Genomic DNA, 144,179 nt, shown 5'->3' on the forward strand with positions numbered 1-144,179 from the left:
AGGATGGAAAATGAAAGATGTGATTTGTGCAGATTAGGTCTGTAAGCATGTGCTCCAAGTGGGCAGTGGTCAGGCAGGTGGTAACATTCTTCAGAAATTCAGTCTGTTCTGTTTAGTTACAGTTTTCAGCTTTCCTTTAGTGCCATTCTGATGCTCATTGCACTGGAACTGCTGTACTTTTCTTAACCTTCTTGATGTTCTCTAGTAATACCTTGGTTTCTGAACATATTTCAGAAAAATGCTTACATTAAGGTTTGTAACTCAAAATAGAGGAGGTCATGTGTTTGCTTCTGAACTGCAGCAAATAAAAAAAAAACATGCAGAAATCAACTGACATTATTACTGAAGTACACAGGAAAGTGCTATACATGATAGTGATGACAGTAGTGAAGCTGGTGTGGTCAACATGGCATTCTAAAAGACATAAGAACAGAAGATCAGGACTTCTCAAGAGCTGTGACCTTTGATTTATAGAGGAATTCTTTACATACTTAAGATGCCAAGCAAAATGATTTCATGATAAATGGTGCTGATTGATCAAAAAAATGGATCATTTGCTGTTTTGTTTTCTGGCTGACTTGTTAGTCTACAGACTAACTGTAGACCATTTCTCATCTGTTTTCATGTGTGAGGTGGGTATGTCAAGGCAATACACAGGAGCTTACTCTGAACATAATATTTGCATATAACATAGGCAAAAATGTTTTACAATGCAAAATCATATTTACTCTGTGTCTCTGGAAGAGTTCGGAAAGAAGGCTTTGAAAACCTAAACAGCAGAGCCAAATTAATATGTGCAAAATAATTTTCATTAGCAGAGCTACTTGTTTTGTACTCTTTCCGTTATTATTATTCATTATTTTGCTGGTGTAATATTTTAGACATATTAAAACTAGTGTAGTCTTTATTGCATTTATATGGTGGACATTTTATGCTTATAGGCTAACTCTGACTTAATTCAGCCAAGTAGCAACCCTTTCTAGATAAACTAATCTAACAAGACTCTCATTTAGATTTAATATCTGGAGCTATTTGCCAATGGAGTAAGGCAAAGCAGCCCTTAGAGTCTGTCCACATTTTCTGTATTCATGATCTCATGATTATGTACTTTTGACCACTTGAAGTATCTATGAGGCTACTTATGCCACTTATGCTACTCAGTTGAAGGTCTGGTCTTCTTGAGAGCTGTTAGCTGCTGTTGGCTCCATTGGTCTCCATCAGTCAAGCTAACTTGCAGCTAATAAAGTGTGTAACACTTTCACAGAATAGCAAAGGATGCTAAAATCTATTGTAAAATACCATTTTATTCAAAATGTTGATGAGAATAAAAACTTGAACTTATTCCTGAGCATGGGGAACACTTGCACATATATAAGTAGCATCTTCTACTTTACAGTATTTCATATAATTCGGGAATTGACATAGTGGTGAGGTTATTACCTCAGCATGGTCTCCAACACTCCAGACAATCTGTAAAAGCTGAAAAATTAGGGAAAGAGTTGGTTGACGTGCAGCAACATGTGTGTGGGTTGGCCTTTTTAGCTCTTGCCTTTTGCTCATGTTCAGTCCATTTGCCTTCATGCTGCCATAGCCAAACTTTGTTTCACCCTCTCTGTGCTGTGACTTCTCTTCTGCAGGTGACTTCACCATGCCACATGTCAGAAGAACGCCCTTTGGGACAACATGTCTCAGGGGCATGTTATTTTCTTGGACTGCGGTCTGAGCAACTCCTGCATCTGGTACCCAGAGGGAAAGGTGGAAGGAAATGGCTATTAATTTAGCAGTTAATGAATAATGCAAATAGACAGCAGATTCTTTTCAGCCTTCTTTTGTATCCAAAGAAGAGAAGGAAGTGAAAAAAGGAGGAAGACTGCAGGGAACAGGCTGCACTGCTGTGGCTGCAGGCTTAAAGAACTCAACATGCTCCCAGGTGGAGTAACACGTTTGTTATCGATGCTGTCATTTCGTATTTTGGAATTACTTTTTTCTTAACACGTTTTTTAGGGGCATTTCAAACTCTTTATCCTAGCCTGATATTTTGATATTAAACAATGAAAACTTACTATAAGACAAAGCAATGCATTTGTGTTGATATTTTTGCCGTAGTGGCCAAGGTTAATGAAATTTGTTTAAACCTGGGAGGAATACTATTCTGATATTTCAGGGAATTTTTAGTGGCCATTCTGAACTGCCATTTTCTAATCAGGAAATTCTACAGTCAAAAACCACACAAAATGTGAACTACATCCAGTTTGTTATTTCCAGATGGCCAGGTCTAACACAGCACAGCAGAATTAACATAGATGGAATGAGTAGAATGAATTCATTATCAGAATTAACACAGAAATGAGACTGGAGTGCTATGACCTTTCTTCTTCATGTTTTTTTTTTAAATTTTTCTTCTTCATATTTTCTTAAAGATCATTGAGAGAACCAAGACTGTCCAAAGGACTGGACTCTCCTAGTGGAGAATGGCTGATATTAGCCAAAATGAGACCTCTCTGTATTTTACGAAGCGTGAGCTGAGAATTGAGGATCACTGGTTACAATAAAAAAAAGTTTGTTCTAGAGTTTCTGATAGTTTTCTATTTTGGCTGTGTAACCCTGCTCATTCCTCTCCACGTACGTGTAGTATGTACCACTGTAAATCATTTATACCTGATTTAATCAATATCAAACTTTGTATCTTCATTTGTATTACCCCAGTGAGAAGTAAGTAAGACCCCAGATGGAAATTCAGCTGCCTATCCTTAAAACAGGAAGGAAGCTTTCATGACCGAGTAATTCATAAAAGTTAAGGGATCTTTTTACCTACAAAAAGTTACTTATTAATAACATATTAATAAATGACTCCATTAATACCAGCCTCAGAATTAGTTTGCTGTAAATGTGCAAGGCCATGAACTCTTGGATATTGTATTGTACCTCTTGGATATCCTATAAATGTAGTATATGAGCTTCAAAGCCAGCTCAGGTTTTCTCTGCTCCTCTTCAGCTGTGTGAATAAATAACAAAATTGAAGAGAAAAGAGGATGTAGGAGAAGTAAAACGAATGTACCATCGAGAAGGGTTGATATGGTAAAGGCTTTATAAAACATTGATGTCTCAAACATATCATGTCAAAAGCTAGAGACCATTTGAGATGGACGTAGGAACAGAGATCACATTCTTTGGATGGTGGAGGAGGGAACATACATACATTCAGTGCTTTGAAATGTATATGTATACATACATGTCTGTGAAAACTACAGACAAATACTAGGAGCTACTGTGTGCAGGGATAAGGCTGGAGTCTTACCATCATGGTGTAGACATCTCAGCTTTATACCATAGCAGTCAATCAACCTCATAGAAAAGGCTTCATAGACATTTATTAAAATCTTATATAATGGCAGCAGATGGGCCAAGAAATTCATCTTAAGTAGGGAAGAGAAGACTTAAAGAGGCTTGTTTACCAGTGCTGCAGGTTTCCCGGTTGTAATATTCATCAAAGCATTATGAACAAAATAAGATGAAAAAACCTTCAAAGGTCTATTTTTTCAAAAATACTGATGGTTCAGATGTTGAAATAGCATGACAGAGAGACAAATCTGTGATCTGTTCGTGATCTGGTGACACAAAACTATCATACTGAAGAAAGCATTAGGAGGAAGGTACAAGTACTACCTAGGATTTAGTGCTCTCATCCTGAAGCAGAAAATTAGGTGTGAATGCTCTTGCTTGAAATACTTGAATTTGCTTGCTCAGCACATTCCACAGAGCCAACAGAGACTAGCATAGGAACAAGATGAATCACACAATGTCTGGGTGGGCTGTTTTCCTTCCTATTTGAACAAGTTACATCATTTTAGATCACCCATGATGTTGGCATCCCCTCTCTCAATTTTTAGGGTACAAAACACATTAACACGGCTGAAATATCATGTGATTCTCCCTTGGGAACAAAATACTTCCTGCAATTGTAATAAATGGGGTGAGAGTTGGCAAAACAAAGAAGGAGCAAAAATCTCCTTTTATAAATTGGCACACTGGAAAAACATGACAGAGATTGTCTACAACCGTTCTTGCACATCTGAGGAAGGGGAGCCGCGTTCAGTTTCCTGATTCAAAAGCCATGCAGATTGAGGCTGTTTTGTGCTGGTATTCACTGTACATATTAGGGACAGATCCAACAAATTATCTTGATTCCCTTTCCTCCTGTCTTCCTATGGATATCCCTGGGCTTACGCTTTCATCAACCTGTCCTTGACCTTTCTATTTGGCTGCTAATACCTCTCTTGCTCAAGGCAGCAAGGACAAAGCGTGGCATAAGTCCAACATATTCAAACTTTTTTTTTAAATAAGTTTGGGTTTTTTTTTTTCCTTATGAAACACTTCTGTATGGAAGGATACCATATGGCTGTAGGTTAACAAACTCTTTATAGAAACACTGCTTCCTTTCCTGTTTAAATGAGTAAAGATTCCCATCAGTGTTCGTAGCGTTTCCCCGCATAAAAGCTAAAATGTTTTTGGCCGTCTTCCAAGCATTAGAAGAAACTCAATACTTGGTAGCTTGTAAATGGAAAGAATTAAAATTAGCATCATACCTTCTTATATTGTTGGAGATTTTTCTCATGCTTTGATTATTGGCTAAAGGATATTGTTCCTATCTCTGTCTAGCAAAATTTCATCCTCCTATATCCACCTATACTATCTAAAGGGCATGGACTTGAAGTCTAGATCTTCGAGTGATCTCACGCTTTTCTCATTTTGCCAAATCATTTCAATTTTGTTCCTAAGTCTTCTGCAATGAACTACTCTATGCATTCTAATTTAGGTGGAAATAAACATTTTTGTTTATCTGCTTAAACTCAAAGTTCAGAATGTACTCACTGCCCTAATTGGATACTGACTGTGAAGCATGTTGCAGTGTCTGTGATGGGTTACCTTCTAAACATTAACCAGGCAACTAGCCTTCTGCCAGTCAGAACGCATTCACCTACTGATAATCTATTTGCACAATATTACGATAATAGAGATCATTCTGTCCTCACTTTACAGGTCAGAGCAATAGTAAAATGAATGTCAATGCAAAACAAAATGGATTGGTACTGATAGTAGCATTTCCTTGATGCTTTGGTGGATATTAAAATGCTATCTTGATGATTTTGAAAATCTAGTGTTTGTTGATGAACAGCAATATGAAATTCTGCTATACCCTTTCGTGTATAACAAATTCTTCTCATTTCCATAGGTCTGTACTGGATATCTGAATGTTTATGTAGCATTTATTTCCAAAGTCTCCTGAAGATCTGCCTAATGAGTATACTCAAGCTGGCATTTCCAAAGCTAATATGTGAGTCAGAGAGCAACATCTATCTCAAATACTTTATGAAATTAATATTTTGAATTGATAATTTAAAGAACAGACACAGAAACAGAGAATTAATTCCTTATTCCTGTGTTCAGAGATGCAAATCAGACCACACTGGTTTGGGCTGTAAAGCAAGAACATTTCTGGACAGAAAAACTGGGGCTGGCCTGGGGGAGGCAAAACAACTTTTCTTCTCTGTAATGGGGGATGTCACCTGAAGAATAAACTGTTGGGATAGCATTCTTCTGGGAGAACGAAAACAAGTGTATTTGGCACTGGATGAGCAATGTAAGGTACATGAAGCTGAATTTTGAGCTAGGAGAACAAAAACTTTATTGCTTGCTTTAATGAGGACAGGATTCACCTTAGTTTTAAAAATAATTAACTGTTCAAAATGTAATTAACAATGGAGTCTAATTAGCTACCTTTGGAAAGTGTGGCTTTATTGTGACAGTTTTTAATTGCTCTATCCTTCATTTCTTTTTAATACCACAAATTGCTTTCCCAGCACCACCTTTGCAATTGAACTGTATCAACTGTACAATGCTCTGTGATTTTTAGGTAGAATGCTTCACAAAATAAAAATGTTACAAGAGAAAAGCGTGCTGAAGTTCTGTGTGTAAACAATATTTGTCATTAAGATAGAGGTAAAGCAAAAAGAAGGGGCAGATTTAACTTAATTCTATGTTATAGTGGAACAGTAGATTTTACAAACTCAAATGGGCATATGTCACTGTCCAGTAAAGGTGGAGTGAGATCATCTTGGGTGTGTGGATGAACGTGAAGCCTATGGGTTAGAACAGAGAAAAAAGTGAGAGGTAGCACTGCAGGTGGGAAAGGAGCAGAAAGTCATGTGTAGAGGCGGACGTTGCTTTGTTGTCCTGAGGATGCATAGGGAAAGAGGATTGGGGTACTGATCATGAAAGGCTTTGGTTTTTGAACACAGAAGCTGCTTTCTTTGTTTGGTTGTTCTGCTTATGTAAATCAGATTTCTTTTTTCAGTAATAAAAACGGCTACTAGTAACTGTCATGGTGACTATATGGAAATACTAGCGTGTGAGGAGGAGGAGAATCCTTTTACATTCTGACTCTGCTCTGTTTTCTCTCAGTAGGAAGCACTGATGTGGAATAATATGTACTGACCGATTTGAACTGACAGTGTTCTTTACAAATAATAAAATGAAGAAATAATGGTCCTCATCACGAGCTTTTATTGTGTAAAACTGAAATTTTGGCCCACAGTTCAGTTCAAAGGCTTAAAATAATAAAGGCTAATTGTAGAAGTTTCTTACTTTCTTTGGGAAAGCCTTCATCACTAAGAATAAGCCAGGAAATTCTTTGTGACCTGTTTTAAGCTCAGAATGGACTGGATTTTGTATTTTTTGCTGATAATAATACACAAAGACTTCCAAGCTCAGTGGGAGAGCTCAACACAAATAGCTCTTGAAAAAAATTACAAACAAAAAAAGCATTGTCTTGCAGTGAACAGTTGGGTGCTGCTCTTACAGAGATGGTTTTCTGTCTCTTCCCCGTGCATAACAATTATTGAGATCAAATGAGAAAAAAAAGAATGCCCCATATTTCACTGCTGTTATAACACATTTAAAATATTTATTAGTAAAAATTGAACAGTTATACCTAAAATGTCTGTAGGTAGGATTGGATACTGATTTCATATAAACATATACTTTGATGTTTTTGGTCCTTGATGATTAAAAAAAATATCATTCCCATCATTTGTTCATTTGTTCTTCTTTTGTGGAAGCTACTGTGTCCCCTGCAACACGTTCACAGCAAAAGAGAGGTCTCTTGCACAAAGCTAGGCATTTTTAGAGCCACTGTATTGTTTGCAAGCACTATAAGAAGTGCAGCGGAGAGGGATCTTCTTAGAAAGCATTCTGATATATTTACTTTTTTCTTTAATCTGTATTAATAGCGATTTGATAATATGCCCTGAAGCAGATACATGTGAACGACTGACTGTGTCTGTCCATGGAAATTAGATTTTTCCACATTTCTTCATTTCTCTAGAGTAAACAAGAAAATATTGTGAAGGTTTTGGCAGACTTGCAGTGGAAGCTGAGAGCCTTCTTCCACCATCACTAGCTGCCTGCCCTGCAACTCCTGAGGATGTTGGTGTCTCTAAGACAGGGACATCAAATCTACTTAATCATCTTCTTGAGTTTAATGTAGGTTGCTTTAGCAAGCTGATACACAGAGAATGATGCCTGGAGAACTGATTTAAAGGATCACATAATCCTGCTTTGAGATGGAAATATGCATCATAAGAGTGGAGTGCTTGGCTGTGGAGTGGCCAACAGCCAACAGCACTTCAGCTACTTGCCTTCAGAAGTCTGTCAGACGCCTGTATTGCCACCTTCACTGCCTTGGGCATTCAGTAGAGAAACAACAAAGCGTTGTTATTTAAACAACTTCACAATAACTTAGTTACTGGTAAAATTATTAATAAAATACTGTGTATAAGGACAAACTGCAGGCATCAGAGCCTTTGCCTGTTCTGATTATTTGTTAAAATAAAATGATTTTTATTCATGTCATCAAAGTAATTATTGAAGCTGTTTTACTGAGCATACTTTTCTCTGTGGAAAATTTGATGGGTACATAGTATTTCTGTAAATAAGATGTCATTTGAGATTGTACCATGCTATTACAGCACATTTCAAATGCAAATTAAAATTACTCATCAAAAGTGAAATCTAAATCTGGAAATACAAAATAATCCACAAATTCTTCAAAAGTATTTCCATCTGTTGAATCTCCATAGTTACTGCACCCAAATATGTTTTGTTATTTCTTGAACCCAGTGACTACCTGCTAATTGGACTAGAGATTCAAGTCTTACAAGTTAGCTAGTTATGCACTCTTCAAACTATTTTCATCAAGAGCACCAGAAGATTACTGCTGCTTGCTATTTAATAAAAGTAAGAAATATGTCTGAAAGGTATGCAAATGACATTTTTGGAGAGCCAAACAAACAAATAACAGAGACAGTAGCTCATGCAAAGTACCTCAATGACATCCGACTTGCAAATAATTTAAAGCAATAGGCATAATCAGTGGGGACTATTGTTTCAACCAAGTTGTACTAATTCCTTCTAGTTTGGCCTCTGTGAATTGCAAAGTGCTTTTTAAAATTATTTTAATATGAAAATATAACTATATCATTACATTTCCAGACTACTAGGAAAGAGGAGACTAAAACACTTCCCATCCTGGTGTGCTAGTCCGTGGCTATGGACTAGCCAGAGTAGACACACGACATGAAAACACATAACAGAACTTTCAGTTCCCTCATATTTAACATGAAGCTTTTGACGTGCTCACACTTGGGCAGATTTTTCAAGGGAAACTACTTTTGTTTTTAAAGGTTCATATTTTTAAGTTTCAGAGAGTAATGTGAAATTAGAACTTTCTATATTTTATATAAAATTTCAGGCAGTTCAGAAATGCTGTACAGCATTTCACTTAAGGAGACCGGGTCTTGACTTCAGGGAGGTCCATTGTGATTGACAAGCTGAGCAGCTAGGTCATAGCAGCATCTTTTCTGTTACCTTGAAAATGAACACCAGATAGTCAAATTCACTATTCTTTACCAGTAATAATTATTACAGTGCTTCTTAGAATCACAAAATGGCTTAGGTTGAAGGGACCTGAAAGCTCATCTGGTTCCAGTCCCACGGATGTGGGCAGGTTGCCACTCACTAGATCAGACTGCCCAGGGCCACATGCAATATGTCTTGAACCAGGAATGGGGTATTATTTTGGTTTCAGCCCAAACAGCATTAATAGCACATCAAAGTCTTGGTTGTTGCTGACAACAACTAAGGGATGGGATGAAGTTCAGCAAGGTCAAGTGCCAGGTCCTACACTTTGGCCACAACAACCCTAGGGAGTGCTACAGGCTTGGGGCAGAGTGGCTGAAAGACTGTGTGGAAGAAATGGACCTGAGGGCGTTGGTCAACACTTGGCTAAACATGAGCCAGCAGTGTGTCCAGGGAGCTGAGAAGTCCAATAGCATCCTGGATTGTATCAGAAATAGTGCTGCTAGCAGGAACAGGGAAGTGATTATCCCCTGGTGCTTGTCTATGTTGAGGCTGCAACTGTAGTGCTGTGTTCAGTTTTGAGCCTTGCACTACAATAAGACATCGAGGCCCCAGAGTGTGTCTAGAGAAGGGCAGTGAAGATGTGAAGGGTCTGGAGCACAGGTCTTACGGGGAGTGGCTGAAGGAACTGGGATTGTTGAGTCTGGAGAAGAAGATGCTCAGGGGAGACCTTGTAGCTCTCTACAGTGATCAGAAAGGAGGCTACAACAAGAAGGGGCCGGCCTCTTCTTCCACGTAACTAGCAATAGGACTAGATAGAATGTTGTGTCAGGGAGATTCAGGTTGGATATTAGGAAAAATGCATTCTCCAAAAGAGTGGTCAGGTGCTGGAGTGGGCTAAGCAGGGAGATGGTGGAGTCACTGTCCCTAGAGGTGTTTAAAAACATTTAGATGTTGTAATAAGGGACATGGCTTAGCAGGGAAATACTGGTGGTAGGTGGACATTTGGATTGGATGATCTTGGAGATCTTTTCCAGCCTTGGTAATTCTATGAATCCATGACCATTGGAAGCACACCTGGGGAATAGCCACCACCTTTACTATGCAGCCTGGGTGGCTGGGAAAATCTAATACATGTGGCTTGAATTAGGCCAGGGGCCATTCCATACCATGTGAAACCACATGGAAAGCCATGGAGTTGTAGGTAGTGGACCACAGCTGCCTGTTGCTCTGGGGTTGAGGGGTGACAGTTGGCAGGGGGTGAGACCTAGCATTGCTAGCGGGGCTTTGGTTGTCAAGTAATTGTGTTGCAATTATGCATACATATGTGTATGTTTATATATACATATATATAAAACTGTATTTGTATTTCCATACCCTCTTCTGTCTGAGTAAATAGTTTTTTATCTCAACACTCAAATTCTATTTTCTTTCCAATTCTCTCCTTCATACCATGTTGGGGCAGAAAGAGAGTAGCAAGCAAAAGGCTGCATGGTGATGAGCTATTGTTGGGTTAAACCATAATAGGAATCCACAGCTTCTCTGGGCAATCTGTTCCAGTGCCTCACTGCACTCACTGTGAAGAATTTGTTCCTAATGTCTGGTTTAAACCTATTTAAATTCACCCATCTTTATTTTAAAGCTCTTGTCCTATCCCTACATTACAGGACAAAGTCCCTCTCCATCTTTCTCATGGGCCCCTTTAGCTACTAGAAGGCCACAATGAGGTCTCCCTGGAGCTTTCTCTTCTCCAGGCTGAACAAGCCTAGCTGCCTCAGCCCATCTTTATAGGAGAGGTGCTCCAGCACTCTGATTAGCTTTGTGGCCCTCCTCTGGACCCGCTCCAACAACTCCATGTCTTGTTTCTTAAACAACAATAATAAATAATAATAATAAATATTATGTATCTTTGTCTAAATGCTGGTACGGGTCCCAGTCATGTCAGAATTTCATGGATGTGCAGCCTGTGGTTTCACATGCTAGAGTTGGCCAAGGCCAGTTTTCATTCCACCTGCCAAGCCCACCTCCCTTCCTCGTAATCCATCCAGCACAACCCTTCCCTTTGGCCTCACTTCTTCAGGCTGTTTCTGCCACTTTGGTTGCCAATGAACTGCTCACTACTGATCCTTTTGCTTTGAAATTGTGGTTTTATTTATGTGGAACTGAAGCTGGTCTCTGAAGGGAATATATCCCATCAGAAGAGGGGTGGCCAGCAGGGACAGGGAAGTGATTGTAGGTGATTGTCTCTCTCTACTCTGCTCTTGTGAGGCCCCATCTGGAGTACTGTGTCCAGGTATGGAGCCCCCTCCAACAGCTCCCCAGAAAGACAGGCAGCTGCTGGAGAGAGTCCAGAGGAGGGCTACAAAGATGATCAGGGGGCTGGAGCTCCTCCTCTACAAAGACAGGCCGAGGGAGCTGGGCTTGTTCAGCCTGGAGAAAAGAAGGCTGCAGAGTGAACTCACTGCAGCCTTTCAGAGCCTACAAACAGGAGGGGAATCAACTCTTTGAGAGGGTAGAAAACTGCAGGACAAGGGGAAATGGTTTTAAGTTGAAGGAGGGAAGGTTTAGGTTGGATGTCAGGGGAAAGTTCTTTACAGAGAGTGTGGTGAGGTGCTGGAACAGGCTGCCCAGAGAGGTTGTGGATGCCCCATTCCTGCAAGTGTTCAAGGCCAGGTTGGATGGGGCCCTGGGCAGCCTGGTTTAGTATTAAATGTGGAGGTTGGTGGCCCTGCATGTGGCAGGGGGTTGGAGATTCATGATCCTTGAGGTCCTTTCCAACCCTGGCCATTCTGCGAATCTGTGACTGTTACTTTGCTACTCTTGGATTGATTTAGGCTCCATCTGCAGTGCACATTAACAGCCCCAGGCCTGACTGTTCCGTTATGACACCTTCACCACCCAGCCGCCCTGGGGTTTGCCCTCATCCACCACGGCGACAGGAGCATCAAGACCGAGAACCAGGAGGCCGAGGGTCACACCCCCACCCCTCTCCGCTTGACCCGTCTATCTCCATTGCACCGCTTCTCTCGATGGTTCGCACCGGATGTCCCGCCCCTCTCCCTTCCTGATTTGTCGATAGCCTCGTTGACGTCTGTGTGTATGAGGGGGAGCAGGGGGCTGTGCTTCCCCAGTTTCCAGTGTCGAGGGAGGGAGCGTTCAGCGCCGCTGTCGGCGGAGGAGGGTGGGGGGGGGGACGGGCGGGAGCGGGAAGGAGGGGCGAGGATTAATCCGGGGATAGCGGGCGGTGACAGAGCGGGCCGGGGAGCCGCCGCCACCACCATCGCGGGCGCTCGGTGAGTGCTGGTCGTACCCTGACGTCTCCGTCCGCTGCCGCGAGGTGGGGGTGAACTACCAAGGGAACCAACCCCCACCCCCCATCGCCTGGCTCAGCCCCGCGGATATGGCCGCAGTGTGGGGGTGGGGCGGCCGTGCGGGGGAGGGGCTGAGCCCCGGGGAGGGAGCGGCGGGTGAGGCGGCCCCGCTGGCCGCTGACCGGTGTCTTGCGTAATCCGCCATCGATCCGCTGTGCCTTGGGTGAGGGGCAGCGTTAGGCCGCGGGCGCTGCCCTCCGGGCATCACGGGGAGGGGAGCGGGGCTGCTGGGGGGCGGTGGTCCGGCGGTGCTCTGCTCCGAGCACGTTGACCTGTCCGGCGTTGGGGGGGGTCTGAGCTCCGGGGCCGGGTGGGGGGGGGAGGGTAGTATTGAAAGATGAAGCGGAGGCCGTCGTGGCTAGGACGAAAATAACCTTGTGTGGCTTATCTCACGTGCTGGTTGGCTGTCTGTGTCGTTGTGTGGCAGGTGGGGCTGCTCGGCCAGCCTGGAGAGGAGGCTGGAGAAGGGAAGATGTCCTCGGAATCTTTCTGTCTGGCTGCTCAGGCCAGGTTTGACTCCAAATGGCTGAAGACAGACCTGCAGGTAAGGCATCGGACTGCCGCGTCGCACTTTTCGGATGTGGATTGGGGATGCTTGTCATCCAAACTGCTGACAGACATCAGCAGCAGTGCTCTTGAGCCAGATGCATATGCATCAGTCTGAGCTTGAAGGAGCACAAACTCATTTTGAGCTGCATTGTTGCTCCAGTCTCTCTGCAGAAAAGCAAGCTGGGCTACATGTGTTATTTTTATAGAGAGCCAAAGCACACATCTGTATGAACTCAGAAGTTCTCCATTTAGGCTGTCGCTGAACTTCTTGTGTGCCTAAAAGCTAGTCGTTCTAATGCACGAGAGAACTGCTGCGAAAGATAATGGGGATATAATTTATATTTGAAAGGGTTCAGATATGCTTTTACCGTCATTTTTTTTGGCTAACAGGCATAGGCTTCCTTTTAAATGCTCTCTTACCCCAAGGGAGTTGATTCTATATTGAGTCTGTCAAAGAGGTGTGGCCAAAATGGAACTGTTTTTTGTTGAGATGTACTGGTATTTGGTGGAAGTTTTGCTGTAGAAGATGGTCTGCTTATTTATTTAGACTGTGTGATGCAAGAATGAGCACGTTATCCTGTTTTCCCAATTCAAATGTGAAAGCTATGAGGAAAACATTGACTAATTAGAGTGATATAGGTCAGTTTTGGATAAAATGGACGAGTCCTTGAGTCGTATGACTTCTTCCTTCTTCCAGATGTTACACATAGATGCCTTACTTTGGATAGACCTCCAACTTCCTGCTCAAATCGCTGAAGTTCCTGTTGGGATAGGCAAGCTGATGTTAATGTTTTGATACAGATAAAGAATTTTAAAAAATAAATTGCATCCTGAGTGACTTTACCCAAAATTATATCCTGGATGGTCTGGGTAGTTCAGCTGTTGCATTTAGACAAGGAACTGTTCCTTTGCAGTTGTGATCCAGAAGCAGCTACCTGCAGTATTTTACATCTAATGAGCTAAATCAGATTCTGGAATAACAGAGCTTTGAAGGTTACATTATACAGTAAGTTTTGTATGTAAATACTATAAAATGACAGGGGTTGGTCTTGAGTTAGCTAGATGATTCTGTCTTTCCTCTTTTATTCTTTCTAGACTTTGAAGTTTCTGTCCAAAGTTATTTGTTTTGGCATAGGAGGTAAATAAGTGTAGTACAAAACAATTTGAAGATGAATGTGTGAAGAAATATAAAAATACTATTCTGGACACTGATTGCTGAGTTGTAGTGTTGCTTTGGCTATTGTAGTATAGAAGAAAATTGTAGCTGGTGAGTGACAATCATTTTTTAACTACTGCTGAGTGTGTGTTGGCTTCTTTTATTATACAAGATGAAAAATGTGACTGTTGGTGTGATTTGTCCTATTTTTCCTTTCATTTATAAAGCCTTTTTTCAACATGCCTCCTTTTTTTTCTTTTTTTTTCTGCTTATGTGCACTTTTGACAGCAGTGTTGCCATTCGTACCTCAAGGATTGTTTTCAACTAAGTGCATATAATTGCAGTGACGTACTTGTCTTTTATGGGATGTTTGTGCAGCCAATGGGTTGTAACAATTCCATTAAACAATAAGAAGTTTTAATTTACGACAAATTTCTATGAGCGAGTTGTTTCATAAAATTTTCTTCTGAGTAATAACAAGTTAAACTTGTTATTTACTTGCCTTGTAATTGCCAGGGTATTCCCTTTGCTTTCTCCCAATCGTACTCCAGCCAAAATAATGAGATTAATGAAATAAGAGAACAGTAATCGTTTGTGATCTCCTGGACACAAGCGTTTTTCTCTTCTCTGGAATGTGAAGAGGCCACCAAGGTATGATACGATTTTCTTACGAGGTTAGCAGGTTCTGGTATTACACAGGTCCAACAACAACAACAGAAAGGATTAGTGGTATATATGGATCTCGTATCTCTCCTTTGGGTGTATTAAATGGCAGATGTCTTCTGTCAAGTAAAGGGGTTTTAGGCTCTGGGGAATTTCTCTATTGCATGATTGACTATTTTTGCTACTGATCAACTGGCACGACCTAGCTATGTGTGAGATCTCTTTACAGGTGTAAATCTTATACCTCTCTGTGTTCTGAACATGCAGTTTTTCTGCTGTGTGTATTTTTACTTGCTATCTACTGAAAGGCCCCGTCAGTTGTCAAGGGACTGTCAACAGAAATTGGAATTACGATTGTAATACTGGAGATTGCAACTCAGGAGAGGTTTGAAGAAAGACACGCCAATTTAAGTGAACGAATCAAAACAACTACAAAGTATTTCTTAGAATTTGACTCTGAAACTCTTTACTTTGCAGCTAGCTTTATATATCTTCCTGCTATACAACAGGTAAGGAGCATGTTGGTAGGATCCTTTGGAGAAAGTTATACTAGGGAATCTTTATGCTTAGAAGACATACAGAGGTTATTCTCTTTATTCTCTTTAAAATTAGCTTTTTTTTTTTTTTTTTTTTTTTTTTTGTGCTATTGAAGTTCCTTGTTGTTGCTTAACATGAGGAATATAATTAGAATTGGAGGATAATATTTCTTTAGGTTGGCTAGTGGTCTCCAAATTCTGACTCCTCCACTTTTTTTTTTGCCTCTGCTATCAGACTGATGTCTGTGGCAGCTATTGTTAAAAGCTTAAAGGCACTGAACTCTCTCTGAAGATCATTGGGTTCTTCTTTATTTTAGTTCAAGACAGTGTTGCATTAATAATGTAATAAATGATACCATAACATTGTGTGCATTAGTAGCAGTATATAAGATGGTGGTATTATTGTAATAAGAAAAGAATGATAGGTAGACTTCAGGACAGATTGTGTTTAATCATCTTTGAGAGCTACTGTTCTAGCTTGTATCCAGTCCAAATTTAAATGCCCTTATTCAGTTTTACGATGTTTGTGTTAATAGACAAAGACAGTGTGCTGTAGCATCTTTTTACTGTTGTTAAGAGAATATTAAAGACACATGTCCTTTTGTAGGAACAGAGAGCCTTTATCTTGCAGCAGTAACTGAAGTGGTATGAAATGTTAGTAGAAACTTGCATGTAAGCAACATAATTTTTGCTGATCTGAAACTTATCTGAAACTAATTTAATCCATACTATGATAGGAAGCCTAAATGCTCTACAAAGACCTGCCTGCCGCCCACGACTGTTTCAGATCTTTTATAAGGAATTTCAGGTTTTTATAAGGAATTGGCCTGCTATTGTGTTTTCTGGCTGCTAGCGTAGTTTAAAACTAGACCAGTGTCTAGACACATTCATTTTGTGAGCTTTACTTAACAAATGTTATTATTTTTATCTGTTCTTACTAAATTACTGATTCCTGTTGGACCAAAGTTAGGCTTTGTGTTGTCTGAAAGAGTGCAATCTGCTACAGTAGCTCAAAAATTCAGATGGTTTAGCTCAAGTATGAGATCGCATCAGCAATATATGTAACATTTTCAGAATGCAAATGTCAATAATATACTGTATTATCTAACAGCTAGGTAATCTTAGGAAATAATAAAATAAGGCATTGCTGCTAATGTTGGAAGATCATCTGTTACATTCCTAGTATTTTTTTTAGGTTTGAATTAATGCATTTTAAAACATCTACCGTGTTTATCTTTAATGAGTGGGAACTGTCTCATTTATCACAAAATCTATATGTAAGGGGAGATTGTGTTTTAATGGCTGCTCTAATAAAGACATCCATTTTTGAAAGAGAAACATTAAAAAAAAAAAAAAAGGAAGGCAGGCAAGATTAAAATTGTTTACTTAAACCTAGATATCCACTTTGCCAAGTCAAATTGTGCTTAAAATAGTTCCAATTAAGTGAGCGTACCGTGCTACCCTTTTAGAACCTTACACAGAGAACTTTAATTAGTGATGGTTGAATAATGGAGAAGTAGAGTCAGTCAGCTAATGGGATGCTTGTGTGCGTTTGATGTTTATTGGTCTGCTTATTCTGTATCCTGGGGAGGACTATAGTGCTTAATAGCAGAGGATAGGGGAGAAAAGCTTTCATTTTCCTGCAGAAGGGAGAAATACTTTAAGCAATAGTGAAGGTACAAAAGCTATCTACAGTAAGAATAGGATGCATTTTCATCAGTTTTCATTCAGTTCATGGCTGGCAGGCTATTTGTCATTTTATTTTTGCCCAGATCTGAGAGAAATCTTGAGATGAATCAGCCACCTGTAAGAGTTGCATTTGTCCCAAACCTTTTCACCTTATGAAAGATTAACTATTCTAGCATCTAGATTGGTATTCCTCTTGTAAGGTGATGCAAATAAATGATATCTTGACTGTTTCAAGCAAGAAACTAGTCAAAGTTGGTTTTCCTGTTTTGTGGATTTTCTGTTTGTTTTCTCCTTAGATTCAGCATTCTGATTAAAAAAAAAAAAAAAAAAGGATAAACTGCAAATCAAAGCTGCTACATTTTTAAGGGTAGCAAAGTTTGCAATATAGAATTTTTAGCTATTTAAAAATGGAAGTAATGCTGTCCCTTCAAAACAGGGGGAAAGGTAAGGACTATGCTGCATGTGAAATGAAAGGCTGGAGAAATTAAATGCAATGTGCAGGTGTTTGGGTTAGTCAGAGCTACTGCTCTGCAAGTGGAGGAAGTTAGGGAATTTCTCTTCCAAGTTTAAGGGTAAGATTTGATTTTTCTGGGCACATGACTATCAGCTATGAACTATCATAAACTATATATAAACTTCTACAAATGGCAGCCTGGTAGTCTGTTGACAAATGGACATTTTTAGTTTAAACCCAAATCTGTTGAAGCAATTAGAAGACTGTTGAACTTCATTGTCTTTGTTATCAGAGCAATGTGTTAAACCTAATGATGTTCACTGTACTTTTTATAGGTATGATAAGCAGCTGGGGTCTCAGGGCATATGTTAGCAGGAAAGGAAGGAAGCTAGATGGAACATTGAAATGAAAGACAACAGAACAAGGAAACAAATACAAAATAATCAAAAGAGTGAAAACAGTAGACAGATTTGGGAAAGGATTTACTGTTTTTTCTTGTGATTTTCTTTACTGTTCCTGTGTTGAAAATATTTTTCATCTGTTTCTAAAGAAAAATCTGTTTTAATTAATGTTTTACAAGCAGCTAATGCAGAAGTAGCTGAGTAGAGGAACAGATTCCTCTCCACCGCCACCCCTTAAATGATGACAGTTCTGAGGTGAAGGTTATTAAGTAGCTTATATTTTAAATCCATAATGACATTTATGATTATCTCCTGTTTCCAATGCAGTTATGTAAACAGCAATCCTACCTGGATGAGTCCTTCTGATGTTTTTCTCCTTTCTTCTTTCCTTGCATCATTTTTCTTGAGCTCCAGTTAAGTTTTATAGAGGCTTCTACACTTGTTGCAGGAAAGTTCATGAAACCACATCTAGGACAACATCTGTGGCCCACATGGAATAAGCTTTGTCTGATTTAAAGCAGTTGGCTTTAGAACCAAGTCACAGCTTCTGATTGTTTTTAAAATAACCTATTGAAAGCAAATCTTGCGTTGAGAGTGCTCAGAAGCTTATCGAGTTGTGGTTGCAATGCTTTGTGTTCTTGAAATTTAAGGAAACAGTAATGCCAGTGCCTTGTTCTGTAGAGGGTAGTGGGAAAGTGATGTGAGGGGGCAGAATTTCACAGCTAGGCTCATTGGATGATAGCAACAGCATATGTCAGCAAACTAAATACACTTTTGACTTTAATTAAATCTTGTACCAGACGGAATAAATTACAGTTTAACTGTAGATACAAGATTAACAAAAGATTAGGGAGAGGTCTGCTTAGTTTACAGTACTGTTCACTTTGAAGGCTCCTCAGGCCCTTTTTGACTTGAGAGAAGTGGTTAGGGCTGAAGTCCTGGTCTGTGAGGGAAGTATGAATTTGGTGTGATCCGTACTTTGGAAATGCAAAGATAAGAAGACATGGTCTGAGTATGAGAATATGTGGTAAATGGTGGAAGCGGGCTGCGGTTTGTAAATATGAGGTGTGTAGAAGATGAGATTGCTGTGGTCTTACTTGAAAGAAAGTCAGGAGGTGTCATGGGAAAGATGAGGGAGATACTGGGCTTGGGGAATGGCCTTTAATGTGGTGGAAGGAGTAAGAGAATTAAGAATGTGTTCTGAGGCTGAAGGGTTACTGGTTAGTGGGGTGGAGTAGGGCATTGCTGTTGTCTCAGGCTTGGGAAGAAAGTGTGTGGGTGGTAGGGCAAACAGACCTGGGGGTTCTTGTGGTAAATTTACAGAGGGTACATGGCTGGAGGTGTTGCTAGTTGCAAACATTCAGTGAAAACTTACTGCGTTTGTCAAATTAATCTCTTTAAACATTCACAAATGAAGTTACTAAATTATTGGAGGGAAGAAGGTTTGCATAAGTCAAGTGTCTGGTGGGGACAGTGTTAGGCTTGTACTCCTGTACTTGCAACCCCAGTACATCAGAAGTGATGAGGGACAGGAAAGTATGAGGCGCTCCTGAAGAATATCTGCGAAAAGTCATCACGAACCCTTTCTTTTTCTAATAATTAATGTATTTAATTGACTGTATGATACAGACTCCCACAATAAACCTAAGGTACTAAATTCTTTCTGTTAATAATTTATTCATATTGAAACATACGGGCTTTCCCTATATTAGTATACTGTAATTAATACTTGCGTGCCCAGTGAACTAATTGGAAAATGTGGTGAGAAAACCTACTAATTGACAAGCCAGGAATGCAACAGATTTCCTGATAAACCTTAAAACGCTGTAGAAAGAAAGCAACCAAGATTATGTAATCAAAGCAGAAATTTTGGCTTTTATGCCATAGAGTTGACTTATTGCTACCTTTAGCTGCTGGTTTCACAGAATCACAGGCTGGCTGAGGTTAGCAGGAACCACAGGACTCATCTGCTCCGGCCCCTGCTCCAGCAGGGCTACCCAGAGCAGGATGCACAGGGCCACATCCAGGTTGCTGCTGGAGATCCCCAAGGAGGAGACCCCACTGCCTCTGAGCAGCCTGTGCCACTGCTCCATCACCTGCACAGCACAGGAGTGCTCCTAGTATTTAGACAGAACCTCTTTTGTTCCTTGTTAATATGAAGTAACTTCTGGAGCATGTTTAGCCATGTTTCTGAAGGAACTGAGGTGAATGTGCTTGTATTTTTGTCTTTAACTTTTGACTAGGCTGGGTTCTGGTTTCAGTTTGTGCCCATGGTGTCTTGTCCTGACACAGAGCACCACTGAAAAGAGCCTGGCTGAGTCCTCTGTGGACATTTACAGCCTTTTTCTTATCAAAGAGGTGCTCCAGTCCCTTCATCATCTCTGTGGCCCTTCACTGGACTCTCTCCAGAGTGTCCATGTCTCTTTTGTACTGAGATATCCCAGAACTGGGCACCAGTACTGAACAGAGGGGAAAAATCACCTCCCTCTTGCTGATGAGAGTTTGCCTACTGCAGCCCAGAGTATTATTAGCCTGCATTGCAGCATGGGAGTGTTGTTGGTTCATGTTCAGCTTGGTGTCCACCAGGCACCCAGGACCTGTTCTGCAGAGCTGCTTCTCAACTGTGTTCCCCCATCATTCTTTGAAAACCCAAACTTCGCTTGAACTGTTGGCTACTGTAGCAGCAGTTCACTGTTTAATGTGTCTGCTGGACACTGAACAGATTAATGGTGAACTTGTTACAGTTGGAGTTGAGTTGCCTTCAGCTATCACACATGTATTAATTGTAAATACTGTTCCTTAAACGTCTTTTTAGGTGGCTACAAGATAATAATTATTTGCTAAAAGAAAAGTCCAATGTTTCTTTACCTTCAAACTTGCCTCCTTTTCTGCTCCCCCTACCCCTTTCCCCCCCCCATTAAACCTCTGACAAAATGTTAACTACAGAGTGAATGAAAGAAAGGTTGTTTTTCCGGAGAGCGCTTACAGTGTAAACTTCCATGCAGCATATTTGGAGAAGGAGGGGGAGCTGTGTCTGACCTATAATCTCGGTGGTTGCTTTATCTTTCTGCAGCATACCAAGAAAATGACTTGGATAAGAATTCAGACAGTAAACCCAAGGCAGAAGACATTTTTTTTTTTTTTACTTTTTCAGCATTTAGTTGCTTAGAAGACTTGCGTGAGCTTTGTGCAATGTGTAAAGATTAGAGGTTGAAATGGAGAGAATTTTCATTCTGCTTTACAGCTGTGTTTGCAGAGGTAGTAAGTTTTATCATTAAAATATTGTTGTGTTATGAAGGACCTCGAATCCAAAGCTTTTAGGCCTTTAGTGTGTAAACTAAAGGGCAGTGACAATTATTTTCTATATCAGGGCGATTTGAGAATATAAAGCAAAATGTATGAGAATACAGTTTAATAAACAAAAGTCTCTGTGTAAATCCTTCAATGATATAGGAGCCAGAAACACTGAAATAGCTGTGTTAGGTATTTTTTTCAACCAAAGCTATTGTTAAGAATTGGGAAAATTAAATGATTTAGGTGCCCCACTAAAGAATATGCCCACATTGTATGAAAGAGGTGGGTGTCTCTCTCTCTCTCTTACTGTTGAAATATTTATAGGTGTAGAACAATGTGAGAAACACAGTGATGGAAAAGGGTTCTTTTTCTTTCTTTTCTTTTACATTATTAGAGTACAACTTTAGTTCACTCTATTCCAATTTTTAAAACAATAAGCCAGCTGTAAAGTGTTTAGCAATGCACAGCATTCTGCAGAAGGCTTATGTTTTCTCCAGCTCTGAAGAGCAGGGAATGTCACCTTCATTGAAGTATGGTAACAGCACAATTCTGGTGGTGTATACCTGGTAAATCACAGGTAAGTTGAATAAGATCTAGGTCAGACTGTCTTTTCTCTTGTATCCCCTTGAGGTCAGGAAGTGAGAAATGCGTATGCTTTGTGATCTTGTATCTTATGCTGAAAAAAGAATGAAATCGTTAGGACTTGTTGAATTTGTGGAGTGCACAGTAGGAAGTCAAAAAGCTGACATGGGAATACAGTTTGCTATGGTGATGCAACTTTAATTTTTCTTGTTTTAGCTTACTTAGATCAGCTAATGATTTCCCTGCTCTTGGTTGTGACTCATAAAAACTGTAACCTTTCCTAAAACATTTTTGGGAAACTGATCAAGGTAGAGACAAAGTATAAATGGACTTGAACGTATAGTGGCAAATATTTGCAGCAGTTATATAAGTTATTTATATTATTCCTCAGTTAAAACATTTTGGATTTGAATGTTAGTTACAGTTATGTTACAAAGATGCTTCTAAGTAAGCTTTCAGGATTTTCCTTAGATGTCTTCATTGCACAGCTCTAGAATACTGAAGGCATTCTGTTTTCTAGTTTCACTTACTCCCCTTCTCCCTTAGGCTATATGGTTGCAAATAGTGGCCTGGTTATTAAGGAGTTCACTTGATGCAGGCACCTGTTTTACAGCATTCTGGAAAGCAGAGAGCATCATCTGAAGAATATTAGGTTATCTTCGTCAAAGGGGTTCTTCAAGGAAGGTGCAAATTGGTAAATCCTTGGGAGGCCATTCTTATAGCTGGTAGTTTTGTGAGCACTTCGTGCTGGCAGGGTTCTGCCATTTGATGCGCCGTGTTTGTTCCACTACACACTTAGTTTACTGAGAACTGACCTGTGCTAAAGCTCAGACAGCCCTTGGCTCTTCCCCTGAGCACAGCTTGCTTTAGTCTTCATCAGTCCCATGATCTGGTTCAGCAGATGCTCACACAAATGCATTAATCCACACGTGAGAGGAAGTATTGTAGCAGCTGGAAGGAAAAGGGAGTGTTGTGACCAGAGCTCTGCACAGCAGGGTGGTTTGAACTGGCTGAATGTGCCTGTGATGCATGGTCTGGTTGTCATGTGTTCTTTGACTGCCATGCTCCTCAGTTACTGTGGAGGAGGCTGTGCTGACTTTCTTCGTGCTTCCCCATTTTTTGACTTTATGTAGCATAGCTTTTCCTGAAGGGAGAAAAGGATTTCCCTCACGTATTTACCTGAATTACTGCCTGATGTCATTTTGAATACGTGTGCGGTTTTGAGGTGATCGAGTCATGCTTTTGAGGAGAACTATTCAACAAAAGAAAGATCATCTTGCTGTTTTTGAGTCTACCTAAGCTTTCAGCTTTTCATCTGAAAATAGCATAACTGCAGAATCAGAGGATGATGCAAGCCTCTATCAAACACACACAAAGAATTTACTAGTCAGATGAAACATGGTGGGTTTTTTTTTTTTTAATTTTGTCTGGGTTGATTCTAGGAAAAATACAATTGCAAGTAATTATATATAATTTATTTTTAACAGCTTGCTTTTACACGAGACGGACTCTGTGGTTTGTGGAATGAAATGGTAAAAGATGGGGAGATTGTGTATCCTGGAACAGAATTTACACAGAATGGCGAACTACCTCCAAGAAAAGGTATGACTTTTCTTAAATGTTTGTTTCTTTTTTTTCTTTTATGTTTCTTTTTTATCTTTTATTAGTGATGATGAAGATGGAATTCAGAATTTGTTCTATAGCAAAATTTTGGTTTCTTTTCACCTGCTTATAAATTTGCCACTGTTTTTATTTTAAATGAAATACACTTGAAGGTGGTTTCCTAAAAGTCTACAGGACGGTAACTTCTGAATCTTGTTACTTCTGAAAACTTCTGAAAATGAAGGCTTAAATCTGTTTCAGTCTTTGGAAAATGAAAACATCATAACCAGATGTGTTATGATGAGTGAGGCTTGGCAGTGTCTTCTTGGTTACTTTGCTCAATGTGTTTACAGCTGAGGCCGTGGTATAAAGGAGTTGGGCTGAGGAAGGGGTAAAGGCAGTAGTGCTATTTCTAATTTTGTGTCTTCATGAAGTGACTAAAAGGTCAGTTGAAAAATGCCCACAATCTGACTGAGCATGGGGTGCTTTTTTTTTTTTTGTCTTCTATTCAGATGAACAATCACATTCTTTTGTGAGAGGTTTTACGAGCTCAAGATTTTACAGAAGGAATGGTTTTATTAGTAACTGTTGTTGGGTGGTTTTAAGCTTTCTCAAGTAGCTTGGTTTGACGTACCCTTTAATTTTGCCTTTATGAGTAGTGTAGTTTACAGAAGATATTGCTAGTTGAAGTGTTCCTTCAGAAAACTTCATGCACAGAACGTATTCCTCCATTTGAAAGTGATTCGCTGCCACTGTTTGGCCTGAACTGAAGATATGAAAAGATGATGCATGGGATGACCCAGAATCCCACGTATCTCTGAATTTTTTTTTTTTTTTTTTTTTTTTTTTTTTTTTTTTTTTAATTCTTAAGTGTAGCACTGACTTTAGATAGACTGGTTTTCTGAGGCGTTGTGAAGCAAGCAAAGATTTTCTTTGAATCTTTAGCTAGGTTTAAGTAGCACGAGTAGTCTGCCTTTTTGTTCCTTTGAAGGGGTGAAGTGAAGCTACAATAGTTTAGATATTTGAGTATAGCCTTCTCAGGCTCTTGGCTCTTATAATTAGTGTGCAATTCCTTTCTCTTCACTACAGCTACAGCTCTGTTATTGCAGGCTGGGCTGCTCTGAAGAGGCACTTCATTCTTGCAGTGGATAATCAGCAGAGGAATAAACTGGAAGAATATGCTTTTGGTAGTGAAGCATTTATTTTCTCTCTAGGAAGAAAGTGCAAATATATATATGTATATATTTTTTTCCTATTAGTGGAAACGTTTGGTTAGGAATAGGCTTGTTTTTAATTCATGGCACTTTTGGAAAGATGTATATGATCAATGTGTTCAGCAAAATGTGTTTGCATGCTTCCAGTAACATCTAAAGACACAGCTGTGACAGCAGTGATGTCCAAATACAGGTGTAGCATGACATGTACTTAAAAGACAGCTGCCATCAGGAGATTGGAATCAGATGAATACCTTGTACTGGAAGCTGTGTACTGAAAAGAGTAAAAAGTATGAAATAAGTTAGGAAGTCATAACTAGATGTTTTGAAGATGTCAGTTAACCACACAAATCTATTTTTTGTTGTTTCCACAAACTTCTGCATAGGTGGGATTCCCATCTCAATTAACTATCTTAAGTTCTATTAGAGAAGTATCAAATGAACTTTGTCCCATTACTGGGTTTCCTCTTCTATTCCCCTCCAAACTGAGAGTTGAACCTTTGTCTGTCAGCTTGATGCTGGTTAAGTTGCTGGTATTCTGAGGTCCTGGGTTATGGGAAAAGGGGCTGTAAGAGATGGCTTCGTAGATAGAACTTCATGCTAATGCTATTACGTCCCAGTCTGATCTTTGGCAGAGAGAACAGTGGTGTGTGTTTCTTTTTTTTTTTGTTTGTTTGTTTTTGTATTGGGATTGAAATACTTCCTGGATCTTGGATTACCAAGTACTATTTCAGAGTAGTTGTAAAATGCAGTCCTTGCTTAAAGCATGCTGTGTAACTGTTGCCTCATGATTGACATGAAGGTATTCATAGAGCTGTCTGCTGGGAAACAGCTGCAGGGTTTTTACTTCTGTGTAGGATTCCTGACTGGATGGGTTTGCTGGAATATGGGAGGAGCACAAGACCTTCCTCTATTAGAGGTGCCTGAGGCCATTACAGATTGTCAGTTATTTTCTTCACTGAATAAGTGTAAGTTCCAGCTTTTAGATGCTTCCATTTTGTTACCTGCCTGTGAGGGGTTAGGCTATTACTGGCCACATGTGGTGACTTCTTGTGCTTTGCTTTGGGAGCTGACTTAACTGGGGCAGGATAGTTTCTTCAGTTGCTCAATTGGAACATACCTACTTCAGCTTGGAGGTTTAAGATTATAACCCAAAATATAGTTAAGAGAAAGTTATTGCAGAGAACTAATGCAGTTGCTTTTGCTCCCTACAATGTTTACACTTCATTCTGATAATAATGAATGTCATAGAATGGTCTGGGTTGAAAAGGACACAGTGATCATCTAGTTTCAACCCCCCTGCTATGTGCAGGGTCACCAACCACCAGCCCAGCTGCCCAGAGCCACATCCAGCCTGGCCTTGAATGCCTCCAGGGATGGGGCATCCACAGCCTCCTTGGGCAACCTGTTAATTTTAAATTAAAATGGGCTGTCAGCTACAGCTTCTTCTGGCGTGTGTTGTTTTGTGGACTGCCTCGTGATTTGTCATTTTGGCTTACGCTGGCTTTACTCAAGACTTACTCCTTCCTGCCTCCCTCTCCCTTTTGTAATAAGTTCCTTTTAATAAGGGAGTTCTTTTTTTTTTTTTTTTTTTTAAATTTTAAAAAATCTCTTTCCTTAATGTAACTGAACTTTCATCATTTTGGGATCTGTGCTGCTCCTTTCAATTTAGACCGACCAGCTTCCCTAAAGAGAAAGTGGTTGTGTGTAAGAATAGTGACAAGTCTGTGTGGAACGATTTGTCATGGGCTTTGAATGTGATTTTTAGCTCAGCTTCTTCCTCCTTTCCCCCTCCCCCCCCTTCCTATTCTGCTCACACAGAAAACTAAAGAAACTCTTCCTTGCGGATTTGCTTGTGCTTAAAGTCACGGTTATTTTTATACAATACAAAGATGAAGTTCCAGCCTGGATTGGAACCTCTTCTGTTTGCAGTGAGGAGCTAAGTTCATAGTCCTTTGCTGTCAACCTGTCAACCTGCTGTCAATTCCAGACCAAATGAAAAGAATAACTGAATATATTGGAAATTGTTAGGTTGTGTTTGTATGCTCTGAGAGTTTTTGTTATCCAAGTGAGATACAAGGGGAGTGTGGGGCAGGTGCAGTATACGTAGATGTGCTGTGCATTTCTGCAGCTTTAAGGGTCTTTCTTATTATCGTTGTCTGAAATGTGCTTCTGCTTTTGGGGTGGTTGTTGGGACTGTTTGGATTGTTGTGGCTTGGCTGTCTGGGAAGGAGTCTATGTAGTCTAGGCTAGCAGAAGGGAGTGGAGGACCAGTGGTTTCTAGGAGCCTGATAAAAATGACTGAGACTAATCTCTTCAGGGCTTTCTTTTAAATGCTGATCTTGAGAAATTTTGAGGGTTGTTTTTAGAAGTGAAGGTCGTAGTCATATGCAATTGCTTATGAAGCCCTGAGTTGCAAAGCAATTGAACTGGCTGAAGGTAAGGGAATGGGGATCCACATCGCTGAGGTGAGTGAGAGACTTTCAGCTGTCTACATCTACTGTATTTAGCTAATTGGGGCTTTCATGCAGTCTTTGATTACAGAGATAAGTGACTAATGTCTGTTTTCTGTCTTAGTGAAAGTAATCCTTAAAAAGGATTGCAAATGCTTTTCTATTGCTTAGGGACAAAGTGGTGGTATTATTTTCATTGCTTGCTGGTAATTACTAAGATGATAGATACACTAGAGATTTTGAAATGCTGTTGCATGAAATTAGTGTGAATGCTAATATATAGACCTCTTTGGTTTTGAAATTAAGACAATTTGTTGTATTTTCTGTGCTGAAATATGAAAGTAAATGCAGGAGAAATGCAGGTAGTCGGGAGCCAAGTCTGACCTCGAGTGTGCTCTTTGCAGTAGTGACTTTGTGTGTTGGTGTGGATTTAAATAAAGTTCCCTAGGAGGTTACAACAGTGATTTCTGGATTTTAAGGTCACTGTCTTATGAAATGCAATGTAAGACCTACCACCTGTGGCAGTTAACATGGTACATACCACATTCCCCCTCCCCCCTCTGCCCCGTTTGCTCTTAATAATAGACAATCATGCTGTAAAAATTGGGCTCTGAGTTTCACCTTTCACCTTTCTAATCTAGAACTGACTTAAAGGAGAAGGTAGTTTAACCAGTCTTTTTTTTTTTTTCTTTTTTTTTTTTTTCCCCTTCTTTAGATGATAGCACTGAATGCCAAACTGCATCAAAGAAAGAAGAGCAAAATGACAAAGAAAAGAAAGATGAAGAAGAGGCTCCGCCACCCACTTACAGGGCCAAATCGATTGTGGAGAGTTGGGTATGGGGCAAGCAACCAGGTACTATAGCTGTTTTGGTGATTCTCACTGAAGCAATGCATGTTCTGTGTTGATTACTACTTTTGTAGCATTGCAGAGTGATTGGATCAAATGTACTTGTTGACAGATACATCTGTTAGGCTAGTGGAAGAAGTTTGGTAAGTGCTTAACTGAGAATCAAGTTAAACATTTACTGTAATTGCTTTCAGATTTAATTAGAGTCATGACTTAGAGAGTCAGTTTACACCTCTCATGCTAGTTGAATGAGTGATAAACTGACTTGGAACAAATGCAGTTATACAGATAATTGTTAAGATGTCTTTAGAACATTTCTTTCCAGTTACAGATACTAAAAAGAAATTACTTAGGTTCTGAAGCCTGAATTTTCTGCAGGCAGTAAAGATTTAATAGGTGATTTTTCTTTTTTGATTTCATGGTCTGGTAGAGGAGCTTCAGTGAATCATGGGAGCAATGTTGGAAATATCTATTAAATTAACTGTCTGTCCTGACCTTTGCTGACAGTAATCTCGCCTGTGATTGCAGAGGAGAAATGGTCTGTGTGTTCACTTCTTCACCTGTGACTCTGTACAATACTGATTTTTATATTGAAGTCAGTTAAAGTTCCCTATTACTCCTTATTATTGTACAGCAAACCCACTGTCTGAAATGGTCTAAGCTTGAAAACAGCAGTTTCACTTCAGTGGTTTGTTTTATAGTTCTGGTGCCTGATGTTGCCCAGTTCAGATGCTGGCGCGTACAAACTTTGGAGACACCTGTTATGCTCCTGTTCCTTTTCCCTCACTCAGAAGCACTTGAGGGTCCCTGGTGAGAGGGCTGTCTCTTTAGTGCCAGAATCCAGATCTGCATAACCTTGTTTTCTGGGAAAGCTACTTCACTTGTTTCTGTTGAGCCACAGGTCAACTGTCAGTCTGTTGTCCTCTGCTATTTGCCAGCCAGCTTGTCCCCTTTTCTTAAGGATGGAGAAGCAGATGGACTTGCTGTCACTCTAGAACTGGGACAGAATTTTGCAGTATAGGAGGAATGAGAAGAATTGCAATTACAGTGGGGGGGAGGGGGAATGCTGAAGAAGGGGAAATGTATTAAAGAGATGTAAGCTAAAGGTCACATTGTTTTTGTATTGTATTGGTATTTAGTATTTGTTGATGACCAGTATAATGAAACAAATGTAAAAAATGGTAATCTAAATACAAAGTATCTTATTAAATTTCTCCCAGCTGACCAAGTTGATTGAGATGGTCCTTGAAGCTCACCCTCCAATTGTTTCTTATAAAATATATATTTTTTTAAAAGTAAAAAGTTATGTTTGTATGGAGCTTACAGAAATAATTTATTAGCTTCATATACTAAATTTGTATTCCTTGCTATCTGTTACCTTTTGTGCTTAAAGTCTGCATCGCTTTGATCTGAGTTAATGTCTGTGACAGGCAGATCCGTAAAAAATACTATAAACACACTTGTGTTTTATTAGTAGAGGATTGTGATGGAGCTTTTGCTCCTGATCGTAGGTAACTTTTTGTTTTGCATTTGTTAGAAGGAGAGATAACAATTGCCTTTTGCATCAGTCATTTGCATTTCATTGCATCATCATCTGCATCCTGTGGCTTGGTTATTAATTTTTGGAAAAGAAAATACAGAAGATTATTTCAATCTTGGCATTTTTCTTATTTTATAAAACACGTGCAACTCTTCTGAGCTTTTCTTCTGTCATCTATCTGAAAAATAAAATGAACCCTTGAATATTTGTCTGTCAAAAGAGTGAAGAAACTTTTCAGGAGAATTGTTTCTTAAATGTATTCCTATTGATCAAGTTGGAAAGAAAGATTTACTGTGGGTTTTTTTTTTTTTTTTTACTATATATATATTTTATGTTCCTTGACAAGTAAGGTATAATTTAGAGATGTGAGCTTGGAGTTCTTTTAGAAAAAGAATTGAAGAGGGATTTAAAGTCTGCATTTCAGACGTACCACTGAGCTGTATCTGTTGAATTTAATGATTTACAGTCTTACGTTGTCTAGTCATGGCTTTCATAATGTATGGTGTATATCCATGTTTTGGAAGTGGTGAATACAGTCTTATTTTGCCAGTAAAGTGTGGAGGATCATGCTATTGAACTTCAGTGGGCTGAACCAAGTCACTAGGCCTTGTGTCATCCTTCCTCCCTAAGGGCTGAGGGATTTTGAGAAAGCACAAAAAAAGCAGTTCAGAAAACATGTTGAGAAGCAGAGCTTTTTGTCTTCCTTTCCATGTCCTGGCATGAGTTCAGAGAAGGAAAATATTTTCCCTGGTTGTAATTTATGCTGTGATGACTGTACTGCCAGAACCAGGGCAAGGATGTCACAGTTGTTTTTCTTCTTTCTTCCCCCCCCAGCCTCCCTAGTGATGTTACTAAGTTAAATTCTTATAAAATGCATAAGGTAGTAATAAAAATGTGAGTAAGTCATTATTGGACTTTGCTTTTTTCTTCTCTAGATTCTTAGTGTTCATCCATTTCATATTCAGCTCTTACCTGATGTCAGTGTTAAACTGTTCAGGCCTCATTTTGACATGAGTGCTCCTTTAAAGCAACTTCCTTTTTTCCTGTTACCTCAAGGCTATGTGTTCATCATTATCCAAGCACTTCTGATTCCTCTTGAAAGCCTTGTTTTACTGCTATCATCGTTGTTTTTCAGATAGTCAGGCCTGATTTATTTTAGCATTGAATTAAACTGTTTTGCCAGTAAGTCACTGTCATGACGTGGAACTCGTGGAGGTCTCCATGTGTACAAGTGAGAGCTTGTTTATAGATAATACCATGTCTTGTTTCCTTGATAGTATTAGCATAGCTGATTGCACTGAGAAATGCTTCAGAGGCATTGCCTAAGGGAGAGGGGGTAAAAATTAATCGTGTGATTTCATTGATTTGCTATTGAGAAACATGTCACTAGCAACAGCAACAGGATCTTTCTGCCTTATGGCAGAAAGGGGAAAACATGCTGAAGTTTCATCCAATAAGAGATATCAGCTAGGTAAATACATCTAAGTTTATAGTGTGGTCAGAAGAAATTGAAAGAATTCACAGTATTGAAATTTAGTTTTTGATAAATTCTAGATCAAGTCTTTTTAAGTTAAGATTCAGGAATGTTGATAGAAACAATGGTTCAGTGAAAGGAATCAGGGCCTAGCTCAAAATGCTTACCTCCCTGTTTTTTCTTTCACTTTTTTTTTTGTTACCACTTCAAACAGATTTTAAGTCCCTCCCCCCCCCCATCTAACTTGGAAATTACTGTCTGTCTCTAAGCATCCTTTTCCTTGCTGTTTATGCTTTTTAGAGGATGTCCCTGAAAACACTCCCTGAGAAGCATAAAACACATGTGTGAAGGTGTAGATAAGGCTTATGTCTTGCCATTCTGCTGTGTGTCTGAGTATTTGAGCATCAGCTTAAAGTTCTGCTGCTTTCAGGAAATGCGAGCTCATTGTAGCATTGTATTCTTCACAAATTGTTTGAATTTTTAGGCCTGAAATCCCTCTACATCCTATCATCTGTATTTGCCTTTACTAAGACTTGTGGCCCAGTGGAAGTCCTTGAAACTTTTATGTTTGATAGGGGTATTTTTGCTGATCATCAGTTTACCTGTAAAAAGCCTGCAGTGTTCTCTGCAAAAGCTACTGCCGTAAATGTTTAGAAACCATTGAGTATGTTAATTCCTATTAAAATCCTAAAAAGGGAGCAGACATGCCTTGGTAGGCATCCTGTCTTAGACTCATGTCAGGTTAGTGTTCTGTCTGTGGCTGAGATGGTTTAAGAAGTTACAGTCTTTAGCTGCCTGCTTTACCCCCTTAAGTTTGCTGACATAACCAAATAGCGCATCACTCCTTAACCCTATTCTGTCAAATGATCCAGGTTAAACACTGCTGGTATTTTTCCTTCTAATGCAGGGAATTTCTGGCAGGATGAATTAAGAAGTGATGACATGTAGTTATGTTAGCTGCTGCGGGATGGGAGGAGTGTGATGAGTTTTAACAGAAGATGGTAAAACCCTTATATATCTCTCCACGACAGCCAGAAACATATCTGATTATAGTTGTCACTTAACAAGTATTTTGCTAATGTTAACTTGAGAATTTAAGCTTGTATGTTATGACTTCAGGTCTTACGCTGTACATACGGATTAGGTAAATAATGTCTCCACTCTTCATAAAATGATTCACAAAGCAGAGTTTGGCAAGAGGCATTTAGCATCAAGGACTGACATAAACACTTTTGGTTAAAGAGTTCCCTGTAACCTTCTAAGGTGAAATTTGAATCATTACTTTTAACAGGCTGTTATCTCATCAGTCTGTTTAGTTCCTTTGTAATATATATTATTCAGATTTGGCCAACTTCACTTGATCCATTCCTTAAAGTACTTAAATCCTTCTGAGAAGGAAACTCATATTAAAAAAAAATATAAATTTGTTTATGTAGTAAGAGTAGATTTAAAGAAGAGGAAGTGTGTAGATACAGCTCACTTAAAACTGAAGAATTTACCTCTAATAAAGTGAGACAGTCCTTGGTCCAGCTTTGAGATAACTGAGATGTAGGATTACTATAGCTAAAATTATGTCTGAAATAGCTGTTCCAGACTTTACTTACGCTTCTCAATCTGAAATGGCTACAGTTTTAGGGGTTCAAGTGAGAAGAGCAGAGGAGAAGAATTTTTTTCAAACTGAAGTCGTTGAAGCTAATTATTCAGTTTTTTAATGGTTTGAATGTTGGTGAGGCTACGTCATATTTTCTGCATGAATTTTTATTTTTACATGTAGTCTTGAAGTATTTGAAGATAGTGTGTTGTAACTGAATGCTTAGAAGGCTAAATGCTTCAAAATTAGATTCCTTCCAGCCGTTCTTTTTGTGCGTAAGAAGTGATGAAATAATTGTGATTGATTCCTTTTACTAACTCTTGTATTGTCTTAATTCAACTTCATTTGTTGACAGGAAAGCAAAATAACTTGCTTCTGAAGTGATAGTAAATGATACTGTGAAATTTTTCTTTTGAAACTGTTGTGTTCTATCTAGTTCCAGTTATCTTGAAGTATTATGTTGATCTTCTGCATTGAAACAGAACTGAATCTTTGAGGTTTTTAAAAGTTTGTTTTTTCTCAAATAAATCAGTTGTCAGATCGTTGAATGTGATGCTGAGTATCTTACAGGTTATCACCAGCATGCATTGCTGAACTACTGGGAATGAATTTTCTGAGTGCAACTATGAATGTCATAGAATCATAGAATGGCTTAGATTGAAAGGGACCTTAAAGCTCATCCAGCTCCAACCTCCTGCTGTGGGCAGAACTGCCACCTGCTAGCTCAGGCTGCCCAGGACCTCATCCAACCTGACCTTGAATGCCTCTGGGGATGGGCCATCCATAACCTCTCTGGGCAGTGTGTGCCAGAGACTTGCTGCCCTCTGAGAAGTGTTTATTTCTAACATCTAACATAAATCTCCCCTCTTTTAGTTTAGAGACATTCCTCCTTGTCCTTTCGCTATCAGACCATGTAAAAAATTGGTCTCTCTCCTGTTTGTAAACTTCCTTGAAGTATCAGAAGAGCACAGTGAAGTCTCCCTAGTTCCTAATCCCTTTTCCAAGCCAAACAAGCCCAACTCCCTCTGTCTTTCTTCATAGGAGAAGTGTTTCAGCCCTCTGATCATCTTCATGGACCTGGACCCTCTACAACAGTTCTGTGTCCTTCTTGTGCTGGGAGCCCCAGGCCTGGACACAGTACTCCAGACGGAGACTCATGAGGGTAGAGTAGAGGAGCAATCCCCTCCCTCTCTCTGCTGGCCACCCCTCTTGTTGATGCAGAGCTGGATACAGTTGGCCTCCTGGGCTGCAAGCTCACACTGCTGGCTCATGTCCAGCTTTTCATCTACAATGACCCCCCAGTCCTTCTTTGCAGGTCTGTTCTCAGTGTGTTCTTCTCCCAGTTTGTACACATCTGGGATTGTCCTGACCCAAGTACAACAGCTTGCACTTGGCCTTGCTGAATCTCATGAGGTTCATGTGAGCCTACTTTTCAAGCTCATCCAGATCCCTTTGGACGGCATCCCTTCCTTCTGTTGTGTCAGCTGCACCACACGGCTAGGTATTGTCAGTAAATTTGCCTAGAGTACACTTGATTCCACTGTGTCCCTAGATAAACCCTTGGAGGACACCACTTGTCACCATCCTTCACATGGATATAGATCTGCTGGCCACAATTCTCTTACTGCGACCATCCAAGCAGTTACTTATTCACTGAATAATATACCCTTCAAATCCATATCTTAACAATTTAGAGATAAGAACTTGACGTGGGACCGTATCAAAAGCCTTGTGCGTGTATATGTACGTATGTGTGTGTGTGTATATATACACATATGTATATACACCTGCATATTTGTAGGTACACAGATGTAGTACAGTGTGTATGCAACAGTTTGATTGAGAACTTGTTGTGCTTGACTTGATGTATGCTGTGTACTTTTGTAGGTTTCTGGTTTTTATGCATTCAGAGTTTGTACTGTAGTTTGTATCATCAGTTGCAACAGAGAAGCTGGGGATCTTGGAAACAGAAACAATGCGGTTGATTGGAACCAATTCTAGAATTGAGCAGTTGTAGTATTTCAGGGAAATGAGTTGTAATCAGAATGTAGGTACTCTCTGTGTGTTCTGTTTCTGTTTCTTTCCAGTTATCCCCATGATGTATGTTTAGTAAACATGTTATTTTGAAAGGAAGGGCTTTGTCACAGGAGAACATGTCATTCTTAACTCTTGGGAACAATTTTAGGGACTGTTCACCTTTAGATAATTTTTCTGCTAGGAGGGAATTACGAGTACTATAGCTCTGTTTGTAGACTACTGAATCGGGGTCTACTTAATTTCTATAACACCAAGCATAGACTTTGTCTTTCCTGGACATAAGCAGTAATAGAAGTGCCATTGACTATGTCTTTAATATTCCTGTGGATCTTTGAGAATGTAATATTGGGAATTAACCAGCAGAATGAAATAGGTTGCCAAAAAGAATAATATTTTAAAAAGTCTATCTGTAAAACGAAGCATTGGTTGTTTCCTGTTTCACTGTTATGTCCCAGTGGTATTAAGAGATTGCTAGGGTGTATTTAGGAAGGGAAGAAAAGCAGTGTTTGTCTTTTCTGTTGGCTTATGTAGAGAGATCGTGATACTGGTATGTCAGCACTGATGGTGTTCTGTTACAAGATAAATGTTAAGTCGTGCTTTAGGTAACAGCATTAGCCTCAGAACATGTGGCAATTTTAATTTTGCTTCTGAGTAGTGCTAATACTTTGCAACTGAGACTTTTCCTTCAAAATTGTGGTTATTGACCTCAAAGTATGCTGGAGCTTCAGGCTGCAAACTAACATATTAATCCATTAAAGGTTGCCAGTAAGCTTAAACCAAACAAACCAAATGTGCTTTAAGCAGGCATTTGCTTTGTCTTACGTTACGTAGGGATCTGAAGTAGTTGTGTGCAATCTCTTGACTGTCAGCCATATCAGGAAATTTTATAGGATACATTTTAAGGACAGTTTGGCTCTTTTGTCATATTCTTCTGTGAATCAAAGTATGGATGTGTGTGATAGCTGCTGTTGCTCTTGTCTAGTTTTTGAAGTCTAGATTACAAGGAACACTTTTTCATCTGTTCTTACCGAAAAAACTAAGTTGTTCCTCATAGATGGAAAAATGCAGACTGCCTCAGGGAAAGGAATCTAACCCACGAAATACTGAAATGTGAGTAGCAGTGTTGAAAGCAGGCTGGGGTGAGGGCTGACAACAAGCTGTATGCAACTGTGCAATGTGATACAGTGGTAGAAGAGGCCACTTGAATACCCACTCTCCTGGGTCTACGGAGATGCATTGCAGAAAGGGGACAAAACTTTGATGTATTTTGTAGAGTTACATATGGAAAAAAAAGCCTCATGTCTCATTAGATACAGTTTTGAGCTCCAAAGGCTGCTACTAGTGCATTTCTGTAGCTTGGAAATTGCTACTCCAAAATATGTGGTTGTTTTTTTATTTTTTTTTTTCTTTTCCTTTGAGGTATCTTTTCACAAACACTGTTACATATATGTAGACATGCTTTTTTTTTTTTTTTTTTTTTTTTTTTTGGTGGCTCTGTTATCAGATCAGTAGAGGGAAAGGAAAAACCTCTCTTAAGAAGAAACTTAGTTGATCCTCATCCTAGGAAATAAATCTCCAGAGAATGTAAAAGAAACAGACCAACCAAAAAAAACCCCAACCAAACAAAACAAAACTAAACAAGTCAATCAAACAAGAGCAACGGAACACTGTTCCCAAATTCTGTGTTTTGAAGCTGTTGTTGTTATCATCTGTCATTACATTATTAGGACTGTAGAGTGTGGAATGCTTGTTTTGGTTAGCAAAGAATTAGTTATCTGCTGTTGCTGCACAGGCCACATCTTCAATTTGCTGCTGATACCTGTGTCTTTTAAATTTCTTGCATAATTTGTTTCGGAATCTAACCACCTCTTGGCAGTGGCCCTAGAGCTTCTGAGAGTTATTCTATGACTTCTGAGAAACTTAAGATAATGTATATCATTGGAAAATGAAAGTATGGCCTCCATGTTGTTGCTTGTACTTAGAAGTCTAGCACTGATGCCTGCTGCTGATAAGAGTTTTCCAAACAAACAAGTTATATGGCACACTTGCATAAATATTTTCTATGATGTTTTCATTTCAGATATGAAATATAAAGGTTCAGATGTATTCACACGATACCAGTTCTGATGATAACCTTAGCTTTTGTCTAAATATCTGTTAAATATGACTTGTAATTAAGTAATACATACTGTTAGCATTTGCACGTTAAATACAGAAGCAGTGAATTTCACTGGGTTTTGCAATTTAGACTTCTGGTCAACTAATGGTTTTTAATTTGTCTTGACATTTGTTGGCAATGTATGTAACAAAGATGAATGCTTATCTTTCTCTGATTTTTAGATGTGAATGAATTGAAAGAATGCCTACATGTACTAGTGAAGGAACAACAGACTCTGGCCACACAAACTGCCACAACAGCTCTTTCAGCAATGCGGCTAAAGCAGAGGCTTGTTATCCTGGAACGTTATTTTATTGCGTTGAACAGAACAGTTCTTCAGGAGAATGTCAAAGTTAAGTGGAAGAGCAATAGTATCCCTCTGCCTACTGTGGACAAGAAAAGGTAACGAGTTGTTCTCATGCATGGACAAGTTTCTATTTCTTAACGTATCTGGTGCTATCTGCCATACAGTTTTCCTCCTTGGCAGATGTTTACTTATGATGCTGATGGCTTTTATTATAATTCATAGAATGGTTTGGATTGGAAGGGGCATTTAAGATCATTGAGTTCCAACTCCCCTGCTATAGGCAGGGACGCTTCTCACAAGACCAGGCTTCTCAAAGCCCGATGCAGCCTGGCCTTGAATGCTTCCAGGAAGGGGGCATTCACAGCCTCACTGGGCAACCTGTTCCAGAGTCTCACCACCTTCACAGTAAAGAATTTCTTCCTAATATCTAGTCTAAGTCTACTCTCTTCCAGTTTAAAGCCATTTCCCCAGATAGTTTTTTTGACCTAAAAATAGAAAAATTCTGTCAAGTGAGGCATTAAAAAAAACTTGTCAATTGTTGAATTAGACTGCTGTCTGTCTGACTGAACAGTCAATTCAGGCAAGCAAATTTTGTTAGCTTGTCTCTAGCTTTTAAAATTGAAGGAGACAGTAAGTAGGATTGTAGACTAGTTATTATGGGATTGTTCTGACAGTGATGTCTTTCACTGAACAGTCTATTCTCCGAAGAATATTTTTTGATTCAGAAGAACACTGGTGTATTTAAGTTACCAGACTGCTAAAAATGCCAGTTTAAAATTTCTCTCTCTTGAAAGAAGCTCTGAGCAGTTCACTTTCATTGTCATATGAGATAGAAATAAAAGGATTGTGTCTTCCTAAGAGAAAATGGTAGAGAATTAAAAGCTTGTCAGCTTGATTAATGCGATAATTTGATTAAAAAGTAAAGTTGGTAGAAATGTTTTGTGAGGTATAAATAAAAATTCTAGCTATTTCTCTTCGGTGCACAGACCAATGCAGAGGCTGCAAAGTGAGATATGTGAGATAAGTGAGACATAGGACATTTGAGTGGAAAGACAGACAATGAAAAAAGCGATGAAATTATCTGTAATTGAAGGTTCACATTAAAAAAAAAAAAAGTCTGTGAATCTAGTTTATGCAGCTCAAATACACTAGCAGTATAAACAGCCTGGATAAATAATAAGTATGTGAAGTATCTTACATCTGTGTATTTTTAGTAAAATATCGTAAGTTCACTCTAAGCACCTTCAGAAACTTCTCTTATGGCAATGATGGCAGTCTGTTTTGTTTATTCCGTATGAAGCTTTTTGTTGTCAGGGATTGAATTAGTTAGGATGAGAGTAAATTTTGCTCGTTGACATTTTGAGGCAGTTGCAATTATTTATAAAAAAATGTATAATTATATGTGCATGCATATAGATAAATTATAAAATTGCCAAGTACATACATTGTGTAATTATTTTCAATCTATGTAGTTGTTAAATACATATATTATAAAGCTGTATAGACACAATGCCTATGTATTTTTTTCCCCTTAGCCCACGACCTGTAGGCAAAGGTGTCGAAGGACTTGCACGAGTTGGATCCCGAGCAGCACTTTCGTTTGCATTTGCGTTCCTCCGTAGAGCGTGGAGGTCAGGTAGGTCTCCCCTGCAGCAGCACGTTGTATGTATTTTTGATTAGAAGGCAGGTGATCCATTGAATCATGTGTCTGTATTAAATGTATAGCTCTGTACAAATACTTATGTTAAGACTTCCATAGTTGTATTTTATGTTTATAAGGTACTGTAAAAGCACCACTACTGTTGATCAGAGATGCCTGAGCAGATTGCCATCCAAGCCAATATGGCTGCTGTATTGTCCTGGGTTACTTTTAGGCTTAGCAATACGAATGCAGCTTTCATGAAAAGAGTACGTTATTAATACCAGGTTTCAGAAAACTTAGATTTATTCTTCAGACAAGATAGGTCGCAGTGTAACTTCAGGATAGTAGTAGTTCTGAAAAGAATTTTGGAGCAGTAGTGTGAAAACTGTACTTAGTTTGTGTATTGTCAACATCTGTCATGTTTCAAAGGCCAGCGCTCAAAAGTTTGACACATGAGAACTGTCACATTGACTTACCTATTTGACTCAGTCTGTGCTGTTTGTTCAGATTGCAACAGTTTGGATCTTTGTCTAGGCTAGTTCTTTTTCTGAATACCTTAGCAGATACACAGTGGGACAGGCTGTTTTAAGACTTGTCACCTTTCTAAATGCATTTTTTGTGAAGCAGGTTGTTTTTCAGAGGTCTTGCAGTCAAAATGTTTGTGTGAAAATTGAGAGCAGGTATATACATATTATTAAGTAACTTGTAACTTGAGACCAAGAAAAACCCCGACAAAATTCTGTATTAAAAGTTTTTATAGCTAGTACTCCTATGATCCTTAGGTGAAGATGCAGACCTGTGCAGTGAACTGTTACAGGAATCACTTGATGCACTACGAGCTCTTCCAGAGGCATCCCTTTTTGATGAAGGAACAGTATCTTCTGTATGGTTGGAAGTGGTGGAAAGAGCTACTAAATTCCTAAGGTCTGTTGTGACTGGGTAAGTTTATTTTTTTGAGTATTGCTGAAGTGTCTGTTTAATGGCAAACTTGCATCTCCTACCAAATGATGGTGTAAGCAGAATATTTTATGAAAAAATAAGAAGATAAGTTTTCTAATTTTACACCAAGCAAGTAAATGGTATGTAAATTGTTGAAATGATGCTCTTTAAATATGATTTAATTCTTATAACTTTTTAAGAAAAATTTAAACTTGAGTATTCTGAATCACTCTTTATAGATCCTCCCTAAAAATATTATATCATTAATGTAGGTTGTATCCATAAAAAGGAAGCTTTTGGTGATACATTATTTGTGTACACTTAATTGTGCCTTTCCAGTGTAGTAATATAATGCAGAATTCTATGCAGAGAGGGGGAAATAAAGATACTCCCTTTAGACTTGAAGCACTCCCCTACTTTTACCTATTATAAGATGACTCTTAAATGTGCTCTTTTACAGTTGTTACAAAAAATTTTCTTTTGAATACTGCAAATACATCTCTGTAGTAAATATTATAAGGAATATTTGTGTTTCACCTGTGAAAATGTGTTTTTCATGTTCTTAGTATATTTAAGAGAGCTGAAGAATAGACAGTGAAGCCTGGGGCGATTTAAATTCTAGTGTCAGTCCAAAAAGTTTCCTTAAGAAGAAAAGCTAACACTTTCCACGTACATTTTCATTAACAATTTTAAATTATTCTGTAAGTTTAGTGGTTTTTGATGTGTGGTATTGTTTAAGAAATATCTATTGTTTCTGGTTCTTTCTTAGCTAATGTAAATCGTTTGATTTTTAAACAGAGATGTGCATGGAGCTCCCAGTACCAAAGGACCAGGGAACATTCCATTGCAAGACCAGCACCTGGCACTTGCTATATTGCTAGAACTGGCAGTGCAGAGGGGCACACTAAGGTGAGTAGCATGAGCACTGATTTTTTTTTTTAGCCATCATTGTTAATGGAATGCCTTGATCAATGCCTGTCTTCAGTTTTCTTTGGTTTTATGTAATTGTGACTCAAAGCACACAAACATTTTCTGCAATGCTGTAAAGTTAGCTAGATTGCAAAATGCATTTTTGATATTTTGATCCCTCTTTCAAATGGAAAGATGTGGCTTCTTATATTATTAAATTAAAAATGTAAAAAGTAACTTATTCTTAACCTAAAATGGTTTCCTGAGAAATGTTTACTAATGAAAGATGTAAACTTACTTTCTCTTTCAGCCAAATGTTGTCTGCAGTTATGTTGTTGCTTCAGCTTTGGGATAATGGAACAAGGGAAACTGATAATGAGCGATCTGCACAGGGAACAAGTGCACCCCTTCTACCTTTGTTACAAAGATTTCAGAGTATAGTGTGTAATAAAGATGTGCCCAATTCTGAGGAAGAGATTCAGGTACTTATCCTTGGTTTATGCATAAGGGACATTTATTGGCTGGCTAAATTAACTTCAAACAAAACTATCCAAACAAAATTTGGGCTTTAACAATAGTATTTTCCAAGTGATGTGTGTGCACATGTATGTATGCATTCACTAGTGTTTGGTTTTCTTTGTACTTCTGTGTTTTTGGAGATAGGTGAAGGAACTCCATAGTATAATTATGGGTAAATGTTGTGTTCCAGAGCTAATGCTTTTGTAATAAGTAATTACAGACATGGCCTGTTATCTTTTCTGCATATTTGAATTGTTTTTATATAGTTCTACTGCAACTTCCAGCAAATATTACTGAGATTGTGAGTGTAATAAAACTACTTAGTGCATTTTATCAACTTCCTGTTTTATTCAGTTATTGATGCAGTTACCACTATATTTTCTCAATGTATGCATTTGAGATTTCCCTTCAAGAAAGAGCATGTGCAGAGTTGAATCTTGTGCAAATACTCAAGTATGTTCTTTATCTGTATGTGTAGCAGCATGGAAATACTAAAATATTCTTCCCACTGATCGTTTTTCTTTTTCAGCTGCTGACCTATCCTCTGAGTCCAAATGAAAGTTTTCTTAGGTACCTGACTTTACCACAGGACAATGAACTAGCAATTGATCTGAGACAAACAGCTGTTGTGATCATGGCTCACTTGGATCGTCTTGCCACTCCATGTATGCCTCCACAGTGTAGCTCTCCTACATCTCATAAGGTAACTTATGCAGCATCAAAGTTAATGTATTTCCTAAAATTATAACTAGTTTTCAGTTTCAAAGTTAGCAACTCTAAAGATTGCCTAATTTTCCTTCTTTATTTTCACAAAGTAACTTTGAGTTGCCTAAATTTGTTTCGATATCTTTAATGGCATTCAGAACTCTCTGAGTCAGCCTAAGAATGTAATTCTGTGGTTTGGGAAGCATTCTTTCTTATCACAACTCCAAGGCTAATTCAGCTGTGTTTTCAGCTGTTCCCATTGTTTATCAGAGAAAATTCCCAAGACCAGAGGGAATATGTTGGGTGTTTGACAAAACCAACAGTAAAAACCAACAAATTCAGCTACCTCAAACCCTAGTTAATGTTTAGCTTCCCATGTTGAAAATCTCTGTACGCTTGATTCAGATACTTATAGCATGTTCTGTTACAGGTTAAACTGGATAAAATGCACGCAAATCTTTATTTCTGATACCCGTTAATAGCTATGCTTCATTGACTACTACAGTAAACAATAATAATAATAATCTTCTACATGCTTTTTAAATAAATTGCATGTTTCAAAATGAATGCTTACAGAATTTCTTATTTTGTAGGGTTCTTTGCAGGAGGTCATTGCTTGGGGTTTAATAGGTTGGAAATACTATGCTAATGTGAGTGGTCCAATTCAGTGTGAAGGACTTGCCAGTCTTGGTGTTGTGCAGATTGCCTGCGCAGAGAAACGTTTTCTGATATTATCTAGGAATGGGCGAGTTTATACACAAGCATACAACAGTGATACACTGGTGAGTTTTATCTGACCTGTTTCAAGAACGTGTTCTCTTAGGCATTATGGCATACCATAGGTCTGCTGTTTAAGTATCTTGGAAGAGTAGGTGAATGCGTGCTGATTTTTGTGAGCTTTTATTTCTGTTTTTGAATTTTCAGAAGCAGTGGCTTCTATCTCTTCTGTTGGTTTAATTAAATGTATCTAATTTCCATAGTTTCTGTCAAGCTAGAGGATTAGGGTACAGTGATAATTGCTTTTGCTGAGACGCTGGCCTTGGAAACAGCGTAGAAATTGGCAGATATTAAATGTATTTTAGCTCGGTAGTATAACACCATTCTCAAACTGCAGTTTCTCAAACAAAAATATTTATCACTAAGATTGCCTCTAAGATAAACAGAATTCCATTTATATAGTTATGACTTTGTACGTATTGGAGCAAAGTAACTTCAGACTATAATTTTTATCAGATTTAAATAGTAGTTTGGCGCTTTTTTTCCTTAAGCTTACATTGATTTGTTAGATTTGACATGTTTGATAAAAGCTTAAGAAAAATATTTCCTGGAATACATAAGAAATCGTTATAAGCTAATTACTTTTGTTTGTGTCGCAGGGACCACAGCTGGTGCAGAGTCTAGCTTCCAGAAATATTGTGAAGATTGCAGCACATTCTGATGGGCATCACTATCTTGCTTTGTCAGCAAATGGTGAAGTTTTCTCTTGGGGTTGTGGAGATGGTGGAAGACTAGGCCATGGTGACACAGTGTACGTAATAAATAAACCATTTTTTTTTTTTTTTGCCAGTGGTTTGAATTCACACTATAAACTGTTTGGTTGTGTATGCAAATGCCCATGAGAAGTATTGTTGAAATATAGCACTGTACAATGAGTCCATGAGTGAAAGGTGTGATTCTCTTTGATCATGATTTATTAAAGGATGCATGTACTTTTTCAGTCATTATCTGGCAAATTAGGCAAGTAAGAGACATTGTTAATAACCATGTTTCAGATGCTCTTCCAGTTGTATAGTTGTGACCATTTCAGCAAGCAAATTAGTTCTGGCATAGTAACTGACCGTTCCTATGTACATAAGGCGTTACATGTTTTGTCATGATTGCAATTTGTTTATCAAGAATTGTTTGCCATAATGACAAAACTTGTAACACCTTATGTACATTCTTCAGACAGTCCCATTAGATAAGAAAATTGAGATTCATGGCCTCAAAGACTTTGTTACTATACAAAACAAAACAAGGTAAAATATAACTGTTAGTCCAGTTGTTTTAATAATTTGGTTTGGTAGTTTACTAAATATTTCAGATTTATGTTAAACATTTCACTTGCAGATATGGTATTAAACTAATTCTTTCTGCGCATTTTCTAATTCTAATATTCTTAGTTCTGTGTTTGTGCTACTTTCTGAAGTACTTGTAGGTAGAGGGTGTAGTAGTGAATATACTATTATGAGGCCTTTTATTCATGGTTTTATAAATCTACAGTGCATTTTTCTCTGGGAACATTGATTCAGGTGTCATTGTATGATCATCTTTACAAATGCAGTCATGTTACATCATTCCTCTTCTGTCCCCCCCACGTTGAACAATAACATTGATGTCCTCCTCTTGTGCAGGAGCTGTCTTTGTAAAGGAGTATTCTGTAAGAGTGCAAGATATATTTTAGTGGTTGTATCCTCCTTCAGAATTGAATGTCCTGTAAAGTATTGAATTACTATACTAGGATTAGAACTGTCATAAAATTATTTTTTCAGAAATAGCATTTAAAGGTAGTAATTTTTATATTAGGCTAAATTATTTTTGAATAACACTTCAGTAATGTAATTAGAAATACAAATCTTAGTTGTTGGACATCCCTTAAGTGGTTTGTATGCTGTTAAACAATCTGAACTTTATTTTTGGCTTATAACTCTATTTTGGTGCTGCTGCTAAGATTTGTAGGTAGAATTGCATCAGTTATTTTCTAATAAATATGGCCCACCTTTATGTACTCATCAGATTACTGTTTGTGAAATATGTTTCCTTCTCTTTCAATAGCCCTCTGGAGGAACCAAAATTGATATCTGCTTTGTCTGGAAAGCAAGCTGGGAAACATGTTGTTCATATAGCCTGTGGAAGCACTTACAGTGCAGCCATTACTGCTGAAGGAGAGCTGTATACATGGGGACGAGGGAACTATGGCAGGCTTGGTCATGGTATGTTAAAATCAGTTGTTTGTCAAGTAATTGTTAGTGCTTCTTTCAAACATTCTTTTATCCAATCTACCTATGACTGATTTGAGAAGCCTGAATGGTTTCTTACATTGTGAGAAGGATTGTATCAAAACTGCTAAAGCTCTGAATTCTGGATGGGGAAGAAAAATCTGCATTGTATTGTCTGTTCCCTTCCTTGTGAAGCAAAAGCTATCTTGTAAGTTAAATCTGTATTGGAGATCTAAGAAACCATATGGAAGCTCAGTCATGATACTCAAATCTAAAAACAAATAACTCCCTCTCTTCCCCCCATTTCCTCATCCTCTCAAGCAGCAAAGCATTCAAAACCAACCAAATAGAAGCAAACAAAAGAGCTCATCAAGCCATATTGGTTTTATTAATCAGAGAGCTGTTTTGTTTTGAAGGTTCCAGTGAAGATCAGACCATCCCAATGCTGGTCACAGGGCTGAAAGGTCTCAAAGTTATTGATGTATCATGTGGAAGCGGAGATGCTCAGACTCTTGCAGTTACTGAAAATGGTTAGTAGCAAAATGAAACACTTAAGCTTAACTTTTTCTTTTATTCTAAATATGCTTTATTTCATTCTAAGCAGATAGTGTGTTTATTATAGTGGCTTAAATTCTTAAGAATTTAAAGCTGAAATTCTTTTTGGGGAGATACATATATGTACATTTATCTATTTTACATATATTCTGTGCAAATTTATATGATCATATATATATTCAATATATTCATTTAGAATATGAAAATTTTTGTTTAAATTTGTTTTGTATACTTTCCAGATAGCAATGTAAATATATAATAGACAAACAAAATATTAGTATATATACATCTACATTTTATGCATTGTCTAATTAACTAACTCATGTTGTCACAACGGCAAGATTTTTTTGATTGTGTTGTCTACATTAACCCATGGGAAGGGCCAAAGGGAGATTAGATTGGAATGGAACTTCCCAGCATCTCAGAACTATATGCCGAATTTGAGACAGATTCAGAATGTGAATTTCACTATGTGAGGTTATGCACCCAAGTCATTCTTTAGTCATTGCTTATCTTACAGTATCTTACAGGCTAACTTATATAAGGAATGAATACAATCCGGAGTGTAAAACAAAGCTTTCTTTTCAGAAATTGCCTAATCAAGGCTTGGATTCAGTAGTGCATTTCAAAAGATGATAATAATAGACAATGGCACTTTTCATTTCATTTTGTGAAATTGATTGAATGACAAGAACTGAAAAAATTAAGAGCTTTTGCAGACAATTTGACCCTTCACTGTGGAAAAAAATATTTTGCAAGTTCTTATTAACTGTAGTGATATTATTTGCAACAAATTGTCTACTGCATATGCTTTTCAGAAGGTCTTTTTTGCATATTGATGAACTGTAAGTGAGTTACCCTTTTTTGCCTAGTTTTGTCAACATGAGAACTTCTCAGATCAGGAGGCACTGTTCAGATCTTTCTCATCCTTCTAGTTTTCATGAACTACTCCTAAAGTATAATTTGAAAATTGTGCTAATTAGAGAATCTCAGTTTTGAAGAACTTGTTTGTCAGAGCAGATAATTCTTTAAAATGAAGAAGCAGTGCGATATTTCTGATTTTCTTTCTCTTGTTTTAAAGGCCAGGTGTGGTCTTGGGGTGATGGTGATTATGGAAAACTAGGAAGAGGAGGCAGTGACGGCTGCAAGACTCCCAAGTTGATAGAAAAGCTCCAAGACCTGGACATTGTCAAAGTACGCTGTGGAAGTCAGTTTTCTATTGCTTTAACCAAAGATGGCCAGGTTTACACCTGGGGAAAAGGTGACAATCAGAGACTTGGGCATGGAACAGAAGAACATGTTCGATATCCCAAACTACTGGAAGGCTTGAAAGGTAATTACCAGAGGTGGAAAGTATTTTGTTGTTGATGGAACCTTTAACTGGACATTAATGATCTAAAAGATAAGAAATACAGTACCATATACTCTGCTGTCATACTTTGTGCTGGTGGCACTGAAAAGGTAATCTTTTCTGCCTTTCATACCTTTGATTTCAACAGGCTCACAGCCACTGTTAGGACAATTTTAAATGCTGCTTGTCTTTATGTTGTACTTGTCCTAATGCTTTTCTTTTGTTAGATTCACAGAAAAATTCTTGTATAAGGTGTATTTTTTGTATTGTTACGCAAGTATTTTTCACTGGTTTGTTACAGGGAGAGTTATTTCTTGAATCTGATAGAAACCTGTAGTTCTGTAGGAGAGGATGTGAAAGAAACCTCTTTAATTGCACTATCTTTCCTAAAACTTGTTCATATTCAGTGTGTGGTCTAATCGAAACTAACGAGTACAATTCAACTTCACAGTCTCAGTGTATAGGTGGGTAGATCTTCCAAAAAACCTTTCCTAGTAGTATCCTAGTAGAAGGGGTAAAAAATAAAGGCAGTTTGTTTTGAACTTGTGGACTTTCACACTTTGATTGTTTCTTAAGAAACTTGAAGTATTTCCTTGATTTTTCTTTTGCTGTACTTTTCCAGTATGCTACTATTAGCATCCATAATATGCTGACATTGAAATACAGCTGTAATTAGCACAATTCGCCTTACCTCTGGTATTTTTCTGTTAATGATTGTAATCTAAGTTATGTTTTCAATATTTGACTTATTTTTCAGGAAAAAAAGTGATAGATGTGGCAGCTGGATCTACGCATTGTTTAGCACTGACTGAAGATAGTGAAGTGCATAGCTGGGGGAGCAATGATCAGTGTCAACACTTTGACACTTTACGGATCACTAAACCGGAGCCTGCGGCTCTCCCAGGATTAGACACAAAGCATATTGTTGGAATCGCTTGTGGGCCTGCTCAGGTAAGTTTTTTTTTTTTGATTTGTTAGCTGTGATTTGTCTTTGTCTTTCTCTGGGATTAGTTTTGTATGCTAATCCCAATCTTTCTTTCGGTGCTTGCATGACTTCTCTTATTTTTTTATTCTGAACAGATGAAAGCTTGGTAAAAAACAAACCGTATGCAATTGCTCTGCCAAAAATAGATGATTAGCTTCCCCTCTGGATATTCTGAGAAATACTGTTATTCTTCCACTCCATCCCAATACAGCAGTTGAAAACCTACGTAGCTGAATGCTTACTCCAGCAAAGATAGTGAGATATTTGGATTGCCATAGCAGCACTTTGGAAAATGTGATAATAGTGGGATTAGTAAGGTTTTGTGTATATGTAGAGATGCAAGCAAAGGTTTCTCTTCATCATACATGCTAATGTAATTTCTTCGTCTTCTTACTGTTACTGTTCAAAAGCAGGAGTGTGAAACTATCATCTATTTTGTTCTTATTTTTGAGAAATAGCAGTTGAATTTTGCATTTCTTTTCAATTTGTAGAGTTTTGCTTGGTCATCATGTTCAGAATGGTCAATAGGCTTGCGGGTTCCTTTTGTGGTGGATGTTTGCCCCATGACGTTTGAGCAGTTAGATCTTTTACTGAGACAAGTGACAGAGGGAATGGATGGCTCTTCTGACTGGCCTCCTCCTCAGGAAAAGGAATGTATGGCTGTGGCGACATTAAACCTTCTAAGGCTTCAGGTACCGTCAGTTTCTTACATATTGAGCATTCAGTGAAATAAATATTACAGGAAATTTGATGGACAAATATAGCAGATTTAATGTGCTTTAAAATGTTTTTATTGATTAGAAAATGAAATAAATACGATATCACTTTCTATTCTCTGAAATTTTGCAGCTGATGGTTGTTTTAACTGTGTCTTACTTTTCTTTACAGATGAGAAATATCTCTATCACCTCCATTTCCCCAGAAAGCTTTTCTTCTTTTCACAGCGTCTGGATCTTATTAAATACGAACTATGAATATAAAATATAGATGGCTTAGGCTTTTTATGCTCTTTGGGATTTTGAGCATTTCTAATATTTTTAAATAGCATTTCCACAAGTTTGTGTCCTCTTTAGAAGACACCTATACTTGCTGAAGATGTGCTACTTTTTCTAGTGTAATGTAGCAATGGAGAAGATGCTTACATTACTCTTCAGGTTATTAGGGTTCAGAATTCTAGGGGTATAGTTCGTAGTCTCTGGGTACTCATTCAAATTTAGTACAAGTTTCTGCAAGCTAGCATTTCCCCTTTAATTTTCACAGATTTGCATATGAGATGTATTATATCTAGGTCAGTGAGCTTACTCACTTGCTCTAGGACTGACTTGTTTTTTCAATTCCATGTCTCTTTGTTGTTAAAATTTGCCCTTATTTTTCTTTCTTGTTTCTCTTTCTTTGTTCTTTTTTTTAGCTTCATGCTGCCATTAGTCACCAGGTGGATCCAGAATGCCTTGGCTTGGGTTTGGGCGGTATACTGCTCAATAGCCTTAAGCAGACAGTGGTAACACTTGCAAGCAACGCTGGTGTTCTTAACACTGTGCAATCCGCCGCTCAAGCAGTGCTGCAGAGTGGATGGTCTGTGTTACTGCCAACAGCAGAAGAGCGAGCTCGGGCTCTCTCGGCGCTCTTACCCAGTGCAGGTTGGTCTTAAGATGAAAAGCTCTTTGGTGCTCTCCTTTCTTGGTCATTAATAGTTTTTTCTGTTCTTAGTTTCAGGGAATGAGATGAATGTAAGTCCAGGCCGTAGATTTATGATTGACCTCTTGGTGGGCAGCTTGATGGCTGATGGAGGCTTAGAGTCTGCGCTAAATGCTGCCATTACTGCAGAAATTCAGGTATGCTTCAACAGCTTGACAGTTATGTATAAATAGAGTAAGAAGATATATCGAGCGGAATTATCCTCTCTTGACCTGAAACTTGAAATGTGAGCCAGTGTTTGTGTGAAGGTATGAATCATGTTCTCCTTTTTAGAAGAGTGTTTCTTATTGTTGCCTAGAGTGATGATTTTAGCAACTGTAACAAATATTTTCATAAAGATTTGTGAAAGAGGCATAATTTCACCAAGTCCTTTTTACAGACTGCTGTAAATTGCTTTTTATTTATGTATGGATATGAAAGTAGGCTAATATATCCTAACGTATGTCCTTTTTCTGTTCCTTTCCACTGTTGGTAAATGAGGGGGGTTTTGGTACAGATGAAATGTGCGCATTAAGTTTTGCTTTATGCATTAGTTTTAGTAATTAGTACCAGCATTAATGTTTTTGTGTGTGTGGTTTTTTTTTTTTTTTATTTAATATTTAAAGACATGCAAGACCTTTTAATTCTTAACTATGTCTACTAGGACATGTGTACATTATAGTGTAAATCAGAGGTGCTTGAATTAGCTCTAGATATAAGCTGAAAGTGATCTGGGTGGTAGGTGGTAGCATACAACACTGTACAGGGTAATTTTGATTCATTGAAACTTGGATAAATTAGTCTCCACAGAGTTCTGTATGTCTGTATTTCAGCAGCAGATCTAATCCAGGTTCTGCAGTGGACTGGATTTGTTGTGTTTATAAATAGAGAGTAAACATGCCTTCATTTTTAAACTGTGCAGCAGGTGCTGTCATGTCAAAACATTCACGGAATAGAAATAAATTGTTAACTTGGTTTGGTGTAAGCAGAATTCTGAATTTGTCTAGCCTTGTTTCCTCCTCTGCTTTTTCTTTTTGTTACAATTGTTCAAAACAAACAAACAAAAAACCCCATCCTGCATCATCCATATGGAAAACAATGTACACGTTTGTCTGGTACGAATTGTTTCATTTCTGGCATAGGGTGGAAGTAATTTTATCTTATTTTCATGACTACTTTAGTGAAATGTTTTGTAATACAGTTGCTTTTTTTTTTTTTTTTTTTTTTGCTTGTTTTACATTTTTAGGATATAGAAGCAAAAAAGGAGGCACAAAAAGAAAAAGAAATTGATGAGCAAGAAGCAAATGCGTCTACGCTTCATAGGAGTAGAACTCCACTGGACAAAGACCTTATTAATACTGGAATCTATGAATCTGCAGGAAAGCAAAGTTTACCATTAGTTCAGTTAATTCAGCAGTTACTAAGGTAATTTCTTCAAATTTATTTTATTTTTGAACAGAAGAGCTGTTTAGAGAGACATTTTATAAGGTAGGCAATTTAAGGATGACTGGTACGCAAACGAATGCAGTCTTCTGCTAGAATTTTATCTCCACAGAATTCAAGGTATTGAACATCCTCCTAGCTTGTATGTACCTGTGCCATTCTATGCAGGAGAGAAGTACAGTACTACAATTAATTACCCAATTTTTACAAAGACAGGCCACTTTGCTCTTAAAAGAGTAGGAAGATCTGCATGGATGTATTTAGAACCAAATGTTTTGAATTAAGGAATGCATCTGGGGCTTTAGATGGGGAAGAAATCAGATTTTTAAATTCTTGACAGTGAGAAAGAATTGTTGAATGTGTGACCTTTAAGATGTGAGTATTTAACATATAGTAGAGTACTTCTTCATTAAGTGTGATGGTAGCCATGTAATTTAATCAGTACTGAGACTCTTCTGAACTAGATTATGTCAGAGCAGACGTTTTTTAAATCCATTCACAAAAAAAAACTTGAGTTTTTGGGTACTTTAGTGCAAACAAAGGGGCACCATCCTACCAAAAAAAAAAAAAAAATTGTGTGAGTTTCTTGTATGTTGATGAGAAATTCCTGCGAAAGCTTAACCTAGATTTCTAGGGCCTGTCTTTGCTATCAACTCTTAACTACTTTACAACACTTGTGTAACCAGGAACATCGCATCACAGACGATAGCCAAACTGAAAGATGTTGCTCGTCGCATTTCTTCCTGCATGGACCATGAACATTTTAGCAAAGAGAGATCTGCTTCTCTGGACCTGTTGCTCCGTTTTCAGCGTCTCCTTGTTAGTAAACTTTATCCAGGAGATTGTGTTGGGCAGGTCCCTAATACATACAGTAAGTTACCTTCAAAGAGGGATTGCCATTTCAGAAGAGTGTGACAGTTTTTGAAGTCTTTCTTAAACACAACTGTGATGGTTTTCTGTGTTTTTCCTGCTTTTTATACAGGTCCTGACCAATTAGGTGTTGGCTCTTTATTGAAGAAATACACTGCTCTTTTGTGCACGCACATCAGTGATATACTTCCTGTGGCAACCAGCATTGCTTCTACTAGTCATAGACATTTTGCAGAAGTATCTTATGTTGTGGATGGAGATTTAACAGGTAGGTTGTTATTAGCTGTTCCCCCTTCCCTCTGATAAGATAATAACATTATATTGTAAATGTTCTCGAATGTGTTAAATGTGTTAAAAAAAAATGTAAAAAATAAAAAAAGGAGTCTAATTAATATTTAGATTGGTAAGAGAGAACAAATTTAAAGGGAAGGGGGGTGTGAGAAAATACTGTTGTACATAGAAAACTAAAAATAAAATTAAAACATAATAGAAAGTAGAGTGTGTTGCCTGGTGATTTACTTTCATGATGCTACAAATCCAAGTCTTCAAATATATCTGAATACTGGCTGTGTTTTCCATGCTTTAGGCATCCTTCTTCCAGAATTGGTAGTATCTATAGTGCTACTCCTCAGCAAAAATGCTGGATTAATGCAGGAAGCTGGTGCAATCCCTCTGTTGGCTGGTTTGCTAGAGCATCTAGACAGATTTGACCATTTAGCCCCTGGGAAGGAAAGAGATGACAATGAGGATTTAGCATGGCCAGGAATAATGGGTATGTACAAATACTATCTGGACTATTGATTTCTGTTTTCATTAAGTAGCTATGTAAATTGGTTTCTATTCACAAACATCTCTTGGGAAGGGAATTTTGCTTTATGGCACAAATTTCCATTAACCAATTAATTAGGCAGTATTTCTGCCAGTAAACTCTTGACATATATTTTAGGCATAGGGTTAAGCAGGTTAAATTCAGCTTTTCAGAAAAGTAGATCACAGCATTTAGCATTTTGCATAATTTACAACATCCCATTTCATTTTTGTATTTAAAAAATGTGGATTTAGACTTAAACTAAATGCATATACAACGACTTGCAGGCAAGCATGTACTAAACTGAGGTAATTCTCAGGAGAATCAAATAGAGCAGCAGTTTGCCAGAACAGTGGTTGTACTGCTCTGCCTCCAAACAAAAAAACAGTTGTGCAGCTGTGCAATGCCTGATCTATCTCAGTGTGACATTGATTATCACTACATAAAATAGAGCATAGGCACAATTTAATCGCAAACTACACGTACAGGAGTATGTTAATAGTTATTTTGACTTTTGAGCATGTCAAAAGACAAAAGACTATTAAGAAGATCTCCAGTAAAGCTTTTCTGTAGATAAATTCTTTGTTCTGTTTTATATACTCATAGGTTCATTTTTTACTGGCCAGAGTTGCAGAAATAATGAGGAGGTAACGCTTATACGTAAAGCTGATCTGGAGAACCACAACAAAGATGGAGGATTTTGGACTGTGATTGATGGGAAAGTATATGACATAAAGGACTTTCAAACTCAGTCTTTAACTGGCAATAGTATCCTTGGTGAGAATCAGCATCTGAATTCAAGGCACAAATAACTTCTGTTTCAAAGCTAGATGACGTAAACAGGCTATACTAAACTATACTCACTGCTTCATTCTCTCATTAGCTCAATTTGCAGGTGAGGACCCAGTTGTTGCTTTGGAAGCTGCCTTGCAGTTTGAGGACACACGAGAATCAATGCACGCCTTCTGTGTTGGCCAGTATATGGAGGTAAAAATGTTATAATAGATTCACAGTTCCTAAAGTAAAGTATTACTTTGCTTTCAGTATCCTTGTTGGAACTCCGTACTAGCTTTCAACTCATCCTTCTTTTAACCAGCCTGACCAGGAAGTGATTTCAACACCAGATCTTAGTACTTTATCATCACCTTTAATAGACACAGAAAGAAATTTGGGTCTTCTCCTTGGACTACACGCGTCTTACTTAGCAATGAGTACACCACTTTCTCCTCTGGAAGTTGAATGTGCAAGTAAGCAAAACTTGATATTGATTTGTCAAAGCATGCAAAAAAAAAAAAAAGCCAAATTGAAGAACTCAAGACAATCTGTTAGAGAACAGCAAAATTGAAGTTCTTTATTCTTAGCATTAATTACTGCTATGCTCATCAAGGTCCAAGTATTTAGCAAGATTTAGATAAGAATTGCATGATAATTTTGAAGAGTTAAGCATAAAATGTTTAGTAATATGCAAAAGACAGAATGTTGAGAGAGAAAGCTATGTAACTGCTATCTCTGCAGTAAAGCTCACTCAGTATAGACTGCCTGAAGCATCTGCTGTTGGATTATATCATCTTGAATACCTTACTTTTAGTAACTAGGATGTATAATTTTATATTAATCACAGAAAAATAGTTAAGGCCGTATTATCTTTAAACAGGTAATGGCAGCTTTGCTACTTCATTGTTTCCTAGTTATAGAATCCTATTTTAGTCTGAAAAAGCTTCAGCAAATAGAAGATGTGCTAAACCTTCTGTACTGAGCTGTGTGCTTTCATTTCGAGGATTTGTTGAGTCTTGATAGTTAAGCTTTCCTTAGAATTTACATTTGCGTTTTTTTAAATTTTAGAATGGTTGAAGTCATCTATATTTTCTGGAGGCTTGCAGACTAGTCAGATTCATTACAGTTACAATGAGGAAAAGGACGAAGACCACTGCAGTTCACCTGGGAACACAACCCCAAACAAATCAAAACTATATTCACATCGATTAACTCTGAGCGACCATTCACAACCTTTTCTCCAAGCTATTGCAGATAATAATATTCAGGATCACACTGTGAAGGTAAGCTCTTGATTATAAAGTGGTGCTGAAGGCTGACAGCAGTGTCACGAAGCATTCTTGTTGATGAAAATTCTCTGAAAGTAATAGCAGACAGTAGTTGTTGTCACTTCAGAATTACTCTTCTGTGAAAGGGATGATCAAGTACAAGTAATGAGTAAGATTTGCTTTAGTCCGCTCAATATTCTAGCAGCACCACTTTTTTTCTTCTGACTTTTTTGGAGTGGAAGAACTGAAAATCATAAATGTATTCTCATGGGGAAAAAAGTAATACATTACTTGGGATGTCAGGCTTTAGCATTATCAACAGATAACGCTCATCTCTTTTTGAACTAAGATGTGTTTCTGTTAGTATGTGAATGCATTTTGGATGTTAAGTGTATGTATAGCTTAGTTACTGTGCAAATTGTGATATCTGTGACTTTCATGAGTTAGTTCAGGCTGTAGAAGTTATTTGAGTGCTGGCTGCTGTATTTTGGACCCTTTTGTTAAAACCAAAGTTAAACAGTGTCTTTTGTGTGTTTTTGTAGGACTTCTTATGTCAAATAGAGAGATACTGTAAACAGTGTCACTTAACAACACCAATCACTTTCCCTCCTGAGCATCCTGTGGAGGAAGTAGGACGTTTGTTACTGTGTTGCCTTTTGAAACATGAAGATTTGGGTAGGTAGACTTGTGTCAAAGTTGTTCCAGACAACAGTTTGGACAAGTTTAAATTCTATTATTCATGATTTTGGAAATGCATATTCAAAAATTGTGTTTTCCATTAAGGTCATGTGGCATTGTCTCTTGTTCATCCTGGTACTCTTGGAGTTGACCAGGTGAAGCACAAAACCTTACCAAAATCTGTAGTGGATGTGTGTCGTGTTGTCTACCAAGCAAAATGCTCACTGATTAAGGTAAGACACTCACCTATACTGAAGTATAGGTTATTTTTCATTAAGTGGTTTTATTTAAAGTAACTTATACTTTTCAAAAATTGTATATTAAAAAGTAATTGAATCTTCCAATGATTTCTTTACAGACCCATCAAGAACAGGGGCGTTCTTACAAGGAAGTTTGTGCGCCTGTCATTGAACGTTTAAGATTCTTATTCAATGAGCTGCGTCCTGCAGTGTGCAATGATCTCTCCATAATGTCTAAGTTTAAACTTCTGAGTTCTTTGCCCAGGTGGCGGAGAGTAGTTCAGAAAATAATTAGAGAAAAGAGGAAAAAAAGAGGTAAGGCAATGTTAATACTGCATTTTCTTTGAAAAGGTAAAAATGAAGCTCCTTTCAAAGTTTGCTGTACTTTTTGAGATTTGCTTTCTGCTGTGTTTTTATATTGTTAGAATCAATGGTTACATGTCAGTTCTTAGAGGAAAATCAGGCAGGGGAGAGAAAGTTTAAGTGAGGCATGCTTCTTGCATTCCAGCATGTTAAAAGTGGTCCATCACTATCAGTTCTGAATTGGTTTTAGTACAGTTCAACTAGAAGTGGTATCTTATTTAATGCTTGTTGTATTAAAGCAGTGTGGTTGGAGAACTGTACAACTGGAAGTCAATGTGAAGAAAAAACACTGAAGTGCTTTCAAATTGGTCTTTATAGATATGTTTACTGCAGTTATTTTCAGATCTCATTTCGCAGTAGTTAGAACTAGGATTCACCTAGAGTACTGCTTCAGTTTATCACAGGCAGATCTTATACATTCTGCATTCTCAGTTGATCACATAAACCTGAAAATGTGATACTGCAAATACTGTCAGATTGCAAAAAGGAGTAATTTTTTTATTGTTAGTGCCAAAAAAATCAGAATCAGCTGATGTGGAAGAATCCAAAATTGGAAACGAAGAGAGTGACTTAGAAGAATCCTGTGTTGTTCCTCACAGTCCTGTACCTATTGATAAAAGGCCCATGCCAATCAAATCACCCAAGGTAGGATATCAGATTTTAGATCGATGTTATAAATGAGAATAGCAAGATTAAAAAAAAAAAAAAAAATTAGCTGAAGTGGTGATTGCTATAAATTGACATTTAATATTTCGATAATGATGTTTGGGATATATAACTAAGTATGGTGTGTTGTTTGAGTAAAACTTGGTTCCAATTCTTAACAATAAGCTTGGGTACTGAAGATATTTAGAATATGTGAATCGAATATGTTCAGAAGTGTTCAAATAAAGCTTCATGTCAGTATTGCCCAGGGATGTAGTGAAGTCATCATCCCTGGAGGTGTTTGAGAAAAGGGTAGAGGTACTACTTGGCATGGTTGAGTGGGTGATATTGGAGGTAGGTGGGTGGTTGCACTAGATCGTCTTAGAGGTCTTTTCCAACCTTGGCGATGCTATGATAAAAGCAGTGATGAGTTGTTTTCTCTTTTTTCCTCAAATAGTAATGAATTTGAAATTTTATTTAGCCTTTTTAAAGTAAATAGATAATGAGTTAGTAATAATTTTAGGTATTTTTTTTTTTTACTGGCTTTGAAAAATTTCTTTTTATCCTCCTAGTATTTCAAGTTTAGACATGATTTAATGTGAAATAACTTGTTTACAGTAATTTAAATATTGTTTAATGTGTTACCTTCATATTTTGCAGGATAAGTGGCAGCCACTTTTGAGTACAGTTACAGGTGTCCACAAGTACAAATGGCTGAAACAAAACGTCCAGGGCTTGTATCCACAGTCTGCACTCCTTAACACAATTGTTGAATTTGCACTTAAAGAAGAGCCAGTAGATGTGGAAAAAATGAGAAAATGTTTATTGAAACAGGTAAAGTGGATGAAAATGGGCTTTAATGTATCAGCAATTTATAGAAGTACAATATTTTTTCTTTTTCCCTTTTGCAGCTGGAAAGAGCAGAAGTTCGTCTAGAGGGAATAGATACTATTCTCAAATTGGCAGCAAAGAATTTTTTGCTTCCATCTGTACAATATGCTATGTTCTGTGGATGGCAGAGGCTTATTCCAGAAGGAGCCAATATAGGGTGAAACTTTTTTTCTTTTTTTTTCTTAATTTTGCTTTCACAATTCAGTGAGGGAGAGGAATACTGAACTTCTGTTGTTTTTCTTATGTAAAGGGAACCTCTTACGGACTGCTTGAAGGACGTTGATCTGATACCACCTTTTAACAGAATGCTCCTTGAAGTAACTTTTGGAAAACTGTATGCATGGGCTGTTCAGAATGTCCGGAACATCTTGCTGGACGCCTCTGCAAAATTTAAAGAGCTAGGTGAATCTCTTTTTGTTGTTGCTGTTGACTGGGGATAAAACTGTTTTAAATTAACATAATTACATTTTCTGAAGTTCTCAGTAATTTAGAATTTTGAAATTAATTCCCTTGCTTTCTGCTGAGAAATATTGTTATGACTTCTTGTTTGCGTATTGTCTGTCCTTCACCGAACCCCAACTCGCTTTTCCATGTTTATGAGAATGTTGCTTGTTTTCTAGCAACAGGTTATTGACTAATCATTAGTGATATTTTACCGTTAAAATCTTAATTGTTGAAAAAAAGTTCCATGGCGGTTCAGCTTGCAAGTTCTTAAAGCCAAGTGTGGAATCAAGACATACTTTAAGCCACCAATCAAACAAATTTATCTGTTTTACTCTAGCTTCCAAACGTCAACTGGCTTTATTATTTGTGTATTAGGTGTGCAACCTGTTCCTCTGCAAACAATTACTAATGAGAATCCAGCAGGACCAAGTCTTGGAACTATCCCACAAGCACGTTTCCTGCTGGTCATGCTCAACATGTTGACACTGCAGCATGGTGCTAATACCTTGAGTCTTCTTCTTAACTCTGGTATGCTGGCACTGACACAAACGACGCTGCGGCTGATAGGTATGACAAATTCTGGTTTCTTGGTGTTTGGAAGTAATCATGTTTAAGTAGTGAATCATGTAGCTTGGGTAGATAAACATGTAAAGATAATACTCAAAGCTATTCACCTTTATCTCTGCTACAAAAAATAGATATGTAAGTGGAAATTAACTAGAATTTGGGAGCGATAGTGTAGTTTTTATGGAAACATTTAAAACTGCATACACTCAGTTTAATCTACCTACTCTCAGTCTGAATATTTAAGCTTCCTTTGTGAGATCAGTTGGCTTATGGTGTTTTTTGACGTGACTCAGGTGCTTCTTTAACTGGTTTTCTTAGACAGTAGGAAATAGTTGTTTCTGTACTTATCTGGATTTTTCATATGAAGTTCTTTCCAAAAAGTTTCTGTCAGACAACCATTTACCTACTGCCTAATAATGTTAACAGTTCATCAGAATTAAGTATTTAGAGCCCCTTGCATTCAAAATCATTATATTCGTTTATTTCTAAAAGTTATTACTACTTTCATATCACAAACCTTATTTGTGGCACAATTGAACTGTGACAAATGTCATTATAAAAATTTGGATTTTTTTTTTTTATTATTTTTTTTAGGACCTAGTTCTGACAATATTGAAGAAGATATGATTGCATCTTCTCATGGAGCTTCTGCCACAGTCCTAGAAGAATCAAGAAAGGAAACTACACCAGTTCAGCTCCCTGTCTCTGGACCAGAGCTGGCAGCCATGATGAAAATTGGTACCAGAGTGGTGAGAGGGGTAGACTGGAAATGGGGTGATCAGGTACAGCCTCTTTCATACAGATTTGGGTGTGTTAAAATATAAAGTTCATATGTTTTTAAATTTTATGTCCTAATGTTTTTACATTCCAAAGTTTTGGAGCCTTAACACAAAATAGATTATTTGTTTAATTTCATTTTTGGAGATGATTTTTTTTTTTTTTTTTTTTTCAAGTGAGAAAGTTCTGAGTCATGATTTGAAATGAAATAGGACCACATGCTTACTACATAATATCCAATTTGAGCTAAGTGTGTGGCACTTACGTTGTACACTGTAAAATAGATCAAATGATGAATATTGCTGCAGTTCACTGGATAATTTCCTTGGGGATTCTGAAACGTTTTTCTACTATACACCAATTTTTGAAATGTTGTTGAATGTTTACTGTTAGCAGCAAAAAAGTGAAATAGAACTTTGATTATGAAATACTATTGTAAATTTATAACCTGAAGTGTTCTATTCTGTCAGGATGGGCCCCCTCCAGGTTTGGGTCGTGTAATTGGAGAATTGGGTGAAGATGGCTGGATTAGAGTGCAATGGGACACTGGAAGTACAAATTCCTACAGAATGGGAAAGGAGGGGAAGTATGATCTCAAACTAGCTGAGCCACCACCAGCAGCTCAGCCCACAACAGAGGATTCAGACACTGAGGATGATTCTGGTAAGGAAAAACAAACCAAAAAAAAGCAACCCAAAAGCCACTGAAAAACAACCAAACTAAGGTGTTGTGTTTTTTTTTTTTTTTTTTTTTTCCCCAATAAATAAATCTGGAGGCACAGTTTCAGTTGAATTCAAAAACTGACATTTTAAAATACGAAAAAAGCTGCTCTTACAGGAGAAAATGTTGCATGTAACAAGAATAATTTAATAGGTGTAGATTTCTGACCAGAATCTTTCATAAAATATCTTTACCATGACAAAAGAGGATGGAGAAGGTTAGTGTCATGTTTGTTGCATATTCGTGGGACCAAAGAAAACAAGATTATCCAATAGAAATAGTTTGTTACTGTTATTAGGAGAGGTACATGTTGAAACATTTATTTATGCCATTCTGAAGTGTGGTTTTTACCCAGCCTAACTATATAGTCTATTCAGATTTCTTGCCTGTTCTTCCCATTGCGTTCTGAATTTCTTCAAAGTAGTTTATTGCTGGAGCAAACGTTTGAATTACTTGCACAAAATATCTGGTTTATAATTTGCCCTTGTAATTGGAAATAATTTGAAAATATTTGTTCTGAGTTTCTCATATCTTATTTTTTCAGAGCATTTTGGGGAATAGGATAACTTAATACTATTGTATTTTTTTGCCTTTTGTGTCTTCCTTCAGAAGGTGAACAAGTTGAAAGGAATCTTCACCCTACATCCATGATGTTGACAAGTACTGTGAACCTCTTGCAGACATTGTGTCTCTCTGCTGGTGTCCATGCTGAAGTCATGCAAAGTGATGCTACTAGGACTTTGTGTGGTCTACTCCGTATGCTTGTGGAAAGTGGTACAATAGATAAATCAGGTATATTATTTAGTCACAGTCTGATTCAGCAATGTTTCTGGTTTGTTTATTGCCCAATAAACTTCCTCTGGTGCTAGCTCTTAATCTTTTAAGGCTAAAAAATGTGGTTTTGGATGTGTAATTGTTAGTAGACGTGACAAATAAGTTTTCTTAGAACATAAGCAGGAGTAGCAGGAGAAAGGCGTGAGATGCTGAGATTGCAGTGTATGCAGTTTGCTGCGATAATGAGTTTCTTAGCACTATCTCTGTTTTTGAGAGATTATTGTGACTGGATAAACTGTGTATGTTTCCTAGTTCTGTAATTTCAAGTATAATGCTGTTTTATTGTTTCCTCTTTTTGAGTAGTTAATGATGAGAACTATTTTAAAGGCATATTTAAAGGCATATTAATTGTTTTTGAAGGCATATTTGCCCCACCTTGAGTACTGTGTTCAGTTTTGGGAACCTCAGTACAGAAAGGACATTGAGGTGCTAAAGCAGGTCCAAAGAATGGCAACAAGGCTTGTGAAGGGAGAATATGCCTACGAGGAGACAGTGAAGGAACTGCCTGTTTAGTCTGGGGAAAAAGAGGCTGAAGGGAGACTTTATTACTCTCTTCCAATATCTGAAAGGTGCTTACAGCGAGAGCAAAGTTGGTCTCTTCTCACTGGTGACAGGTGACAGGACAAGGGGAAATGGCCTCAAGTTGCACCAGGGTAAGTTTAGGTTGGATATCAGGAAACACTTCTGTACAGAAAGGGTTGTGAAGCACTGGAATTGGCTCCCCAGGGAGGTGGGTGAGTCACCATCCGTGGATGTGTTTAAAATCTGTTTGGATGTGGTGCTCAGGGATGTGATTTAGTGGAGGGTTGTTGGAGTCAGGGTAGTATGGTGAGGTTGTGGTTGGACTTGATGAACTTTGAGTTTTTTTCCAACCTGAGCTATTCTATGATTCTGTGATTAAGGAAGCTAGTTACAGGCTCTGGAACTGAATAGTTATAAGAATGATTTTATATGTTCTGTGTTATAATTTGTCAAATAAAAAAACACACAAGAAACTGAAGCTGAACTCCAACCCAGTAGTATATACAGAATTACGTAGCTGATGGAAAAGTTAACTGTTACATATGTCTATCTATTTTTAGCTTCCTTGCCAAATAAATTGGTTTATAAAGAGCAACACAGGAGCTGGTGCACATTGGGTTTCATTCGAAGTATAGCACTCATGCCTCAGATGTGCAGCACTCTAAGTACATCTCAGTGGATAACATTGCTAATGAAAATTGTTGAGGGGCATGAATCTTTCACTGCTGCTTCACTACAAAGACAGGTAACGTGTGCATTTCAAAATTACTTTGGTTTGTCTTTAAAGATGAAAAACTTGATAAATATTCTTCTTCTACACTTAATGTTTGAGAATTTCCATGATACTTGATAACTGACTGGAATAATGCTAATTTTGTTCTCATTTTAGATTCTTGCTGTGCATTTATTGAAAGCAGTACTTCCGTCCTGGGATAAAAATGAAAGGTCAAGAGACATGAAATTTCTTGTGGAAAAACTGTTTGGTTTTTTAGGCAGCCTGCTTAGTACTTGTTCTTCAGACATCCCACTACTCAGAGGTAGAGGAGTTTTTCTCCAGTGGCTTATTTTTACCTATGGAAAATGTGTGCCTTAAACTGATAACTGCTGTCTGATTACTTTTTCTTTTCAGAATCTACTCTGAGAAGGAGAAAAGCCAGACCCCAAGCATCTCTAACTGCAACTCATAGTAGTACTTTAGCAGAAGAGATAGTGGCACTGCTGAGGACACTCCATTCGCTAAGCCAGTGGAATGGACTCATAAACAAGTACATCAACTCTCAGCTAACCTCCATCACCCACATCTTTGCAGGAAAACAGTCAGAAGGGGTAGTTTCCACGTTTTAAAATAAGCTCATTTTTATAGCAATGTTTATTTTGAAATGATAAATATTAAATGTAAACAATATAAATGTAAACAATATTAAGCTTAATTTTGAAACCATTTTTTATATTTATAAATGTATGTGTTTGTGTTGTAATTTTTAAATTGAAGTACGTATAATTATCTTTTATTTTAAAGCAGATGAAAGTATACGTTTTCTCCCTACAGTTAATTTTACTGTTCTTTGGTAGGCTGTTTTGGATGACTACTTTCCTGACACTGAGAATCCAGAGGTGGGAGGCCTAATGGCAGTGCTAGCTGTGATTGGTGGCATAGACAGTCGCTTGAGGCTGGGCGGTCAGGTGGTTCATGATGAATTTGGAGAAGGCACGGTGACGCGCATCACTCCCAAAGGGAAAATCACTGTGCAGTTCTACGACATGCGAACATGTAGAGTGTGCCCTCTGAATCAACTGAAACCAGTACGTTTGTTTTCTTTGGGCTTCAGTACAGGGAAGGGTGTGTTTTTGTGAAATTAAAGGCGCTGTCATGATGCAGAGAAAATATTCGTTCTTGGTTGAGTAAATACTTTGACATTCAGGACTTACAGTGCTCTGAATGCTAAACTAAGATCATATTTTGGGGAGGTGAGGAGAAGGGATTCAAGTCCTTGACTTGAGGTAAAATCTCAAATCCCGACAATTTGATACACGGATCTTGTGTGAGAAAAGCTTGTTTATTTTCTTTATTTGCTAACTAGTGTCAAATCTCTTAGGTGTTTTCACTTGAATCTTAATCTCAAATTGGTTAGTATGGATTTAGTGAATGTACAACCAAAGTAAGTGTATAGTAAACTTCAGGGACTGCAGTTCTTCCTTGCTTTAGCTGTGTTTCCAATACAAGCTTAGGAGTTTGTAAGGAATGTAAATCTTCTCCAGTTCTTCCTGGGGAAGAAAAATAATACAGATGTTACTTCTTCCTTTTCCTTAGTCAACAAAAATTTGAAGTTGTGAATGATTTTGTAAAATACTTATTCGTTTTTTGTTTTTGTCTGGTTCTTTCTCTGCCCAGCTACCAGTTGTGGCTTTTAATGTAAACAACTTGCCTTTCACTGAACCCATGCTATCCATTTGGGCTCAACTAGTAAATCTGGCTGGAAGTAAAATAGAAAAACACAGAATGAAGTCTCCCCATCAAGGTCTTTCAGGTACAGTTATTTTTGTTGTTGTTGTTTTAAAGGGCTAGATATTCTCTGGGGAAAATACTGGAAACAGCTAGCGTACATAAGAAAAAGGATTTTCTGGAACTTTACCTTGTTTCCTAATCACCGTTGGATAATATGTACTTAGGAGACAATACAGCTGGGGAAGAGTTGTCCTTCATCATGAGTGGGATACTGTTTTTACTTTGAGAAAATGTAAATGTGGCTTAGGGCTGGGCTTGTTCTGTTGAATTCTTATAAATACTGTTGTATGTAATGACAACTACTGTATCATATATTAGCTGCATGGTTGTCTGAGGTGTGGAAAAAAAAAGTGGTATTTTTATCACAAGTCATAGAATATATACAGACTTGTTATTTAGGTTCAAACTAACATATATTTGATAGCATTTCATAAGCTTTCACAAAGAGTTAAGATGTGAACTGATTTCTTTGCATTGAGGTTGTATGAATACCACCTTAATTCTGTAATAGAAAATATTTATAGTGCTAGTGACTGCTTAATGTTTCTCGTAGGTCAAGTGGATTTGGATCTGCTGAGATGCCAGCAATTAAAGCTGTACATTCTGAAAGCAGGCCGAGCTCTGCTCTCTCACCAGGATACATTAAGGCAGATCTTATCTCAGCCAGCTGTTCAGGAGAGTGCATTAAATCCTGGAGGTATTCTGAAATGCAACTTGAGTGTGTTTTGAAGTTAGAACATATTACAATGACCCTGGCTAATTGCAGTTAGAGCTTAGAAATTAGGTTTGCCTTCTAAAAATCAAAAATTGAAGGTTAAAATTCAGGAGTGCTTTAACTTTGTTTATTAAAAGCTGCTGCAGAAGAAGCAACATCTGTGTGGTTCTAAGTGATATGACAGCAATTTGATTTATTACTGTAAATGGATTGATACCATTAAACCATTATGATTATAAGAGTTACAGTGATCAGTTTACCACTTAAATTTCTAAGTCCTAATATAAATCGAAGTTTAACTCATAGCCTCATACATAGTTGTAAAGATTATTTCTGAAGATTAAGAAAATGTTCAGAGGCATCCCTCTCATCACAGAGAGATCACTGCTGCACAGCCTTCTGCTTCAGCAAGGACAGCTCAAATTAAGCTTTCTCTGATATTGGACTGTATTCTTGGATTGTGATCATGACTGTGAGCACCCACCTGGTGTTCTGTTATTAGTGAGCTGTCCAGTGTAGGGAGAGATAACATTGTGGCCTTCATGTATGTTGTATTCATAAGCCTGCATAAGAATTCAGGAGTGCAGGAATCAAGTGTCTCTGTCACAAAAGCACTTTAAATTTTCAGCTTATCTTTTGAAGAATAAATGAGTCAAGTTTTTTGAAACTGAAACATTTGAGTTGGCAGGATTTGTAGATCTTCTATAATTACAAGGCTTAAAGTATGAGGTCTACTATAGCCATTCCTTGGTATTCAGATGTTTTGTGGTTTCCAGTGCAACAAGAACCAAGGTATAATATGTCTAGCAGAATCTCAGGAGGACTTTAAGGAACTGAAATTTTAATGTAATGTAAAATAATGTAATAATGATAAGCATGTACTATCTCTAAAGAACTAATGAATATATGTTGAATTTAATTATATATTTCTGATTTTATTTTCAATCATCAAATTTTAAATCAGCAAGAAAGCAAGAATAGCCTTTTTTTTTTTTTTTTTTCCTCTGGGGATGGAGTGTTATTTCTACCATCATTTTTCTAGGAAGGAGAAAAAGCCTGCAACAATATTAAGTGCATGAAGCTCTACTATTGTTCCAAATATTTTATCATCCTCTTTCTAGAATTAAATGAGTGAGAATACTTTTCTGTGATATCCACAGCAAAGATCTAGGAAACATGAATGTTTATGCTAAGAAGAAAATAATATTAAATATGAAAGTTGGAGAATTGTAGAATTGTGAAGCAGTTGATTCAAAATGGTGTATTCTTTTGAAGGAACAGTAAATACTGATTGGGATTGTTTCACACTAGGTGTAATAGAGAGGGAAATGACTCAGTCCAGGAGGAAGATACTATGGTTATTGGATCAGTTTGAGAAGGAAATAGGTAGTTCTTCACAAAGCAGTTCATTGTGGACTTCTATATAATAAAGTTATTGTAAAAAGGTCTTAAATTACTCTTAAATTACTTGTGCACTTTCACCATCTAATGAGCAGTTTCTATAAGGCATCTGCTAGTGAATTTTTTTAAACCTAGTGTTTAGCATTCACAAATGTCTCATTTCCTTTTTGTATGGAAGTTGTGATACACATTTAATCTTAAATGTATCTTTCCTACGGGGAAATGTTGGAGAAGTAACAATATGTTTTATCTATTGATAGGCCCCCAAATAAGTCCCCTGGTTGTCTTATACTACATGCTTATTGTTTAAAATATTATTTTTGTTTCAAGAGGATGGAGCAGTAGCCTCTCCTGACATAGGAGATATGTCTCCTGAAGGACCTCAGCCTCCCATGATTCTTTTGCAACAACTTTTAACAGCAGCTACGCAACCATCACCTGTGAAAGCAATATTTGACAAACAAGAACTTGAGGTAGAGTCTTTGTTTTCTGCTAATAAAAAATTTAGTAAATAGTCCTTTCTAATTCAGGTTCCATTTAAAACTTGTTAAGCTATGGTTTTTAAAAAAGAAAAAGTGATACTGAACCTTTTTGTTGAATAACCGTTAAGTTCAGTCTTGCACACACATCCTGTACTGAATATGCTTGTTTTATTTGGACTGGTGTCTTTGTTCTCATTTAGGCTGCTGCTTTAGCAGTATGCCAGTATCTGGCAGTAGAGTCTACTCATCCTTCAACTCCAGTGTTTGAAGACTGTAGCTCTAGTGAGGCTACGACACCCGTGACTGTACAGCACATCCGACCCACGAAAGTGAAAAAACGCAAACAATCTCCAATTCCACCTCTCCCCATTGTAGTACAACTTATGGAAATGGGATTTCCTAGGAAAAACATTGAATTTGCACTAAAATCTCTGTCTGGAACCTCTGGAAGTGCTTCTGGATTACCAGGTATTTTGTTCAGGTGACATAGAGAGAATGAAATTTTGCAGATTAAAATGCTATGTAAAATGGATCAACTTGATTGCTATTCTAAGAATGCTAGAGAATGCCTCAGTAAGAATGTGCTTGTTTTATGTGTTAGGAGTGGAAGCTCTCGTTGGCTGGTTGTTAGATCACCCTGATGTTCAGATTACTGATCTCTCTGATGCTGACACTGTCTCTGATGAGTATTCAGATGAAGAAATAACAGAGGAGGTGGAAGAGGCTGAAGCTGCTTGTCCCGTGGTAAATATCATTTTCATAAAAGCTAAGTCATGCTAACTGACTGCACGTTTTGTAATTCTTTTCTCTCGTACTTGGTTGGAGTTCAGAAACATTGTGCTTCTACAGGCTTTCAAGACCATGTTGGCCATGTGCTTCTAGGAGATAGTGTAAATTAATTCAGGAATAATCTGTAAATATTTATGTAAGAGAAACACAGAAGGAGGGAGTGGAATTGCAAGTGTTTCTTTCACTATGGGTAACTGTATGTATATCTGATAGTTCTCAGTTTTATGTAATCTGGTCTGTGCAATGGAGGAATATTTGTCAAGGACTTATTTTTGTTTATTTTTTTAACTTCCTTTGGCTGAAAAATAAAAAGTGAAACTTGCTGGTTCCAAAGTGTGACTAAAGAATTAATGAATGAAAGGCAAAAAGATACCAATAAAATAACATACTTTTTCTTCACGAGGGCATTTTTCAGACATTGGCCATTAAATAGCTTCCATGACAGAAAGATAGAGATGTCTTTTTCACCCACTGTTATCTTTTTTCCTGTGCAAACACACAGCCTAAGGAATGTAAAATGAGTGTATGTATACGAGCCTAAGTAGATTACTCACAATTCCTCTCTGCACTAGTTTTCTTTGGTAGGCAGATCTCACACAAGCAATGTATAGATTGTTTCACACATTCTGAAAATCTGCAGCTATATTCTTTGGCAAGTTGTTCTGGAAACTAAGCTTTAAAGTAGAACATGAATGGTAGCCCTGAAGAGGGTTGATTTGAAGATTTTTCTTGTTCTGGCTTTATCTCTTGATTATTATATATATATTTTTTTGTTGTTGGTTTGTCTTAATTTTTCTGCTATTTATTTGAATTGATAGCAAACAGATTTTGTGACTGATACACGTTTGTGTTGGATTTTTTTTTCAGTCCAGTGGTGCTGTTGTAACAGAGAGCCAGACATACAAGAAACGAGCTGATTTCCTGAGTAATGATGATTATGCTGTATATGTGAGAGAGAATATTCAGGTAAGCATGGAGATGAAAGCTGTAGGGAAAACTTAATCCTTTTTTTAATCACTGCAGAGCTACGGCATTTTGTTGTTCTTTTTTTGTAGGTGGGGATGATGGTTAGGTGCTGCAGAACCTATGAGGAAGTTTGTGAAGGAGATGTAGGCAAAGTTATTAAACTGGATCGAGATGGATTGCATGACCTCAATGTACAGTGTGATTGGCAGCAAAAGGGTGGTACTTACTGGGTCAGATATATCCACGTTGAGCTTTTAGGTAAGATCACTGTTAACTTCTTTTTATCAAAAAACTGGCATGCTATACAAAGGGAGATTGGTTTTGGAGGGTGGAAAGAACACTTATCTTGTATTTATTCTTGCTACTGCTAGGTTTCCCACCACAGAGTTCTGCCTCTCATATCAAGATAGGTGACAAAGTGCGAGTGAAAACCTCGGTTACTACGCCCAAATACAAATGGGGATCAGTGACTCACCGAAGTGTGGGAGTTGTCAAAGGTAATGTGTGTGCAAAATGGGTCATGGGTAATAAAACTGGAAACCACAGAGACTTTCTGCAGTGTTTAAGGAGAGAATTTTGTAGACATGCACTAATGTGGGATGTTGCTTGATGATGAGACAACAGAATATATTTGATGTCAGTGATAAATTCAGAGATGCATACTCTGTGAATGCCCCTTTTTGAGCTCTTCTTGAGATCTTTAAGAATCTGCAGCTTCCTGCACATTCCTAATTCTATTTGTATTTTGTCTGGATGAGCCACAAATGTAATTAGTATCTAAAAAGTTTATGCGACTTGAAGACTTCGTATCAAAGTGCATAATGCTAATGGCAGCCTGTAAGTGAAATAGAAATTATCCATTGGGCCTCAGTAATTTTTTTAAGAGATTTTGGTCATTCTATTTGTGTTTAGAAGAACTCTCTTCCTTTGGAATTCAGTCAGGAAATTTAAATACATTTTTTCTGTATTCTGTTTAAATATATATTCTATTTATATCATATATATTAAGTAACTATATGTAGCTAAAGATTTTTTTGTATATTATATGTATTTATATAAACAAATAAAAGTTTTTTCTTGCCTTTTTTCTTTCTCTCTGCCCTTACCCAGGGTGTCTGATCAAGTCAATATATAGCTCCATTAAAATAAGATTCCTTATGAAAGTAACTTTTTTTTTTAAACTGTTGACTGTGGTGCTGGACACTTTCTGTTTGATTTCAGAGTGATTTCTAACACATAGTATTTTCTGTATGCTTTTACAACAGCTTTTAGTGCCAATGGAAAAGATGTTATTGTAGACTTCCCTCAGCAATCTCACTGGACTGGCTTATTGTCAGAAATGGAACTGGTCCCCAGCATTCATCCTGGAGTAACGTGAGTGATGAATTAGTCTATATATGTTATTCATTGGCCTTACTACCTTGATTTTATTATCTTGACTGATGGCACAATTAACTTCTACAATGAAAACTGCTCAAAGTTTATATACTTTTTGTTCTTTCGTGAAATCAGGTGTGATGGCTGTCAGATGTTTCCTATCAATGGGCCTAGGTTCAAATGCAGAAACTGTGATGATTTTGACTTTTGTGAAACATGTTTTAAAACCAGGAAGCATAACACCCGGCATACTTTTGGCAGAATAAATGAACCAGGTAAGTTTCAGAATCCAAGTGTTTCATAGATACATTTAAAATACAATGAATACAATGTTTTAAAATAGCAGTTTTGAATTATAGCTTCTTATCATAATAAATGTGTTTATACAGCAGAATGTTTTTAACATATCACAGTGATGTTACAACTGCACATGCTGAACTATACCAAAATGTCAATGATAAAGCATTCTTTGTAGTGTTAAATAAGCTAAAAAAATATGGCTGCATGGCAATAACTCTGTCAGAACTGAAGAGAAAAATAGTAGAATCAGCCTTTTCAGTTTAAACATAGGTGACAGGACAACAGGTGCAACCCTGAAATACCTAACATTCATTCTTTTACTCTGTAACAGAAGCTATAAACATTAGTGCAAGGGACATAAAGTAAATTTTTGCAGGGAAGAAAAATATGGCTCACTAACCTTTAACCTTCCTTATTCCTTAATAACCTTCAGAATCTTTTTTGAGTGGTTAAGATAGCTATGTCTATTGTCCTATAAGGGATTTCTGTTGAGAGTTGGCTATATAGTTTTCTGGACACCAGCAGAGAACATGAATTCATATGTTGTGGGCCTGTTTTTGCAACTGTATGTATGCATGGCCATAAATTTTGATTTATATTTCAAAATGACGGAATATCTTTATGATTTTAGTAATCACTCTTAGTAATTCCTAAAGATATTATACTAATTTTCCATGATTTTGTAATACTTATTTATTTTTTTTTACTGAATCATGCTTGGTTTACAAATCAATCATAAGAACAAAAAATATGACAACACAACCACAGATGACAGGCATGAAAATGTGTATTCAAATGAAGTACTTGCATCTCGTTTTAAAAAGCAATCAATTTCAAGCTCAGCTGGCATTCTTACATTTTCTACCTTGACACTATAAGTCTGAAGTCTTTGATTTCTTCCATTTCCTTTCACATTGTTATGGGTTTAATAAAACAAATCTTCTTTCATTTAACAATGCAGGTCAGTCTCCTGTGTTCTGTGGGCGTTCTGGAAAACAGCTGAAGAGACGACATAGTAGCCAGAGGGGAATGTTACTGGATGATTGGTCAAGGATAGTGAAGAATCTGAATGTCTCTTCCTCTGTGAATCAGGCTTCACGTCTTATTGATGGCAGTGAGCAGTGCTGGCAGTCTTCTGGCTCACAAGGAAAGGTAACCTGAAATTGTAACGTCTTTATTTTGGCATATCTTTTCATAGGGGTAACTACTTACCTCACTTTGCTAATGTTTTTGTTATTTCAAGTAAGAGAGTAAGTAATAAAAACAGGCATCTGAAGTACAACTGTGTTTCTTCATAATAAATGTCTATTTTTTAATCTATGCATCGTCATTATTTCTTGGAAATTGTAAGGAAAACTTATGATAATTCATTATTTTTTTTGGAACACGGGGTGATCATTTTATTCTGTGGTTGGCCATAGGCAATTTCAACAGCCTGTTCAGTGTAGTAACTGATGACAATTCTTAGCAATCATTGTGTATGTTTTACTCAAGTGAGTTTGTTGTTCTTATTAAATAAAAGTGTTTCTGACTATTTCTCTCTTGTTCTCCTTCATCTCTTCTTACTGGCCCATAGAACTGCTTGGTGGCCGGTGTAGGCACTGGGATTTGCAGCTAGGCTTCTCTCCAGTGTGTTTTGGTGCTCTCTTAGTAGCTATGCTGAAAATATCCCCAAGTATCCTTCCTTCAGGTTGTGGGTTCTCACTAACCAGTCAGATTTACATTGTGTTCCATTGTTTTGACCCTTAAGAGCAGTGTGCTTTCTCAGTCTTCTCAGCAGTGTTGCTCTTGAATGAAATCAATTACTTGCTGCTGATGTTTCTTTTGTATTAAGAGCTAGACTGGCCAGATTTCCACCCTTGTAGATGTTTTTTATACTACCTAAGAATGTTTTTCATTCTTTGTTGAAAAACAGTATGTGTATTCTTATTAATCATAAAATGGTCCTAAGAATGCTATCTGAAAATGAAATTATTTCTTTCCGTAGCACTGGATACGCTTGGAGATTTTTCCAGATGTTCTTGTTCACAGACTAAAGATGGTAGTGGATCCTGCAGACAGCAGCTACATGCCCTCTTTAGTCGTGGTTTCAGGTATGTGAATGTTCTCTGAGAAGCTTGAAAAATACTTTCTTTTTAATGCCCAGCAGCATCTATTTATGTAGTTTCGTTTAATATCTATTTATCTATTTAATATGTGTAGTGTCTGTTCCCGACACAAATTGTGTTTCACTGTGTCTTTCTTTCAATGCTTTTTTCACTAGGAGGCAGTTCCTTAAATAACCTTATAGAGCTGAAGACAATCAACATAAATCCTACAGACACCACAGTGCCTCTTCTCAGTGATTGTACAGAAGTAAGTGAAGCTTCTGTAAGGAGAATTACTTTTGTATGTAAACTGAAAATTATTTTGTTGCAACAGATGGATCAAAAGCACTATTGTGATTATTAAAGCGTGGTATCTTGCTTTTCCTGCATATTAGAAGCATTTCTGGCAGTTGTAAATTTAATTATCCTGATGAGTTTTACTGTAAATCGCAGAGCAACTCTATAATATCTTTTAGCAGTCAATATATTTTAGTTTTTGTTTCTGATGTAATTCAATACACCTTTGAGCCAAGGTGGCATTCCAGTAAACATAAATCTGGGGTTCATTTTAGTGGGTGAAAAAGCTCATTTCAGATAGTAATTCTGAATGTTTTCAGTAACAGCAAGAAGGAATATGTACTGAATTTTCAGGAGATGTAAAGTGAAATCGTTCTCAAATTTATGAGGCCAAATGTTTATCTTAAAGTATACAGTTCTGAAAAGCAAAATATTGGAAGTTGCTGATTAATTTTGTTACGGTGATGAAGTCGAGCAAAAGCTGAGGATCTTTCCTGTCTATTGTGAACATGCAGAGAACCCAAAAGATGGTGATCAAGTTTTTTCTTCTTAGTATCACAGGTATATTGAGATTGCAATCAAGCAGTGCAGAAGCTCTGGAATCGATTGCAAAATACATGGCCTCAGCATACTGGGACGTATACGTGCAGAGGATGAGGATTTGGCAGCAGTCCCTTTCCTTGCCTCTGATAATGAGGAAGAGGATGATGACAAAGCTAATACTGGGAGGTAGGTAACTGCAGGTGGAAAAAAGTTGGCAAAGAGACTTAGTTCCTATATATTCTATTCAGAAGATTAATTGTGAGGAGTGCAACTTAATTAGATTGAATGTAAAGAGAAATATACGTGTCACAACTGTAGGTAGCTCATTTGTTGATAAATACTTGAAAATTACCAACTGGTAAGTTGGTAGCATTTTGTACGGTTCCTTTTGATTTCTGAAAATGAAAATTTCCTATGTTCGTACTTAAAATGTAGTGAATATATATATATATATATATTTACCACTGCTCAGGAGAAGATAGATATTTTGTGTAGCTTTATGTTTCTATTTTTCATTGATACCACTCAATTGTGATGACTTCATTTGGACATTGAAACCACTCAGAAATGTAAAATAAGTAGATAAAATAAAAATATGGTTGTGCTATAGTATATAGATTGCTAAACTGACTTTTTTCCCTAAATATACTCAGTCTTGTTAGAAAGAAGGCAGCTGGGCTGGAATCAGCAGCTACAATAAGAACCAAAGTTTTTGTCTGGGGACTGAATGACAAAGATCAGCTGGGAGGACTAAAAGGTTCCAAGGTATGTTTGTGGTTTAAATATTTTTAGTATAAAACACAGGCAGCTAAAAATAAAATATGCAAGCCTCACACAACTCAAATTTAATTGCAATTTAATCAGAATTTTAAAGTTTATTTTATGGCTTTTTGATGTTTAGACATGTGCTGGCTGGAAAACCTGGGGCAAATTTACATTTTGGCTGTTTCCCTGAAATGTAGTATGTTGGTGTTTTTGTTTGTTTGTTTAGCAGGCACTTAATTACTTATTTTACATGATAGCAAACTAATTTTTTTAAAAATCTGTATCACTCTCTATACTTTGTTCTTTTAAAGTTTTTTTGCATGTGTAAAATGTAGATAGCAGTGAACTTTTCTATTACCTGTAAATGGAGCTAGTTCAGTAATAATAAAAAAAATTCAAATTAATGTTGTCTTATTAGTGTAACTTTAAGTGCAATTTGAGAGAAGTTTCAGGCCAGTATGCAACTGCTTATATATAATTTTTTATATGATGCAAGATGGGAGAGATGCTAAAAGCACGAATTTATTCTGTAAATAATATGAATTGTTGCTCCAATCATCCTGACTTCCTTTGACTGAAGTGTTTGTCTCCCTGTAGAAAAGGGAGTTAAATAAGACGGTTAAATTGGAGGTGTGAGGGAAGAAAAAAATAAAATGCATGTATAAATATGAATGAAATCTATGAAGATTAAGTTAAGCTTCTTTAGGTGGAAAAATCATGCTATTATGAACTTCAATACTTTATTTTGAGTTCTTAGTAAGTATTATTATTAAAAGTTACATAAATTGATTAATTAGGATAGTAATTTCAATGCTAGTTTACAAATGTCCTACAAACTTTTTTACTCATATACTGCAGTGAAATAGTCTGTTGTAAATGTTTCAGCTGCTTAAAAATAACTGAATGTTTGCCTCTCTTACAAAAGAGAATAAACCAGGTTTTCATGTGTGTTGATTTAAGACTCTTGTGAAGGGTGCATTGGTGTCTTTTTTAATACATACATAAAATCTGCTTGATTAAAGACTATTTTGTAGTAACGAGGAAAATAGGTTGCATGTGTTGTTTTTTTTCCTTCTCAAATTGGTCTATAATCCTGATTGCTAAAGGATTTTGCTACTGAAAAAATGTACGTGTGTTGTGATTTAACCTGTGTTGGTTAACACTTTCAGTTAGGTTTGTTTTGCTGTTATGCTTTTCTTCAGAACTAAGTTGTTTTTTCCTCAAGAAAATAACTATACTAAAAAGAAAATGATTGTTTTTATCCCATTTCATTTTCTCTCAGAGTTTATATTTATCATGGTTTCTGCATTATATACCTTTTCTTGGTTCCTGTCTTTTTTGTGGTCTGTATTAATGGGTATCTGCAAAGTGTTCAAATAGTATGAGGAGTTTTCATGTATAATATGGTTGGACCGTAGGACTAGATGATCTTGTAGGTCGTTTCCAACCTTGTGATTCTATGATTCTATAATAATAAAAGTGATAACTGTCAGAGTTTTATCACTTCAGAATAGCTCTTTTCTGTAATTTATATAACTGCAAAATATATTGGAATGATTTTTTTCCTCTCTACTCTAGATAAAGGTTCCTTCATTTTCTGAAACCCTGTCTGCATTGAATGTTGTACAAGTGGCTGGAGGATCCAAAAGCCTTTTTGCAGGTAATACAAGTTTAAAGTATGTGTCATTATTTAAGGGCAGAAATAAATTTCCATTTGAGAAATGTTGGCATTACAAACTATTTTTGTTTTTTTTTTTTTCCCCCCCACTTTTAGTGACTGTAGAGGGTAAGGTATATGCTTGTGGAGAAGCCACAAATGGAAGGTTGGGTTTAGGAATATCCAGTGGAACTGTGCCTATTCCCCGCCAGATCACAGCTCTCAGTAACTACGTTGTAAAGAAGGTGGCTGTTCACTCAGGTCTGTTGTTATTCTTACATATATAACTGGAACATTAAGCTTAAAAATAGAAATTGTTTTGTAGTTTCTTTAGTGCTGTAATGCACCAGAATATTTGATTTTTTTAAAGTTATTTTTTAGTAAGTACAGGTTGTTTAATTCTGTGTAAGATACTAAATTCTATGAATTTAGACCATATCTAGTTTCTTAACTACTGGAAAACTTATAGTAGACTCCAAAAGAAGTATTTTCATGTTTTAAATATTGTTAAATAGTGGTTTGTTTGCTGATTTCCTTGCAGCATTGTAAATAGCAAATTAAGTTGTTATTTCTATTTTTAATGTGCCATGAAGCCTATAGTCACAAACATTTTGTTTTAAATTAAAACACATTGAAGCTTTTAAGAACGCAACTAACTGTATCCACTTACGCAACTACATCATAAATACAAAGCAATGTCAAATCTCTGAGATTTTTGCTAGACCTTCTCTACCTGCTTGAACACTTAAATTTGAGTTTATACTTTCAGGTGGCCGGCATGCTATGGCGTTAACTGTAGATGGAAAGATATTTTCGTGGGGTGAAGGAGATGATGGTAAACTTGGTCACTTCAGTCGAATGTAAGGATACCAGTTTTATCTGGCTTGTAGTAAGAGAAGATTTGCTTATAGCTGTGCTGTGACATGCAATACCACTACTGACAATGGCAGAATTTTTAACAGAAATAAAACGTCTGTGTTCTGAAAAGATTTTTTTTTTCAGCAGTGTATGTCAACAGTGCAGCAATTGGTAGCAGTTTCAGTAGAATTCTGTATTGTTTTTTTTTAATGTTACTGATGGAATAATATACTTCTGCAGTTTGAGTTTTCTGTTACTGTTGTGAGTTTTACTGAGCTACCTTGACATGTAAAACTGTATCGATTTTTATATTCCTGAGCACTAACAGCTCCTACTGCAACTCTGCAAGTTTTTTTGTAGCCTGTTCTTTGACCAGAATTCACAAATTTGACATCTAGAAATAAATTCAGTATTTCGGTCTTCCATGTGACAATGGTGAGGAAAAAATTAAATTTGTCAGAATTTTTCTTCATATGTGACATAGAACGAAGTTTTGGAAGAAAAAGAATAGATGTGGCCTGTGGTGAGGGGGGAATCTTTGTTTATCACTCTGGTATATTCCAAAAAGCTGCTCAGAATACATAGAAAGTTACAGTGCCCAACTCAGTGTTTGTAGATGTGACAATAAATAAATATTCCAAATTGTCGTTGTCAAACCTATGAAAAAGAAAGTGCAGTTTAGAGCAGTGTTATTATTTTATTGTTCAAATGTCTTGCATTTTTTGTAACATATTAAAAGAGAAACTTGAAATTCTTGCTGTAGGCATTTCATGGGAGAATTTTATAGTGTTTCGCAGAAGCCATGTATATGTTTATAAAACATTAATAGTGACTCTTATACAATCTTATGCAACAGTATTAGCAAAAGTACACTGAAATACATTAAGATATGTTTAACTGGTATAAATTTAAAACTCGTGGTGATAATAAGGAATTAATATTGGAATCACGAGTTACATGTTATTTACCTTTAGATTACCGTTAATTTTAAGTACAAAAATTTTTGAATTGTAGAACTTAATGTACTGTACAACTCTTCAAAAAATGATGATATGTTGTTTATTTACTCTCTTTAGGAATTGTGATAAACCCAGACTGATAGAAGCACTGAAAACCAAACGTATCCGTGATATTGCTTGTGGCAGCTCCCACAGTGCTGCCATTACCTCTAGTGGTGAACTGTATACATGGGGTCTTGGAGAATATGGAAGGTTAGGACATGGAGATAATACTACACAGCTGAAGCCGAAGATGGTAAAATAATGTTTCTCATCTCTGATGAAATGTGAATGTGCTCATTTAGTAAATTGTAAAATAAAGGTAAAGCAAATCCAAAACCATAAATGCAGTACGATAACATTGTTTTGGAGTGATCTGATTGGGCTTTGGTACACCTACCTCTGATGTGCTAAGTATTTCAGGAGGGCTGAAAAGATGCAGTCTCTCTTGCATTCAGAGCAGCTAGTGCTGTTTTGAAATACTGTTTTGAACTTACATGTCATGCATCTGTTCTGACACATAGCTGTCACTGAGCAGTGTTAGATCTTGAGTGAGCAGGACTTGATAACCTGGACGTCAAGTGTAACAGCTTGAAAATGTTTGTAAAGTTTTAAAAACATAATTAATGTATTTGAAACATCTCTTTCTCTCTTTTGCAGGTTAAAGTGCTCCTTGGACACAGAGTAATTCAGGTTGCTTGTGGAAGCAGAGATGCTCAGACTCTTGCTTTGACAGATGAAGGTAGGAATATCTTTTTCCAGAAGCTTTCTGGCACGTGGGAATACTGTGATCATTGTTTGACCTACAGTTTGGTGTTTGTTAGGTTTGGTGTTTTCTTGGGGTGATGGTGATTTTGGAAAACTGGGCCGAGGAGGAAGTGAAGGATGCAACATTCCTCAGAACATTGAAAGACTAAATGGCCAAGGCGTTTGTCAGATTGAGTGTGGTGCACAGTTCTCGTTGGCATTGACCAAGTCAGGAGTGGTATGGACCTGGTATGTGAAATTTGCCAGAAAATATTAATAAAGCAATTGCTAAGTATGTGTTGTATTTACTGCTATTTGATTGCCTTAACCCCATCTGTACTTCATCTGTGTGATGACTTTGTCTTTTAAATAGGAAGCTCTTTGAGAAAAGCTGTGATCTGTTCAGTTGCTCACTGTGTCTTGTATACTGTGCCTACATACTGAATTATGTGCTGTACTCTGCTAGAATTCCTGAGTCTCACTGAACATTTTCTCTCTTGAGAGTAATGAAGTACGCAAAAGAATGTTAAATTAAGACTTTGGAGCAGAGTTGGGAAAAAAAGAGAACATGGGAATCATAGCCTGCAGTTAAAACAGAGATTGGTAGAGTCAGGAAGTAACAAGAACGAAGAGTTACAAGAGTAAGCAAGTGCAGAACAGATTGCCTTGAAAACATGCAGGACACTGCAGAGTTCAATGCTGCTGGGAAAGCCACGGAGTTATCAATAGAGACTTTTTTATTTTTCCTCTTTGTTTGTTTCTACTTTTGTTTTGAGCACAAGCCTTGCTTTTTAAGTTTATAAATCTTTCTGTAAAATTTGTCAATTTCTGTAATGCAAATCAATTTCAGATCTCTACAGCTCAAGGTCTTACCCCATCTTTGAATATAAACTGACCTGTTTGGCACATATAAAACCTAGGATGATGTAAAATTTGTTTTGTTGTTGTTACATAATTTGTCAGCAACTGATGAATAATATAGAGAAATCCACAAAACTTATATTTTTAAAAGTTACTTCTCTTATTAAAAGGGAGAAAAGCTTTTAGTAGTTCTCATTCATCGTTGGCCACTAGAAACTAGATTTGTCTCTCTTTCGCCTCTGAGTTCTTGTGGTGATGAAAGGAGTAAGAGGAAGGGGAATTTGGCAGTCTTCAAGAATGTTTTGCAAAATTCTTGCATAATTTCACGACATTACAGGATGGCAAGGAGATTTTATTTTTTTCTTCTGTTTCACCTGTGCACATCTGCACCTTATGACTGAGATGCTTCTTAAGTTTTATCTTAACAAATTCGTACTGATTTGAGAGAAAAGCTGTAACTTCTGTATTACATCTTTAGGTAGCCAGTGGTACTATATGACACATTCACTTCCAGCATGAACTATTTTTTTTAGAAATTGGTTCTGGTGAGCTGCAGAGATGAGTAAATGGTTACTAAAACACAAGGAAGAAATATTGATCTTTTTCCTCTTCATTCACAGGCATTTTAAGCTGTCTACATTAGTTTTTCCTCTATGGTATATTTTTAGTGTGCTTTGTTTTCTTTATGACAATTTTATAAGATTAGATTATGATAAATTGAGAACCTATACTGAGGCTTGCAACAGTTTGAAGAAGCTCAATTCTGTATACACAGTAGTTCTCGTATTTTTTTTCAAGTGAGTGAACTTGGTAAATAATCTGTTATTTTTAGGTTTATCCTTATTACTATAAGTAGGTCCAAAAAGTATAACAATCAGTTTTGTAGGTGTTTATAATTTCAGTGTATCTGCAGCAGGTGAAATTCCATATAACTGCAGGTGTATGAAAAGTCATAAATGATGCCTGTTCTAGACTGAGGTGAAATGTAGTGGGGTCATGGAATTGCAGTTATCCTTTGTTTATTCAATTTTGAATAGTGTGAGCACTATAATTGTCCTGAATTTTGCTTTTATTTTTGTGTCTGTTTTAGGGGTAAGGGAGATTACTTCAGGCTGGGCCATGGCACTGATGTACATGTGCGAAAGCCTCAAGTAGTGGAGGGTCTGAGGGGCAAAAAGATCGTGCATGTGGCAGTAGGTGCCCTCCACTGTCTAGCAGTTACTGACACTGGACAGGTATGTTACTTATCACCTTCCTTTCCCCTGTTTCCTCCATCCATAAAGAAACAAAATCTGGAGTAATTACTATGAAATTGATTCTTTCAATTTAGTTGTTCACTTTGAACATTGTATAATTGATCAGCTGATGATTTATAAATCTACAGTGATTTAGGAATCACCTAATAAAGGGTTACCTTGTTTTTTTAACATATGACAACACTTGCATTATTTAAAAATAAAGTAATAAGTTCTATAAAATATTCTGGATTATTAATACAGATCGCTCAGCTTTTTCTGTAGAGTTGTAAGGAAAAGAAATGAGACAATCATTGAGGTGAATTAATGAACTGAAATGTCTTCTGGCAGGTTTACGCTTGGGGTGACAATGACCATGGGCAACAAGGGAATGGAACTACTACAGTCAATAGAAAGCCCACTCTTGTCCAAGGCTTGGAAGGCCAGAAAATCACCCGGGTTGCTTGTGGATCTTCCCACAGTGTAGCATGGACAACAGTGGATGTAGCTACACCATCTGTTCACGAGCCAGTACTTTTTCAGACAGCGAGGGACCCTTTAGGTGCTTCTTATCTTGGTTGGTAGACATCATCTTATGCTTTTTTTTTAATGCCAGAGTAGAGTTAGGTGTGCGCGTAGTTTGGCAGTTGATAGAAGAGTACAAAAAGAGCACTGTCTAAAGAAAACTAAAAGTCAGCAAAGAAGCAAAAGATCAAAAAGCATCCAATATGAGGAACACCCCCATCTAAATAAAAAAAAAGCCTCTTCCTGAAAATGGGGATTTATAAAGGGCTTGTTCAAAAGTAAAGTGTAACATACTTGATCGAATACTGCAAAGTCTTTGTCTTTTAATGTAGAGTATAGCTTTGTAGACATGGTAAATGGATGCTACTGTAACACTGGCCTTGTTACATGTCATCTCTTTGCTGTAGTTTTTACACTACTGCTATTATTTGTTCTGAAGTAAGCGACTAAGAATACTGAGAAAAGACAAAGAAGTTTTGTATTAAGCATAAAAGATCCAAACATCTTGCTAATTGCTTTCTTTGAAAACTGAGTAAAGAGAGTAAGAACTATATATATAGAATATTTATTTAGTATTTTTAGGATACCTAATTAATATTAATGTTGTTTGTAAAATTTCTGTTTAAGTAAAATTTGTTTTAAATGCCAATCACTAAAATATTTATATGTTATCCCATTCTTCATGAATAAGTGAAAAGGTAGAACACTGTTTTATGAAGGCATTTGCTGAAAAAGCTTCAGTATTGATTCCAGTATTGTAACTGTAGAACTGCAGTTTAAAAATGTCCTTTAGGCTTAGATTTACAGCCACTTTATTGTGTATATAACAGAGCACTGGCACAGCATTCTCAGAGAGGCACCTCCTGAAAGCTGCCTTGATGTGTGCCTGGGTGCCCTGTTCTGGGAGGCTCTGGTGGAGCAGGGATGGAAGCAGATGGACCGAGAGGTGCTTTCCAATGTCAGCTATCTTATGATTCTGTGATCTGTAATGATCTACTAAGAAATGAGATTAAGTTCCGATTATGTAGTACACTTTTAGTAAAACAGAAACAATTGCTTTCTCTTTTTCCCCCCTTCACTTCAGGTGTTCCTTCAGATGCAGATTCTTCTGCTGCCAGTAACAAGATTAGCGGCGCAAATAGTTTGAAGCCAAATCGCCCTTCCCTTGCTAAGATTCTCCTGTCGCTTGATGGGAACGTTGCCAAACAGCAGGCATTATCTCATATTCTGATGGCATTGCAAATCATGTATGCCAGGTAGGCGTTCAAGTATTCCTTTGTTTTAAAGAGCAATACATGTCATACTGTACCATGTTTCGCTGTCTCTTGAGTCAGCTGTAAATGGTTTTATGATTTGGACTTCTCAGGATACGGCCAAGCTTCGCTTAATTTTTCTTTTGATATTCATATTAGATTTCTTTAGAATAAGAAGCTTTCACTACCTGGGGAAAAACATTTATTCAGGCATGCTCAAGTACACTGTGTAATAGGGGTATAAATATGTCACGATAGGTGAAGTGGAAGAAGCAGCAGGGAACAGGGTTGAAAGAATAATAAAACTTTACCGTTCCTCGTTGATAGAGAACAGAATATTGCTGTTAAAATTCGTTTAGAGGAGAGCTCATGTAAAATAGTATGGCCTTAAGACACAATATTTAAGCATTTAACTTCGAGAATGGAGCTAAACTCTGCCTGTGGAAACCTTTGCTTATTTTACTAAGCCAAGCTGATGCCATTTTTTTTTTTTTTTTCTGAGTTCAACAAAGGAGTATAATTAGGCTTATATGAATCTGTCCTAAATGATTTCAGGGATGCAGTTGTTGGAGCACTGATGCCTGCAAGTATGATTGCACCAGTAGAATGTCCCTCTTCATCACCAGCCCCCCCATCAGATGCTACTTCTACAGGAAGCCCTGCAAGTGGAGATGAATGCATGCTTGTAGGAGATATAGAAGAGAGACTGAGCCCAAACCCGTGGCAGGACAGGAGAGGGGAGGTAGTGTCTAATGAATTTTTTTCAACACTGTTTAAGAGTAAAGCTAGAACTGTATAGTATTTAGTTTGATGGTAAAGTAGCGGAGATTAAAGAGTTGTTTTCATCCTCTAATTTATGGAGTGGATGCTTTATGTATGTCAGATTTGGAAAAACAAATTTTTCTGGAATCAGCTTTGAACTTTCAGCATGCAGTATGTCATAAAAATGCAATTATGATTTATAGTAGCATTTTAAAGTTAGTTTTAAAATGTTTATTATTTGATCAGATAGCAAAGTAATTTTGCAAGACTGATTAAAAATCTGGATTAAAAGACTATTCAGCAATTATTTAATGAAATATCATTGTAAACTTAGTTAACATAAGGTAGACAGAAGAGCGTAAATGGGTTTCCACTCTCTTGATTCTGAACTGCTAGTAGAATCATGAAGAAGAAAGGCTTGCTGCTGAAGATCTTTTCCTTCACATACTACTAATTTGACATGTATTTATGGGGTTGTCTTCTGCTTTGCAGACTCCACTGCAGACACTGATGTTTTACTGTGTATGTTTTGTAGTATGTGGATGTCATTGCTGACTTATCATGTTAGAAACATAAAATAGGAGCTAGAAAAACAGGGTATGAAACTGTTGTATCTGAATTTATGACTGTTTTTGAATTGCTACTGTCTTTGAACACAAACCCTTCTGAAAAATAAATACACTCCTAAAGGATTTGTTACACTCATTGCAGCCTTTGTTACTTTTGTTCGTGTTGGCTAGGTTGTTTCTTCAGAAGATGCTGTGACACCATCTGCTGTAACTCCCTCAGCTGCTGCTGCCTCTTCCCGTCCTTTTATTCCAGTCACAGATGATCCTGGAGCTGCCAGCATCATTGCAGAAACCATGACAAAAACCAAAGAAGTAATGTTGTTAATGCCTTCCTTAAGTCCTTATAGTGCTGTTACTGAACAGTTCTGCTGTTTTAGATCATTTGAAGTTACTCTATAAGTGATTGCATTTTTAAAGTACATTCAGAGACTGGGTGATTACTGCTACTTTTTTTTTCTTTTTTTCTGAAGCTGAAGGAATTCAATTTTGGAAAGCTTTTTCACTTGAGAAACTGTTTTAACAGTAGGTAAATTCTGAGGCCATGTAGTCCCAGAATTGCGAATTGTGTCTTAAACTACTTTCAGACTTCTTCAGACAAATTAGTACATTTGTATTCAATGAGATTCCTTTTTCATCTTCCCTGTCTAAATCTTTCTGCAATTTGTTTTGTAGGATGTAGAAAGCCAAAGTAAAGTGTCTGGCCCAGAACCTCAGTACTTGGATGAGTTTACTAGCCTATTGGTCCCAGATGACACGCGAGTCATGGTTGACCTGCTAAAGCTTGCTGTGTCCAACCGAGCAGGTGAAAAGGGAAGAGATGTTCTCTCAGCTGTTCTGTCTGGTATGGGCACAGCTTACCCACAGGTCAGATTTTGTTATCTTGCATTTTTAACTATGTCCTTTGTGTTTTTAGCTTACTGGAATATTTTCATTTATTTGTGGTATAGTTTGATGTACTGGGAAGATTAGTAAGCATGAAAATTACAGTTGAACTTAATGCATCTGAACCTTAATAACTGTAATGGAGATGCTTCATGAATATATTTATTTGAAACAAGTGTAAATATGTCTGATATTTATGCCATAATATGCATATATAATTTCATATATAAATCATATATCTGATTTATCATTCTGACAAACATGAAACTGAATCAAACAAGTTAAGAAATTAAGAAATATTTGCAAAATGTTCATGGGTGTGAGTTTTCCTTGGATAACTAACAAACTGTGAATGAATGTTGTAATACTGGCTACCAAAAGCTATACAACAGAATATGACAATCATAACTGTTGCATATAATATCTTCTTATGGGAATGAACTGAATGTTGTTTAATGTTTCTTTAATATTTTTTTAATGAGTAATGATGCATTTGCTTTACGATGCTGATATAACATATTTCACTTACGGCTCTGCACTGCTTCAAGTCTGCTTTGAAACATTGGAAGTGATTATGCAAAGCTCTTGTTTGTGTTTCTTTTTTTCACTAATCAAAAAGATAAATAATGACTTTGCTAAGAATTCTGAGGTTTTTTTTTTCAATTAATGATATAAATGACAAGACAGCTGTACTTTAAAAAATGAAATCTTAGGGCGTATCTGTTCTATTAAATCAGGATTGTGAGAGGCCACTCTAACAGATGCTGTAAGAGTAACAAAGTGGTATTTCAGTACCTATTAAACATCTTTTTTTCAAATCTTTAAATTCCTTGTGATGATCATATGGTCATTGATATATTGATATATGTATATCAATGACCATATGTATATCAATGATATTCTATTCTGGATTTGAGATGTAGTTGTATCCCTCCTACTCCAATTAAATACATGCATTTACATATCATTTTTTGAATTGTTCAGACGTTAACAAGTAAATTAAAAATTTCTTCTCCCTACTCAGTCAGAATCTTTTTGAAACTGCTCTTCAGAAATTAGTATAATTGGAGTTTTCTCTCTAAACAATGCATTTTAATGTTGCATATGGGTTATATACTTACATATTTCACTATTGGTTTATGTTTACAATTCAGTTTTTCTGCAATGGAAATCATCAGTTGCTTTGGCATTTACTTAATTTTTTTCATATTCTGAATGAATGTGTTAGTTTATGAATCAGAATACATTTTTTTTTTTTTGTTTTGCTTGGGGTTTTTTTTTTTTTGTTTTTACTTTCAAGTGTGAAAGAATGATAGTTGGCTCAGAGTTCCTGGACTAACCATGCACTGCTTTCATAAGCTTGATTCTTAGGTGTGTGACTGTTTTTCTTGATTTAGGTTGCTGATATGTTGTTGGAGCTGTGTGTTACTGAGTTAGAAGATGTGGCAACTGACTCACAGAGTGGCCGCCTCTCTTCGCAGCCAGTTGTGGTAGAAAGCAGCCATCCATATACTGATGATACATCATCTAGTGGCACAGTTAAAATACCAGGTATAGGATTCCTAGAGTTATATTACTAAAACTCAGGTACTTGCAAGCCTGCATATGTAAATTTTTTTTCTCAGCTTACAAAAACATGTATTGAACTTTTAAGGTCATATTATCTGTTCTATTGCTGTAATAAAATGTTTTTTAAAACACTTATATACTGCATGAACATCTCAGTCATGTGAAATACACATTTACCCAAGTTTGGGTCCTGTGACTGAATCCCGTACACTGTTTCTCTGCAGCTATGTATTACTGCTGTTTTCTGTTCATTTATGAAGCTGAGAATGACTGCAGTCATTTTCAGGGTCAGTAATTGAACGCTCATCATGTAGCCTTAATCATTAGCAGATACTTTTTTCCTTCTGTGCTGTATTTTCATCTAGTTCTTCCTCCAGTGCTGATACTTAAGCTCTCTGTTGCCTTTACCTTTTGATATTTGTCTTAACTGTAAATAAATATTTTTTTGCTATGGCAACTTCAATTGGGAATGTTCTGAACATAGTCTTCTGTATGCTAGCTCCGATTCACGTGAGCTGCCTGTAATGTAGGTCTTTCAAAGAGAAGTTAGAAGCAGTTTGTCATTAAACCAAAGCAAGTTCACATTTCTATTTTTATTAATAGCACTATGGCTTCCAAACAATTGCATTTGATTTCATGTGGATTTCGAAAATACTGCATTTGCTTGTGGGATTGATTGCTCTGTAGAAGTGTGTAAATTCTTTGTTGCTGTTTAGGTGCTGAGGGACTGAGAGTAGAATTTGATCGCCAGTGTTCTACAGAGCGGCGTCATGATCCACTCACCATCATGGATGGTGTCAACAGAATTGTTTCCGTCCGATCAGGTGCTTTTCAAAAGTGTCTTGTGTGATTTACTGTTAACCATTGAATAAATGTGCCACTGTGACATAGTCCTTGTGAGCAATGTGCCATTAAAAAGGAGGAGAAAGTACAAGCTGATGTCCCATTTTAAATCAAAAAGGAAAGATGATCTATATGCAGACATACATGAATGAACTTGAATATTTGAATTCATAGACTCTCAGACATATATGTTGTTATATTTTTCCTAAAAGCAGTTGGAATGTAAAAAAAAAAAAAAAAAAAAAAAAAAGTTTCTAGCGCTCACAGCCCATGTATGATTTTCTGCATAATCAAAGTTGAACAAATTGAAAAACAATTGGAAGAGGATACTTTTTTTTGCTACCCTTTGAGTTTTTCAAGTAATAGTTGCAGGAATTTGAGCTTTTATTTTATTTTATTTTATTTTTACAGTCAAGACAAATGTTCTTCTTCTGTTGAATGCCCAAAATAGAATCTAGGCTCTGTCTTTCTGTTTTCTGCTCTGGTCTATGTACCTGACTCTACATGAAATCTCCACATCTTTTATTCCATTGTCTATAATTTCATTTTTAAGCGCTGTTGCCTTTCTGTAGATGATAGAGGAGTATTTGAAATCTCATCAAATCTTAACCCTTTCCATCTGCGACATCGTGCAAGAATATAAGTATACCACCCATACTTAATGTTTTTCAGCACTTAATGTGACACACTATAATGTGAGCTTTTACTGTGAACGACTTTTTCCCCAACCTGTTTCAGATGCACATCTTCATGTGCTTTATTATTGAGCTGTTTTTTATTGGAAAAAGACCTAAAGCTTAATGCTTCAATATATTTTTGTTATATGAATAGATAATTTGAAGACAGGACAGTGGGACTGTAGTAAGAGCTCAATTGTCTTCTGAAAGTGGTATGAAAAGCACTGAAGACATACAATAGAAGTGGTAATTGAACTGTTTAAGAATTATGTTTTGGTTATGTAACATCATTATAGGTATGTACATGTGCTCCACATACACTTTTCTTTTGGAATATGTTTATGTGATGTTTGTAATATTAAAATAACCGTAGAGAGAAGTTGTTATTGCTGAGTAGATTGGATCGGCTTGGTCAGCGTACGTGAACATGTTCATATTACTTACTGTAACAGGTCGTGAGTGGTCAGATTGGTCTAGTGAGTTGCGAATTCCAGGGGATGAACTAAAGTGGAAGTTCATCAGTGATGGCTCTGTAAATGGATGGGGATGGCGATTCACTGTTTATCCTATCATGCCAGCTGCAGGTAAAGTAATATATCTCATTTATGGAAGGGTGAGAGTATTTTGCCAATGTAGTTTAAATATTTACATGCCAAAGGTTAATTGTTCATTTGTATTCATACTAAGAAAATGTTTTCTTTCATACATAGCAGGCATTTTCAACAGAGGTGGCTTGAGAGGTGCACATAGGGAAGAGAAAAATGTTTTGTAGTTGCTCTCATTTGTCTGTGAAGGGAGGTTACTTCGTGTGAGAGATATATACATACATATATATATATATGTATATATATACATATTTTCCCTAATGAATCCATGGTATTAGGTTAATTACATGGTGACTGGTGTGACTTGAGGGTACGGCTTAAAGCAAGAGGCAGAGTTAGTTCAGATTGGGTATTAGGGAGCAACTCTTCACTGAGATGAGAGTGGTCAAGCACTTTAACTGGCTTCTCAGGGAAGTGGTCATGACCCTAAATGTTTTGGTGTTCATGAAGTATTAGGATAATACTCTTAGATGGATTGTTTAACTCTTAAGCTCCCCTGTGTGGAGTTGGGAGTTGTCCTCAATGATCCTTGTGTGGATCCATTATAACCCCAATATTGTATGTAATTGTACATAATGAAAATGGCTCTTTCTTCCAGTTCCTTCAAAGGGAGGTGGAATGAACCAACTCGGATATAGACTGTAGACTGCTGTGTTTGTTCAGCAGATCCTGCTCTTATTTCTGTTCTAATTTCAGTAAAAGGGCATAAATTGTCAAATCTTCTTTACCTTTTCTTTTTATTTCTTTCAGGTCCCAAAGATCTTCTCTCAGATCGTTGCATTCTTTCATGTCCCTCAATGGATTTGGTTACGTGCTTGCTGGATTTTCGCTTGAATTTTGCTTCCAACAGGAGTATAGTTCCTCGCTTGGCAGCTTCTCTTGCAGCTTGTGCTCAACTGAGTGCCTTAGGTAGGTGTAAGTCCCAATTTTAAATCTACTTTTTTTGAAGTTAAGATTACTGTTGAAAGTAATTCCGAGTATTGTGTGCTTTTTGCTTCTTTAGCTGCTGGCCATAGAATGTGGGCTTTGCAGAGACTACGGAAGCTTCTCACAACAGAATTTGGCCAGTCTATTAACATCAACCGGATTCTTGGGGACAATGATGGAGAAGCACGACCTTTGGTAAGAGGGCACAGAAGCTCTCCTCTAACATTCTTCTCATTAAGATGTTTGTGAAGCATTAAAAATGTTGGCCTTTATTTACAAGGTTTTTATTGGCTACCACAAAATAGGAAATGTGCCAAATGAATAGCCTGCTTGAACATGTCTGCAAGTCTCTTTAAAGGGCTTTGTTTTAGAAGAAAAATTAAAGCTAATTCCAGTTTTGTATCCATATAATTTTGGAATTGTCAAAGATGACAGAAATACTTTTCTATTAGGAAATGAAGCATCAGTTCCATCCACTTTCAAAGCAAACTATGGTTTGGGAAGTTACTAATGATTTGTCATGGCCATCTAAGTAATTTCCTACTTCCTAACACAGTGTAATTTTCAACTGCTCTGATTTCTCTAGAGTTTTACAGGGAGTGCTTTAGCTGCTTTGGTTAAGGGTCTTCCAGAAGCATTGCAGCGACAGTTTGACTATGAAGACCCTATTGTGAGAGGTGGCAAACAACTACTCCACAGCCCTTTCTTTAAGGTAATGGGATACAGTCAGTAAAGAATTCATGAGTAAAATTTTTTGTGATTTTTGTTCATGAGTGTGTGTGACTAGTGCACCTCATCCCGATAGAAAAACTTCATTTAAAGGCTGCTCTTAATGGATTTTGAAAAATTAGTCTGAAGTCACTGAGATTAGTTGAGTAATGATAAAATCAGAATATTACTTCTAGAATGAGAACCAAATACGAAAATCAGGAATACCTAACTAGACTGAGGTAGGTAGTTAAGAACAATATCATGAAAGTATACTACACTACAGCTTCAGGTATACTTTTGACAATTGATATCTGAATTGTCCTAACAGGAATATTTATATATTTTTGACCTTTAAAATATCTTGCAGGTATTACTTACTTCCAGTAGGAGCAAATAAGAATATCATAAAAAGAGGAATCTTCTATTTTGAGCCATGTACTTCAAAGTACAGAGAAATATGCTGAGCAGGTCTAGAAAAGAGCAACAAGAATAAAAAGGCTTAAAAAAGCTTCCCCTATAGTAAATGTAAAAGGATTTATCTGTCTTAAAGAAAATAAGTTCTTAAAATATGTAGAAGGTTCTTCAGGGCAGAAGTAATCCATTATATACTGTCTTTGCCAGTAACACAGCGAATTACTTGATTTGTTTGGAGGAAGGATACTTAGTTTAGAAATAGAAGGTAAAATGTTCAGCATGTCATTTTTGAAACAGAAAAGGCAATTAATCTATTGTTTGTCACAAGTGTAATGTGAAAATTCCTGTATTAGAGGAGGAAAGTTAATCAGCTTGCATACACTTGATGCTGCCTCATCAGTGAGGATAATGTAGGTGGATGGCTCTTAATGTCCCCCACACTTTACATTTTCTGAGCCTGTTGATGCCCTACTGGTCTATGAGCTGTTCTGCTACATCAAATGTATGTTAGTTTTTATTACATACTTTTGTTGCAGCTCTGAAATCTGTTTTATCTGCAGGTTCTTGTGGCTCTTGCTTGTGATCTAGAGCTGGACACTCTCCCTTGCTGTGCTGAGACACACAAATGGGCCTGGTTCAGAAGATACTGTATGGCATCCAGGGTTGCTGTGGCCCTTGACAAAAGGACACCATTACCTCGCCTTTTCCTTGATGAGGTATTGCCAGAATATTTCAAATAGCTCATGGAACTTAGAAAAGCGCTGCATCTAAAAGACTGAGATTTGAATTAGTTTATGCCAGCTGCGATCAGAATGTGGTATATTTGGAATAACATTGTTTAATGCAAAATATTTTACAGGTGGCAAAGAAAATCCGAGAATTAATGGCAGATAATGAAAATATGGATGTTCTTCATGAATGCCATGATGTCTTTAAGAGAGAACAGGATGAACAGCTCGTTCAGTGGATGAATAGGTTACTTCTTTCAGCTATCATTTGTTTTGTTTTGTGATGCTTTGTTGTTGTACAAATGAACTTTTTTTGTTACCTTATTTAAGCTCATTTATAATGCTTTATTTTGAATGTTACACAGACGACCTGACGATTGGACGCTTTCAGCTGGAGGCAGTGGAACCATTTATGGTTGGGGTCATAATCACAGAGGACAACTTGGTGGAATTGAAGGGGCAAAAGTCAAGGTCCCAACTCCATGTGAAGCTCTTGCTACTCTTAGACCAGTGCAATTAATTGGTGGTGAGCAGACACTGTTTGCAGTGACTGCTGATGGAAAGGTAAGCGTACAATAAATGTTTGTTGGACTCCTTGTAAAAATTGCATCCTGTTGTGTGTTTTTCACCATTTACAAATATACATATTTTAAAGAAACTAATCCGTACCAATTCTGCCGTTACAACAGAGGAATTCAGTGAGCTGCAGCATTAAATACTTGAAACTAGTATTGCATATTTCAGTTCTTCATTGAAAACAGTTGTCAGATTTTGGAAAATAAAGAATACAAGTAACATACTCATAGACTCTTGTACAACATCACAGACAGTAAAATGTAATGGTGATGATTTCTCCCTGACAGGAGAGAGATGTAAATGGAATCTGAGTTTGTTCAGAGCTGACTTCTGAAAGTTAGATATTGCAATATCTAATTTGCAGATACTTGGATGATACTCAATGATGAGGATGGATCATTTAGTGTAATATATAGAGGGAAAAAAAAGGATTTGTGAACATGAAGATATCTTCATTTTGATACAAATGGCAGTTTTGTTTGAAGATACGGTACAGAATTTTAGCTGAACTTTCTTGTTGCAGTTACATTCATCTAGTGATATACTGTAACAGTTCTCTCCTGGACAGTCAGTATCATCCTTGTTTAATTTTTTACCAAGGGAAAAGGGACAGATTAATGACATTGCTTTTGACATAATTGTGTTGAGGTAAATTACTTTTGAATAGACAAAGAGGTTAAAAAGCAGTTCTGTAGATAAGGAATTGTGTGGGACAGAGTACAAAGAAGCATCCATGTTTGCGTGTGTCCCATGGAAGAAAGAAAACTAGAGTAGTAATGCTTGAAAGACACCTGCAGATGGTAGGTGGTTTTGTAATGTTATTGCACAAAGTTATATTTTCTTGATATTTTCACAACATCAGCATTAGGATTTAAAATAAAATGCATTAGTCATTGACAGCTCAAATTAACTTGAATGTAGCCGTAGTTTCATTCCTGACATAAGAGGTACTAACTTCCATGTGTTGTACTTTCAAGTATGGGTAATTGAGTGTTATGGGGGAAGGAAAACTAAATGCATAGGAGTATAGAATCCTTGGTTTATTGGGACAGGATTAGAAACTTAGAAAGTGTAAAACCTTCTATAACAAATTTAATTTTTATGGAGAATGTGTGCAAATAAGCTTATCAGTTATTATAAAACTTTAATGCAAGTTTGAAAATCTAATGTGGAATTTCATTTGTATGTTTATCATGCATTTTATTAAATGCTGATCTGATTTTTTTTTTTGGCAACGCAGATTGAAATTGGTCAAGAAATGTCTGTTTAATTTTTCCTTGATTAAGGTTAGATTGTATTGCTATGAAAGTAGTGTGGAAAATTCTTTTTCCAGAACATATTTATGTGCACCTGACCTGGTATATTGAAGCAGGCTAGTGTTAAATTCTTTGTGTGAAACTGAATAGTTGCAAGCTACAGCTTCCAAGTTTTGTCTGTTTGGGCTTGAAAATTCACCTGAATTGCAATGAGAAAGAGCTCCCTTGAGTGCAGAACAATTGATAAGCAAAATTAAGTCACGGTTACATTGATAAGTAGAATTATTCTCTTTCTTCCAAGACCAGCTTGTGGAGTTGGAAAAGTAAGATAGGTTTTGGAGACAGAAGACCTTCAAGTAGTAAAAAGCAGAAGGCTTTAAAGCTAAATGCAGACTGAAAGTCGTTATGAAAAATTTACTTGGATGTGTGTCAGATCATCTCTGAAAGCAAAAGAAGGTCATGTCTATATAGTAGAGATCATGCTAGTAGTAAAGGGGCCTTGAATGACAAGTGTCCTTTCTAAGGGAAAAAGAGATATGTGTGTTGGAGGAGTTGTTCTTACATTATATTTGTTTGCAGTGTAAGCTGTTTCTGCTTCAGGTTTGACAAAGAATTTGTTGCCTAAAGTTGGTCTCCACATCTGTATTGATCTTGAATATGACTTCTGCTTCAACTTGCTTGGCTTTGTCCTTAGACTACTGTTATATAGTGAGGACCAAAATGAAAGCTTGAGTACTCCTTCTACTTCCACACATTCAGGAGCTTCAGTATAGAACATGTACTGATGTTGCTTGCTTAAATTAAGTCTTTAAAACAATGCCACTTCTATTGTGAAAGGAAAAACCTCTTCCTGTTAGTACATACGTGTTCAAAATTTCCAAAGGATGATATAGAGGCTTTTCTGGTGGCCTTTGCATCAATTCTGTTCTAGTATACATTCATTAAGAATTCTTCTCTATAGCCATAGTGAATGTTCTTCAAGACATAAACAAAATTGAAGTTTATTTTTTATTCTAAAGCTGTATGCCACTGGATATGGAGCAGGTGGTAGGCTTGGAATTGGAGGAACAGAGTCAGTTTCTACTCCGACTTTACTGGAATCCATTCAACATGTGTTTATAAAGAAAGTTGCAGTGAACTCAGGAGGGAAGCACTGTTTGGCATTGTCTTCAGAGGGAGAAGTTTATTCTTGGGGTGAAGCAGAAGATGGTAAACTTGGCCATGGAAACCGAAGGTAATGCTTTGGTTTTTTTGAACTGTGAATGGATATTTATAATAGTTGAAACGTATTTGAAGTGTTATATGAATGCAGTCTGTATGTAGAAGTCAGTGGTAAGTAGTGATGTAGAAATGTATGTCTTCAAGTTGCAGAACTACAAAATTTTTGTCAGATAAAATTACTTGGATTTCTGTGACAAAATATTATCTTCTATCTTATCTGCTGATGCTGAAGACCGGAGGATTTCCTCTGGAATCTACACTGTGTGTATGTGGCACTTCAGGGAGGAAACAAAACTACCATTCTGCTTCTGATGTTCACTTGCAGTTACCTGTGTTAAAGAAGTTTTGTTGTTATAGACAGTAATCAGATATTAAAAAAAATAAAAAAGAAAGAAATGCTTAAGTCCATGGAGGAAATCAGTACATGTTATGCTAGAAATTTTGATAATGTATATTAAATTAGACTGATTTTCCAGGGTAAGTGCTTAACTCTTAAGCTTTAATGGAAATGTTTCTGTAGTTTCATTTAACCTGTTATGCTTTAGTAGTACAGGTAGTAAAATATTCCAGCTTCTATAAACCTCTAAAATTTTTTTCAATGAATAATTTAACATAAATCTTGACGATGTTAATGTAGAACAAAAGTAAACAGTGAAGTAGAATGTCCTCGTACTCATTTTGCAAAGCTCTTCATACATTGGTTTATGCGAGTTGTCTATTGCAAAAAGTGTGTCAAAAAGTGTTTTCATTTCAGCCCTTGTGATCGTCCTCGTGTAATTGAATCTCTGAGAGGTATAGAAGTGGTTGACATCGCTGCTGGTGGAGCACACAGTGCATGTATTACTGCTGCAGGAGACCTTTTTACGTGGGGAAAGGGAAGATATGGGCGCCTTGGGCACGGAGATAGCGAAGACCAGCTGAAGCCTAAACTGGTAAGAAACCTCTGGAATTCTGTGTGGTCTTTTATTCCAGTTCTTAACTTCTGATCTGTGACTTTCAGTATTTCTGCATTGTAAAAAAAAAAAAAAAAAAAAAAAAAATAGGAGGAAACAGTGGTTGCTTTAGAGAACAGAAATGGTTTGTGAGAATGCAGTAAAAGCGGAGTTGCAAAACTTTGCTAGAGATCACTAAGCAGCTTATAAGGAATTTGTTTTGGAGAGGACTTAACCCTCCCTGCCAAGCAAAACAGCAGCTCTAAAAGCCAAACAACAATACTGTGAGTGTAAAGGACATAACCTGTACCAACTGTAAATGGATTACATGCTGTGTTGCTTCCAGTTTGGGTGAGGGGTGGGAGGTATCTTGGAGAGGGATGAACTTGCCTGCAGCCTTCCACAGGAGTGCTTTGCTGAAGTAAAATTACTGAAAGTGATCAGATGTTTGCATTCCCCTGCCCCCAAAAGCAAGGTCTGCCTCACTTTGTTGTACAGCATTCTTCCATTTTCTTGATTAGAATGAAAATAACAAATCTGTAGATTAGTTTGAAGAATGTGAAATCCCATGCCGGTTTGGATGATGGATTGGGCTTTCTCAAATCCCTTATTTCAAGAAGGATGTGGATTAGGAGAATGCAGTTTGTGTGTCAGAATTCTTTTGCTTTGTGAATCTCAATTCCATACATTATCACTAGATGGCAGCATTTCAAAAGTCAAGATGTTGATTTAATTCAGAAAGCAGTGAAATTGTAAAATAGTAAAAGGCTATTTGAAAATAAGCAGTTTATTCAGGTGCTTAGTGTACACAAGAGTGAACCAGAGAACCTGAGCGCATAAATAGAATATAGCCTTTGGTAACCTTAAATGTTTTGTATGAGTTACTTTCCCTGTTTTTTTTTTTTTTTTTAAATTATTATTTTTTTTTAATTTATTTATTTATTTATTTATTTATTTTTTTTTAGGTTGAAAAAAAAAAAAAGTTCACCAAGTAAAAATAATAATTCAGTATGTGAAATATGTACTTATTTTATTGATTTGAAAAGAGTAAAGCCTTTTGACTTGAATTCATTTGCAAGATCCTGTTGTGTTTCAGACTTGTAGTTCCAGTGATGCTTCTCTCCAAGTTGGGTTTGACTTCTTTTCTGAAACTAAGTGACTGAGTCTTTATTGTAAACAAAAACTGGTGATTGCTTTACAGGTGGAAGCTCTTCAGGGATATCGTGTGATTGACATAGCCTGTGGCAGTGGAGATGCACAGACATTGTGCCTGACTGATGATGACACAGTCTGGTCTTGGGGTGATGGAGATTATGGAAAACTTGGGAGAGGAGGCAGTGATGGCTGTAAAGTGCCAATGAAGGTATTTGAATACATATTTTCAATTGTTTTATAAACCATAATGTTAATAGAAATTAGTGAAGACATACATTAATATGAGAAAACTTCCACCCACCGTGGGACATCAGGATCCTTTTGATGTTAATAATGAGCTTTGTAGGATACAGTGACTGGTCTTCAATTTTTATGCAGAATAAAAGTTGGTTTTATGATTTTGTTATTTAGAGATCATTTCTGATTCCAGAAGTAGTTGTTGCTTTAATGTTATTTCCCTTTGAAAGGTTAGAAATTTCCCAAGGAATCTTCATATTTCAAACAAAATCCATATAGCCAACTAATTTGAATAACAGCAGTTGTTATGGAGATGAGCACTGTTTGAGAATAACGTGTAATTACATCAGTGTCATTGTGCACACCTATGCAGAGTGGATTTTATATTTTTAATCCAGAGTTGCACCTCTTTATATGGATGCAGGTGTCTCCATTCCCTTTCTTAAAAGACAGAGTCTACTGGTCTGTTCCAAGTAGGGGTGTTTTTTATTTATTTATTGCATGGTGTAACACAATTTGAACATAGATTATTGGTCTTGTTGATGATCAATCCATAGGATTGATGATAAAATGATGTAAGGGCACATACAGAATGAGTAGGAACTGCGTATTGCAGGTTTAAGTACTTTTATGAAGGCAGCAGACTCACATCTGTGTCAGAGGAGCTGACGATAAGTAATGTTCAGTAGCTGGTGACAGAGCCTTACTATTTCTACTAAGGAGATGTTGCTCCAGGTAAAATACTAGTTAAGATCTTATATGGTTTTCCAAATCTGAGTTTCTTTTTAGGGTTTAAGTAGTAAGTAGTAGAAAGATGAAAGGACTGCAATTCTGTTAAATGATCTACATAAGCACTTTAATTCATAAGCTTGCGTATAAGTACTGCAAGACTTAGACAATTTATTGTACTGAAGATATGCCTAAACACAGGATGGTTGATGAAGCTATTGTCTCCCTAATTGATTGTTATTTTACTTGCTATTATTTTCCTAGATTGATTCTCTCACAGGCCTTGGAGTGGTTAAAGTAGAATGTGGATCACAGTTTTCTGTGGCTCTTACCAAATCTGGAGCAGTATATACCTGGTAAGTATTTTATATTAGTTATTTGGACAGCGTTAAACGCAACCTTCTTTGCAACAAGTATTACTATTATGCTACCTTCGCTGCTTTGATTTTTCTCCCACATGGAAAGCTCTTTTGAGTTTCTCTGTTTTGATTAGTAATAAAATCTAGTGGTTTGAGGAACATACTGTAGTGCTATTTGAATGACAAACTAAGGTATTTTGTCGTGAAGATGTAAACACAGACTTCGTGCTCAAGACATTGACTACTGTAAAATGCAAGAGTTCAAAGGAGATCACTAAAAATGTAAGCTCAGTGTCATGCAGTTTGGAAGATTGACAGCATAAATAGCATTTTCATATATTATCAAAATCTTTCTTATCTAAGAATTTGTATGTCTAGTTTGTTGTTTTAATCTTCCTGTGCAATTCTGGTAGTTTAAACAACTACCAGACTGAAGTGTTTAGAAAAGCAAAACAAAATACCTTCCAAACACTGACTCCAAGCAATATCCTCAAACTATGAGGTTACGATCTCTGAGGTTGGTACTGATTTTGCCACTGATGGATGCCTAATCTTCGAGTCTTACTCTTTTAAGAGAAACAAACAAAAAAAACCCCAACAAAACACATGTGAATGTGGTGAAAGGACCTATGAAGAGCAAGCTGGAGCCATATATTAAGTATTTTTATTGTAACAGCAGAGTCACATCCATGTCATATGAACTAGGGATTATTCATTTTGAATAATTGGAGTCAGAGCTGTACTGTTTCTGCTAAATATCAAATATTTTTGCCTGACTATTTATAACTACTTCTGCTGGAAGGCCAAACACATGACATGTTCCATGTTTCCATTCTTTCTAATATTAAAACTCAGTTTTGAAATGTGCTGTCTTCTCTGTGCAGGGGCAAAGGAGATTATCATCGCCTCGGCCATGGATCTGATGACCATGTTAGAAGACCACGACAAGTGCAGGGGCTGCAAGGAAAGAAAGTCATTGCAATTGCTACTGGGTCTTTACACTGTGTTTGCTGCACTGAAGATGGTATAAAAATTAAATACGTTACTTAGTACTGAATTTGGAGAGGGAATAAAAAAAGGAAAATTTATGTTGAGTATTGGTAGGCTGTCCTTGCTAAAAATGCTGATCCTCTGTGTGCATCTATGTATTGGGTTTACAGAAGTTGCATATTTCTTGAGCACGAAGTATGTCATTGATTTACAGTAATAACTTAAAAACAACTGAAGGTTTTGAATTAATAAAAATTACGAGTTAAGTTTCATAAATGCTGATGGTAGAAGTAAAACATAGAGCTCAAAAAGTAATTACGAGTTGATCAAGGAATAGAATTAATGGATTTAGCTTTTTTTATAGGGTTGTTTGAACTGCCTGGGGTGTTTTAACTTGATAAATGAAGCATTGCACAAACAATATTGCTTTTTCTAAAGTAGATTGAGGTACTGAATATTTCCAAATTTAAGTAACAGGTCTGCAGAGCTGTTTTGTAGATGCTAGTGAAATAGGATATAGCTGCAGAAAATGAATGCTCTGAATCAAAGTTGCTTTTTAAAGAAGTATTTTCCAATTTTACAACACTAAACACCCATTTTAATGTCCACTCTAATAACATAAGCTATTGCAGACTCTCTTTTGCAAAATGATGTCTTTTCTAATTCTTTTTTTTTTTTAGCTTTTTTTTTTTTTTAATTTATTTTTGCTGTGGAACTGTGAAGTACAGACTGTTTCTGGTGTATCTGTTGTTATCCTTCTGCACCACCATTTCCTACTGTTCTGCAATAGAACTTTATTATATAAACTGTGAGGAAATTGACGCATTTAATACAAGCTGCTGTACAGCCTTAACTGTGTCATTCACTTTTACCTGCAGGATGTCAGGACAGCTGTCAGTTCTAGAAATCTTAATTACTATCCATGGTCTCAATTGGTTAAATGATTTCTAAGTGCTTAGTTAAAGCAAACAAACAAATTTCTATCTTCAGAAGTAATTTTTTTTTTTCTTGGTTTAGGGGAGGTGTATACCTGGGGAGATAATGATGAAGGACAGCTTGGAGATGGAACAACTAATGCCATCCAAAGACCACGTTTGGTTGCAGCACTCCAGGGTAAAAAGATCAACAGAGTTGCCTGTGGCTCAGCACATACTTTAGCTTGGTCAACCAGTAAACCTGCTAATGCTGGCAAGCTTCCAACACAGGTGATATTTTTGGCTTACTGCATTCAGTTTTTTAATGTACTAATGTTTGCTGCTGATCTTTCAGCAGACATTTCCTTTCTAAATCTCTGTATCAGTGTAGTGTGCTTTCATTCAGCTTGGACAAAGTGTTCTGCTTCTGCATTTCCAAAGATAGATTTTTTTTTTTTTTTTTTTTTTTTTTTTCCCCAAGTGAAAAGGATTCTTCAGTCAGTTGTTAATCCAATACTGAAGAGTAAACTGGAAGGAATTTTAATTCTGTATTCCACCTCTTCCACGTGAATTCAACATTGCTTGCTTTGCATTGAGAATGTTTTTTGAACATTCAGTTTTTCAGCTATAATAATGGTGCATAATGCCTAGGTGGAGTGGTGGCAAGATGTAAAATGTTTATTTATGGATAAAGAGAATAGTAAAATTTGAAGTAAGAATAGTGTAACTGTCATATTTTAATGCTTGCAGGTGCTTTCAGTTTAGATGTACACTGTACATATCTTTTAGACACAACTGGATTCCATATTGTTTGTGAATAAGCAATTCTGATAAGCAAAACTGTGAATAAGCAATTCCTGAATTTCTGATACAAATTTGCCTACCAATCTTAAGTTGTTGTTCTATTTAATAAAATAAAAGATAGAATAATCCTAAATTATTGGATATAATTACATTATTATAGGTTCCTATGGAGTACAATCATCTACAGGAAATACCCATCATTTCATTGAGAAACAGGCTTCTACTGCTGCATCACATTTCAGAACTCTTTTGTCCTTGTATTCCAATGTTTGACCTTGAAGGAAGACTCGATGAAACTGGCCAAGGACCATCAGTTGGTTTTGACACACTACGGGGAATACTGATATCACAGGGAAAGGTATTTATCTGAATAGATTTTTAAAGGAGATATTTGTAATTATACTGTTTAAATGTGCTGCTTAAACTGTTTCTGAAGAAAACCGAACTTTTATCTTAATTTGTTCAGTATGTTGTATGTTAGAACGTATGCGTTCTGGTTATGCACATATCTTTCTTCATGAATGTGTTCTCTTTATTAGATTTTCCTCTGCTTTTTTTTGGACTGTGTATTAGTTTTAAAAATAACTGTATATCGTAGCTCTTACATTTGTGTTATAGCCAAATTCTTTTAGAATAATCACTGTGTTATTCTAGGGAAAAAAAACCAAAAACCAAAAAACAAGAAGAAATATTTCATATAGTCATTGTCTCAATTTCGTATTTCAATTGCAATAATCAGATGATACAGTACTTGATCTAAAGCAAGTTCTGTGGCTTTAAATGATGTTAAAAGAAAGGATACCTAGGAAACCAATTTCAAATGAATAAAGAAGCATGGCATATCACAGCAGTATGGAAAGTCAGTCATGAAGTCTAGATATTTAAGATTCTTGAAGGATGCAACATTATTTCAAAACTTCAGTTATGGAAAGCCTTTAAAAAAAATGACTGGCCTTCTACATGATCACTAGCTTTGGATCTGAATTTTATCACTGTCCTAGTAACTTGTCTAATCTAACAAAAAGTGATAGCCATATGTAAACAGACAAAATTTGCTAGCTGGTCTGATTGAAACTAGAAGCAATTTTTTTTTTTTTTTTGCATTACTGCTCTGTATTCTTAAGTAAGACACATGACCTACTATTAGACTCTTCAGAATGCACTGTCTCGCAGTCTCTCTAGACCCCAGTAAAATTGTGGTAGAGAAATCTGGCTGAATATATGCTTCATGGGCCAAGATAACACTACAGTTTTTCATCAAAAGAGTCAAAGAGAAGTCCATTCTATTCGTGATACTTGTGCATCTTAATGCTATTAATGGGAGTCTTTAGGTAATTTTAATACCGGAATTTGTGTGTAGGAAGAATATCCAATGCTTTACAGTGTGCAAAACAGTTGTTGAAAGATTTCAGATACAAGATAAAACGTGGTATCAGGCATATTTTATGCCAAAAACAATCATCAGGGATGCCAGAAATTGTAAATGTTGTATTTGCTATTGTAGAAACATGGTATGATATATTGCATGACAACAATACTGCAACTAAGGGCTACCAACTTTTTAGATGGGATAGGTAGAGCAAGAAGGGAGGGGAATTGACCTCCATGTTAATAAGCAAATAGGCTGTAAAGAGCTCTAAGCCCCTGAGAAACAGCCATGACCTGTTTGAGACCTTGTGGGTTAAAATTGCTGGCTGGACCAATGAAGGAGATCTGGTTGTTGGGATCTGCTACAGGCTGCCTGACTGGGGGGAGCCTGTGGATAAGACCTCCTTGCTTCAGCTACAAGAGGCATCTTGACCTCATTTAATGGGGGATATTAAAAAACAGAAACCAAACAAACTTAAAATGTTTTTAAACCTTTCTTGAAACTGATAATGTAAAATTGGATTCAAATATTTAGTGAGAGAAATATAGATAATTAAATTTGCACAAAAAAAAAATTGTGAGTTTCTTTGTTTATTTCTGTCCTTCCTTGACAGGATGATCTTCCCTTTGATTTTTTTGATTGTTTTTCTCCAACTTTTAATTACATTCACATTAGTGCAGCATAAGTTAATTTACACTCAGTAGCATATTGGTAGTCTAGTAATAACTGAATCTGGATGCAGTAAAACTTTTCAGGCCGCTATTTTGTGTGATCCAGGAGAGATTTTCTTCTTTAGTTTTTAGTATTCCAGGTGTTTCAAGTGTGAATTGTATTAGCTCAAACTAACATGCTCCTTAAGTAACATCTCACAATTTTATATTCTGTTGCTCTTGTTTATTTTTGAGCATTTCAAAAGTAGTTGATGCTTGTTTCCATGTCTTCTAAAGAAAGTGTCAAGGGCTTTATGCCTTTTCCAGTGTTTGGTGATGTACTTGGAGGAAAACTGCTTAAGAATATTACTATAGCATCAGCTTCTCTGTTCCGTTGAAGAGGTTTTTTTGTTTGCTTTTTCCTTAATTGAACTAAGAATACATTTACCTGTCAAATATATGCAGTATTCTTATTTGATTGCAATCTTACCACTTAATTTTTTGTATTTGCCTTTATTAGGAGGCAGCTTTCCGAAAGGTTGTACAAGCAACTATGGTGAGAGATCGTCAGCATGGGCCAGTTGTTGAGCTCAATAGGATACAGGTATCTGAAGTTGAAGATTTTATTTTAGTACATATGTTTAGTTACCCGTGCTTAATGTTCTTCAGGTCCTTTCATGTTTCAGCTGTTTGGTGTCTGAGTACTGAGGAGTTGGGTTTATGTTGGCAGATACAACAACAATGAAGCTTGTTTTCTTTTCAGTATGTTTTCACCCAGACTATAGATGTGTGTGTGGCGGGAGGAGGGAACAGTTGAAATAAGTGTATGATTTGGACTGTAATGAGCAAAGTATGTCCTTGCTTGACAAAGAATGGCTTTTTCAAAATACACTGTATTAGATGATTTTAGAGAGCAGAGATTCTGATGCCTTTCTTACCTTCCAAGATGATCACATGAATTACTCCACTGTTGCTTTCAGAACAGAGGACATAAAGGGTTATGAGGAGAACAGGAAGAAGGCACTTTGGTATGATTAAGAATCAGGCTGATAAACTCTCAGCCTGGTCACTGCATGTGATCATATCGATTGCAGAACTGTTTGATATAAAAGGGCTTTTTCTTGTCACTGACATTAGAAAATGTAATGTTGTGCCTTAGGCCAGATAAGGGTTTTTTTTTTTGTGGTTTTTTTTTTTTTTTTTTTGGTCCATAGTTGTTTTTGTAATATAGAATACTAAAACGTTTGTTTTTGTTTGAATGGACTGATGTTTGGTATTACAGAATCCTTATGTGTTTCTTTCCTTTAGTCGTGTGGTTTTTCTCATTTTTTGAAATATACTTTAGGAAGTAAGAAAACTTACTCTTTGTTAAAGTTAGAGTTGAGAAGCTGCAAAACCTTTGAATAATGAGTTATTTCTCAGTGAAATACCTTCTGTTTGGGCTGGATTATACTTTCTGCTCATTTGCCATTTTCCACAGGCTCTTAAAACTTCTGCTAATGTTATGTGATTAAAATGCGTTGCTTTAATACATACCCTGCGAAGCTAGAGGCAGTGCCAGAAATCTTCTCACTATTTGTCTTTTTATTTTTATTTTTTGGGGGGGAATTCAAAATAAGCAGTGCAAATATTTAGCTTTAAGCTGAAAACAAGTGATTGGGTTTTGGGCTTGTTTCCTAGTGTTCTTCTACTGTTGTGTTAACTATTAAAGATGGGCTTCTCTTGTATTCCTGTTCATTAATTCAGTCTGTCTTTAAATTTAGAAAAAAACTGGTAGCATCGAGGCTTCAATTTTCATAGCTTCCTTAGGAAATGAGATATTTCTGTAACACAAGTCTTTCCAAGATTTAGTCAAGACTAAGAAAGACTGTGCTTGTAATCTGCCCTGCTTATATAGTACAAAATGTGGATTATAATCTCTTGAGTTAGGTTTTGCAGAGAATGAAACTGCTGAATGAAAGATCTGTTTGAATGAAATTATTTGATCCTTTAAGTAGTGATTCAAAGCTGCTTTATGGAGTGTGAAACAGAGTTTTCAACGTAATTGTAGATGGGAGTTCAACTGCAGTAAGACTTGAAAATTCCTTTGCTGTCAAAAGATACTTCTTAGAGTTTGTAAATTATGTGGTGCAGTCAGTTAACTACTTCTTCCTCTGTGTAAAATAAATGAATGGAATTTTAATTTAAAGTTGTTGTGCAGATACTGACTTGTTCTTTAAAATACATAGGTTGCTCCAAAAGCAGTGCCTATTTATTTCCGTGGAAGCTACAACAGCTACAAAAAACACTGTTTAATAGAGAAAATTCTCAACACAAAACATGGTTTTCAAGAGTCACCACCATTAGCTGTGCGTTTTTGTCAGTGATGGACAAGAGCCTTCATGCTGCACTTGTAAAAATCTGCACCAGTGGAGGTGACAGCTGTGCATACCCTTCTGGAACATGGCTTATCTTCCTCATCTCTCATGCCACTGCTGAAATAAAGCACCATAAAGCACCACCCACCGCCTCACTATGCTCACATCCACTTTCTGATCTCTGTAGATGTTCAGCAAGCATCAATGAATGTCAGTAGATGCCATTTTTTCCACATGAAGGAGTTCAGTAACACACCTTTGCTTCATATGCACTTCCATGTGAAGGCCGCATTTGGAGTCTCCATTTGGAGCTTCACATGCCCCTCTGCTGCCATTGTTGCACAGCAACAAAATGTAACAGAACATTGGTGAGAAGGTTCAACCTCCACTGCTCTGCCACCAACACCCGCCTCATCCATGGGCTAGCATAATAAAATAGGATGCATTACTTTTGGAGCATGCCTTGTATTTTGTGATCTTTCCTCTTTTTAGTAGGCAAAGAAATTTTAGTTATTAAGGAGAACAAGTACTCCTGGTTCAGTGTCTTCTGCTTTCTTAGGAGGAATGTTGTGCTTCTGGGTATGTTAAGTTATACAAGATATGAATCGATGAATGTTTTCTTCTTTTGCAAGTGCTACGCTTCAGTTTAAATGGCATTCCTCCTTTCTGGTTATTGCCTTGTCCCTTAGCCAAGTCTGCTTTTAAAGAACACATAAACTTTCTTTTTCCTGCATTGAACAAACTAAGCTTTTTTGTGTGTCTGTTTTTGTGGAGTGGTCTTTCAGTGCTTATCTTTTGATAGTGTATTTTTCCGCTGCCGTTTCAGTTTGAGCATAGTTAACTGAAACCTCAGTGTACAGATGATGACTGTGCTCTTGGAATTATCATGCTGATGCTTCTTGTCTGCTTTTGGGAATTGATTTCATGACATATCCTTAAACTGTGTTTCTTTTCTTCATAGATGTGTTCTGTGTTAACAGAACCTTCTTCTCTTTCTTAGCTGATTTCAGCTAGCAAACTGTCATAAGCGTTTCATGAGCGTTTTTATTAGTCCCTAAGTGTGTGGCTTGACATAATGCATTTCTACCAGGCTGAAACTGGAGATAGTCCCATAGGATGACTGATATTTCTCTAGTTCTAGAAGGATGTTTAGGGCAAATAGAAGGTCTTTTTATTCAGACTTGGAGAAAAAACTTAAATTTTGATCTTCATTATTTGAAGATGCTGTAGCCAGATAACAGATGTATTTAAGTGCCTTCCTTCTTGTTGCAGTGACTGTGTTCACAATAACTGATTGTTTACTGAGGCACATCTTTGAACTTGATTCCTCTGCCCATTGCTGTATGCTGCTAGCGAGCTGCTGCATTTCTCTCTGGTCCAGGAAAAGTTGGTTTCCATAGGCTAGTATCTTCTGATGGCAGACTGTTTTGCAGAAGCTCTTTTGGGGCTCTAGTCAGCATATTTTGTGCTAAAAAGCTACCTAGACAGCAAGAATGCTAGAACTGTATTTCAAAAATATTTATGTTGCATAATCTGTGTTTAGTGAAACATACTAAATAAGGATTGTATCTGAAACTGGTTATTCTATTCAGAATATTCTATTCAGACTGGATTCCACAGGTTGCTTACTTTATCTCTAAAGGACGTAATTTGGAACCAGGAGCAAAGCTTCATGTTCTAGACCTCTACAATGAAAAGTTAAAACACCAGTGCTGAAATGTGGCCTAAACAAATTTGTTTGAATTTTGCCATTTTTTACTGAAGAGTTCTGCTCTTTGCTAATAACCTGATATATTTTAATATGGGCATCTGTCTGTGTTGGCACAGCAAAATATCATAGTGCTAACAGAAGTGTCAATATTCCCTTGTCACCTTCTTACACTATTTTGTTAAAGTTGAGTTTTAACTATTTGAGCATCTGTGTGATCAGATTTAAATGCAAACCTTGTGTTGCTAGTGAACAATTGCTAAATAAAATGTACAATAGGAATAGCAATTATGAGTGCCTTCCCAGATTTGCCATTTTATTGTCACCTGAGTTGTATTTTCAGTTTGAGATTTGAAATAACAGTGAATTAAGTACTGCATTCACAGACCACCTACTCATAGCTAATCTTTTCAAGAGAAGGCTCTCAGCTTCTCAACTTCAAATTTCTTGGGCATCTGAATTCCTTAGAGATCTATTAAATTAAAACAAGTTCGCTAATGAGAAGAATATTGCAATTCAGGAAAACAAAAACCAAACAAATAAAAAGCCCCCTGCCAAAAACAAAACAAAACAAATTTACCAAATCATTATTTCTTTCTCAACCAATAAAGGAAGAAAACTTTTTTTATTAACAAACTTTGTTACTGGCATCCCTCTGTCTTTCATTTGCCTTCAAGATGAACAGATAAAATGTTGAGTGGAGACAGATGAACAATGAGCCATTTGAAATGAAAAATGAATAAGGTACTGGTGGTTGAGGGGAACATGAAATTCCTAATCTAGGGAAGAAATCCCACAGAGTTGTCAGTAGGGCTGGTAAGAATCATTCTATTTAGCTGCAATGAATGTGCCCTAGTTGTTTCACATTTCCAGCTCTAAGCATAAAATTACTAAGATCTAACCAACCAGCTCAGAACAGTCATTCAGTTGATGGAGGATGTGGTGTGGAAGCTCCTAGGTAACCAGATATTGTGCTTTTCATGTTTGTGCCAGTTTCTTCTGTTAATGGTGATAATTGTAGTAATCACAGTTAAACAGCTATGTCAGAGAAATAAGACCTAGTGGAAGTTGGCATGCATCTTTTTCTGATTGCTGTTTAGGTATATATTATTTTCACCTGTTGGGAACAACATGATTAAAATGTGAACTAGATGAGCAAACAGTGAGGTTGGTTGAGAACTGACTGAATGGCCAGGCTAAAAGGGTCAGCTGTTAGTGTCCAGTTGGAGGCAAGTATGTAAAGGCATATCATGGGGTCCAGTCCTATTCTAACATACTCATTAATGATCTGGAATATAAGGTAGAGTGTGTGTCAGCAACAAAACTTGCTGAGGATAATTACGGAAGGAGTGGCTGATACACCAGAGGGTCTTACTGCCATGCAGAGGGACCTCAGTGCACTGGAGAAGTGGGTTGATAGGATTCTCGTGAGGTTCAACAACAAGGAGAAGTGTAAAGTCCTGCATGTGAGGAGGAACAGGCCCACACACAAATGTAGGCTAGAGGCAGCTGCCCAACCTGAAAGCTGCTTGGTGGGAAAGGCTCTGGGGGTCTTGATGAACATCAAGCTGAACATCAGCCAACAGTGTGACCTTGATGCGACGCAGACTAATGGTAAACTTGGCTGTGATAGGCAAGTCATTGCCAGTATGTGAGGAAGGTGTGACCACACCTGGAACACGGTGTCGAGTTCTGGGTTCCCCTGTAGAAGAGAGGTATAAACGTACTGGAGGGAGCCCAACAGGAAGGCCACAAAGATGAAGGGACTAGACAATCTCTCTTATGTGGAAAGGTTGAGATCTGGGACTGGTCAGCCTGGAAAGCAGAAGGCTCAGAGTATCTTATCAAAGAGTATAATACACATGAATGAATGGAGGTTGGAAAAAGTATGGAGCTAAATAAGCTCTTAGTGCCCAGGACAGGAAGCCATGAGCACAAACTGGCAACAGGAGCTCCCAATGAACACCAGGAGCATCCTGTGCTGTGCGGGTGGCAGAGCAGTGGCACAGGCTGCCCGTGGGCTATGGGGTCTCCTCCTTGGGGATCTCCAAAAGCTGCCTGGCCATGGCCCTGGGCACTCTGGTCTGGGTGGCTCTGCTGGAGCAGGGGCTGGGCCAGGTGGTCTCCAGAGGTCCCTTCTAGCCTCAGCTATTCTTTAATAGTTCTGGCCTCCTAATAACTACAAATTCTAAATTCTTTTGTCTTCTTGTAAAGGGTGAAGATATGTAATAAGAATCTGCAGTATCTATATCCAGGGTTGATTAGGTATGAAATAGCAGTGAAAAATATTGCAGTGTTGTAATTTGAAGCTTGGTTCTTACTTTGTAATATACTTGTATACAAAATACAGGTTAGACCTCTACAGATGTTTCACTAAACACATAGATGTTATAAATTTCATCTCTGATCTGCACAGGGATGCTGGCTGATATATGTTCTTGTAGTTACTATTATCATGTGTTTAACTGACAGGTAAAACGTTCTAGGAGTAAAGGTGGACTGGCTGGGCCAGATGGTACAAAGTCAGTTTTTGGACAGATGTGTGCTAAAATGAGCTCATTCAGCCCTGATAGCCTTCTGCTTCCTCATCGTGTTTGGAAAGTCAAGTTTGTTGGTAAGAGAATTCCTTGTTTCGTAGCATCTTTGTCTCAACTATTTTCTACCTATCTTTTTCTGACTTCTCTTTTATTTTTGAAGGAGCTGAGGAAAGAAATGGATACATTAAAACAGCATGTTGGCACAGGAATGTGCTTAAAACGTTAGGAAATAATGAAGCCTTTTAAAATAATTTAAAAAATCAACAAAAACAACCAAAAAATCTGCAAACAACCCTTAAGATCTGTGGAAATGGGGTTGTAATTGTCCTCAAATTCTGAAGGCAATTCTTTCAGTTATGAAAGGTATTTGCAAAACCGAAGCTTATTTTTCGGTTGTCAGAATCCAAAAATAATTCAGACTGGCTGTTCCTACTTCAATCATTCTTTTCACAATGTGCGTGTCTCTTTGAATTTTTTGATGAAATAGAATTTAGATTGTCTGCACTGTATCTACTAAAATATATAGAATATATCTACTTAAAAATGACACACAGGGAGTCACTTTAGTTTGACTCTCTTCACCATCTCTTTTATTTTGACAAGTGTTTAAAACAAAAGTGGTAGTTAAGCTCTGTCAAAAGAATATTTTTGAATCTTTGGTATGTTGTCGATAATCTAAAATTACACTGTTTCCAAGGAACTGGAGAAATCCAAATACAAAGGAAAACATCAGGTGTTTTCAGAAGAGTAGATGTAGCTTTCAGTAAACTTTCGTTTACACAGTTATCCATGTGAAAGAAAATCCAGTTCATTTCAAGACTTCGTTTGTAAACATATTTTTGGAAGAATGTGTATTTATGAGCCTGTTTTCTTCTCCAAGGTGAATCTGTGGATGATTGCGGTGGAGGTTACAGTGAATCAATAGCAGAAATGTGTGAGGAGCTTCAGAACGGGCTGACCCCTCTGTTAATCGTGACACCAAATGGAAGAGATGAATCTGGAGCAAACAGAGATTGTTTCCTATTAAATCCTGCTGCCAAGTCTCTCTTGCATATGAACATGTTCCGTTTCTTGGGTAACTAGCAACTCTATGACATTCCACTTGCACTACATGTTCAGAATATTAGGAATCTATTCAAAAAAATATATAATACAAACTTTCCCACCCTTATTTAAACTTACAGGTGTCCTTCTGGGTATTGCTATCCGGACTGGCAGTCCGCTGAGCCTCAACCTCGCTGAACCAGTATGGAAACAGCTTGCAGGAATGAACCTAACAATTGCTGATCTCAGTGAGGTAAGTGTGCTGTTTCTTTGTAAGTTATAACTTACAGAAGACAAGCAGACTCTAATATAAAACAGCTCTCTGGTGATTGGCTTCCCTGCTGTGCATATTTGTTGTGTTTTGTCTGACCTTTCACATTTCTGAGCCAATACATAAGGATCACTTGTACTCTCTGTTACAGCTGTAAATTTAAGTCTTTCAGAAGTAGTTAAATAACTTCTTTGGATTTGAGAGCATTCTCAAATCCACTTCTGGGTTTGACTAGATAAATGTTTTGTAGTCAAACCCTTTCTTGCCAAAAAGTGTTTCCATAGCTGTTTGTGTCTGAAAATGAGTTCAAACTACTATGGAAGATAGTCTGAGTCAATGTGCTGAGAATCACAAACTTCCTGCTTACTGAACTCACTGAATGTGGAGTTAAGAGTTAGATCTTTGTTACAAAGATGAGTTGGTTTTCAACTGCTGTCATCTGGAAATGTACTTACTGTAAAAGTACTGGGTCTTTTACATGTCAGTAAGGAGATTTCTTTTGTACCAAAACAACCATTGGATTTTGCAGAGTTGATCGCGTTCTTAAGCTTTAAATCCATTTCTTATATAATACAGTTCCTTGGCAAATGTTCCCTGAGTGGTGTGAAATCCAGAACACGTGCACCCTTCAACATTTCAGCATAATGAAATTTCATGTAATAGACTGAGCCATTTTGCTGTTTTTGAATTCACTTAGATGAGTTACAGTCAGACATTTGACACAAAGCTTTTGGTAGATGGTACACGATGTCACGCTTTTGGTAGGAAGGACACAGTGTTGTAGGGTGCTAATAAGCTGACTTTAACTCAGGCATATTTTTTCAAAAGGTTGATAAAGATTTTATTCCTGGACTTATGTACATTCGAGACAATGAAGCTACATCAGAAGAGTTTGAAGCTATGAGCCTTCCATTCACTGTGCCTAATGCAAGTGGTCAAGATATTCAGCTGAGTTCCAAGTACACTCATATTACACTGGATAACAGAGCTGAATATGTGAGGCTGGCAATAAACTACAGGTTTGTTGAATAAGTCATTCAAATTGTTAAATGAATAAGCATTTTCATTTCGAAGTAGTAGGCTTGAAGTCTTACCTTACATGCATCCTCTTATTATTTTGATCATTTAGCAACTTGTGAACAGCACTTTCATTACTATTGCTCTCACAGGTTTTTTGTTTGTATATTTGTTTTTAAATACCATCAAATGAATTATTGAATCATTAAAGTTTGAAAAGACCACTAAGATAATCTAGATAATCGAGCGGTCCCAGATGAATGGTTTTCCTCTTCTCATATAAGGTAGAATATGAAAAACAAAACGTTTATACCCTGGACACTGTAAAATAAGCCTGACATCTATTGCAGACAACTAAATTATTCATTCAGAGGTGCCAAAAGCTGAACTTTGCGCTAAACTCTGTGGGAAGCAGTTGTTCAGCTTTTGTGAAAATGGGCATTTTGTTAGTTAGATACCCAAATATCTAATCTAGACCAGCACATTGAACTTTAGGCATCTTGTTGTGGGAAACAGGGAGCCTAGTAGCCATCGTGCCTATTAAATTATGGAGATAATTTTGTCATAAAACTGATTAGGAGTTTTATTCTCTTCACCACAGTCACCTGTTCTAGAGGACACTTGTGCAAGACTATCTCATCGCTATATCCTTATTAGCTTGCAGTGCAGTATCTGCCAACGACTATATGAATTATAGTCCTTGCTTTCCTATTTTATTTATTTTTGCTATAAGTGGTTCTGAGCCACTACCTACAGCTATTTTTTGACAGTAGGCGTGAGTATTATTTGTGATGGACTAATTATAGGTCTATATAAAATATCAAATGGATCCTAAAGGATTGCATTACCTTAAAGAAATGCTTCTGTTCTATTCAAAATTCTGGCTATTCTCAGAGGACACCAGCAGTTAGAAATCTTTTAGGAAAAATGCATAATACCAAAGTTTTTAATTATGTGAATCTCTTGAGCGCAAATCTGGCATCTTAATAGAATCCATGTGAAAACATGGATGCATAAGTAAAAGCATGTCTTGAGATCTTCGCTTATTTTGGTGATGAGAAGCCTGAAGGCAGGACATGGCAGTGATGTGAAACTCTGCTTTGCAGAGCTCGATGTTTTAAAAATTAACTTGATGGGGAAAAAAAAAAAGGTAAAATACAAATCATGGGTGGCAACATCTATCACTATCTGAAAAGATGGCATATCTGTTCCTCAGACATCATATTTTATGTGAGACCCATTTTTCTTTTACCATAATGCCTGTCTAGTATTAGGATTGTTTGAGGGCGCAGATGCTCTTTTCCCAAGAGCATGGTGTTTCAATATGGAGTATTGGTCTATTCTTGCCAGGCACAGTACATAAATAATGCTGGCAATAAAAGTGAGAGATATACAGTGAGATATGTGCTGTGCAGTATGGATTGTTTGATAAACTGGTATTGGTCAGGCATCTTGTATGATAAGTGTTCCTTGGAATATAGCTGGTGACTTAAGGAGAAAGCATAAAGGATCCTAAATATTGCAATAGTTATTAGTTCCAATAATTACTAGAAATGGCATTCACGTAAATTCTGGGAATATGTCTCTGCAGACTTCATGAATTTGATGAACAGGTGGCAGCAGTTCGTGAGGGGATGGCCCGTGTTGTTCCAGTTCCTCTGCTTTCACTCTTTACAGGATATGAACTGGAAACTATGGTATCAATTTCTGTTTTGCTACCTCTGTCGAAACTGAGTTGTGTTCTTCACTTATGTCTTATTAATCTCAATTTGAATAATAAACCCCACATGTGATGCTGTTTACAGTGCTCGCTTGTAATTGCAAAGACTTTGCTCAAGGAAATACTACATTTTTAATAGTTCTCTAAGTGTTCAAAAGGTTATTTTTTCTATATAGCTGAGCAGTGATGTAATGAATGATTTGTGGAGATTAAAAAAAAAAGAAAAGACATCTACCCCATAACTACCCCATCTTCCCTCCCTCCCTCCCCCCCCCACCCCCAAAAAAAAAAAATCCTCACCAGCCAACCAAGAAGAAACAACCCTAGGGCCTACTGAGTTCTTAGCGCAATTTGATGAAAGATAACAAGGCCTATATTCTTCCCAGGTAAATTGTTTAATTCTTTATGTGATTCAGGAAGATGAAAGAAGGTTCATTATTGTCCCCTGAGAGGAAGATGTCTATTTAGTATCATTGTAATAGGAGTCTCTGCGCAGCACTTCAAATGTCTGAATGTTCATTTTGTCAGTGTAAAAACAGATTAAATATTTCAAGAGAATGGGAGGGAAACAAATCACCTGCAAATGATTTGGTCAGACTTTTGTAGCTTATCACTGTATTTTATTATTTAGGTATGTGGAAGCCCAGATATTCCACTTCATCTTCTGAAGTCTGTAGCAACTTACAAAGGCATTGAACCAACTGCTTCATTGATACAGTGGTTCTGGGAAGTGATGGAGTCATTCTCCAATACCGAGCGATCTCTCTTTCTACGTTTTGTATGGGGCAGAACAAGGCTGCCCAGGACTATTGCAGATTTTAGAGGGAGGGACTTTGTTATTCAGGTAAGGTGTGGGATGGGGTGTGGGGATTTTATTTTATATAGCTAATTATGGGAAAGAAGTAGCATGATTGCTGTGATCTAACCCTGGGAGGCAGCTGAGAACCACGCAGCCATTTGCTTGCTCCAGCCGTGGTGGGGAGGGAATCGGGCAAAAAAATTTTGACAGCTCCTCGGTTGAGATAGACTGTTTAATAAATTGTTGGGTGATGAAGGTGAGGAAGGGAAGAAACTGAAGAAAAGCAGAACTTCTTGCCGCCATCTGACCAATGGCAGCCCCAGCAAACTTTCCCCCTGAGCTTTTGTAGCTGACCACGATCTGGTCTGGGGCCTTCCTTTGTTCAATTTGAGATCAGCTGTCCTGCTTATGTTCTCTCCACCTTGTGTACTCCCAGCCTCCTTGTTGGCAGGGCAGCATGAGAAGCAGAAAAAGACTTTGACCTCCATATAAAGACTGCTCAGTAAGAAGTAAAACATTGGTGTATTACCAACACTGTTTTTATCATGAATCCAGAACACAGAACATACTGGCCACTGTGAAGAAAATTAACTCTACCAGCCAAAACCAGTGCAGTCGTAGAAGAGGAGAACAGGCCAATTTTATTACTGATGTGAAATTGTATTGCAGATTTGGCAGTTCAATGAAGATGTAAAACGTTTGTTTTTTTTAATTTATTTTCTTGTTTTAATGGGCAACTGGCTACTCTTTTTGATCACCAGCTATTTGCTTCTTTAGATGTTAATTATTTTCCACTATCTGTCATCAACTGTTTTTTCTGCTTTTGTTCAGTACTTCATTCAGCTCAGCACCCATTTCAGCTAAATTTAAAAACCACAGTGTTTCGATTGATGTTTTGGCATTTTTAGAACAACAGAATCTATCTTAAGATTGTTCCCAATCACATATTTATAATCAAGAAAGCTTCTGCATATGTTTTTATGTTCTTAGTGGAGGGAAGATGGATTTAGTGTTTTTACTGTTCTTTTAAGAAAAATTCACAAGTACCATGTCAATATTTATTTGTGGTTTGGACAGCAAATAAAAAAATATTGTGTTCTTTGTTTTTGACAGGTATTGGATAAATACAATCCTCCGGACCATTTCCTTCCTGAGTCATACACTTGCTTTTTTCTCCTGAAGCTACCCAGGTATTCTTGTAAGCAAGTACTAGAGGAAAAACTGAAATATGCCATTCATTTCTGCAAGTCTATAGACACTGATGATTACGCCCGGATAGCGCTGACAGGGGAGCCAGCTGCTGATGACAGTAGTGATGATTCTGATAATGAAGATGCAGATTCTTTTGCTTCAGATTCTACACAGGATTACTTAACAGGGCATTAAAACAGAAATAATGTAAGGGATTAGCTATTACAAGCACTGAGGCAAAATGCCAGAATGACAATGAAACCAAGGACAGTGTAGGGTTCAGAGTATAGAGCGTGGTGTCAGAAGGATGGTAATCTGAAAGTTGGGAAAAAGTGTTTGCTACTCATGGTAGGAATTAAGGGTGACAGCTTAAACCATCAGCTTAGAATAAATGGCACAGTATATGGGCATTTAACATTTATTTCAAGAGCTGAAAGCGGCCCCCCATAATGCTGCACTACATTTAGAACCCTTGTGTTTACTGAAGTGTTGTAAATGTTTATATAAATATGGTAGTGCAGCATCCAAAAGGTAGTGAAACCTTTAATTTGTGGGTGCAGTAGGTTTTTTCTTATTGTGTTGTGTTCTGTGCATCTTCTTGATTGTATATTGGAAATACTGTGCAACAACTGAATGGAATTATAAATATTTCAATTAACTTTACTAGAAGTTTGTTAAAATTTTTTGAACATTGAATTAACGTTATTCCTTGAAATTCTTCTATAGATAATACAAATGGCCAATAGTTTCACCTCCACCCCTGGTTTGTATATTTTAGCTTATGCATTATTTATCTCAAATTTGATACCTTTCTGTGAAGCATCATAATTCTTATCATGGAAAGTGTACTGTATATAATTTGTGCCATGTAAATGCAAAAGTTATAATTTCCCTCCAAATAAAAACTCTGCCACAGAAAAAAAAAAAAAAAAAAAAAGTAGTATGTGTTTTTTTTCATGGTCATCCAGCTGTTCAGTGGAATGAGCATTTTTTGACTCAAGTAAGAAATGTTCCTGCCACTTACATTTGTTTGTCACGAACTGCTGTTCAACCAATATATGTCAATAATAGTAGGGAAATAGAGTAAACTCAGAGCAAGTCTACACAACATGTTAACAGCAGTGATTACGGTCACTTCGCTTATGCAGTTCCTGAGCAACAAGGCTTGTGAAGGGCTTGGAGAATGTGCCCTACAAGGAGAGACTGAAGAAACTGGGGCTGTTTAGTCTGGGGAAGAGGAGGCTGAGGGGAGACCTTTACTGCTTTCTTCCGATACCTGAAAGGTGCTTACAGTGAGAGCGGGGTTGGTCTCTTCTCACTGGTGACAGGTGACAGGACAAGAGGAAATGGCCTCAAGTTGCACCAGGGTAAGTTTAGGTTGGATATCAGGAAACACTTCTGTACAGAAAGGGTTGTGAAGCACTGGAATTGGCTCCCCAGGGAGGTGGGTGAGTCACCATCCCTGGATGTGTTTAAAATCCGTTTGGATGTGGTGCTCAGGGACGTGATTTAGTGGAGGGTTGTTGGAGTCAGGGTAGTATGGTGAGGTTGTGGTTGGACTCGATGATCTTTAAGGTCTTTTCCAACCTGAGCTATTTTATGATTCTAATGCTGCTGTTGTCTGTAATAGTAAATTTCTTCTTGTACATCTGGAAAAAAAATTGCTTCACAGGGGGTGCAGGGGATGGATGTCTTCAAGTACCTGCAAGTAGAAGAGTATGACAAAATGTGTATAATATTGTCCCTGAGAAATTCAGAATATTTCATAAGGCTTAACCTTGAAATGTGAGTCCAGAGTTTGAATATTTTGAATAACTTGTGGAAATCAGGTGGTGTTCAGGCAGTATTGTGTGAACGCACTAAGTTTGCAGAGTAGGAAAATAAGAGTTAGTTGTGCCAAATCACTAGTATTTTACTTTCAAAATTAGTAGAAAGTAATGTTAACTTCACTAATTATTAGGATAGCAATATGCAGACATTTAACGTTTAAGACAAGCATTCTTCAGTGTTTGTATACAGCTCCTATTCCAACTTCTCTATTTAAATATATTAACTGTGATCATGAAATCACTTTTCCCGAGTTACACTTGATGTTTCAAAATGATGGTGAAATAATTTGTTTTTAAAATATCCCAAGTTTTGAAATTTGTCAGCTTTGAAGAACTCTATTTAGTGCTGAAGTTCTCTCATGGTGACAGCTCCTGTCCTGATCCTCTGTTGTGGTGGTGATTCCGGAACCCAGGCCTGTGCTCTCTCCTCCATGTTTTCTCTGCTGATGGAAAAAGCTGAACCTTTTCTGAGCCTTAAAAAATATTCAAATCCTCAAAACTTTAAGCAACCTCTTTTTCCTTCGCTGCTGATTTGAATTTCCCCTGAATATCCTGAGGTAGAGTGATGAGAGAATCTGGTACAGCAGTGCTCATGTGGTTGTCTGGTGTCCTTTGCCATGGAAACACAGGAGCCCTTCAGGCATCCAGCTTGATCAAAGAGATGCTGTAGCCCTCTTTTCAGGAGATGGTGATTGGTAAGTTGTATCTAAATGCCACAGGCCCAAGGACTGAGGCTGCATTCAACTACCATTCTTGAATTCAAGACTCATTTCAGGAGCATATGAGCTACGATAAAACACTGAAGTTTTGTAACTTACAGGGGGAAAAAAGAAACCAAAAACCCGTACCACAAATGTCAGAGTCTTTCTTCTCCCAATAAAGGAAAAGTAAATACTCTTTTGTAAGATGGTAGTTCACACTGGTAACTTGTGGAGGAATAAAGGAAGATTTTCAAGCTTGCTTCTTTGCTTTCCCATCCTAATCAGGGTCCCAGATGACCTTTCACAATGCTTGTCACCTATGGCCTGACTTGAAACATTTCTGAGCAGCCAGTTTTTCCTCTTGAAGTCATTATTTCAAGTAGTCAGAAAATGGGAATTGCTCTTACTCGGCTTTTAGATGCAGATTCATAGTCTGAGAGGGAAAAGAAACAGCTTTGCAACAGATGATTGAAGTATTAGTGTTCTTCTCCCCTCCTTTGTGCGTTGTTTCCCTATAAAACCAAAGGGCCAGATGACTGGATTTATTATAAAGCTGTACCATCAGGAAATTACAGGAGACTAAAAGACAAATCCCTTCCTTCCCAGTCTAGGAGGTTTCTGGAGTGTATGGAGGATAACTTCCTGATGCAGCTGGTGAGAGAGCTGACAAGAGGAGCTGCCCCGCTTGACCTGCTGTTTGCAGAGAAGGTCTGGTGGGGGAGATGCGGAGGTTGGCGGCTGTCTTGGACAGAGTGACCGTGAAATGGTAGAGTTCTTGATTCTTGGTGGAGCCAGGAGAGGGAACAGCAAAACTGCTACCTTGGACAGAGGACAGACTTTGAATTATTCAGAAAGCCAGTAGGGGTAATCCCTTGGGTTTCAGTCTTAGAGAGTAAAGGGGTCCAAGATGGCTGGTCGCTCTTCAAGAAGGAAGTCTTAAAGGTGGAGGAGCTGGCTGTCTCCCTGTGATGCAAAATGAGCCTGCGGGGAAGACCAACATGGATAAACAGGGAGCCATTCTTGAGGCTCCGGGATAAAAAGAGAATCTACTTCCTGTGGAAGAAGGGATGGGTGACTCAGAAAGAGTACAGAGAAGTTGTTAAGATGTGTAGAGAGAAAATCAAAAAGGCAAAAGCCCAGCTTGAACTCAACCTGGCTGCTGGGGTTAAAAGGAACAAGAAACCCTTGCTGGGAATGTGACCTCTGAGGATAAAGAAAAGGCAGAGGTTCTGAATGCCTTCTTTACATCTGTCTTTAAAGGTCACACCAGTTATCCTCAGGGTACTCTACTCTCTGACCTGGTAGTCTCAACTGGAGTGCAGACAGAACCTCCCGCAATTCAGGAGGACTCAGAGACCTATTACTCCAGCGGGACTGTCACAAGTCCATGGGGCTGGATGGGATTCACCCCAGAGTGCTGAGGGAACTGGCAGAGGTGATAGCTGAGCAGCTCGCCATTATCTGTCAGCGCTTTTTGTTGACTGATGAGGTCCCAGAAGACTGGAGGCTTGCCAACATGACTCCCATCTACAGGAAGGGTTGTAAGGAGGATCTGGGGAACCACAGGCCTGTTAGCCTGACCTCAGTACCAGGGAAAATTATGGAGCAGATTGTCTTGAGGGTGATCATGTGGCATGTGCAGGATAACCAGGGGATCAGGCCTAGCCAGCATGGGTTCACAAAGGGCAGGTCCTGCTTGACCAACCTGATCTCCTTCTATGATCTAGTGACCTGTCTGGTAGATGAGAGAAAGGCTGTTGATGTGGTCTGCCTAGACTTCAGCAAAGCCTTTGACACTGTCTCCCACAGTATTCTCCTGCAGAAGCTGGCAGCCCGAGGCTTGGACAGGTGCACTCTTGGCTGAATAAGGGTCTGTCTGGAAGGCTGGGCCCAGAGAGTGGTGGTGAATGGAGCTAAATCCAGATGGTGACCTGTCATGAATGGTGTTTGCCAGGGGTCGGTGCTGGGGCCTGTCTTCTTCAGTATCTTTATTGATGACATGGATGAGGGCATTGAGTGCACTCTCAGTAAATTTGCAGATGACACCAAGTAGGCTGGAAGTGTGGATCTGACTGGGGGTAGCCAGGCCCTACAGAGGGATCTGGACAGGATGGAGAGCTGGGCTGAAGGCAATGGGATGAGTTTCAGCAAGGCCAAATGCCAGGTCCTGCACTTTGGTGGCAACACTACAGGCTTAGGGCGGTGTGGCTGGAGGACTGCGTAGAGGAAATGGACCTGGGGTATTGATTGATGCTCGGCTGGACATGAGCCAGCAGTGTGCCCGGGTGGCCAAGAAGGCCAATGGCATCCTGGCTTGCATCAGAAACGGTGTTGCCAGCAGGAACAGGGCAGTGAAATGATTGTCCCCCTGTACTCAGCTCTGGTGAGGCCGCACCTCAGTACTGTGTGCAGTTTTGGCCCCTCGCTGCAAGAAAGACATTGAGGCCCTGGAGCGGGTTCAAAGGAGAGCAACAAAGCTGGTGAGGGGTCTGGAGCACAGGGCTTATGGGGAGCGGCTGAGGGAGCTGGGAATGTTCAGCCTGGAGAAGAGGAGGCTCAGGGCAGACCTCACTACTTCTATAACTACCTGAAGGGAGGCTGTAGTGAGCTGGGGGTCAGCCTCTTCTCTTGTATAACTGGTGACAGAACAACAGGGAATGGCTTCAAGCTGCACCAGGGGAGATTCAGGCTGGACGTTAGGAAATACTGCTTTTCTGAAAGAGTGGTCAGGCACAGGAATGGGCTGCCAGGGAGGTGGTGGAGTCACCGACCCTGGAGGTGTTTAAGGAACGTTTGGATTTTGTGCTGAGGGACATGGTTTAGTGAGAACTATTGGTGATAGGAGGGTGGCTGGACTGGATGATCTTGAAGGTCTTTTCCAACTTTGGTGATTCTGTGATTCTCGTATTCAAAGTTACTTTGCTTCCTATATTCTTGATTCTTCTAAAACCACTTAATGGCTGCTGTGAACGGCCTGTGGGCATAGACAGGACATCACTGAATCCCCTCAGAGAGCATAGGGAGCATAATTTTCCTGCTTTTACATGTGGTATTTGTTCCTAACCATTATGTTAGTCAAAGAAATGTTCAGATAAGCATTCTATATTATGAAAACAGCAGCTGAATATGACACACAGACTTTCAAGCTTGCAGAAGAGTCTGCTGATTTACCTGTTTGTCCCAAATGGGAGTTCTGATGGCATATCTGCAAGTTCATCCGTTCTGTATTTAGTCTCATCTGATGCCCAGGGAGCCTGGGCAAGGAGTTCCTAGGAACACAGACCATCATTGTCTCCATTGTTTTCTGGCTGTGGTAATTCATGACCAGCTCACTCTGGTGAGTTGGGGTGCTGTGTGCTCACATCACATCCTGAGAAAGGTTTCAACAGCAGCATTTTCAAAATCTGTCTGGAGGGTGTGGAGTGGTGCATATGATAGAAAATCCACTAGCGGGATCTAAAGGTCTGTTTTGTAACCGGGTTGGTGTCAAATACTCACCACTGGTGATAAGCCTTGCTTTTCTCATCCAAAACCGGTATTCACTGGTCTGAAGATCCAAAAAAAGGAGAAATAAAAGACGACCAAGTAGACGAAGCTATGATTTGTCTACCTAGAAGATGTGTATTTGAATTTATTTCTCCTTGTAAAGTGTTTTACCACTATGTTCAGGAAAATATGTTCTTTAGCTTCAGAAGGTGATCTGTTCCAGTGAGTTTTTTCCATAAGTGATAATTCTCCTAACATTTGTTCTGATACGTTTGGCCTCTGTGGCACAAACATGATCTATGAACCACTGGCTTCTCTAGATACCTGATGTGTGCAAGTGAAGGTGTGGCCTTCAGCTTCTCAAAGATGTCCTGATTGTGCATAATTCTTTATCTGTAGTTCAGGGCCACGCCTTGGAAGAGTTTCTTACTTAGGCAATGCTAGCAAAGAAAATGCTTTGAAGGATTTGAGGACTTCAGACTGAACAACTCAGCAATGAGAAGCAGTTACAAAAAGAACAAGTATCCTTCCAAGGACTTTAGTTGCTATTTAGAGTCATAAAGTCTATTTTAAACTGATAGATAAAAAAGCTTTAGCTGGAATACTCTTCAGTATTCCTAAGACACCAACATCATCACAGGGGGAAGCACAGCGGGAAGCAAACCTCTGGTGGCGCTGGAAAACAGATGGCGAGGTTGAAGAGTGGGAATCTCTGATGCAGAAATGCTGGATAAAAGCACCATGATGAATCTTTCAGTGTGTAAAACCTTGGGATAAAAATGGAAACAATCATTCTCCACAGTTACCCAAAGCAGGTCTGGAAGAAATAGGTTTCTTACAGTAGAAACACCAGATGCTCATCATTACCGCTTCTTACTGTGGATAGTTTTCCACTGAAATGCACACTGAAATGCACAGTCTTGGCAGATCATGAATTTGGGTCAATGAGAACTTTTAAAAACATTGTTAGGTATATTTTGGTAATGACCAACCAATACTTGACCTACCCTCAGTAAGGCCCAGACTGATTTCTTGAGTCTTTACAGCTTGTTATTCCTGCAGTGCTTTATTCTTTATCTCTAAATACTTTTCTTGTGAGTAGGACAGATTTAGTAATAGTACTCTATTCATCATGTTCTAACAAAGATATCCAAATTTACTGTAGACAAAAACCTTGAAATCCCCATCAGATGCTCTAAGTGAAGACACCAAAGCTTTTCAGCTATTTCAGAGTGGACCTGCACCAGCTAGACAGTTCTTCTGTTCTTTGGTAACTTTGTTCTCTACCAGGTGCTAGCTCCTCTGCCCATACAGTTCTCCCTGCCTCCATCTGGGCTTGCTGATTTATCCTGCACTGGAAGATACAGATGCACTGCAGCTCACTGCTCCAGGAGTCTTCCTGTGTCCTCCTTGCATCTGCTTTTGTGTTTTATGGTCTCACAACGTAGTTGCTCACATATAAATTAGCTGTTGTGACCTTCTGCTGCCAGCTGTGTTTCAGACAGCAGTGTAGCTACACCTGTCAGCCTCAGGGCAGAAAATGAATGGTAGAGCAACAGAGCAGTGCATGACAGTCTTCCAAGCAGCTCTGGAAGCAGTTGGTGGGTTAAGCAATCACATTTATTTATTTTTCTTGAAGAATCACTCCTGCATTGAAATTCTCTGTTCCAAGGCTTCTCTTGGTTGTTTTGTGATGAAATCACTTCCTCTTTCTGATGCATAATGTGGCCCAGCTACCAACTGCATTGGTCCAGTAAGATGGAGATGGGAGACCAGGAACAGGGGAGAGCGTGCCCTTGACTCCTTCCTGTAATTCCTCAATAGCAACTCCCTGAGACTGTTAATATCTTGCAAAATACCTGCTCTCCTCTAGGCTCCATCTCAGGGATAACCGTTGTGTATTTGCGGCAGAGGACTGGGGACTCCTCAAGGCTGCTGCTGTTACAGCAAAATGCCACAATCATGTGACATAGATAACCTAATGTTGTGTGAACACATTTTACCAGTGTAAACTAGATCAAATGATTACATATAGATGTTATTAGATACCAGGTGCCCTGGAACTCACAGGAAGCTGCTATGAATTTTGTAGTGTGAGCCCCGGCTACATCAGTGGGAAGATGCCATCCTGTAGCCAGGTAATTTGTCTTTCCAGTGTGTTGTGCACAGATCCAAATTCAAAATGGCCTTGCTTAAGCCCAGACAGTTTGCTGCGGTGTTAAGAAACCCGTGCATGGGCATGACCAGAGGAGAAGTCTGTGGGAGCTTTTCAAGCTTCCTTTGTGGTTAAGGCACAGGACTGGGAGTCAGGAGATGAAAGTTCCTGCATTGTACAGAAAAGCCACTTCAACACATAGGCTGCATTGATAAAAGCAATCTCTACATGCACTTCTTTGATGGGGCTGATGGGTCATTCCTACCAGCCAGTGCACTGCAGAGATCCGGTTCTTCCCACCTACAGAAGGTTGCCATTTGGAAAAGGGAGCAAGGATGAATAGCACCAGTGCTCACCAGTCCAGTAAAATACACATTACTGGGTCTGTGGAACACCTGAGTGGTGAGCACTGAGTGGGGAAAGAGCAGTGAGGCTGCAGCTATTTCAGTCACATTGTGTTGCAAGAGTTGGGAAGGATGCAGCCAGGAGACTCATAAGCAAGAAATGCAAATGGCACCACCCTTATACATATTTAAATAAATTCATGTTAGGCTGAATATTTTTCCCTGAAGATCAAGGAATTTCTCAATGACTAGTGGAGAACAGTTTGAGCAAATGTTTTTTTACAGTTGCTGGTTACAGAAATGGCTCACACTTTGAGTGTGCTTTGAGATATACTTTATGCCAGGCTTTGAAGACAGAAGAGGGGAGGACAAAGTCCCTAGCTAGAATTTGCTTACAGGATGTTTAGTTTGAAAGATAGCTGTACAAGCTGTTCCTGTCCATTTGGGAGTGGTACAAACTGTATTATCATCATCTTATCTTTTACACAACAGTGACAATCGCTGCCAAGCCCTTTCTGGAGATGGTGTTAACAACTGCTTTGTGGCACCTCTGGGACATTCAGGTTATTTTGTGGTCTCAGAGCTGCTCTGAGACAGTGATGTCTGCAGCAGCAGTCAGTGCCATCTCTGCACTTTAAAGCTTCCCACCTGCTCTCAAGAAAAGAGGTGAGCTGCTAATAATGAGCACTTTACTTACGAATTTGGCTGGTCTTGGGGTCATTTTGCTGAGATTTCAGTAACTTGTCTTGCATGAAAGAAGAAGGTAGATCCTACTAATAAACATCATAATTATACTAATACAGTGCTGGAGAGGCTGCAAGGTATCTGCTCTAGATTAAACGTCATCTCGCCTGAGAAGCCAGCCTGGGGATGACTGACTGCTGAGAAGGGGCTGTAACTGTGTGTGGGTTGAAGAATGAGATAAATACTTCTGAGGACAGAGAAAAAAGTGGACAAGAAATCTGGTGCAGGACTAAAAGAAGAATCTGAGGTGCCTTTTAGCACTTTAGGGAATGTCATCTCAGCCTTCTTGTTTAGTTTAGAACAAGGTGTTACTATTGAGCTCATTGGAGTCCTCCATGAAGATCCTGTCACTCATTCCAGACTTGAGCAGTGAATGTGATGATGTATATATGAACTGCTCATTCCTTTTAGTGTCATATTTTGCAGGATTGTGTTAGAAAGGGCAGTGGGAATAGATGGAAAGTGTATCTACTTAGTCTTGCAAAAATCTTAAGGTGTCCTTGCCTTCCAAGTTCACTATGCCACTGTCAGTGCTAACTGGTGCTGGGCAACCTGCTCTAGGTGGTCCTGCTTGAGTGGGGATTGATTGGGTGGCCTCTAGACATCCCTTCCTACCTCATCCTTTCAGTGATCCTGTGATTTTCTGATTCTTTTCCATAGTTGTGCGCTGAGCAGGCAGCCTCCAGAAGATGAGCTCCCAAGGGCATCTGGGATTTCTGCATGACAGAGGACTTTCATTTAGTGAATTATAAATTGTCAGAAAGCGAAATGATGCTTTCCTACCACTGGGATGTACTCTGGGTTGCCAGTCATAGAATCATAGAATCATAGGAGTTGGAAGGGACCTCTGGAGATCACTGCGTGCAGCCCCCTTGTACCATGCATGAGGAAATCCATTCATCAGAGACGAGCATTCTCGTGAAGTTCAGGTACATGAGGTTGGCTCTGGTCCCTGGAGAATGCCCCTTCTGATGATGCAAAGCTGCAATGCCTTTTGATCTGATGAGTTTGCACTGGCAATAGAGTTTGTACTAAACTGTTATACATTCATTCTAACTCTGCATTTTTCTGCCGCAGGGTACTGGACCCTTAAAGAAGTGAAAGGCCCATGTTAACCATGATGAGTTAGTTCTTGAAGAGACCTGACAGTTTGTGACTGGCACAAAAAAAACCCCACAACCCAGAACAACCCAATATGGCAGGTAGAAAAGCAGGAAAAGCCCCCAAAAAGCCCATGGGTACTGCTGAGTCTGTGGCTTTTAACAGTCCTATTGATGATAATGTGAGATCTTTCTGTCATTCCCAAAGATGAGAATGCTTCCTGGTAGAGTAAGAAGTCAGAAACAAAAACTGTGAAGTGAGTTGAAACATTGACTTGTCAAATAAACCTCTGTTCAAGTAGATATGTGGATAAGGGTTTATGGTGAGATGTTCATGTAGGGTAGCTTACATGAGCCAGCTATGTGTTAAGGTTACTGGAGAGAAAATTCATTTCACCAGCATTGTCAAATATTGGGTTAGACCCTGCAGAAGCTGGAGAATTTTCTGTTCAGCCATTCTGGAAAATGGGACTGGGAAATGTTGTTATGTGTAATAACATTACAACTCTCATGTTGGGTATTAGGAAACACTTCTTCTCGGAAGGAGCGGTGAGGCAGTGGCACAGGCTGCCCAGGGAGTGGTGCAATAACTGTCCCTCGAGGTGTTCAAGAGCCGTGTGGATGTGGCACTGAGGGATGTGGTCAGTGGGCATGATGGGAATGTACTGGGATTGGGCTAGATGATCTTAGAGGTCTTTTCCAACCTTAATGGTTCTGTGATTCTAAATTTCTTAGAAGAATTTTATATAAAGTACATATGTATAAATCATACATATTTACTGAGAGAAATAAAAGGAAGAAGTAACTTCGATGGGAAGAAAGAAGTATTATCACAGAATCACAGAAACACCAAGGTTGGAAAAGACCTACAAGATCATCCAGTGCAACCATCCACCTATCCCAATAGTTGTCACTAAACCATATCCCTCAACACAATGAACTACTCTTAAATTTCTTTTATAAAATTTGAGAAAAAATCCCAGTTTAAGCAAATTGGTTTCAAATCTTCTAGAGACATAACATCTGCTCTGGCCAGGACACAGACATAATGACAGCATAACCCAATTTGACACTGAGGTTAAATTAATCCCTTGGGGTAATTATTCCTCTTGCTCCACCACATATTATTGCTGGATGGGGAATGGAAGAGGGGCACATGCCATTATTCTGGAACAGATATGGAGACAGACACTGAGAGATGGAGCACTGGAGCTACTCACTGATTGTTTCTCTGTGGAAATGGGATATCAGCCTAAATGAGGGTTTATCTTTATAATTTCCTCAGCTGAATCATGATTAACCTTCAGGACAAGGGATGACTTTTGAAAATGAAGCTCTCCTTATGCAAGGACTACTGTCTCATACTTGTTTTGATGTATGTGCTCGTGCATAAAGGGCAGTATGCTCTTGTAATTACATCTTATATAGAAAGTCACTGAATGGTCCAAAACAGCCCCTTCTCTATCTTCAGGATGCTGCTCTCCTCTCCTTGTGGCCCTGAAGCAAACGTTGGCTGTCCGGCAACCTTCCTGGCCTGCAAGAACAAGCAGTGCTTGGCGTGCAGGATGGCTGTGGTGGCTAGGAGCTGTGGCGGAGCCAATCAGTGCCGGGCAGGCCATCAATGCCACCTTTCAGGGTCCAGAGCTGAAAGGCTGCCATTGTGATCTTTCCTGATCGCATCTTATGACCCGGTGCACGGAGCCTCTCACAGTGCATGCAGGCGGAGATAAGAAAGCTGGGATGTGTGCCCATCTCCCTGCCAGCAATGTGTTGTGAGTGAGGATGGAATGCTCACGAGTGCTCTGCTGCTCTTCCTCCCGCTGCTAGTCAGGCATACAGTGCTAGGCTGATGGAAACCTTGGTATGAAGCCCTGGAGACCTACACCAGTAGCTGTCTGGGGTAGGTTTGTCTAATATCACTGCAGGCTGATAGTATACTGCAGACAGCCAGTATTGATAGCTTCACTGTAAAAGAAAAAGATCACAGGGTTGCCTGCCAGGAAATGAGAGAAACACATAAGTAGAAAAAAATATGTTAAGGAGAAAAGATTAAAAGAGGCTGAGACTAGTTAAGAGCCCAGACACAGATGGTCTTGTGCCTGTCTGCACCTTTTCTCAGTGTGTTTGCTCAATGTGGTTCCAGAAAACATGGGCAAACAGGGGTGCTGCTGTAGAACACCACCTTCAGTGGAGCAAAGCCCTCCCAGTCAATACAGACTTAAGAGTTTTTAATCTAACCCTGAGGTAGATACTTGGCTGTGGTTGCAGCATCCCTTCCATGGATTGCATTAAATCTGCACCTTCAGGGACCACAAGCAGGAGTTGAGACCTTCAGATTTCACATTGACTTCTAAAATTTGCCAGCAGGAATTTCTTCCTACCTTATGATGGAACAAGTTTTCCATTAGTTGTCTGTATTTGTGTTGTGTAGGAGACTGATTAGATTTGGTTTGCTTTTAAACAGACTTAATGGAAGTTGTGGCCTCAAGTGCTTTCTTGAGCATGGACATGTGCTGATCAAAACCACAAGCAGTATCAACTGTGCATCATTGGGCTGAAGTTTGTGAGTCCATTGCTTCTGTGTTTTTCATAAATCCCAAAATAAGACACAGGATTCCTAAAAGAGCAAGTTCCCCAAGTCAGGTCCTGCTGGCCTCATTCGGTGCATGCCCTGCTCCATGCAACCTGTGCCTTGTGCAAGCTGCTCACTGTTGAGGTGGCCCTATGGGCACAGCTGAGTCCAACTGGCTTCCTCCGTGTGTTGAATGAGCAGTTCTCACCTGTTGGAAAGTCTCTCAGGAATGCCAAAGCCCTCTCCATTAGTTTGAGTTACATGACTTTCACACAATGGCCAGCCTGTCTGTAAGCTTCTTCCCTACTGAGGAAATAACCTCCCCAGGGAGGTGGTGGAGTCACCGTCCCTGGCAGTGTTCAAGACACGTCTGGATGACGTGCTGCGCGGTATGGTTTAGTACTAGTGGTAGCAATGGTGATGAGGAGACGGTTGGACTGGATGATCTTACAGGTTGTTTCCAACCTTGTGATTATTGTGATTCTTGTAATGTTTGCTCCAGGGCTACAGCTGGGACTTGCTGAGACCAGTGACCTTATTTATTTATGTGTCTTTATAAGAAAAACAGAACTGCATGGTAGTGTTCTCCATAAAAGCGTTTACGGAAAATGCGAGAAGTCCTGTTTTTGCTCTGAAGGCAGAGCAAAAGCTAAAACCAAGCCTGGTTTGCTTCCCAGCTGTGTTGTCCAGACCGCAGTCAGCTTCTGTTTTACTGTTCAGCCTTATCGGCGTGAAATCCTAAATCAAACTGAGCAAGATCACAGTTTTCTCTTTGAAATCTTTTGCAGACATGATTTCATAATTTACTTTTATTTTTTGTTTATATTTTGTTCCCAGTGTGTGATGTTCCTTCTATTACCTCAGCTATGTGCTAAATGAATTATTTGTAGATATCTGAGACACGAAAGCATAACTTTCTCTGGTACAATTGTATGACATTACTATGCTGTTTTTTCTTTCTTTTTTTTTTTTTTTTTCCCCTTAAGCTTAACGAGAGAACTGGGTTGGAGAAGAATCAAAAATGAAGGAGTGAATTTGAAGCTGAGAAGAAGAGGAGGTGGTAAGGAAATTGTGTTCGTTTGTCTGCTTTTCTCAGTGCTTTGTTACTAACTGTAAATTAAATTGTTTTTCCCCAGGTCAAGTCTGCTTTACCCATCACAATAATTGGTGAAGTGGTTGTCCTGTTCTTATCTTGACCTACAAGGTTTTCATCTTGTTTTCTCCTCCTGTTCTGCGGCTGATGTAGAGTGAGAGTGTGGCTGAGTAGGCGTATGGCAACCAGAAAGGTCAAACTACCACAGAGGTATAAACTTCACAGGAAATACTTATTTTGAATTCTTGGGATTTCTGTCTGGCCATCCACTGTTAACCATACAATCACAGAATATGTGGAGGTGAAAGGAGCCCATCCCTGCCTCCACCCAGCACCACCCCAAATCCAGACTCTATGTCTGAGAGCACTGTCCAAACGTCCCTTGAACTCCAGCACTGGGGCCATGCCCACAGCCCTGTGCATCCCGTTCCCCGCCCAGCGCCCTGTGGTGCAGCCCCTTTCCCTGACCCCCCAGCTGCCCTCCCCTGACAGCTCCATGCCGTTCCCTCAGGCCCTGTCGCTGTTACACAGAGCAGAGCTCAGCGCTGCCCCTCCGCTCCCTGCAGCCGCCATCAGGCTTCCCCTCGGCTCCTCTGCTCTGGGTTATCATATTGATGTAGCAGTTTTCAAGTACAAAGTGTAAATGGTAGTGTAGGTTGAACGAAGTGATGGGCGTTTGGTGAACTCTTATGGTAAATAGGGTAGTCTTCACCCCTTAGTTGTGTGCCTTTCTGATATGATGTTACTGTGCTGGTTGGTGATGTCTTTGCCACTTCTGACTGTGTTTGCTAACTTGTGTCTTGCACATCACCTGCAGAGATGGAAATTCAATCTTTTTCTATGCTTCTGCAGCATCTCCTGCTTTGGGGTCCTAGCCACAACTGGAGCATCTAAGCAATGGAAACACAGATAAATGATAACATTGATGGAAGTGAATCATTTATCTTAATAAAAGGATCCTTTTCTTCTTGGTATCATCTTCAAAAGGTGTACTGGTTTCCCTCATGATTTAGCTCTGGTAGACAGCTAAGCTTCATTCAGACAGCCTCTCACTTAACCCTTCCCGGCAGAATTGGGAAGAGAATCAGAAGGGCAAAAGTGAGAAAACTTCATGGATTGAGACAAAGTTTAAGAAGTAAAGATAAAAGGGCCTGCACAAACAGAGCAAAATAAAGAATTTATCCATGGCTTCCTGTCAGCAGGACATTTCCAGGACCGCAGGGCTCCAGCATATATAACTGATGCCAAACACTGCAGCTCTGAACTAGATTCCTCTTTCTCTCTTCCTCTTCCTTCTCTCCACTGTTCAGTTTGATGTGCTATGGTATAGGATATCTGTTCTGTCAGGTGGTGTCAGTGATCCTGGCTGGGCCCAGTTTCTTGTGCATTCCAAGTTTCTTTGCTGATGAGATGGTGTGAAAAATGAAGAATATCTTGAGGCTGCTTTCAACAGTAATGAAAACATGTCATGGAGTTGACCAGATCAATCTATGTCTGTGACAGGGGCGGCAGGCCTCTGCCCTCCCCCCCCACCCCAGTCCCACAAAAATGAGAAGGAAGGAAGGAAGGGAGGAAAAGAGCAGCGGCAACAATCTATGGAGGAAAACTTATTTTACTATAATATTGGAATGCAAGATAACACAATATATACAATTTAATTGAAAATGAGATTAATAAATCAGACAAGATGAGAGAGAGAGAGTTCCTGGGACCTGAAAAGCTTGGAACGGCCAGGAAAGCACCCTCCAGCACCCACTGCCAGGCAGCAAGAGAGCGCCCCCCCCACCCGGAAGGGCCAGATCCCGTGACTGCTGTAATGTACAGGGATGGGTACTTGGAATTGGGGCAGTGACACTTTAATGCCCCGTACACTACATGATGTTTTGATGTGGAATACTAAAATGTGGAGAGCATTGCTGAAAGCTGGCTTGCAGAAAAGGGTCATGTTGACACAATCCCGCTGATAAGACTGAAATAACTAGGCATAATCACGAGCCTGCTGACCTATCATCATCAAGGACAGCGTGCCCTTGCAGGATTATGAGAAACCAACACGAAGGTTGTTTTCTCATAACTGCTGTGGTTGTATCAGCTACCCGCGCACCGACCTATCAGGAGCTCGCCTTTTGCAATATGTATTAGCCTTATTATACGCTGTAATAAGTAACGGTGCCTTCTGATTAAAGTTGAGAATGCTTGATCAAGCCCTTGGTCGTATCTTTTCTCCCGCCGGTTCCGACACTAAAATCCAAAAATAAAAAACAAAAAAACAAAAACAGAACCATGACAAAACATCAGCGTGTTGTCAACACTGTTTTGTCACAAATCCCAAATAGCACTTTACAAGTTACTGCTACTACTACTACTACTACTACTACTACTATTAACACTACAAAAAAAAAAAAAAAAAAAAAAAGATCTCTAATGCACCCCAAACCAGTACAACTCATCTCCTTGAAACTGGATGGAATATCACCTGTGCTTACAAGATACCTTAAAATTGCTATTTTCATGGCACTGATGTTGACATTTATACAAAAGGCCTTTATAGAAAAGGTATAACTAGATTTACATTCACAAAACATGATTGGGCCCTTCTTGAGTTACAGATCTGTCAATAACTTCTTAGAGCTTTCAACAAGTGTCATGTTGTTTTTAACTGGAACATATTTTACAGCAAAAGAGCAACCATTACATGTGCTCTAAAACCTAAAATGCCAAACCAACCAACCAACCAACAAAAAAACCTAACCACTAAAATGTGTATTTTTAAATAGTTAATAATATCCAGCAACAGTACAAATGGAACAGTGTAACAGAAATTGGGTGATGCTCCACCTTATTGCATTTCCTCACCAGACTCATGTACGGAGCACCTTCACAGCAACAAGAGAGAAGGAACAGGCTTTGGATTTACATCAGAAGAGAACGTTGAACGTAACTATTGATGACCTTATGGATAATCATGAGTGGAGCTGGAAGTGTTCATCTCTGCCTTGAGTCATGAAAGGTCAAAGTAGTTGTTCATCTCTGAAGAACAATTGCTTCTTTCAGAAGGCTCAGCCAACAAAAATCATTGTTAATACTTAATAATGTGCAATTCTGTATGGCAAAATGTCAATAGTGTCATTCTCTTAGTGAAGAATGGATTTTATGTTATCTCCCTTTTCTCTATTCTGCTCATAGCTATCATTAATGTAGCATTCATTCTTTCAGTTGGCACATACTTTGTAGAGACTGTAGACAGGCAGGAGTATGATTTTTTTTTTTAAACCAATTTATTTCTGACAGGGCAAAAAGAGCTTGGCTGGTATGGTGCTTATCTAATGTCACATTGAATTTTGTAGTGCAACGTGTAGATCTTTGAAATTCCAATATAAAGAATGAGAACGAGTATTTGTCAGGATAATCTTTTTAGTACTTTCTTATGGTGGAAAAACAGAATTGGATTTTTCTTCCCTTTCAGTTTTTCTTAGTGAGCACTGTTAAATCTGCTCCTTTATAACTCCCATGGTAGTTTAAAAAGGCTATGTCTGCTCTGTTCTCCCCAGCATATTTATTCCTGCTTCTTGCCTGAACTCAGGACAGTATGTTAAGCGTTTACTCACTGAAGCTCACACCAATCTGTTTTTCCTTTCAATCTTTGCCACTTGTTCTAGTTACCTCAGGCTTCAGACGAGTGCCGTTTAGGCAGGGAGTAGTGGGGCTGGGTATAAACCGAGTGCTAGTTCTTCACTGAAAGCATGTGACAGCAAATCTGGGAATTCCTGCTTCATTTATGAGAGTGCACAAGATGTAATGTCACTCTCTCCTTATCCGGAGATGCTTACTACAAACAGCTGAGCTGGATTCCACATCAACAAAGCCGTCCACCCAAATAAATATTGTAGTCACCAAACGACAGGCATCTTGCAATTCCCTCAGCAGATCTTTTATTTTTAGTGCCCGTACACTTTTTTTCTTTTTCTTTTTTCTTTTTTTTTTTTTTTTTTTTCTCTTTTGGAATTGCTATTTTCAAGTAAAAGAATTTTCAAGCTTCAAGAATTCTTCTAAAAAGCAGGTAAAATACAATCTTTCTATAATACTTTTTTTTTTTTTCTAGAATGGCTTAGTTTTGAGTTTTGATCTGGGCATTCAAATAATGCATATTAAAAGTTACTTGAACTTTGCAAATAGCACAGTCTGGTTAACATCTGTACCTGAGCATTCAGCATTTTAAAACACTAGTGGGACACATCAAGTATATGTTATAAAATTCTGTACTTTTTTTTTTTTAGTTGCACTTTGTTTTAGCTTTGCATTGTCTCAAACATCAGCCTTTCCCAGAATATTAAATATTTAAAAGATTTTTCTAATTTACTTACATGAGATTGTAGATTCTTTGGAGGCTCAGACTTGCTGTGTTTTTTGATGCATGTATTTTGCCCTTCCTATTCCATTTATACATAAAAGAATTAGTTTGAGCTTACAGTTTGGGCTAGGAACACTGTAAAGTAGGAACTTTATTAAACTTTATTAAACTTAAGGTTATAAAACTTATGCTTTGAAAATGTGCTTAGTTATACATAGTTAGTCAACACATGGGTGTAGAGTGAACACATCTCTTAAGTGAAAAAATTTAATAGAAAATGAATGAAGTATCTATGTACTCCCATTACTTTTCTGAAGCATTCATTTTCATGGATTTTACTCATGTTGGCTGTACTTCTAACAAGCTGTTGTGATTTTCTCGTCTTGTTTGAGCAGTCTGCCGGAAAGAAAGCAGTCTGTATGACCAACAATGGGCTGCTCTGTTCTGCTCTGTTCAGCGTGGCATTTGGTGCGTGAGGATGAGGGCAAAGCCGCCCGCCTTCCTCAGAGTTTGAGATTTTACAAACTGGATGTGAGCATTTGGGTTTCAATGAAGGTTAAGGCAAGAGGCCAGGGGATCAGTCACTTAAGGTTGGCTATGTAACTGTTACGGTGAATATTTGTGTAATGTATTTTTGCGAGAATTAAATCTAGTACTCGTGCAAAACAGGCATTGAAGAGCTGCACCTTTCTAGAAGGGTGGATCAGTTGATGTGTTGGAATTTCTTCATATTTCTCAGTAACACTCATGGAAAACACAGCCATTTTGCAACCTGAGCTCCTGTCAAAGCGTATCTTATCATCAGAGTGTTTCTGGTTTTTTTTTTTGAGGGCAGCTCCAGTGCTTTTGTTGAGAACTCAGCTTTCCACGCAGGCTTTGATCTGTTGATAGGAGGCTGATTTGGACCTTGTCAGTTCTCAGTGAAGGCATCCATATGCTTTATTCTGAGTTAAGCAACTCACCATGAGTTAATCTTAAATACTGCTGGAACAAAGAAGGGAAATCATGGATGACAGAGCTGCTGAAGTTTAGAGTTGAACAGATCCCAGTGAGTTAATAAGATTTGCCTGGGTGATGGGCTTTTCCTTCAACTTAATCGAGGAGGAGAAATGGTTCCTCACTGCAAGCCTTTGGGGATGCTGTTTGAGTGGAGATGGAAAGAAAATATGAGAGTGTGGACATCTGAAACTGATGCTGAGGGACAAAAGAGAAAGAGCAGAGCATTAGTTGAGGGGATTTGCCTTTGATTTTCCCTTCAGAAAGTACATTAAATAAGGCTAAATCCTACTAGAAGCACTGAAAAATTTGAACTTACTGCCGTCTTTTTCATTGCTAGAGAAATAAAATATAAAACGGATAAAATGTATTAGCTAAGAAGACCCTTGTTAGTCTGAGACAAAGCAACAATTATGCCTATAAAATTTCCCAATCACAATAGCTGAAGAAATGCTGAGAAAAAACTCCACAGTCTAATGATTTTTCTTTTTCTTTGTGAATGGGTGCATTTGCCAGACCACATTTTCTCTTGAGGATTAACTTTGAACTGCCAATTAAAAGTTATTGCTAAATCCTGTTACAGCAGAAAGCCTTTAGGTTCTTACTGTTGAGACTTGGTCATTGTTTCTCTCACAGAGTAGATTAAGCTGCTGGGACTTCAGCAAATTACATTTGCAGAATATCATTAATAGTGCCATAAAGTTTGCTTATTGATACAGTGACGACTCGGATTCTTTTTCAAGAGCTTTACAAAACCATGTCAGCCTGCCATACTTACCAAAGAAAACTACTGAAGTCTGTGTGCTGAAGGTTGGATGATCTTTGCTATGATTTTGGGGCAAAGAGGGTAAAACACTGCAAAAGCCCTACTGTTTTTTGACAGGCACCAGCTGTTATGGTTAGGGATTGCATGCTGTGTGTATCTCTACTCTAAGTGGGGACAAATGGAGCATTATTTCAGAAACCATTCTGTGGTAACGGTTGGCAGATGTTTGCATTTTGAACGTGGTCACTGCAGGATCATCACACGCTTTAAAATCTCTCGGTCTAGGCACAGATCAAACAAGAAAGAGAAATGAACCCGCTGATATTTTAATTTGCCTGAGAGAAGAAAGAAAACATTCTGTGTTCACCAGAAGAGCTGTACAGTGCTGCCAAAACCATTTTCTCAAAGATGTGTGGAACATAAACTTATTCACTCATAAATCAACATTTGTGCTTTCACGTTCCTCTCATTTCCATGCTTCAAATCTGTGATCTCGTTGAAAATATTGAAATTCTTGATCTCTGTGAGAATATAACTGCACCCAGCATGTTCTTATTAAAAAAAAAGGCAGAAAAAGGGATGTCATCTTAGAGGAAAAAATGAATTCCTAGATTGCCTAGAATTAAATAAGTGAAGCAAATGAGTAATACAATAAGAAGTAACAATTAAATAAACAAATGAATGAGTGGACCTGCTTATATGCAGGATGCAGCATCTTCTGGTTGTTTAATGGATTTTTGGCATGTATTACTTTTTTTTTTTTTCCTTTGGAAACAATCTTCATGGCACCTATTGAGAAAACACCTAAACCAGCAGAAATCCTGCAGTTTTCAATGGGTTCGGCCCCATATCTTTGGTATTTCAGGAGCCTATGAGAAAGAGTAGAAAAAGTACTGACGAGAGGACATGGTTAATTGGCATGGTGGTGATGAGTTGGACTAGATGGTCTTAGTGGTCCTTTCCAACCTTAATGACTCTATGGTTCTATCTGCAGCACTCTGCTTGATGTCATGAGCAAACTTGCTGAGGCTGCACTCAATCCCCGTCTGTGTTATTTATGAACATGTTAAAGAGCTCTGGGGCCAAGACAGAACTCTGGGGGATGCCACTCATTGCTGGCCTCCACTTGGATGTAGAGCCATTGACCACAACCTTCTGGTTGGGACCACTCAATCAATTCCCTATCTACTGAATAGTCTATCCTTAGAATTCGTATTTTCCAATTTAGAGATAAGAATGTGGTGTGGGACCATATCATAGGTCTTGCAGAAGTTTGGATAGGTGACATCAGTTGCCCTTTCATTGTCCACTGAGGCTTTCACTTCATTATAGAAGGCCCTTTTCATTGAAACAATGAAAAATGTTGCCCTGAGACATGTTAAATCAAATACAACATTTTATTGGCCTGTGTGGTATTTTCTTTTCCATTATTCATGGGCTGTTTTGTTAAAATTTCATTTTCTTCTGTCATCAGACCAAGAGGGCTCAGAGCATACATTTTCCTCCCAGTCAGGAAGCCAATGCAGTTACATGATTTGTTTAGGATTCATTGTGATGGATTAGTGTGGAACCGTTAAATACAGCGCAGAGAAGTGGCCATCCCTCATGACAGCTTTACACCTTTGCTGTGCTGTGTGCCTTGCCAGGAGCAGTGGGGTGAGCACAGCAAGGCAGGAGCTTCAGCAGTTGCAGCAGGGATGCTGAGAAGCTGATTGGGAAGTTGATTGCTGAGATGAAAGCAAAGAAGAAATTCAGGGGTGACATTTAGTACCAGTATCTGAACACACCCAAAAAGTGTTGTAGGGGATTTGAGCAAAACAGCATAATTAGTGAGAATGATTCTCTAACACTATACTTAGTGACTTATAGACCATTTAATTTTCGTTCCAGGCAGAAATTATACTACTGGAGCTTCTGCAAATTTTACAGCGCTATGGAGGTCTCATGACCAATGGCTACTTTAGAGATTTGTTTCGATCAACATAACTAGAATTGTGTAGGCAGAAATATTTGCTGAACTGGTACATATTTATCATCCCCATTCCTATCGCAGAGCACTTTTGAATACCTACCAATTCTATTTAGAAACAACAATTTTTCTGGTTAAGAGGGCTGCATTTAAACTAAGAAAGTTTGTACCTGTTTTGTAGCTCTGGCAACCTATTTATTTATTTATTTGTCTTTCATAGACAAAATATACCTTCATAAACCACTCTTAATAATTTCCTCATTTCCCGATTAGGTAATTTTTATTTATTTATTTATTTATTTATTTATTTTGCCCTTTCTCATCATCAACAGGCAAATTTTCACCTGGCTGTAGTGAAGGATGGTGGGCAAACTACAGAGCCTTGAATAAAAATATTGCCAGAAGAAGGAAAAAACCAACACAATACATAGGAATTCTGGGGTTGTATATGGGGACATCTTTGCACCTCAGAGATAAAGTTCCTAGATATCGGTTTTGGGAAGAGAGGAAGAGAGGCTTCAGCAGCACTTTCGCATAGAAGGCAGCAGAACACACTCACTTAATAGGCACAAGAAAACTTACTGGAAGACCCTTATATACCCCCAAATATCTATCACGATTCAGCCAAGGACCTGGTCTTTTCAGCAATACTCAACATGTTATAATCCACTGAAAGCAAGGCTCCCTTAATTTTTGTGCTACTGTTTCGTATTTGAATTTATATTACCTTTTTCCTCCCAAACCCACAGTCTTGTGCTTGCACGCACTTGCTTGATTTACTTTAAAATTGCATAGTGCATTGGATCTGGCTACTTGAATTTATAAGCTGGTACTTCACCCCGCAGATACAATTTCATGCTGAAATCATTTTTCCTGGCATGTTTTACTAAGAAACCCAAGAGAAAAAAATGCTTTTCTGTATCCAGCAGTGGACAATTATCCATCCATCACCTGAGCTACAGCTCTGTCTACCTGACAGCCCAGACCTCTGGAAGAGCCGGATCTCAGGGACTGCTGTCAGCATGTGGGGGAATGCAGCCTCCTCATGCTGTGAATTTGTATCCAGCTGCTCCTGCGGCCGGCTGTATCTCACTAGAAGCATTGCTCTGCCAGCTGAGGAATTTTACATAATGATCAGGACAGTCAGCTGAGGAATGAGTGTCAGCCAAGTACACTCGCTGCTGTCATGTGTGCCAGAGCCTGGCTCTCTCCTGGTATGCTTTGCTGCAAAAATCATGATCTCAGCTTCAGCAAATGTTCTGCTAGGGGGCCTGGTATGTGGTGTAGTTTCTGGTGGTGCCTTGCAGGGATGAGGCTGAGGATAAGCTTTGAAGAAGTACCTCGATAAAACAAGGACTTGTATTGGTTTAGAAAACCAGTCTCATGAGCTGACTTACTGTCCCTGTTCATTGCAGAGGAGTTGGACCAGATGACCTTTAAAGGTCTCTTCCAACTCAGATGATTCTATGATAAGGGAAATACCCATCTCTGCCTGATTCCTTCCACTATTGGAGTTAGTCTTCTGGTCCTCAGAAACTGTAACATTTCTAAAGCTTTCCCACTGGTTTGGAGAAAAAATAATTTGGTAGTAAGGACGCCTTGGTGGTTGTGTTGATGACTTGTTGTGGGAGGATGTGTTGATGCTTGACTGTGGGAGGCACAACGTCTGTACTCATATCTCATCTCACACTGTTTTCACAAACTCAGGGAGTTCCTGGGCTGCTTTGAGTACCCCATCTGATCTACCATGAATTGTCTATTATCTGCCATACCTAGTTTTGAAGCCAGACCTCCTTTGAGCAAGGGTTGGATTGTGTGAACTCCAGAGATCCCTCCCAGCTGGAATTGTTTTTATTCTGTGTGGGACTTCAGAGGGCTACAAGTCTTTCAGAGAAGTAAGAAATCCCAAGCTGCATCTTCCACACAAGAAATGAATGCCCTTACCACAGACTGCCAATCTTCTTTGCGCTGACCCAAGAGGTATGCAACAACAGATAGGTTCTATCCGTCTGCAGAAATTAGTACAGCTCCAACAGCTTGTTCTGGTAGATATCAACAGCTGAATTCCCAAAGTCAGATCACTGGGGTGAATGAACATTCAGATAAAAATTTAGCTTTAGATTGAACAGAAAGCTCTGTTGTATTTCCAAGGAGCCTCTAGACTTTTGATGATTTAGAGTCTATCTTTCAGGTCTGCTTGTAACCAGAATGTCTGCAGTTGTCCAGTAATGACCTTTCAATAAAGCATCATTTTCAATGATCTTTCATCCTCTAAGAACATTTTGCAACAGTAAATAGTGAATATTTGATGTTTTCCTGGGTTCAGAAAGTGGCTGAGTAAATTCATGCTGCAGAAATCCAACAAGGGCCACGAAGAACAAAGCTACCTAACCTAACTTGGTGTGGGGTTGAGTAGGACTTGGTGCATGAGAAGACACTTTTTATATGCTTCTTTTTCCAGGGAATTTCTTTCTCAGCCGGTATGTACTAATTTATGCAATGTATCATGTGATCACTTGTCTTTGGGCAGCATGGGACAACCTTGACATTGTGTACACCAAATATATATATTTGGGACTATTATTGTGTACTGCACCTGGAGTACTGTGTTCAGTTTTGGGCGCTTCAGTGTAAGAAAGTCATGGAAGCCCTGCAGTGTGTTCAGAGAAGAACAATGAAGCTGGTGAAGGTTCTGGAGCACAAGTCTTAAAGGGAGCATCTGAGGGAACTGGGATTGTTCAGTCTGGAGAAGAGGAGGCTCAGGGAAGACCATATTGCTCTCTACAACAACTTGAAGGGAGGTTGTGGTGAGGTGGGGAGTTGATCTCCCAGGTAATGGTGATAGGATGAGAGGGAATGGCCTCAAGTTGTGCCATGGGAGGTTCAGGTTGGATGTTGGACACTGTACATTTGAGCACATCTCTGTAAGGGAATGATCCTAGATTACATGTCCCACATCCTGATGAAACTCCAGATCTCAGCATGAATTGTAGATGTAATGGCTGAGGATGTTGTCAGTGACTGTGTTTTGTACCCTTCCTCTCATTGTTCCTGATACCATTTTTTGCATCTTTCTTAAATAATTGCTTATGGAGTGGCTCTGGCAAGTTTCAGAAGTGGGCTTAAGTCAAATTGTCTCAAAACTGTCACAACATACATGCTTCAGTATCTCAACTGCTCTAAATTATATAGTAGTAGTTGTGTTCATATAAGAACAGCAGAGAAGCTAAGTCACTCCAGCCTTGCTAAATCTATGAAGCTTCATTTTGATTTCAGAATTGCTTATTTTTCTTTTTTGCCAGACATGCAAAGAAGAAAGTATTTGGCATTGACTTCAATAAGGATTAATTTCTCCCCATTTCAGGGTCACGAAGCTTTTGTTCAAGGCATTTTTTTTAAAGCAGCTTTAGGATATGAATAAGAATTATCAGAAGAAGCACTAATGTGTGACACTGAATATACCTGGTGTTTCGTGGATGACAACTGTGGACATTCATCTCCAGGACTGGCAAGGAGGCCTTAGTCAGAGGGAAGGCTCTGAAGAGAATGCATGCACACCCTGACCTTGATCCCAGGTTTGCAGAGACAACTTGCTTGAGTTTTCACATCCAAGGATCATCAACACACACCTTGCAATTTCTCCTTTGCAAGCTTCAGGTACCAGCAGGTCGGGAGACAGCCCTTACCTAGTAGTTGTTGTGACAGCTGTGGTTTTGTGCAAAATTCTTGGCTTATGCAAAAACTTCTGGAAATGCTTCATTTCTCATAGAAAACCACACATGGAGTCTGCTATTGCCATCAGTAAACCTTTATCCTGGAGGTTTCTACAAAGGTGCATCTGAATCCTACAGAACCTTTAAACCAAGAGGCAGGAGCTGGGCTACTGTTTAAATGGCAGCCTGGTCTCTGCCTTAAAATGCTTGGTGAAACATTAGACAGTATATTTAGGAGGCATTTTTGATTCAGAACAGCATATTTTATTCCTTGTCTGGCTAACTGCTGACAGTGTGGCTGCTGATGGGTTTATAATACTGCTGCAGTTTAAGGCCATTTTAATATCAAATCATTACAGATTTCAAATGTATGATTAGATAAAGTTTATTGATACAATGTTCAGACATAGCGCATCTGAGACAGAGTTTTTAAAAGGTTTTCTTGGAGCTACCAGAGCTCACAATTTTGGCTGGTAAGGCATCGTTTTGACCTCCTGCCCTAGCTTCCTTCAGGCTACATGTACCAATTGACTCACTTCTCTCATCAGTATCAGGGATATGAAATATGCGGCATGTAGGATTTTGAGTTTGTAGTCTATCTCCAGAGAGATCCTGAAAAAGAGAGGGCTTTGAGAGGATTGCATTGCTATCTTTAGCAATCAAAAGGGCTTGTAGAAGTGAGGAAAGGAGACTCTTCTCAGATGTGCACAGTGAAAGGCAAGAGGCAAGAGGCACAAGTTGCAGTACTGAAAAACTCTGCTTGAATGTAAGGAATCTGTGTGCTGAAGTACAGAACAGGCAGAGAGGCTGAGAGATATCCATCCTGGGAAGTATTCAGAAATTAGTTGGACAAAACCCTTGGCAATCTGCTGTCAGTTTGGAATTAGCCCTGCCTTTTGCAGGCTTTCAATCTGAATCATTCTGTGGTGAGTATTTATGTGTGAAAGCAGCCCTGCTCTAGGCTTTCTACCCGTTACAACTGAGCAAGAATCCTCTATTTTGCTATGCAGTGAATTAAAACCACATGTGAATCAGTAACATCCACTGTAGGGCTTTGCCCATGCTGTAGCGAGTGCCTGGGCAAGCTGTGCTGCCTTCCTGCCAGTGTAGCTGCCTAAGCACTGCTGCTACCTGTATGTTCACAGGGTCCCCTTGGCCACAGAGGTCCATATTATCAGTTTCCCAAGGAGAAGCAGGGTCAAGAAATTTCAGGACTGACACAAGGGTTGGGTTGATGTGAGAAGCACGTAACCAAGTCCCTTCAAGGCATTTATGTAAGTTCAGTGCCTCAGGACAGGGAAGGGAGGTTGCAGTCACCAGCACTCATTGATGTAACTTCTTCCTCTGCAGAGTGAGTGCATTCATGAGGAAGAAAGATCTTCAAATGTCACAGTTGCTGTGGGGGCTCACAGGGAGAGAGCAGAGTCATTTCTTCTCTTTCCTTGGAGGGTTCATTTTGAGAATCTTTTGCTCTTATTGCTGGAAAATCCAATTAAAATACAATGTCTGGCTGAACTTGGTATCTTCATCCCAAAAGCATAATGAGCTCTTTGCATTTTGTGTGCATCTCAGTTAATGAGTTCTCCCCTTTTATACGGAAGCTCTGAAGACAGATTTTTATTATCTATGTCATTATTATTAAGAAAGGAAGAGTCTGAATACAGCACCTCTCAGACATCCTGCCCATGCCAAGGGCTGCCAAAGCATGTAGAGCGAGATTACAGCTTCCTATTTCATTGCTGAAGTGGCTCTATTAATAACAGTGCTCAACAAAAATTGCCAGCAGAAGAATTGCTTATTAAGCATGGAAATGTATATTAAAAAAATCCTAGTAACTAGAAGATTTATTTATTTTTTAAGCCTAATGTTTCTTAGGCCCAAAAGGAACAGATTACTGTAAGGATTTTTTAGATAACTTTTCTACTGTGATAACTGTTTCTGTTCCCTGCCCCTCACCTTTTATTTTATTTTTTACTTTTAAATCAAAGACCCGCAAAGCCAAGGTCTGAAAACTGAATTTCAGTTGATGCTGATTTATTTTCTGAACTGGACAAATTAACCACAAGCGATTGTGAGATAACAGACTGAAGGGAAAATTGTACAGACATATTTTCATAGAATTCAGAGTTAAAGGGAGCTCCCAACTCCGACTCATGAACTTGTATTACACATTCCCACACTTTAACCAGTTTTCTTAAACGTTGGACAGAGCAGCATGTTTTGGCTAAGCAGAAGTCCCAGTGATAACTGATAACTCTAGCTGGGAAGGCGCTGCCAGGCAGCCCTCCTCAGTAGTTTGTTTCAGCAATTAATCAATGTGACTGCTGAACATAAGTCATGAAATATGTGCCGTGTTTCCTGTTTGATGGCTGGGAGCCAAAGCCAAATAAATTCAGTTCTCCTTTTGCCTTTTTCATTGAATTAGAGGGTGTTTTAGTACCAGAGATTTCCTCTCTGTGGAGGTGGCCTAGTAACTGGGTCCATCTATTTTTGAAAAATGGGACAGCTCAAAAAGCCTTTGGTCTGTCTCACAGTAAGGACCTCAGATTATTTGCATTGTACATTTTCTGCCCTATTTCCCTTCTTTCAAATTCCTTTCCCAAAGGGGGGATCCAGCACTGTACACAGCACTGTGTGGGAAAAAAAAATTCTAACATAGAAAGAAAACAACAAACTCAATGTCTGTGCACTAATTGTCCTTCCACGTTCAGGAATTTCATCTGTCCTTGCAAGTCCAGTGCAGGAGAATGCAGGCTGAGTTCTTCCTGCACCTTGCAGGGCCACTGCTCCTCACTGTACTGATTCACCATCTGTAAGCAGACTGCAGTCTTTGTTCCTTCTCCTATTATTTGTGTAGCTCTGTATGCAGATCCTTGGTCTGACTGGGCCCAGGCAGCTCTGTTGAAACAGTTTATTATCATAAAAAAATCAAGTGGCAGCACTGTCCAAAGAGTATCTCATTAATTTTGTGGCATGTAAAATGTGTTTAAATGTGTCTCTATTTTCAAAGGGAAACTTTTCACCACTGTTGCAGCCAATGCAATACTTTCAGTTAAACAGATATTACTGTATGTCCTTATGTTTTGAAAGGGACAAGCTTCTGCATTCCTTTTAAAATGCTTTAGATATATTTATCACTAAGTCCTAGACTACAGACAGCTTTTCCCCACTTCATGTGAATTAGTTTTCTTTAGCACCTTATTCTCTGCTCAACCTAGATATCAGTCTTGAGGTGTCTGGCTTTAGTGCCACAGGAAAAACCAATCCTTTTGGCAAAAAGATTGTTCTGCATCTACCCAATCACTGCTCTAAAGCCCTAGAAATCAGAAAAAAATGCTTAACATATTGAATCCAACACTCTTCCTGAACACTTTCAAAAAAGTTGAATGTAGTAAACATAGCTATCTCTGACTTCACTAAGGAATAAATTAACTACCACCCCAAACACCAGACACGCTTGATATACTTTCAGATAACTGAAATTTAGCTTTAAAATACAGACTACGTGGATGTCAGAGGAAGTTAGTAATTTAGAATTGTTCATGGCTGTGTTAACTCAGAATAGTTTCTCCTATGAGGTAACTTCTGTGAACTCTGATAATCAAAAGAAGAATACTTTATCTAACAATTATCACAACGTAGCAATTATCTTGCATGAAGTAAAAGAAATGTATGTCTCCAATCTGATGTGAAATTCATACATATCTTTGAATAATGTGTTTCTTCCCAAAGTGAGATCCATGATTAAATTAAAGACTTCGGGATGAACCAATTTCTCTAATCATTGCCTTCCACTTTCTTCTTACTGCTAGGGTGAGATTTCAATGTTGTTTTAGGGTAAAAAAACACACCCTGTATTGCACTGGAATTGCTGCAAAGTTTATGTAGGTCAAATAATCTCCTTGAAGATAATAGTCTTTATTTCGAGCAATCCTAGCACTCATTTACACTGCTTTATCTGTGAAAAAAGGATCTGGAGTAGCTACAATGCATCTTGCTTTTATGGTAGGGAGAAGAGTAATTATTGTGAATGTCAGACCTAATGGCTTTGTCTCCTTTCCCTTCTGTACTTATACCAGTGCTCCGCAGTAGGAATAAGTCATTGCCTCCTGAAAATAAGGTCAGGGACTAAGAACACAGTGGATCCAGTTGCCATGCTACAGGTTGTTAGCTCCCTGTTTTGCTCTGTGAATAGCAAATGATATTTTCCAAGAGTTAGTTTTCAGTACAGATTCTTGAAGGGAGAGCACGATGATGAAGGGCAAGAGAAAAAACAAAGCAGTAAAGGCTGTGCTTATAGGTTCCTGAGCTCCTCCTTTTGGGACTCAAAGTACACGTGGTCATCTGAACTCAAAAGCTTAGAGCTCTACATGCAGTAGGATCTGCCTTGATACTGTGTCAATGCTGTGCCACCACAAGCCCTGTGTGGATTTTTCCCCATAGTCACGAAAGGGATCTTGCTTCTCCACAGCCACCTTACTGAACTGCACAACAGCCAGATTCCCCAGGGGAAGTTTTCACTTCAATTTCAATAGGTAGAG

The 144,179-nt window shown here is 38.1% G+C and overlaps 1 protein-coding gene across 4 annotated transcripts; it reads left to right on the forward strand.

Annotated features, from left to right (window-relative positions):
- Nucleotides 1–12,107: 12,107 nt before the first annotated feature.
- On the forward strand, nt 12,108–114,435 carry HERC2 (HECT and RLD domain containing E3 ubiquitin protein ligase 2). 4 transcript variants are annotated; one of them, XM_052664796.1, is made up of 93 exons: nt 12,108–12,209; nt 12,715–12,831; nt 23,099–23,213; nt 27,596–27,733; nt 36,710–36,929; nt 38,370–38,470; nt 39,259–39,415; nt 40,214–40,324; nt 40,635–40,806; nt 41,373–41,546; nt 42,142–42,330; nt 42,925–43,076; nt 44,363–44,520; nt 44,943–45,056; nt 46,163–46,414; nt 47,190–47,383; nt 47,909–48,109; nt 48,826–49,054; nt 49,125–49,249; nt 50,338–50,516; nt 51,221–51,405; nt 51,517–51,672; nt 51,991–52,176; nt 52,819–52,989; nt 53,096–53,199; nt 53,309–53,459; nt 54,055–54,269; nt 54,797–54,929; nt 55,038–55,165; nt 55,291–55,486; nt 56,043–56,179; nt 56,840–57,013; nt 57,091–57,227; nt 57,321–57,472; nt 57,890–58,081; nt 58,676–58,863; nt 59,329–59,521; nt 60,188–60,370; nt 61,495–61,679; nt 61,824–61,971; nt 62,064–62,260; nt 62,507–62,737; nt 63,327–63,462; nt 63,994–64,137; nt 65,887–66,029; nt 66,239–66,506; nt 66,640–66,782; nt 67,695–67,793; nt 67,883–68,051; nt 68,165–68,290; nt 69,059–69,167; nt 69,306–69,445; nt 70,432–70,622; nt 71,458–71,563; nt 71,734–71,825; nt 72,408–72,583; nt 73,051–73,162; nt 74,741–74,822; nt 74,937–75,080; nt 75,589–75,679; nt 76,754–76,931; nt 77,336–77,417; nt 77,500–77,671; nt 79,374–79,518; nt 79,870–80,095; nt 81,128–81,299; nt 81,852–82,038; nt 82,799–82,939; nt 83,300–83,491; nt 84,907–85,060; nt 85,795–85,902; nt 87,051–87,182; nt 87,954–88,112; nt 88,207–88,325; nt 88,717–88,842; nt 89,816–89,971; nt 90,115–90,230; nt 90,349–90,547; nt 92,835–93,049; nt 93,791–93,968; nt 95,170–95,331; nt 96,354–96,445; nt 97,333–97,472; nt 98,456–98,643; nt 99,317–99,514; nt 101,696–101,779; nt 107,713–107,854; nt 108,658–108,852; nt 108,962–109,074; nt 109,921–110,111; nt 111,701–111,806; nt 112,461–112,673; nt 113,742–114,435. In XM_052664796.1, exons 2-93 carry the CDS (start codon nt 12,760–12,762, stop codon nt 114,012–114,014), a joined length of 14,520 nt encoding a protein of 4,839 aa, XP_052520756.1. In that variant the 5' UTR covers nt 12,108–12,209; nt 12,715–12,759; the 3' UTR covers nt 114,015–114,435. The 4 variants fall into 4 exon arrangements, with proteins under 4 accessions (XP_052520756.1, XP_052520755.1, XP_052520757.1 ...); XM_052664795.1 differs by lacking the exon at nt 12,108–12,209 and adding an exon at nt 12,433–12,450; XM_052664797.1 differs by lacking the exon at nt 12,108–12,209 and adding an exon at nt 12,433–12,450 and having other exon boundaries at nt 39,259–39,400.
- Nucleotides 114,436–144,179: the final 29,744 nt, after the last annotated feature.

The sequence above is a fragment of the Tympanuchus pallidicinctus genome, unplaced genomic scaffold (genome assembly GCF_026119805.1).
Source record: "Tympanuchus pallidicinctus isolate F22 unplaced genomic scaffold, pur_lepc_1.0 scaffold6, whole genome shotgun sequence".
Lineage (NCBI taxonomy): Eukaryota > Metazoa > Chordata > Aves > Galliformes > Phasianidae > Tympanuchus > Tympanuchus pallidicinctus.

Coding starts and splice junctions, on each gene's coding strand:
- HERC2 (XM_052664796.1), top strand. CDS start 12,760: ATGTCCTCGGAATCTTTCTGTCTGGCTGCTCAGGCCAGGTTTGACTCC. Junction 42,331..42,924: donor CATACAACAGTGATACACTG/GTGAGTTTTATC, acceptor TTTGTGTCGCAG/GGACCACAGCTGGTGCAGAG. Junction 49,055..49,124: donor GGCGCTCTTACCCAGTGCAG/GTTGGTCTTAAG, acceptor TTCTGTTCTTAG/TTTCAGGGAATGAGATGAAT.